Consider the following 140,686-nt stretch of genomic DNA (forward strand, 5'->3'; position numbering starts at 1 on the left):
CAAGGCATGGATAAGGAGGGGCAGCCCAAGCCCCTGCCTGCACCCTGCTCACTTGTGCTCGCTTCAACTGCAGCAGGTCAAGAATAACCCTGAGCACAGCTAAAGCCTCCAGGGAGTTGTGTCTTTGGCACTCTCATTTTGATATTAATTACTGCATAGCTACTTCCCTGAGTAAAGCAGCCAAGATGGTCTCTCTTCGCAGCTCCTGGGCTGAAGACATTCTGGAGTGTGGTGTCTCCAGCAGTGCACTGGCTTCGTCGGGCCAAGTGTGATTCTCCCAGCTATCAGGGAGGGCTCCTTGAGGCATGATCTCCATCAGCTCTCAACTGCAACCAGTTTTCCAAATCCAGATGTGCAAGAGGGATGCAGAAGGTGGCTGGAAGACAAGGAAGAGGAGGAGGACCTATCTGAAGAGGTTTCAGTAGGGTGTTGGTTATTTTGGGGCCTGATTTAGGCAGTGTAAGCAAAGGCCACAGGGTGAACAGAGTTGGATGAAGGAAGGGCTGGCAGATTATGATTGTGTGGGGTGTGTATACAGATGGTCTCCTGCTCCTCCCTTTAGGGTCCCTGGTATCCAGTGAGGTCACAGGCAGTTGGTTCAGGACTGGTTTGGGTGGGAAGGGACCTTTAAAGGTCATCTAGTGCAACTCTCCTTGCAGTCAGTAGGAAATCTTCAACTAGAGCAGGTTGCTCAAAGCCCAGTCCAACCTGACCTGCAATGGTTCCAGGGATCAGGCATCTACCACCTTTCTGGGCAACCTGGGCCAGGTCTCACCACTCTCAATGTAAAACGTTCGTTACATCCATCCTCAATTTCCCTTTTTTTGGTTTAAAATTATCATCCAAGACATGGAGGTCCTCCTAGGGGGCCGTGGGCTCTGTGGGTTCTGCTAGCTGGGAGAGGACTGATGAGGTGGACTGAGAAGCAGGGAAGCAGCACTGGGACCAAATTGGGACAGAACCCCCCAGGCACACCGGGAGTGGTCACTCGCCCGATTTCCCCGTCCCCGCAGCCGGCACCGAGAGGGTTACAGAAGGCGGAGACGCACCGGGGCTCACCGGTACCGGCACAGCCGGCGGTGGGTACCCGCCCCCAGCCCCGGGGAAGCCCTACCCGCTTCCCCTCCCTCTTCATTACACACACATCCCCGGAGCTGCTACTATGGCCCCGCGGCCGGAGCCGCCGCCTCCGCCGCCTCCCCGGCCCCGCGGAGACGGAGGGGGCGGCGGGACGGGGCGGCCCCGGGCGTAGGGAGCGGGGGAGGCCCGGAGGATGCTGGCGGCGATCGGGCGAGGACAAGCGCATCGCTTCGGGACGCGGGCTGCGGCAACCGGTGGGCTCCTAGTCTGGCCCCTCCCGGCCTTACTCCGTCCATTCATCCGTCCATCCTTCCATCCATCCCCGGTGGAACGAAGCATCTCGGCGAGGAGAGGAGGAACGGTGAGGATTGTCCCCCAAAAGCGGCTGCCCTCGAAGGAGGAGCAGGGAGGCATCGCGACATCTTTCTGCTCCACGTCGCTTCGGTTGCAACCTGGCAGTGCGCAAGGGCTGGAGGAGAGCTGGGGAAGCAGGATTGCTCCGCTCCCGGCCTCCCCACCGCCCCGCCGGCCACTCTCCGTAACCGTCACCCTTCGGCTGCTCCGTGGCACCCAGAACGACTCGGGGTGACGGCCACGGGAGAAGGGGAAAGGCCTCGTGGCGAAGCAGGGATGCTGTGGGCAACACCGTGGTGAGCACCGGGGGCGCGGGGGTCCGTGCCGTTCCTGCGGGGTCGGGGCAGATAAAGGCATCACGATGCCCAGGAACAGGGCTTTCTCCGAGCCCGAGTACTCGGCCGAGTACTCCGCCGACTACTCGGTGAGCTTGCCGTCGGACCCTGAGCACGGTGTGGGTCGGACCCACGAGGTGACGGTGCGCAGCTCGGGGCCCTGCCTGTGCCTCCCCCGCTTCATGCGCCTCACCTTCGCTCCCGAGTCCTTGGAGAACCTCTACCAGACCTATTTCCGTCGCCAACGCCACGAAACCCTCCTGGTGCTGGTGGTCTTCGCTGCTCTCTTTGACTGCTACGTCCTCATCATGTGCACCGTGGTCTACACTGCCGACAAGCTGGCCCCGGTGCTGGCGGCAGTGGTCGGGCTGGTGGCCCACGTCCTGCTCTTCATCCTTTGCAAGTACAAGCTGCTCCCTGAGCGGTTAGCCCGCAGGGTCCTGCCTTACGTCCTCTGGGTCCTCATCTTAGCCCAGATCTTCTGCTACCTTGGTCTGAATTTCTCTCGCTCTCCCGAGGCCAGCGACACGGTGGGCTGGCAGGCTTTCTTCGTCTTCTCCTTCTTCATCACCCTGCCCCTGCGCTTGGCCCCCATCGTGCTCATCACTGCCGTCTCCTGCGGCGTTCACACTCTGGTTCTCGGTGTCACCGTTGCCCAGCAGCGACAGGACGCCCTGGACGAGGGCACACTGCTGAGACAGGTAAGAGGGGACGCGGGGTGGTGGGACGGGACAGGCAAATCAGCCTCCTTTGGTGTTTCCATGAGTTACTGTTGGAACCCCATCCCTATGGCTGGGTTTGATACGGACTTTTGAAGCTAATCCTTGGTGTTGGCTGGGAGCTGGGGACTTCCCCAAACATATCCAGGGATCCACCCATGCTGGGTTCTGGGTTGTGCAGGAGCACACATCCATGCTAGGGCAGATGTGGCCCTGCAAACATGCTCCACGTTCTTCCCCATGAGGGTGGTGAGACACTGGAACAGGTTGCCCAGGGAGGTGGTAGAAGCCTCATCCCTGGAGGTTTTTAAGGCCAGGCTGGATGTGGCTCTGAGCAACCTGATCTAGTGTGAGGTGTCCCTGCCCACGGCAGGAGGGTTGGCACTAGATGGTCCTTGAGGCCCCTTCCAACCCTGACAATTCCGTGATTCTATAAACATGGGTCCACCCCCGGGAGCCACCCAGGCTGTGGTTGGGTAGCTGGGGAAACTGAGGCACAGTGGACTGTTGCTTCCTCCACCTGGCAACCTCGCTTGTGTCCACTTCCCTCTGAATTACAAAAATGTCCCCAAATGGCCATTTTTAGCAGAAACGTGGCAAGGGCCCAGCTTCTGGGCTCACAAACAGCCACTGGAGCTTTCCCAGGAGGAAGGAGCTGGGCAGCCACTTGGCCCCAGCTTAGTTCCTCACCACCCAGCCCCGTGTCTAGGACAAAGTCTGGGGATTCCTTGGGGTGATTTTCTGCCCCAGCAAAGCTGGAGAAACAACATCCCCAAGCATGAATGTGACTTTAAGGACAGGCCACCCATTCATGCGTGCAGCAGACAGAGGGGTCAGGCAAGGGGAGAGCAATCCCTGGCCCATCAGATTCTTAATATTTCTTGTGAATGGCCTGCCTGGAGCAGCTAGAGACTGTTTTTGTTCCCTACATCAGTGGGTTTCATGTCATGGCCAAGTCCTTTTCCTCCCACTGATGTCCCCGTCAGCTGACCCATCAGTCTGAGGAGCCTTTCCATGGCTGGGCTGGGGAAGAAAAAAAAAACCCAGATCTGAAAACTTGTGTGCTGGTGGCTGCTGACAGCAGTGGGGAAAATCCTCCTAGAAGCATCTGCTTTGCCCCATTGTGGTGTGAGAGGATGCTGTGGGAATTTGGGATGCTGTGAGTCAGGTCCTGGGAGACCTCCAGCTGCTCCCAGCCTAAGAGGGAAGAGACAGGGAGGATATTTATTTACTTTTGGGGAGTGTTAAGCCTGTGGTCACACTGGAAATTTGGAAAATGGAGCCTGGCCTCCAAAAAACCCAGAAATGCTGGGTTTTTTTCCTGTCTTTGGTGAGTGTTGGTTTGGGGCTGATGTCCCCAGCTTGGGACATCTCCTGGTGTCACATGGCATTGTGCAAAGAAAAGCACTTTTGGAGCACCATTTCTGGAGCCAGGTGCTGGCAGAGCAGCATGGGTGCCCTCTCAGCCGTGCCTAGCCAGAGGCACCGTGCTGGCAGGAGAAATCCTGGTGCAGCAGTGGCTTTCCCAGCTTCTGCTCCTTCCTTCTCTGGGATGCAAATGGTGCACGTGGCTGATCCAAAGCCAAGGAAACCTCTTGCTGCCACCAGCCTCAGGATGGCTGCCGCCACCGCCACCGCCACCACGTTAATCATTGCCGTGGCACAGAGAGGCCGGAGCCGGTAAAACCTTGGCAACGCAGCATGCCTGCTGCAAAGGGAGGAACATTATGTCCAGAAATAAACATTGTAGGCTTTATTCTTACAGCTGCTGGTGCAGCTCCCAGAGGGCACTGCTATTAATAGGAGGAACCAGAGGATGTCGCTTGAGCAAGGCCGTCACGGCTCAAGGCGGGGAGGAAGGGGGGTCACAAACGATGCTGGCAGTCTCTGCCTTGCTGCTGGCCTTGAGGAGAAGCCCAAAGGCTGAATCATGGCAGGGGGGATCGAGATTTGGCAGTGTTTCAGGCTGTGTCTGCCATGATTCTGTGTTCAGTTCTGGGCCCCTCACTACAGGAGGGACATTGAGGTGCTGGAGCATGTCCAGAGAAGGGCAACGAGGCTCATGAAGGGCCTGGAGCACATAGCCTGTGAGGAGCATCTGGGGGAGTTGGGTTTGTTCAGTCTGGAGAAGAGGAGGCTAAGGGGAGACCTCATGGCTCTCTACAACTACTTGAAGGGAGCTTGCAGGAAGGGGGAGGCAGCCTCTTCTCCAGGGTGTCAAGCAACAGGACTAGAGGAAATGGTTCCAAGCTGTGCCAGGGAAGGTTCAGGCTGGATGTTAGGAAATATTTATTCAGAGAGAGGGTTTTCAAACATTGGAATGGTCTGTCCAGGGCAGTGGTGGAGTCACTGTCCCTGGAAGTGTTTCAGCAGGTGTGGCATTTAGGGACATGGTTTAGTGCTGACCCTTCAGTGCTGGGTTGAGGGTTTGATTGGATGATCTTTGAGATCTCTTCCAACCAGATGTATTCTGTGGTTCTGTGATTATCGGCAAACCATTTGTGAAGCATTCTTGGGCTTGGCCAATGACCCAGTCCTGGTCCCCCTGCACCCCACCAAGATAAAGATAGGGAAGGAGAGATCCAACTTGGACCACCAGCCACACACAGTCCTGCAAGTGTCTTCCTCTCACTGCCCTCCAATTACTGACTGCAAATAACAACTTGTGACTGTCCCAGGAGCAGGATCTTCTCCTTGCTAAGAGCAGGGTCTCCTCTGTCAGGATCAGGGTCTCCTCCATGTTGGGAGTGAGGTCTCCTATGTGCTGGGAGCAGGTTCTCAACCCTGCTGAGGTCTCCTCTGTGTCAGGGCTTTCCACACAGCCTTTGGGGTGTCAGGAGATGTTTTGCAGCTCAAGGCTTATGGGCACATGCTGGAGGAGGCTTTTGGGGCTGAGCATCCATTGCACAGCTGTGGGATGCAGCCAGAAGATGCTTGGTGTGCAATGTGGCTGTGTCATATGGTGCCGAGTGAGCGGGTCTCCAGGTTTTCCTTTGGCCCCCGTGTGCCAAGCGGTGCCAAGCTGTGCTGAGTTACCCCATCCAGCCCTGCTAGAGTGGCCTGTTGTTATGACAACCCTGGAGGCTGGTTAAAAATAGCAAGAGGCTGCTTATTTTGGGGGTTTCTTCTCTGTGCCCACCTCCAGATGGCTCCTCGTTTGCTGTCTGCTGCGTCACAGGTGCAGGGGCTTCCTGGGGATCCCCAGCTCCAGCGGTGGGTCCTGGGAAAGCATCTGGCCCTACAGTACTAGCTGAGAGGTCCCAGGTGCTCTCTCCCGCTCCTCATGCTCTTTATCCACCTCCCAAAGACGTTTCCTTGCCTGCAAGGCATTTTATTAACCCCAGTACCTAATCTCCCCGTGCCAGGGCCCTCTGTTTATTCATTGCTGCGTGTGGCCTGCTGCATCCCTGCCTCTGCTTCTCCCTGCACAGAAAGGGTTTACAGCTCCTCTCTAGCTCCATGTGATGATTCCAGGCTGCTCAGGACTCAATGCTGTTCAGTGGTAAAAACTCTGAAGACAAGGATACTCAGGGACCAGGGGCACATTAGGGCTTTCCTCTGGGGACCAGGGAGGGGACAAGTAGGGGGGAGCTGAGGAACAGAAGAAGGATGCTGAGTGCAGTGGCACATCCCTGATGGAAACAAGCCTGGGGATGTCTCCACGCTCTTTCTGCTGTCTCCTCCACATTGGCTGTGACACAGCCAATGCCCATGGGGTGGGAGGGCATCACCATGTCCCCATCACCCCTTTGGAATAGCTGGAGCCTGTTGTATCCTCACATTGCTCTTCCCCTTTCTAGACTAAACAAACCACATTTTTTCAACTTTCCCTCATTAGTCATATTTTCCACTAAGGGCTCTTTGCTCGCATCTGCAAACTTGCTCTGTTCCCTCCTGGGCTGCAGGGACATGGGGTCCAGCCTGTGCGATGGGAAAGAGTCCAGCCCATGGGGACAGGATCCAGCCCAGAGGAGGGGGTTGAGTCATGGGAATTGGGGTCCAGCTCCTGGGAACAAGATTTAGCCCATAGGGTCAGAGGCCAGCCTATGAGAACAGGGCTCTGCCCATGGGGACAGAATCCCAGACCAAGGGGACACAGTCTAGCCCATGAGACAAGGTCTAGCTGGTGGGGACAGGGCCTTGCCCATGGGAACAGGGTCCAGCCCATGGGAACAGATCCTGCCCCCAGGAACAGAGTCCTGCCCATTGAGAGGAAGCCCAGCTGATGGGGATGAGGTCCAGCTGACAGGGACAGGGTCCTACCCAGGAATGGGACAGGTCCAGCTCTCAGGATAAGGCAGCCAGCCTTTGTGTCCTGCTCCCCTGAGCCTCCAAGGAAGGGTGGGTAGTCGCAGCCAGCAACGCCCAGACAGATCCCTCTCTGGTGCTGCAGACTCCCCTCCCCTCCATTGAAGGGGACATGGAGAGGCAGGAGCATGAGTAAACATGTGGGGTTTTGAGTTTGGCTGTGTTTTGATTCCCTTTGCCTGCACAGAGGGGTGCAATTGCCATGGCAGGGATGCGGGGAGCAGATGACACATGAGCCTCCAAGGGCCACTTGGTGCCTTCCCCAGGGCTGCACCCAGCCCCTGCCAACATGCTGCCTTTTTCCAAAACATCTCTGCAAGTTTTAATGAAGCCAAGTTAGCCCACAGGGACCTGAGGAAGTCTTCTGGGATGTTCAGGGCATGGTCCCTTCCAGACCTGTTTGACAGAGCTACCACAAGCCCCTCTGAGCAGTGAGCAGTGGTTGTGACCTGTTTGACAGAGCCCCCCTGAGTCCCCCTGAGCAGTGAGCAGTGGTTGTGACCTGTTTGACAGAGCCCCCCTGAGCAGTGAGCAGTGGTTGTGAGGATGATTCCTCCCCAGGGTGTCTTTGATGTCCTCCTCCAGCACCTGAACACTTTTATCCTCTCTCACCATGCTCAGCTGCCTAAACAGGGACCTGTGGTGACACCGGCACTGATCCCAGGGCTCACCCTGTGGCTCCACTCACCCACATCTCCTTTTCTCTGTCCCCAAAGATCCTGTCCAATGTTGCCATCTACCTTTGTGCCATCACGGTGGGCACCATGTCCTACTACATGGCCGACCGCAAGCACCGCAAAGCCTTCCTCGAAGCGCGCCAGTCCCTCGAGGTCAAGCTGAACCTGGAGGAGCAGAGCCAGCAGCAGGTAGGACAAAGGGACAGGGGAGGGTGATGGGACACCTGTGTGGCTTTGGGATGTGGATAAGGCATCCACAACGTGATGCCACCACGGTTGGTGGTGATGGGGACAGGGAAGACCCAAGGTGGGAAACGCATTTGTGGTTTTGCACCCTGTGCCCAGTTTGAGCACTCTCTGCGTGACCATCCTCTTCCAGGACCTCCCAACCCCTGCCTTGGCAGCCAGGCAGCAGGTGCCTGGCCATGTGGCAGGTTCCCATCCCTATGCACGGCTGTGTGGCATGCTCCCAGGTGCATCCAGACAGCAGGCCCCTGAGCATGGCCATGTGGCAGGTCCCTGTTGCCATGCACAGTCACATCGCAGGTCCCTAAGTATGGCCACGTGGCAGGTCCCAATCCCTGCACACAGCAGTGTGGCAGGTCCCCAGACACAGCCATGCAGCATGTGCCTGAGCATAGCCACTCCACAGGTCCCCAGCCCAAAGCAAAGGCCATGCAGCACCTCCCTGTCCCCAGGCAGGGCCATGGTGTGTCCCTGTCCCCAGGCACAACAGCATGGCAGATCTCCAACCCCATGTGTGGCCACACAGCAGGTCTCCATCAGCCCCCCTGACCATCTCATGGCTGGTCCAGCTGTGCCTGCTGCTCTGTGCTCATCCCACCAGTGATGCCAGCTGTGACAGAGCCCCAGGTCTGTGCTGTCACCATGCTGTGGTGACCCAGACAGAGGTCAGAAGGAACCAGGCATCATGGTTGGAAGCAGCTGTTTTGAGCCCTGTTGTGTCCAGCCATGGACCAGCTGGGCTAATTTTAGCACCTTCTCTGGGGCCTCTCTCCCCATCTCCCATCTTTCATCTGGTTGAGCTGCTGCCAGCAATTTGCTCCCAATGGCAACAAGAGACACGTGGTGGGGACAAGCCAGTGCCACCATCGTCCTCTTTGCTGTGAGCCCTGGGTGGGTGCTCTGATGTCTAATATGGGGTTAGGTCCAGGGAGGGGTTTGGATGATGAGAACACATCCTGTAGCTGGGAATGCTCAGAATGAGAGCATCTCTGAGGCCCCAGAGGTTCAGAGGGGTAGAAGAAGGGATATGGGGATTATCGTCAGATGGGTTCCGTTCCTTAGGGAATTGAGCTAAAAACAGCCTGGGATCCTGCAGGAAAGGCTGGTAGCGAGAGGCTCGGTGGCTTGGGGCAGGCAGCTGGATCCATCCTCCAGGCCATCTGTGGTGGCTGAACCCACAGCCCCACAGGCAGAGCTGAGCCTGGTGGGAGCTGAGAGGAGCTGGGAAGCTCCCCCGTGCCTCCCCAGCAGCCCCCATGAGGACACAGAGCTGTTCCTCCAGCAACGCCCTCAGCGCGGCTGCGCACGGGGGCTCCTGCAGCCCGGGGGAAACCCACTCCATTAGCTGAGTGACTTACAGCTAGTGCAGGTCCCCACGCACAGCAGGGCACAGTCATCCCTTCTCCAGCTCTGGGGCTGCAGGAGACTGGGGACAGCAACAGGTATGATGGCCCCAAGTGGGCTTGGACCTCCTGGGGTGCCTTGTTTGAGCACTACTCATAGCTATAGGGTCTCAGCATGCTTTTAGACTGCTGAAACTTTCCTGGCATGGTTTAACCCAGGCCCATACACCCAGCCTGACCCACTGCCACGACAGGGCACGCTGGGACTTTGGGAGACATTGGTGGAGACCCTGAGGTGGCTTCCAGCACCATGGCTTCCAGCACCATGGCCCAGGTTTATTTGGACCAATGAAAGCTTGGCCAAGCCAATTAATTTTAATTCTTAATCCTGCAGAAGGGATGTGGGGTGCACAAGCAAAGTTTGCATCTCAACCAGTGTCCAAAGAAGTGTATGGGACTATCCCTCCTGCATGCCTCCAAGGACAGGGAGACTGCTGGCAGCAGCACCCCAAAAATGCAACCTTCCCATTCTCCCCTAGCTGGGATTAATCCCCACATTCAAAAATCTTGATGAGAGCTTGTGAAAAAGGGAGGAAAATAGTAAAAGTAGTGGTTGACATCCCTGGTAGAGCATTGCCAGGGGAACTTGCCTCCCGTGCCACATCCCTTCCACCTGTGGATGTGGGTTGGAGTTGTGTCATTTTCCCCCCAGCTCCCTGTGGGGTTCCCTGGAACACCTTGAAGGAAAAGCTTTGGTTCTACCTGTGGCTTTATCTGTCTGTAGCCCTTTCCCCACACATAGCTGAGAGGTTGTACTAAAGAGGTGCCTGAGCCCTGAGACCTTTTGGGGGCAGTCAGCTCCAGCAGCAAGGGGCCAGGATCTTGGGCCCTGGGCAGCCTGATCTGGTTGGAGGTGTCCCTGCTCACTGCAGGGTGGTTGAACAAGATGACCTTTGAGAGTCAATTCCAATCCAATGCAATCTGTGAACCTGTAAACTTCTTCAATTTGAGTGTGGCAGAGCACTGGAACAGGCTGCCCAGAGAGGTGGTGGAGCCTCCATCACTGGAGAATTTCAAGGCCCACCTGGGCATGTTTTATGTAATCTGCTTGAGGTGATCCTGCTCTGGCAGGAGGGGTTGGACTTGATGTCCCTTCCAACCCCTAGCATTCTGTGATTCTGTGACTTTGCATTCAGACTGTGCATTTGCATCCTGTAGTGGATTTGCACCATGTGTTGCACTCTGCATTTGCACCAGGCCTTTGCACTGTGTGTTTGCACTCACTCTGCACTTGCACCAGGCCTTTGCACTGTGTGTTGGCACTCTGCATTTGCACCCTGTAGTGGATTTGCACCATGTGTTTGCACTCTGCACTTGCACCAGGCCTTTGCACTGTCTGTTGGCACTCTGCATTTGCACCCTGTAGTGGATTTGCACCATGTGTTTGCACTCTGCATTTGCACCAGGCCTTTGCACTGTCTGTTGGCACTCTGCATTTGCACCCTGTAGTGGATTTGCACCATGTGTTGCACTCTGCACTTGCACCAGGCCGTTGCACTGTGTGTGGGCACTCTGCATTTGCACCCTGTAGTGGATTTGCACCATGTGTTGCACTCTGCATTTGCACCAGGCCGTTGCACTGTGTGTGGGCACTGTGCATTTGCACCCTGTAGTGGATTTGCACCATGTGTTGCACTCTGCACTTGCACCAGGCCGTTGCACTGTGTGTGGGCACTGTGCATTTGCACCCTGTAGTGGATTTGCACCATGTGTTGCACTCTGCATTTGCACCAGGCTGTTGCACTGTGTGTGAGCACTGTGCATTTGCACCCTGTAGTGGATTTGCACCATGTGTTGCACTCTGCATTTGCACCAGGCCGTTGCACTGTGTGTGGGCACTGTGCATTTGCACCCTGTAGTGGATTTGCACCATGTGTTGCACTCTGCACTTGCACCAGGCCGTTGCACTGTGTGTGGGCACTGTGCATTTGCACCCTGTAGTGGATTTGCACCATGTGTTGCACTCTGCATTTGCACCAGGCTGTTGCACTGTGTGTGGGCACTGTGCATTTGCACCCTGTAGTGGATTTGCACCATGTGTTGCACTCTGCATTTGCACCAGGCCGTTGCACCATGCATTTGGACTCTACCTTTTGCACCACTCCCTTGCAGCAGGCGTTTAGCCTGTGGATTTGCACTGTGGCTTTGCACCACGGCTTCACACCCTGTGTTGCTGTGCTGGGCACAGCCTCAGCTTTGTGTTATGGGGCACCCCCTTCCTTGCCCCTTGTCCCCAGGAGCGGCTGATGCTGTCCATCCTGCCCAAACACGTGGCTGATGAGATGCTGAAGGACATGAAGAAGGACCCGAGCCAGAAGGAGATGCAGCAGTTTAACACCATGTACATGTACCGCCATGAGAACGTCAGGTAGGACCAGCTCAGCTCTGGCTGGCTGAAAGAACCACCGATTTTTTGGACAGAAATGTGTATTTTGCAGTCCTGGCTAGAGAAGGGGGGAGAGATTGGGGTGGTTTGCAGCTGAAGCTTCGGGTTGTCGGACCAGCCTTGGAACAGGCTGCCCGGGGAAGTGGTGGAGTCACCATCTCTGGAGGGATTTAGATGCATTGATGGATGTGGTGAGTCCCCACCTGGAGTACTGCATCCAGTTCTGGAGGCTCTATTACAGGAAGGATCTGGACGTGCTGGAACATGTCCAGAGAAGGGCCACCAGGATGAGCAGAGGGCTGGAGCACCTCTGTTATGAGGACAGACTGAGAGAGTTGGGGCTGTTCAGGAGAAGAGAAGGCTCCAAGGAGACCTTATTGTGGCCTTCCACTATCTGAAGGGGGCCTACAACAAAGCTGGGGAGGGACTTTTTAGGGTGTCAGGTAGTGATAGGACTAAGGGGGGAATGGAGCAAAAATAGAAATGGGTAGATTCAGTTTGGATGTTAGGAAGAAATTCTTCCCCATGAGGGTGGTGAGACACTGGCACAGGTTGTGCAGGGAGGTGGTGGAAGCCTCATCCCTGGAGGTTTTGAAGGCCAGGCTGGATGTGGCTCTGAGCAACCTGATCTAGTGTGAGGTGTCCCTGCCCATGGCAGGGGGGTTGGAACTGGATGATCCTTGAGGTCCCTTCCAGTCCTAGCGATTCTGATTCTATGACTCTTCCAACCAAAACGATTCTGTGATGCTAAAGCAGGTGACAGAAGGGTGACAGGGCGTGGCTCCCAAACAGCCCAAGGTATGGGATGCAAAGCCATGTCCCAAAGGAGAGATGGGGAGGACCCAGGGTGCAGGGACACAGTGGGGCTGAACTGCTGCCTGTCGCTCCCTGCAGCATCCTGTTTGCTGACATCGTGGGCTTCACCCAGCTCTCCTCGTCCTGCAGTGCCCAGGAGCTGGTGAAGCTCCTCAATGAGCTCTTTGCCCGCTTTGACAAGCTGGCAGCTGTAAGTGACACCTTTTGCCTCCCCAGCACCCAGCCTGGCATGTCGTGTGCAGGGCTGGCCTCAGCCTCCACCCCACCCTAATCCCAAGCCAAAAGCTGCATCCTGGGATGGGATGAGGAGGTTAAAATAGGATTGCTCCAGGATGCTGGAGGCGCCCTGAGTTGCAAAAATAGAGCTGGGAAGCAGGGGGGAAAGGCTACCCTAGAGGCAGGAGAGCCCTCTCCAGCCAGGATGCAGTCGGGTTCCCAGACAAGCCCTCGAGGGAGGCAGGGTGGGAATGGAAAATCCGATTGCTTGCATGCCTGCCGGGCGTGGGAGACTTCTGCATGGACAAGGGCAGCTGGGGTGAGGGCTGGAGGGAACTGAGAGGAGTCCCAGTTGATGGATGGGGCTGATGCTGTGCCCCCTCCCCATCCCCTGTCCCCAGAAATACCATCAGCTGCGCATCAAGATCTTGGGAGACTGCTACTACTGCATTTGTGGGCTCCCCGAGTACCGGGAGGACCACGCTGTCTGCTCCATCATGATGGGGTTGGCCATGGTGGAGGCCATTTCGTAAGGGCTTTGTCCTCAAGGAGGAGTATTAGGGTGGGCAGAGGGTCCTGGTGGGCTGGGCTGTAGCATGGAGGTTCGGAGGTCCAGACTCAGCAAAATGTATTAAAATATAGAAGGGTGGTAAATAATAAGGAGTGGGGGGGGAGGTTTGGGACGGGGGTGGGTGTGTGTGGAGTGGGGAATGGTTGGGAGTCACCTCCCAAGAAAGATGGAGACAATTTTTTTTCAAGCAGGGCTTGTGACAGGATGAGGGGTGATGGTTTTAAACTAAAAGAGGGGAGATTCAGACTGGAGAGAAGGAAGAAATTGTTTACTCTGAGGGTGGTGAGACACTGGCCCAAGTTGCCTAGAGAGGTGGTAGATGTCCCCACTCCTGGAACCATTCCAGGTGAGCTTGGATGGGCCCCTGAGCAACCTGCTCTAGCTGAAGATGTCCCTGCTGACTGCAAGGGGATTGGACTAGATGACCTTTAAAGTCCCTTCCCACCCGAGCCACTCTGTGATTCTATGATACCATCCTTGTCTTCCCCCCACCCCCAGCTACGTGCGGGAGAAGACCAAGACAGCGGTGGACATGCGGGTGGGGGTGCACAGCGGGACGGTGCTGGGCGGAGTGCTGGGCCAGAAGCGCTGGCAGTACGATGTCTGGTCCACCGACGTCACCGTGGCCAACAAGATGGAGGCAGGTGGCATCCCTGGGTGAGTACCTCTGGTGAGACCCCACCCACGCTGCTGGGCCCAGCTTTGGGGTCCTCAGCGCAGGAGAGACGTGGACCTGCCGGGTAAAGCAGAGGCCACAAATGGGATGCAGGAGCTGGAACCCCTCTGCTGTGAGGCCAGGCTGAGAGAGTTTGGGTTCAGCCTGCAGAAGGGAAGGCTCCAGGAAGACCTTCTCGTGGCCTTCCAGTACTTAAAGGGGGCTGAGATGAAAGCTGGGGACAGATTTTTTAGCAGGGCCTGTGGTGAGAGGACAAGGGTTGATGGTTTTAAACTAAAAGAGGGGAGGTTTGGACTAAAATACCAGGAAGAAAATGTTCATGCTGAGGGTGGTGAGACTCTGTCCCAGGTTACTCAGAGACGTGCTAGAAACCCCATCCCTGGAACCATTCTAGGCCAGGTCAGATGAGGCTGAGCAACCAGCTGTAGATGCAGATGTGCCTGCTCACTGCAGGGGAATTGGACTAGAAGACCTTCCTGGCCAAACCATTTTATGATTCTGTGATCTCCAGAGGGGAGGTGGCTGGGATGTGGTGCCCTGCATCCAAGGATAACTCTGGCACCTGGTGCTGGCAGGCGGGTGCACATCTCGCAGAGCACCATGGATTGCCTGAAGGGTGAGTTCGAGGTGGAGCCAGGCGAAGGTGGGTCCCGCTGTGAGTACCTGAAGGAGAAGGGCATCATCACCTACCTCGTCGTGGTCCCCAAGCAGCCCCTGCGCAACGGCATCAACGGGGTGGTGAGTAATGGTGCTGATGCCATGGCAGGCCGTGGGACACACACACTCCCCCCTCACTGCCACCTTCCACCTTGCAGAAGCTGTCGCTGACCTCATCCCATGGCGGCTCCCCATCGCTGGTCAACACCAAAGAGTGCAACGGCAGCCTCAGCCTGGCCTGCACCAGCCCCGAGGAGCTTGAGGAGCCTGACGCCAGGGTGAGGAGCACTCTGGAGAGCGGGGAGGAGGATGGAGAGGTACAGCCCTCGTAGAGCACCAGCAGCTCACCTGCCTTTGCCAGGGGGGGTGTGGGCGCTGCCAGCCATGCTGGGGTGGTTGAACATCCCAGCGGCGCTGGCGTGGCCTTGCTGACACCTCGGCCATGTGGGTGCAGGCGGTGAACCCTTCCTTCCCCAACCCTCGGCGGCGGCTGCGGCTGCGGGACCTGGCCGAGCGCGTCATCGACGCCTCACAGAACGAGCAGGAGCTCAACAAGCTGCTCAACGAGGCCCTGCTGGAGCGCGAGTCCATCCAGGCGTGAGTCATCCCGGCTGGCAACGCGTGCCCTGGCGCAGCCCAGCGGGGCCCCGGTGCCACCGGGCGCTGAGGCAGGGGTGTCGCCAACAGGCTGAAGGGGAAGAGCACCTTCCGGCTTTCCATGCGCTTCATCGACCCCGAGATGGAGACGCGCTACTCGGTGGAGAAGGAGAAGCAGAGTGGGGCTGCCTTCAGCTGCTCCTGCGTTGTTCTCTTCTTCACTGCCTTGGTGGAGGTCTTCATTGACCCTTGGTACAGCGGGGAGGTGGTGGGAATGGGTGGCCTGAAGCCACTATGCTCAACTGCACTGGGATTCAAACCCGTCCCCTCTTGACCTTTTTGGCAGGTTGGTGGCCAACTACGTGACCTTTGTGGTGGGGGAGATCCTGCTGCTCATTCTCACTCTCTGCTCCTTGGCTGCTATCTTTCCCCGGGTGAGATGGGAGGTGCTCACTACTCGTGGTGGTGGGGCACTCTGATGTCCCATCATCATGTTCTGCTGGAGCCACTACCCTCCTCCCCTCCCACTTCCTCTCCCCGCAGGTCTTCCCCAAAAAGCTTGTGTCCTTCTCCACCTGGATCGACAGGACCCGCTGGGCACGCAACACCTGGGCCATGGCCGCCATCATCATCGTCACTATGGCTGACATCGTGGACATGGTGAGGCACCAGTCTGCGTGCCAGCAGGACTGAGCCTGCTCCATCCTCCAGCCAAGCAGCCCATAATTGTGCGTGGCCCTGTGCACGGCCAGTCGTTAACACAATTAATGGGAAAAGCACTGCAGGGCTGGCATTTGGGCCAGGTGTCCTCCTCCTGCTCTGCAAAGCCCCCTGGACCTTTGGGTGCTCATGGAGCCCATGCAGAGGTACCCCTTGTCCCTGTGTCCCCCTCCTCACCCTGCCCTTCTGTCCCCAGCTCAGCTGCTGGCAGGACAACGGCAGGATGGGCAATGGGACTGTGGGGCCACCACAGCTGGGGGGCTGTGGGGAGCAGCCCAAGTACTACAGCTACATCGCCTTGCTAGCCTTGGTGGCCACCATCATGCTGGTGCAGGTCAGCCACATGGTCAAGCTGACCCTCATGGTGCTGATCACCGGGGCCACTGGTGCTGTCAACATCCTCGCCTGGGAGCACATCTTTGACCAGTATGACCACCGTCGTGGCCAGCAAAGCACGTAAGGGATGGCAGGGGGAGTGGGTATGGGATGGCCATGCCCCCCATCCACCTGCACCTTGCCATTTCTCTTGGCAGGTCCTCGATTGTCCCTTCCAAGTACTCCATGACAACGATGATCTTCATCGTGATGCTCAGCTTCTACTACTTCTCTCGACATGTGAGTGACTTTCCCACCCACCCCTCAGGAAGCTCCTCTCTCCTCTGTGTCTTCACCCTCAGCCCCTGCCCTTCTTTCTTACAAGCTTCAAGGCATCAGGGTTTGTGAACAGCTCTTCTCTAAGGAAGTCCACCCAAGGGCTCTGTAGGACTGAATCAGTGCAGAAAACATCTCCATCATATCCTCACGGTTAGGGGTGGGCAGTAACATGGTGGTTCCAAGGCCCATGCCTGCCCTGCAAAGGTCCCATCTACACCTTGGAGCAGGTCTCATTTCCCAGTTAGGGCTTCACCTTGTCTCAGAGCCTTTTTCCAGGCTGTCCCCAAGCACAGACTGGCCTCAGAGTGGCCAGGATGCTCCCAGAACGGGAGGGGACCCATCGGTGGGTCGGAATTGGTGTCCAGCCACATGCCCTCACCCACAGGTGGAAAAGCTGGCCAGAACCCTTTTCCTGTGGAAGATTGATGTTCACGACCAGAAGGAGCGAGTCTACGAGATGAGGCGCTGGAACGAAGCCCTTGTCACCAACATGCTGCCCGAGCACGTGGCCCGGCACTTCCTGGGCTCCAAGAAGCGGGATGAGGTGAGCCCTAGGAGAGGGCATTTGTCCCAGCTTGGGGGTGGGGGAGCAGCTCCAGTTCTGAAGGCTTTGCCATAGACTCTAGCTGAGCGTCTTTGGTTGGATGAAGATGATGTCTTGGCCATGGCAAGGTGAGGTTGCAGAAGACTCACACAAGGAGATGGCTTTGCAGGAGGGTTTGGGTTTGCTGGCAGTGTTGGTGTCATGTGCGGCCCTGTCCCCGGATCTCAGCCACCATCCTGTCCCGTCACCAGGAGCTGTACAGCCAGTCCTACGATGAGATCGGGGTCATGTTTGCATCTCTCCCCAACTTTGCTGACTTCTACACAGAGGAGAGCATCAACAACGGAGGCATTGAGTGTCTGCGGTTCCTCAACGAGATCATCTCTGACTTTGACGCGGTGAGCTGGGACTGAGCTGGCCACAGGGATGCTGTGGGGCTTGGGCAGCCCTTCCCCTCCTTCTCCATCTTGGGGCAGAAGCACCTGCCACAGCCTCAGGGTGTCTGAGGGTCTTGTCTCCACGGCTCAGCTCCTGGATGAACCCCAGTTCCGGTGCATCACCAAAATTAAAACCATCGGCAGCACCTACATGGCCGCCTCAGGAGTGACCCCTGATGCCAATGCCAATGGCTACAGTGCCAAGGTGAGGGGTCCTGGTGGTGTGTGGGTGGTGGGCAAGAGGTGAGCAGGTGTGACAGGAAAACTGCTCAGCAGAAAAGGCCCTGAGGGTGTTGGCTGACAGGAGGCTGAAGATGAGCCAGCATGTGCCCAGGTGGCCACAAAGGCCAGCAGCGTCCTGGCTTGGGTCAGCAATAGCGTGGCCAGCAGGACCAGGACAGGGATTGTCCCCCTGCACTTGTCACTGGTGAGGCCACACCTCAAATCCTGGGTTTAATTTTGGGGGCCACACTCCAATGAGGACATTGGGGAGCTGGAGCATATCCAAAGAAGGTGAAGGCTCTAGAGCACAAGTCTTGTGAGGAGCAGCTGAGGGAGCTGGGGTTGTTTAGCCTGGAGAAAAGGAGGCTCAGGAGGAACCTCACTCTCTACAATTCCCTGAGAGAAGGTTGGAGCAAGGTGGGGGTCAGTCTCTTCTCCGAAGGAACAAGTGACAGGACAAGAAGAAATGGTCTCATATTGCCCCAGGGGAGGTTTATGTTGGACATGAGGAATAATTTCTTCCCCAAAAGGGTTGTCAAGGCCAGGCCCAGGCTGCCCAGAGCAGTGGTTGATTTCCCATCCCCGGAGGGGTTTAAAAGCTGTATAGATGTGGTGCTGAGGGACATGGCTTAGTGGTGACCTGGCGGTGCTGGGTAAATGTTTGGAGCTGATGATCTGAAAGGTCTTTTCCAAGCCAAACAATTCAGTAAGTCCATGCCCTGCCCTGCACTGCTCTTGCAGAAGGAGACCCTCTCAGATAAGGAGCGCTGGCAGCACCTGGCCGACCTCGCTGACTTTGCCTTAGCCATGAAGGTGACACTGATGAACATCAACTACCAGTCCTTCAATAACTTCATGCTCCGAATAGGCAAGTCCAGGAGCATGGGGACAGGGTCTGCCTCGCTGCCTGCTGTCCCTGCTTCCTCACGAGTGGTGCAACAACACTGGGAAGCAGCTGAAGGCAGCAGGGCTGGGGGGGGAGGGACCATTTTTGCCCTGTCCCACAGCCTGGGACAGACTCTCCTGCAGACCAGGAGGTCCTGTCCGTGTCACAGAGCACAGAGGTGATGGAGGTCGTGGTCTTGCACAGGCATGAACAAGGGAGCTGTGCTGGCTGGTGTCATCGGTGCCCGCAAGCCACACTACGACATCTGGGGCAACACAGTGAACGTGGCCAGCAGGATGGAGTCCACTGGCGTGATGGGGAACATACAGGTGGGGTGACGAGGAGGGGAGAAACTGGCCACCCATGGTGGGCTGCAGCCTTCAAAACACCCCAGGCTTGGAGTGGGAGGGGGGGAAGTGCTGCTGGCAGGGTTGGGGCTGATTGAGCTCTTCAAGCTGAGAATGGGGCAAAGTTGATGCTTAAAGAAGGGCACCTCAAGACTGTGGGGTGGAAGAGAGGCTGGTGAGTAGAGCCATTGTCTGAATGGCACACAGAGGTCCCCTGCTCCCCATATCACATGCCAGGAAAGGCCTGTTTCCCATTCTCCCACCATGTTCCCTTGCTCTTGCAGGTGGTGGAGGAGACTCACCTCATCCTGAAGGAATATGGCTTCCGCTTCGTGCGCCGGGGAGCCATCTATGTCAAGGGCAAAGGGGAGCTGCTCACCTTCTTCCTCAAGGGCCGGGAGAAGCAAGGCTCCTTCATCAATGGCCCCTCTGTCACCCTTCCCCACCAGGTGGTGGACAGTTCATGAAGGTCTGGCGTCTGCCCACCACCACCTCCCACCACTGAGCGGGGCGGCTCAGGGGGGCCTGGGGATGTCCATCCCACTGCTGGTCTGGAGCTGAAACCACACCTGGAGAAACCAACCCCTTCGCACGATCTTTTCCGAGCCCTGATGGAAATTCCTGGTGGAGAGGTTTGCTCTATCGTGCCTGTGGCTGAGCAGGAGGGAGGCGTGAGGCCACCTTGGTGTGCTCCCCTGGCTGCTCATGCTTGGCCAAGCACAGACAAGCCTGCAGCACCAGCTGGGCACAAGGGACATGCATCACCCTTCCCTGGGCATCCTGGGCTCCGCCAGCTGCGCCGGGGGGACAGGGTGACCTTAAAGTAGCATCACAGGCCTTGGCAGGAGGAGATCCAAACTCAGGGCTGGATGGGAAGACACCACAGCTCTCCTGTGTGCCAGGAGTGGGAGCTACAGCCCGGGAGCATCTGGGCTCTGCTGTTAGTTGGTACCAAGTTCATCCTGGTCACAAAGCACCACAGTTGGGGCTGAGGAGCTGCAGAGCGCTGTGCCGCCACCCTTGGCTGGGGGAGGCAGAAGGTCAGGACCTTGTGTGTTTCAGATATATAAATATATAGAACCTGAGAGGACAGCTGGACAGGTGCCTTTTAATGGTGCCCCTTCCCTCCTTGCACGCTGCCATCTGCTGCTGCCACTTGATGGAACAGAGGGGCTGGGGTGGGCCGAGGAGGGGCTGGGTGGGTTGAGGCCAGGGGAGAAGGCAGGCACCTGCAGAGTGTAATTAAGCTACTAGATTCTTGAATAGAAGCAGTCGAGTTTCAAAGCCTGGTTCCGTGCCTGCTTTGTTCTGGGAGGGGTTGGATATGGTGAAAAGGGTTTGACCACCCTCCTGAGGGGAGGTTGGCTTTGGAGGGGTCTGAGCTGCGCCTCTTCCACTGGAGGCATTCAGTCCTCTCCCAAGCTGGGGCTCAGCAGGGGCTCAGCCAGCCTCTGAGAACAGCCAGGCACCCAGCAATACTTTTTTCTTCCTGCTTTCCAAACGTTTTTCACTGAAGGAAGCACAACCACAGAATTAAAGGTGATGCAGGACAATGAAAATTTTTTAATGAGCCATATCTGAGCTTCTTTAGGCCACAAATGGCATCAGGAACAGACATTCAAAAGACCAAGCCTCTCCAAACACCAGGAAGCAAGTGAAGGCCCACCCTGCAGAGCCTCATGAGCTGTCATCTCTTGGAGAGCACCATGAGCTGCGAGGTGCCAGTCCCCTGAGCCTTCCTCCATCAGAAACTCTGAATATTAGGGGCAGGAATCACTACCTGGAGCTACAACTCGACAGCTGCAGGTTACCTTTAAACAGGCTGGCCTGGAGGAGGAGCTCTAATGATTACAGAAACAAAACCAGTATAAAGTGCTTTCCTTGCTGCCTTATCACAGTGGGACTGGAATAAAAGTGAGACAGGAGAAAATATTGTAATTTAAACCATGTTATAAAGCTAAAAAAAAATCAAAAGGAGGCTTTTTAAGCACCACCCTTTCAGTAACAAAGAGCTTTTATCAATGGATTTTTAAAGGACTGAGAGGAAACAGCAACTTTAAGGCTTTAAGCGTGATGGGACACCAGCAAAGCTGCCTCTAAAGGAGCTGAAATTTTCTGGATAGTTCACTGTTTGTGGCTGGAGTGGTTTAGCACAGCCCACAGGGGCTGCTGCTGGCAACAGCTAAACCTCCCTTCTGTCCCTCAACCCCTGCCAGCTTCTAATGTGAAGTCCTTTCCTGGCTCTAGTAAGCAGGTCCTGGATTACTCAGCTTCCTCCCCTCTTTCTGAGGTGCACTGGGTGAGTGTGCAGGGCTGATCCACAGGGCATTGCCTTCAAAGCAATGGTCTTGAGCTCTTGAAGCTCTAATATAGTTTCTGATTCCAAACGTGAGATGTTTCTGCAGCTGGGGAGTTCTGCAGTACCAACCACACGTGGAGCAGCAGCACAACACCGAGGAGAGATTACCTGCAGAAAGAGGCATCTGAAAGCCTCAAGGAAACACCTTTCTGGAGATCCAAAATGGGCTGGTCACTCCATGGAAAACGTCTGCATTTAGAGACCCTTCCCTGCAGGCAGGGGAGCTGGGGACAGCCAGGGTGGTTTAGGGTGCTCCAGCCACCTTTTCTACAGCACTGTTGAAGGAGCAGAAGGCTTTGTGCAGGGCCACGTGGCGAAACAGCTCTGAGTGAGCTGCTGCTGTCTGTCCTAGAGACTCAGGAACTTTCACTGGTGGGAGAAATGGTTGAATGAGGAAAGGAAACTTATGCTTGCAGCAGGAAATGATTAGCTTCTCATTCCTTCCTTTCCCCTGTTTTCTTTTTCTTCACTCTCCATTTCTCATAACCCTTCTCCCTCCCTTCCTAGCCCTTCACATCCTGCAGCTCCCACATGGGATTTGATGGCTGCAGAGCACAAGAGCCTTAAGAAGCCTCCACCACTGAAGGGAGAGGACAATAAAATGTGGGAGCCTCTGCCACCTGGTTGCTGTCTTAGCTCAAAAGACAGTGAAATTTGTGAGCAGAGGCAGAACTTCACCTCTAAGGGGATAGTTACTGCAGAGGAGAAATGTTGATACAATTCATGATGCCTTCTGCAGCCCAGCTGCAAATCAAGAATCACAGAGACCTTTAATGTCATCATGTCCAGCCAGTAACCCAGCATTGCCAGGCCACCACAAAACCATGTCACTCAACACCACATCTACTTGGCTTTTAAGTCCCTCCAGGGAGAGAGACTCCACTACTTCCCTGGACAGCCTGTTTCAGGGCTTGACATCCCTTTTGGGGAAGAAACTGTTCCTCGTGTCCAGTTGAGACCTCTCCTGGCACAACTTGAGGATAATTCCTCTTGTCCTATCACTTGTGACTCAGGAGAAGGGACCAATCCCCACCTCACACCAACCTCCTTTTAGGGAGTTCTAGGGAAGGAGAAAGTCTCCCGGGCCTGAGACCATGACTGACAGCAGAGAGGAGACTTAATCCCAGCTCTGCTCAGAGCTCCATCTAGCTGCACAATGGTCCACAGGCTCCACAGCCTGTCCAGCCCAGAGCAGAACAGTGTGGCTGCAAACATGAGAAGGCAAATGGGAGCATATTCCTCAGCCCAGCCTGGCATTTGCAGTAACCAGTTAGAAAATAGTGTGGTCCAGGACTGAGCCATGCCACCACGTTAGGGCTGCAGCAGACACCCAGTGTTTGGGGTCACTCTGATCTGTCAGGAGCGATGCTGACACTGAGCTGGGGGAGCAGCTGGTGTCAGGGAAAGATTTTATTGCAGAATCATCAAATCACAGAATGGTTTGAGTGGGAAGAGACCTTTAAAGGCCACCTAATCCAACCCTTCTGCAGTCAGCAGGGATATCTTCAATTAGAGCAGGTTACTCAGAGCCCTGTCCAATCTGGCCTGGAATGTTTCCAGGGATGGGGCATCTACCACCTCTCTGGACAACCTGGGCCAGTGTCTCACCACCCTCAGCGTAAAACACTTCTTCCATCTAGTCTGAATCCCTCCTCTCTCACCCCTTGTCCTGTCACAACAGGCCCTGCTAAAAAGTCTGTCCCCAGCTTTCTTACCAGCCCCTTTAAGTACTGAAAGGCCACAAGAGGGTCTCCTCAGAGCCTTCTCTTCCTGAGGCTGAACAACCCCCACTCTCTCAGCCTGTCTCTCACAGCAGAGGGGTTCCAGCACTCACATCAGTCCTGTGACTTCCTCTGCACCCACTCCCACAGGTCCATGTCTCTCCTGTGCTGGGAACTCTGCAGGTGGGGTCTCAGCAGAGCAGAGGGCAGAATCCCCTCCCTCAACCTGCTGGCCACACTGCTCTGGATGCAGCCCAGGATCTGGTTGATTTCTGGGCTGTCAATGAAAATAAACAACAGCTTGCTGCCTTCTGTCTCCAAACTCAACTCAAAGGACACCTCATCCACCTGCAGATCCACAATAATGTTTGTCCACTCCACAGCCCCAGACAGACCCCTGCTCTGCCCACTTACCAGCGCAGGAAACCACAGCTTCAGTGGGGAGGCTGCAGCAGAGATCTCTGTAAATCAGCCTCGCGCTGAAGGGAAAGGTCTTGCCTTCTCTTGGCACCTTGTAATTAAAGACCAGCAAGTTGCACAGGGAGTTCCTCTGCAAGGTTCCTTCAAGCTGATCCGAAAAGTGTTCCTGGAGAGACAAAGACAGCCCTGAAACATCAGGCTAGGAAGTCCATCAGCACAGGGCTGGGAGCTCACCAAGTGCAGGGCTCTTACCCCTCAGCTAAGTTTATCTTCGCACAGTAATTTAGGTAGTTTTGGGAACAGGAACCATGAGATCCTCACAGAGAAAACTGCTGAGACTCCACCCAGCACTTGGCACAACAAAGGGAAAAGGTGGGTGAGAGGGTGAAAGCACTGACTGGTACCTGTAACTGGTCTGCCTGGTACTTCCTGCCAGCATAAGCGTTGAGGTGGTCAGACAGGACGGACAAGAAGCGCCTGATGTCCGTCTGCAAGTACCTCTTGGTGATCTGCTCCAGGGGGATGAAGGTGGGGACAGAGTGGTGGTGAATCCGCACCTCTGGCCTAGTGAGAAGGTCCAGGTAGTAGGAATCCAAGTAGGTGCCTTCATAAGCTGTGCTGATGGAGAAACACACTCCCCGCTTGGTCAGCTTCCCGCTGATCCCTTGGGTGCACAGAGAACCACAGAATCATTCTGACTGGAAGAGACCTCCAAGAGCATCCAGTCCCACTGTTAACCCAGCACTGCCAGGTCACCACTGAACCATGTCCCTCAGCACCACAGCTACATGGCTTTTAAACCCCTCTAAGGATGGTGACTCCATCACTGCCCTGGGTAGTCTGACCCAGGCCTTGACAGCCCTTCTGGGGGAGAAGCTGCTCCTCATGTCCAACCTAAACCTCCCCTGGCACAACTTGAGACTGTTCCCTCTTGTACTGCTGCTTGTTTCTTGGGAGAAAAAGACCAACCCCACCTTGCTACAACCTCCTTTCAGGCAGTTGTGGAGCATGAGAAGGTCTTCCCTGAGCCCCTTTTTCTCCAGGCTAAACAACCCCATTCCCTCAGCTGCTCCTCAGAGGACCTGTGCTCTAGAGCCTTCCCCAGCTTCATTGTCCTTCCTTGGACATGCTCCAGCCAAACCCAGAGCTCATCACTGCAGAGCATCTTTGCTGGGACAACTCAGACTGCAAGAGGGACCTTGTTCTCTTACCACACTAACCTGGGGAGCTCCCAGGAGGATTAAAGGCTCCAGAAAGGACATGCATCTGAGGAACTTTTAAACAAGTGATCTGTAGCAGAATCACAGAATATGTGATGAGGGGTAGAGGGGACCTCTGAGGATCATCCAGTCAAACCCCTGTTAGAGCAGGGTCTCCCAGAGCAGGATGCTCAGGATCACATCTAGGTAGGTTTGGAATCTCTCCAGAGAAGGAGACTCCACAACATCTCTGGAGCAGCCTGGTCTAGGGCTCCAGCACCCTCACAGGAAGGATGTTTTCTCTCATGTTCAGATGGAACCTCCTGGGTGACAGTTTGTGCCCATTGCCCCTTGCCTGCTTGCTGGGTACCACTGAAGAGAGTCTGGCCCCATCCTCTCAGCCCCCACCCTTTAGCTATTGATCAGCACTGAGAAGATCTCCTCTCACTCTGCTCTTCTCCAGGCTAAACAGCCCCAGGTCTCTCAGCCTCTCCTCATCACAGAGATGCTCCAGTGCCCTCAGCACCTTTGTAGACTCAGCTGGACTCTCTCCCTGTCTCTCTTGTACTGAGGAGCCCAGCACTGGACTCCACTAGGGCAGAGGAGAGAGAGAACCAATTCAAGCATCTTAATGGCACCTTGAATTCCCAGTAAGTGAATTATGGTGCCAATTTCAACCATGGCTCCAACATGACAGGGTTAAGAGGATGCCCTGGGAGTAGTAAAGCAATTCCATCATTTTCACACTCTGAAGGTTAGCAGGGGAGCTGCATTTCACATCAGGCTCATTCTCCAAAGTGTAGCCCCTCAGCAATGCAGCCAGTGGCAGAACAGGCACAAGTCTGGAGGCATTACCTGTGAGGTAAAAGACCTGCAGCATGTCCTTAACTCTTCTTATCTTCCACTCCAACACAGCTCCAGCACTGGCCTCTGTTGTATCTGACATGGTTCCTTCTCTCCCAGTTTGCTACAAAAGCCAGAAGAGAAGAAAATTCAGAAATCATTGACTCAAATGTGTCACCTGCAGGGAACATAGTCAGGGTGCAGAGAAATAACCTGGCTCTGAGAAGAGTGAGATGGTGTTTCAAGCAGAAGAGAGGACAAATGAAGCAGAAAAGGGGAGAAATGATGCAGAAAAGGGGAGGAAAAGCTCAAGAAAAGACTTCAGAAATGGCTATACAGCCTCCAAGCAAGTAGATGTAGCAGTTTTGAACCACACAGTACTGAAGAAAGGTGCCAGCAGGACTATGTCCCTTAGAGAGGATCAAAAAGAACAGCTGACTCTCCCTGAACACCCTCAGTACATCTACCCTCTGAGAGCAAGATCTCTGCAGCATGCCCCTTGCTCACCCCCTTTTGCTGCAGATCCACTTTAGCCTGCAGTTTATCCTTCTGGGTTCTCAGCTCCTTCACCCTCTTCTTCAGCCTGGCCAGCTTCTCTTCTTGCTGCTTCTTTTCCTCTTGCTTCTTGCCTGCCTCATGAGCCTGTGCCTCCAGCATTTCCAGGTGAGTGAACACCCCTGTGAGGAAGAAGCAGGACAGGTCAAAAATCCAGGCTGTGACGATCAGAGGTCTGCACTGTGGTACCCCAAACCAGGGTGGATACAGAAAGTGCTCACAGTAACTTTTCCAAGGGGCAGTGGACAGGCAAATTCGGGGAATGTTACCCTGGGGTGCCGGCAGGCTAAGCTCCTGAAAAGCAGAGTAACCCAGCAAACACACCAGTCCTGCTCCCAGGAGGTCTGCCACTCCCAGCTGTACTTCTAACCCAGCACTCAGAGCACTGGAGTGACTTCTCTGACACTCCTAAACTGGCTGGGAGCAGAGAAGAAGCTTCCCATCAGCCAGCAATGTGCCCTTGAGGCCAAGAAGGTAAATAGTGTCCTGGGGAGCATCCAGAAGAGTGTGGCCAGTAGATCGAAGAGGTCCTCTTCCCTCTCTACTCTGCTATAGGGAGGCCACATCTGGAGTCCTGGTTCCAGTTCTGGGCTCCCCAGTTCAAGAGAGACAGGGAACTACTGGAGAGAGTCCAGCAGAGACTACAAAGATGTTCAGGGGACTGAAGCATTTCTGTGATGAAGAGAGGCTGGGAGACCTGGGGCTGTTTAGCCTGGAGAAGAGCAGAGTGAGTGGGGATCTTCTCAGTGCTGATCAATAGCCGTAGGGTGGTGGGCAAAGGGGCCAGATTCTTTTCAGAGGTGCCCAGCAACAGGACAAAGGGCAGCAGGCACAAACCAGAACCCAGGAGGTTCCATCCGAACATCAGGAAAAACTTCCCTGTGAGGATGCTGGAGCCCTGAACCAGGCTGCTCAGAGAAGCTCTGGTATCTCCTTCTCTGGAGAGATTCCAAACCTGCCTGGATGTCATCCTGAGCAAGCTGCTCTAGGTGACCCAGCTTTAGCAGGGGGGTTGGACTAGATGACCTCCAGAGGTCTTTTCCAACCCCTGCCATGCTGGGATTCTACGAGTGACTCAAGATATACGTGAGCAAGCCAGGCAGTCACTTCTGGCTTCAAACAGTTTTTGGGCTGACTCCTGCAGGAGGCTATGCTTTGCACTTGATGTCCCACACCCTGCAAACCAGCCAGCTTACCATCCCATGTGTATGCTCTGCCTTCTTCCATCTTCCCCAGCCACTCTCCTCTAAGCAAGAAGCCAGACTTCAGCTCTCCTCAGTCAGGATACGTCCCTTAGGCACAGTGACGTGGGGGCAATGAGAGCTCTTCCTCAGGAAACCTTCCCCTTCCTACTGCTGCTGAGATGGGGCTCTGAGGAGCACCACAGGCAGGTCTAGCAGCTGTGCTTGCCTCATGCAGGTACAATCCAAACGACCTGAAAAGACACACGACATCCCATCGTTTTCTACAAGCCACCATCGCACATCAGCTGCAGAGAGAACCCCCTGCAAATGCAGGGACAGGAGCTGAGGAAACAAGGACGCCTGAAATGGGATGGGTTGGAAGGGACCTGTAAAGATCATTAAAGTACAACCCCTCCGAGGTCAGCAGGGACATCTTCAGCTACATCGGGTTGCTCCGAGCTCCGTTCAGCCTTACCTGAGATGCCTCCAGCGAGGGGGCAGCGATATTCACTAGTCTCTACCAGCAGGACGAGCCCGAAGAGCCACCGGAACCCCGGGGAGAGCGGCAAGGAGGCGCCGAAGCTCAGCACCCACGGACAGGGTGTGGTGGGTCAGGAGCCCCGGGGACTACACTGAGAGAGACAGGCACAAAGCGGGAGCTGGGCAGGCGGAAGCGTCCACACCAGAAGGTGTGAGGGGAACCCACCGGAGCCCTGCGGCCTCTTCCCTAACGGCTCCGGCACTCACCATACCGACCGGCGATCAAACTGCGCGCCCCGGCCAGCAGGACGTCACCTCCGCTGACGCCGTTTCCTTCGCCTGTGCCGTACAACAAAATGGCGGCGGCGAAGCCTTCCCGACATCCGCCGCGAGCCGACCGTGTCTCCCAGTAGGCTGTGCGGAGCCGTATAGCAGCATGGCGGCGGCAGGGGCGGCGGCATCCCTGGTGCAGTACGTGGTCTTGCGGGGGGATCTAGCCCGGCCGCCGCTGTCGTGGCCCCTGGGCGCAGTAGTGGCACAGGGCTGTCATGCCGCCCTGGCCGCCGCACATGCGCACCGCCAGCACCCCGACACCCAAGCCTACCTGGAGATGGGCGGCGCCATGCGTACCGTCGTGCTGGAGGTGCGCGGGACATGCCGGGAGCCGCGGGGCAGGCTGGGAACGCCGCGCGTAGTGGGAGGTGGCCATTTTGAGGCGGGCCCGAGGGAGCGCTCGGGGGTTAGGGGTGCGTGTTTGGGGCTGTAGGGGCAGCAGTGGTTGTGTGGCGGCATCCGGGCCCGTAGCAGTCTGATCAGGAAGAGGAAATCGGCTGCGACTCCTTTTCCACCACGCCTCCGGGTGACGCTCGTGTCCGTCTCACCCAGCGAGTGAAGCGTGGCCTGAAGCCCGCCCCGAGGCCTCCGGTCTCGGAGTTGCCGTTACCTTCTCTAGACTCCCACGGCCACAGCAGCAGCTGATGTGCTCGGGGGGGTTCCGGCCCATCCCATCCCACTGCATTCGTGTGGACAGAGCCCTATCCCCCCGCCCGGCATCACTCCGCTCCCTGAGGCTGTGGTGGCCGTCTGGGGTCGTCCTGCTGTCAGGAGGCACCTCTCAAGCTCAGAGCAGTGACCAGGACAGCGTCTGTCAGAATGTGGCACTGGGAAGAACCGTCGCCTGACCCAGGCAAGCTTTCCAGGGGAAAACAAACCAAAACAAAACCAGCCTGCGTTTTTGAAGGCTTACAACCTGTGCTGGCTCACAACCTTACCCCTTGTGGCAGTGCTTGCAGAAGCTGGTGGTGCAGCCAGGGCCTGCTCGAACAAAATGCCTTTTGGGTAAGATAGAAAGTGTGGGGATTGCCCATCATAACACTTGTGTGGGCAGCTGTCCTGGCCACCATCACCACGAGCTGCCTTACTTTGCCTCTTGTGGGTACCCAGCACTGCCTCCCATCCCAGCCCTCAGAGCAGACTTTGTGTTTTCCCCAGGCTCCAGATGAAGCTGCCCTGACGGTGCTGGCAGAGACCCTGAAGCAGCACAGCATTGACCATGAGGTGTGGACTGAGCAGCCTGATAACATGACCACTTGCCTGGCACTCAGGCCCTACCCAAAGGAACAAGTGCACCAGCACCTGAAGAAATTGAAGTTGCTCAAGTGACCAGGAACGGGACTGGGCAACCTTCTGCTCCTGGGCCAGAGCTGAGCTCAGGTCCGTGGTGGAAAGCTGCTGTGTGTCAGGCACACTGTGCTAATGCTGAGAGCAGCAGATGGTTGGCTCCTTCTGTGTAGCAGCTCTTTGCTGGGCAGGATTAAATGTTACTCTGTGCAGAACCTGACTGTGTGTTACAGTAACTTGCTGTCTGCCTGTAGTGGGCTCAGGCGTCACCCCCCTGCCACCACAAGCAAACGTGGAAATGTCTCTGCTGCTTTTTAGGGATGACTTTTCCCTTTGAGTTTCTGTCTGTCTGTCTGTCTGTCCATCCCAAGGGCTGTTTTCCCAGTGTCTGAGATCTGCAAGCAGGACCAGGCATGGCCATCAGGTAGGTCTGGTCCTCCTCATGGGTTTGTTGCTGGTTCTGCTGCCGTGGCCATGCTCCCAGTGCATCTCCCATCTCCTTGCTGTGTGGTGTTGCACTGGAACCCTTTTTCCTCCTGCACCTGTGGGGCCGCTTTGTCCATGGTTTTAGTCAAGCTGAGGCAGTTTGTCCATGGTTTCAGTCCCACTGAACCACAGGATGAAACCCTGACAGAGTCTCTGTAAACAGCAGACGGCAGCATTGCTGCAGACCTTGTGCTGCTGCCTCCTGCCTGGCTCACAGCAGAGATGTATCTAAATGAGCCACTTGGATCCAAAGAAAAAGTTTGGATTGTCAGCTAGAGCAGCACGTGTGCCTCACCTCTTCATACCCTGCTTGTGCTACTAATGCTGCTGTCACCCCTTGTTCCCCAACAGCTTCCTATTTTCCTGAGCTGAAGGTGAGCAGAGAGCAGCTCCTTGCCTTGAATTCAGGGCTCCAGGCAAGAGCTGTGCTCAGAGGCCCTGCCACGGTGCTGGGGAACGGAGCCCCCAAACCTAGCACCAAACCCCTGTGTAGCCTTCGCTAGAGGAATCAGAAAACTGCCCCTGAGCTGTGTTCACAGTCACTGTCCCCTCCCCTTGCCACCAAACCCCTGTGTTAACTGCTCCAGTGTCACCACAGGGTCAACTGCCCTCTTCCCAGTGCTACCCTCCAGAGGTGAATTTGGTGACCAGTGACCATGCCAGACACAGACACACACACTGGGGAGGTTCAGTTTTAGAGCCCTTGCTACAAGTACATTGAGGGGCTGGAGCACGTCCAAAGCAGGGCAACAAAGCTGATGAAGGGTCTAGAGCTCAAGTCTTATGAGGAGAAGCCTAGGGTGCTGGGGTTGTTGAGCCTGGAGAAAAGGCGGCTTGGGGAGACTTCACTCTCTACAACTCCCTGAAAGGAGGCTGGAGCCAGGTGGAGGTCAGCCACTTCTCCCAAGGAACATGCAACAGGACAGGAGGAAACAGCCTGAAGTTGTGCCAGGGGAGGTTTAGGTTGAACATGAGGAACAATTTCTTCCCCAAAAGGGTTGTCAAGCCCTGGAACAGGCTGCCCAGGGCAGTGATGAAATCACCATCCCCGGAGGGGTTTAAAAGCCATGTAGCTGAGGAGGGGATGATCCCCCATCTGCCCATACCTGCTGCCCCAGCACCCCCATCACAGGCACAGAAACAGCATCACCTTAGCTGGGAGCTCCGCTTCTGTTTCAGTGTTTGTCTGGGGTGGTTCCCATCATCCTGAACTCCTGCAGGTGTCACTCACGGCAGCCACACACTTTTCCACCCCCCAGTGTGACTTCTAGATTTTCAGGCCACCATAAGCTTGCCTAACCCCCTCTAAAATTCGAATCGACCTCCAACTTTAAAGAGAATAAAACAAATTTATCCAGAACTTGGAGCTATTTACAGTGAGAGGCTCGAGAAGGTGGGGAACCAAAAACAAACAAAAAAAGTAATAAAAGCTATCTCCCAAGAGAGAATTCAATTATTATTATTATTTTATTATTATTATTTTAAATAGTTTAAGCTACCTCAGCTGTTAAACACAATCAAAGCAGAAAAGAACCGACTGCTTAATTTTATTTAATATTTAATCAGAAAATTTTATCTACAATAATTGACAGAGCCCTCCCCCCCTCCCATTCTTCCCCCTAAAAATTATTGCAGGGTTGGTTTGTTTTCCCCAAAACTGTTCTTGTCTCGTTGTTGGTGTTTTTTTTTTTTAAATCATTTTGTGGTTTTTTTTTTTTTTATCCTCCTGTTGTATTATACACAATGGAACCCCCTCTCCCACACCCCCACACTCCCCTTTCCCCTTTTCGCTCAGAGGCTTGAAACCAGCATAAAACATGGGGGAAAAAAAAAAACAACCTGTGGGTCAAAATACTCTTTTTTTTTTTCTTTTTTTTTTCTCTTTTTTTTTTTTTTTGTCTCTTTTTTGTTTGTTTGTTTTTCTTTAAAACCGACAAACTCACGATTGCTAGAAAAAGCTGATTGTACGCACAAGCGGGCTGGGGGCTGAAGGGGGGGGCGGGGGGGTTTGTTTTAAGCGACAATAAAAAATAAACCACAACCACCGGCGGTTTCCCACCCGACTCCAGCGCCGCTCCCCTTCCGTGCCCCGCGCCGAGACGTGATCAGTGACAGATCCAGCTGAAACTGAGCTTGCTCTTCCTCCTCCTCCTTTTTCCTCCTCCTCCTCCTGCCGCCGCTGCAGTTCTCCAGCTGCCTTCTCCCCCTCCCCGCCTCCCCCTCTCCCTCCCTCTCCCCTCCCCTCCCCCCGCCCAGAAACCTTCCTCCGGATTGAAGAAGCCAGCTCAATGATTTACAAAAATAAGAAATCCTCTGTAATTTTGGCTCGAGAAACCGACTTGTCCCGCCTCGGCGCCTCGCCGACATCCAGCGCTTTTAGAAAATAAAACTGGGGAGGGGGGGGGGGGGGGGGGAACAAAGGGGGAGGAAAAACGGGGGGGAGGTAAAAAATAATTAAAAATTGGGAGGGGGAAAGGAAGAGAAAAGGAGGAGTGAAAGGAAAAGAAACAGGGAAAGGGAGGAAAAAGGAAAAGGGGGGAAAGGAGGGAAAGAGAGGAAAAAATTAGAAAAGGGAGAAAAAAAAGGAGGGAAATGGAGGGGAAAAAGGTGAAAAGGGGAAAAAGGAAGGGAAAGGAGTAAAAAAAAAGGAAAAAGGGGGGAAAAGGAGGGAAAGGGGGGAAAGAGAAAAGGGAGGAAGAAGAGGAGAAAAGGAGGGAAAAAGGAGGGGAAGGGAGGATAAAAAGGAGGGAAAAAGGAGGGGGGAAAGGGAGGAAAAAGGAGGGGAAGGGAGGAAAAAAGGAGAAAAGAGGAAAAAATGAAAGGGAGGAAAAAAGGAGGAAAGGGGGAAACGTGGGATAAGGAGGGAAGGAAATAAGAGAAAAAAAGGTAAAAATAAGGAGGGGAAAGGAGGAGAAAAGAGACTAAATGAAGGAAAGGAATAAAGGAGAAAGAAATGAAAAAGAGGCAAAAAGGAGAGAAGGGAGGTGGAAAGGGAAAAGAGGGAAAAGTGAATAAAAGGGAAAAAATGGAAGAAAGAAAAAAAGGAGGGAAAAGGGAGAAAAAAAATGAGGAAAAGGGGAAATAAAAAAGGAAAACCAAGAGGGATGCAAGGACATAAGTAGAAAAAAGGGGGGAAAAAAGGAAAGGGTAAAGAAATAAAAACGGAGGGGGGGAAAAAAACCCCAACACCCTCCCCCCCCTAATAAAACACCCCCCCCCCCCGTTTTGCTCCAAACACTACGAGCTGAAGAATGGCTGCGGGTTTGAGATATCAAAAATCTCAGAAAAATATATAATATATATATTTATATATCTCTGTACGTCTTCTTATTTAAATTTCACATTCCTCGCAAAGCGATTATTCAGTCAGTAGCTGCTGAAGAAGGCTCTTCTGCTGGCCCGGCGGCGGCGGCGGCCCGGCGGCGTTTTTCGGGGTGCCCAAAGGAGCCGGCGGGTTGAGGTAGGGGTCTCCTACCAGATTCACTGTACACTGTACGTCGGCAAAGACCTGAACCTGTTGTACCTGCTGGGACACAAAAGAGAAGAGGGGATTTAGCGGGGCCGGGGCAGGGGCCGGCGGCGGCGGAGCTGGGTACTACGTGAAGTGGAAACTCACTAGAGACTTCCTCTAGTCTGGAGCCACCCCAGAGAAGAACTCTTCTGTCTTCTTGTCCTACAAAAAGAAAACCGCTGCAACTCATTCGGCTCTGCGAGGTTCAGAACGTTGCTCATCCAAAAGAAAAAAAAAAAAAAAGAAAAAAACCCAAAAAAAACCCCAAAAACCAAAAACCCACAAAAAGACCCCCAAAAAACAGGGAAAAAAAGTGGATTTGGGGGTGAGGGTGGGAAAAAACCCCCAGCCTGGCTTTCCCCTGGTGAAGGGGAGCCGTGGTGTACTGCTTGTGGGGTCATATTGGTGGTGAGCGAGGTCCGGCGCGGCTGGTGTCTTGGAGGTGCTGCCGACGTGTCCCTAGGGAACCAAGGGATGAAGCGAGGCTGCGGGGGAGGGGGAGGCAAGGCCGTGACGCTGGGCGGGTGTTGGATGAGGTGGGGATGAACTGGGTCGTGCCCGGGAGGCATCGGCGCCGGCGGGCGGCTAGGAACGTTTTGGTGGAGCTCGGTGCTGCGCGGAGGGGCAGGCAGCAGTCGGCAATGCTGGTGCTGCCCTCGCAGTCTCCCTCAGCCAAATCTCCAAATTAACGCTGGTGGCACAGGGGCCATCGGCCTCTCCTATGTTGGCCTTGCCTAGAAAAGAAACCCTCCCGCTGGCTGTCAGCCCGTAGCCGGGACGAGGGGCTCCCATTAGTGTTTCCAGCCCAGCCGCAGCCTCGCTGCTCTTCGGCGGCAGCAAGGGGGCCGACAGTGCCCCCGGCGGCAGGACAAGCTTTGATGCACAGAGGGTTTGCGAGCAGTGCCGGCGGCCCCGCGGGCTGGCCATCACCCAGCGAAGGTGGGACCACAGTGGCTTCAACCCAACCCTGCAAACCAGGGCTGGCCCCAGTGGGAACCAAGCGTGCTGAGCTGGTCCGGCCAGCGATGTTCAGCCTTTTAGTTTTGGGGGGTGGAACCCGTCAAATTCCTCCAGGTACCTGAGGTGTGCTTAGCAGTTTCTTACTGACCTGCGCCCCATCTGCTTCTGTTTTCAAAAGGTCAGTGGAGGAAAGCTGGTTGCAGTAAAGGCCCGCGGGTCTCAGCGCTGGGTCATTTACCTGTCAAAAGCAAGATCCAGGCTCAGCTGGGGCTCCTGGATGCCACAGGTGGTACTCACTGCCCTCTCAACCTGAGCTTTGGGGGGGTTGGGGAGGGGACACTCACGGATGGGGGACTGTGCTGCCAGCATTGTCCCGGGGCTATGAGCTGCAGTTTTAGGGCATTGGTGGGGAAACCAAATGGGCAGCTGGGACCTGTTTCACCTTTCTCCACACCCCCTGCACCTTTGCCTGGGGCTGCTACTAGCTCTGGTGGCATCTCACTTCCAGGGAGCGTGAAATGCCACCCAACTGCTCATGAGAGGGGAAAACACCACCAGCTGTCCCACAGGAGGGACCAGTCTCCCTTCTTGCCGAGCCCAATGGCTTCTCTGCAGGGAGGCTGCAATCCCCAACCCACAGTGTCTCATGCAATGCGCCAGGAGCTTAATGGTGCAGAGACAAATGCCAAAAACATTTGGGGCATCTCTGTCTGGCCCAAGAAGGTCCTCACCAAAGGGCTGGAACTGTGGAAAGCTCCCATATCCAACCACCCCCAGCTTTCACAGCTCCCTGGGGACGCTGGGCTACAAACAAGGGCTGTAGGTGCTGGAGGTGCTCATCTGCACCCCACTGAGAACACACAGGACACCCTAAGATGCTGGTGGCCCTGGGCTCAAGCACAGTGGCAATGCCAGTGTAGGCAGCCAGACAGGCTTTGGACACTGGTACACCCACCCAGGGCCAGAGAAGCAAATATTGAACCCTGGGGAGCTGGCTGATGATCCTGGGAGCAGGGATGGTGTGGCACTGACCTGCTCTGAGCACATGGAGTTCATCCCAGGCATCTGCAGTGAGTTCATTTGCATCTGTCCAGCCATGGGGTTCATGTTCTGGACGTTGGTGTTTCCACCCGCCATGGAGACGGTGATGCTCATGTTGTTGTACATGCCCTGCTGAGCAGGAGCCACCTGGCTCTGCCCTGCTTGGCTGAATACACTGAAAGAGAGAAGAAAAGCATCACCGGGGTGTCCCTGGTGCTGGGAGGCACATGCTGAGCCCCTTTAGGTGGCCCGAGCTGTCACAGCAGCTAGCCTGGCTCTTGGTGACCACCAAGACCACTGATGGTGTGGGTGGAGCCCTGCCAGTCCCTGGGGACAGCAGGAGGGACAAGGAGGCATTCGAGGGGCTGCCTGCAGCAAGGCTTAACCAACGTGGATGGTGGCTGCTGTGGGAACCATCTACCCTTCACTCCTGCTGTAGGAGGCTCCTGGGTGTGATGGGTGAGAGCAGGAGAGACACCAGCACCAAGTGAGGAATCGTTACAGCCCTTTCAGCTGGATTAAGGGTCACTCAGATGCAAAGTCCTGGTCTGTGTGACACCACCCTTCTGTGCTCTTTCCAGTGCCCTCAACACCCAGCCACCCCCACTTCTTCTGCACGCAGTCAGGACAGCTCTCCATTGCAATGTGAGGTGAAGCATCCCACCTCCAACAGTTCCCATCTGCCCCCACACAGCCCAGGTAACCTCCTGCTCTGTACTGCTTGACCAGCACAGGTTAGTTGAGCTACCTGGACAGACCCAAGACACTAAGCATGGCACACCCTAGGTGAGCTTTTGGTTGTGTTTTTTTTTTTTTTCTCTTTTTTTTTTCTCCCCAATTCTGGAGATCTGAGGCTCAAACCTGACTCATGTGAAAAAGGTAGCAAGTCTGATGACTCTTTCCATTTACTTCTCTAAGTCACAGTTGGACACATCTTAAGAGGGTCATGCAGTGACCTGGGACTGCTGGTTTTGGCTCAGGTTATTGTCATGCTTCCTAATCCCACTTCCAGCAGTCGTTTAATTACAAGCCAAAGACCTGCTTCATGTCCTGCTTCAGGTCCCCCTCAACATGTACTCATTCATATAAACACTGTGAGCTTCTGGCTGCCTCTGAGCTGAAGTGAAGATGAGGACATGTGTTGATGGTGACCTCTGGAGGACTCCAGGGCAGAACACAGCCTGAGCTCAGCATGTGTCCTCAGCTACAGACCTGCCAGCACCCTTCCAGTGGGACCATCACCTCAGGGTCACCTTCTCTGTATGTGTGTGTGACCCGTGTGCTGCAGGCTCTCCCCATCAGGATCTTACTTGCTGTTGCCCATGGCTCCTTGCTGCCAGGTCTTCATGTCCGGCGACTGGTAGCCCGCTGTTGGTGGGGCTGGCTGCAGCATGGGGCTCTGTGAAGGTGGGAGCTGGGGGGACATCAAGGGGCTGCTGGGGCTGAGCGACGGGGCGAAGGCTGGCTCACTCTGCTGACCCATGCCTGGGGAAGGACAGACGGCGTCAGCGCTGCACAGACCTTCACTGGCAGCCCCCATTCCCTCCTTCTCCCCTGCTGGCATCAGATTAGAAGCACCAGCCCTGACTTTCGCTTTCAAGGTCTCTGGTTTTCATTTCAAGCAGCTGCACCACTGCAGTGTGAGTATTTTAGGGATGAAGGAGCAGAGACCCTCTCCTGCCCAGGTGGCTTCTATCATAAAATTGTTTTGGTTGGAAGAGACCTTTACGATCAAGTCTGACCATTAACCCAGGCTTTTCAATCCCTCCAGGGATGTCCAGGACTCCACCACTGTCTGGGCAGCCTGGTCCAGGTCTCAACAACCCTTTCAGGAAAGAAATTGTTCCTTGTGTCCACACTAAACCTTCCAAGGTGCAATTTAAGGCCCTTTCCTCTTGTTCCTTGGGAGAAGAGACCAACCCCCACCTCACTCTAACCTCCATTCAAGGAGTTATGGAGAGCTAGGTCTCCTCTCAGCCTCCTTTTCCCCAGGCTAAACAATCCCAGTGCCCTCAGCTGCTTCTCTCAAGACTTGTGCTCTGGTGTCTTCACCAGATGTGTTGTCCTTCTCTGGACATGCCCCAGCACCTCAATGCTCTTGGAGCGAGGGGCCCAAGACTGAACCCAGTGTTATCTATTACTATTACTATAACCTAAAATTATCTACCACAATCAGCAGATGCTCCTCTTAGCATCTCACCTGCCTGGGAAACAGCCAAGGTTATGATGAGATGATGCCAAAGGAGGTTCCTATGGGCCTACTGCAGCCACACCATAGTTTTCCCTATTCATCAGAGATGTCCACCTTGCTGTGTCCCCACACTGATGCTTGAACCTGAAGACCTTCTAGACGCTGCCTGCCTGCATGCAACTCTGCACTGACTCACCCATCTAAACAAGTTTGGTGCCCACCCAAGAGGCAGAAGCTGCCTGCAGCTCATTCCAGCCATCTCAGCAAGGTTTTGGCCTTTTTGGGAGCATATACATACGGTTAAGGAATCACAATTTAGAGGGCTGCCTTGCAGCTTGATTTTTAAGGACAGAGTTGTGACATTATTTTCCCCAATGATACCATTTCTGGGGGGAGATTCAACCAGAAAAGGTCCCCCTGTGAGGTGGAGACCAGAGATGCAGCTTGGATGAGATGGTTGGGGCTGAAGCCCTAAATGATGGGTAAGCAGGGTGTGGCTGCAGCATCCTTGAGGGTCTCAGCTCTGCCCTCTGCCTCTCCTTCCCCACCACTGGGCGGTTTTCCAAGGCACCCAAGGGCTCCACCTACCCGATCCCGAATACTGAAAGATGTTCTGCTGCATCTGCGGGGCCATGCCGGCGCCGAACTGCCCTGCGACGCCTCCCATCATGCCCCTGTTCACCATGCTGCTGCGGTTGCCCAGCGCCGCCTCGGGGTTGGATGCCAGGGGCGAGAAGGGGCTGGTGGAGGTGGGAGGGTTTCCCGGGCTTGTACCGTAGTTTGGAGGGTAGGGGAACTGCTGCGGGGGCGCCTGGGGCAAGCGAGCGGCTCCAATCTGTACCGGGAGCCCCGTGGAGGGAGGGAGGTTGCTGCCGAAGCTCTGCTGCCGCATCAGGAGGGCTCTCTGCTGCATCAGCTGTCGCTGCCGGTGCTGCTGGCTGTACAGCTCCCGCTGCCGCTGCGCCAGCATCTGGGCGTTGAGGGGAGGCTGCGGGGAAGGAAAGGGACGCCCTGGTTACTAGCGTTGCTCTCCGCTTCTGGCAAATGGCCCCGAAACTCCCCGGCACAGGAGCCATGGGTGACCCCCTGCTGTTCACAGGATGTTAGGGATTGGAAGGGACCTATGAAGATCATCGAGTCCAACCCCCCTGCCAGAGCAGGCCCATAGAATCCAGCACAGGTCACACAGGAACACATCCAGATGGGTCTTGAAGGTCTCCAGAGAAGGAGACTCCACAACCTCTCTGGGCAGCCTGTTCCAGTGCTCTGTGACCCTCACAGTGAAGAAGTTCCTCCTCATGTTGAGGTGGAACCTCCTGTGCTGTAGTTTATACCCACTGCCCCTTGTCCTATCCCAGGGTGCAACTGAGCAGAGCCTGTCCCCTCCCTCTTGTCTCCCAGCCCTCAGATACTTATAAACATTTATTAAATCCCCTCTCAGTTTTCTCTTCTCCAGACCAAAAAGTCCCAGGGCTGGGGTGCCTCGGTTAGTAAGGAAAGCTGGAAAGCCCCTGGAATGCTGCCGCAGGGCAGAGGAGTTGGGAGGTATTAAAGATCAGCCTCTGCACGCACCAAATGGCAAAGCTCCAGGAGCCAGAGCATTCTCCAAGTCACCTAGCTGCTGCCACCAACTACCCTTCTTCTCTGCAGGACCCACATCTTGTGTCCTACCTGGGATGTTCCCACACTTTTGACTCTTTTGGGTTGTGAGATGTTGAAAAACCCCCACCCATCCCACCAGCTTCTCCATCACCAGGGGCCTGTTCCCCATATGGCTGAGCCAGGTGTACTGTAATGAATCACCTTAAAAAGCCTGACAAAGCCATCAGCAGCTGAAATCAGAGCTACACGGGAAAGGGTTTCATCTCCTATCACTAATGATCTCCAGGGCACCTTAGGGATGTCACCACTTGACAAAAAGGCTAAAGGCTTCTCTGAGAAGTGGAATCAAGTCAACAGAACTCAGCTACGCTTTCCAAGTTTTCCTTGTACCCAGCAGATGTTTTATCCACTTTATTAGAAGCCAAATGAGAACTTTAGGAGCGGAGGATTTGCAGGATCATTAAGGAGATTCACTGGAGCTTCTGGTATGTATTTCCTAAAGATCCTTCTCAATTAAACGTGTTAGCACGCTCTCCTTGCAGCAATAACCAAGTATTTATACTTTAAGCAGGTGGAGGAGCTGCAATTGGAGTGAAACAAAAAAACGCAACCCATGGCAGCTTGTCTTGTGGCCACCTCTCCACAAGTGTGAGGATTTTTTTTTCTCTCCCATTAAGGACAGAGAGGAGTGAGCCAGGCTATACTGACAGGGAAGACATGGGGATGAACCGTCAGTTTTTTTCCCAGCTGGAAAACCATGCTGCATCCCCCTTACCTAGGATCAGAGAATTGTTTTGTTTGGAAAAGACCTTTTAAGATCTTCAAGACCAGCCATTAACCCAGCACTGCCAGGTCACCACTTAACCATGCCCTGCAGCACCACATCTACACGGGTTTTCAGTCCCCCCCAGGGGTTGGGACTCCACCACTGCCCCAGGCAGCTTGTTCCAGGGCTTGACCACCCTTTTGGAGAAGAAACTGTTCCTCACGTCCAATCTAAACCTTCCAACTTGAAGTTGTTTTCCCTTGTCCTATTGCTTTTTTCCTGGGAGAAGAGACCAAGCCCCACCTTGCTCCAACCTCCTCCCAGGGAGTTGTAGAGAGTGAAAATGTGTCCCCTGAGCTTTCTTTTCTCCAGGCTTAACACCACCAGTTCCCAGCTGCTCCTCACAAGACTTGTGCTCTAGACCCTTCACCAGCTTTGCTGCCCTTCTTTGGATGCCCTCTAGCACCTCAAAGTCCTTCTTGTGGTGAGGGCCCCAAATCTGATCCCAGGACTCAGGGAGCAGCCTCACACAGCGCTGGGTACCTGTGGTGTGATCTGCTGCTGCATCCCCGCCCGCATGTTGATGCCCACCGGGGAGCTGGCTGCAAACTGGTTGAGGATGGCCTGCCGGTTCTGGTGGAGCAGCTGGAGAGGAGGAAAAACAAAGCCAAGGAGACCTTCAAAATTCTGGCGCAGCAGCTTCCCACCCATCCGACCCCGCCTGTTTGGGATGCGCGGGCTGCAGGCAGCACAGAGGGACTCCCCCTGCCCCCCTTGCCCGTGGCCCCGGGGTGCAGAGGGGGAAGCATTACCTGCTGCTGGCCCTGCAGCCGCTGCTGCAGCTGAAGTCGCAGCTGGTTGGGAGCCGTCGGGGGCCTGTTGAGCGTCTGCCGGGGCTGCATGGCCATGTTGGTGGGGAAGGCGCCGCGGGGCGGCGGGACCTGCACTGGCATGGGTCCAAAGGACGGCTTCTGCCTGACCATGCCGGGGAAAGCACCGGGGAGGTTGGTGGTGGGAGAGGAGGAGGAGTAAGGCTGGGGGTACATGCCGGGTTTCTGCTCCATCATGAGCGGTGGGGTGGCTTGCTGGGGCTGGAACCGCTCCGTCAGGGCTTCCAGACCGCCGCCCTGGGGAAGGCAAAGCGGGAGGAGAATGTCACTTTGGAGCTCCACCAGCACCTGACCTCTGCCCGGAGAGCTCAGAGAGGAGGGAGGATGTGGCTGGCATGGCACAGCTTGCTTGTAAGGATGCTGCTGCCTGTTTATCCTCATCCCTTGCTCAGGGAGGTGATGGGGTCAACGTCCCTGGAGGTGTTTAAGAAGAGACTGGATGAGGCACTTAGTGCCATGGTCTGGTTGATTAGTTAGGGTTGGGTGATCAGTTGGACTTGATGAGCTTAGAGGTCTCTTCCAACCTGGTTGATTCTGTGATTCTGTGTGAGAACTACAACTACATTGAGGAGGGCATTAAATGCCTCCTCCCTAGGGCTTAACAAACCTTGGAAGGACAAAAATCACTGAATCACAGAATGGTTTGGGTAGGAAGGGACCTTGAAATGTCATCTAGTCCAACCCTCCTGCAGGGATATCTTCAAATACCCCACGTTACTCAGAACCCAACCTCACCTGGGAATGGTTCCAGGAATGGGGCTTCTATCACCTCTCTGAGCAACCTAGGCCTGTGTCTCGCTGCCCTCAGTGTAAACAGTTTCTTCCTTCTATCCAGTTTGAATCTCTCCTCTTGTGGTTTAAAACCAACCACCCTTGTCCTGTCAAAAAGTCTGTCCCCAGCTTTCTTACAGGCCACTTTAAGTACTGAAAGGCTGCTGAAAGGAAGGTCTCTCCAGAGCCTTCTCTTTGCCAGACTAAACAACCCCAACTCTCTGATCCTGTGCTCATAGCAGAGGTGTTCCGTCTCTCCAGGCATTTTTGTGGCCTCCTCTGTGCATGCTACGCAGATCCATGTCTCTCTCTCTTGTGCTGGGGACTTCATCTTTTAGCTTGGTTGGGACCAAAGACCAAGGCAAGGCTTTTTCTGGCTCAGGGCTCATCTGCCTGGGCTGGTGGGGGATTGCAGGGTAGATGATGCTGCCTTCCTCTGCCCTCCTCTGCCTTCTTCCGCAGCATCTGCTAGTACTGAGCTCCTCATCTGGGCTTCAAACAGCAGCATGCTTGGTTGGGCAGACCCTAATGGCCAGAGGATCAACCTGCACATGGGAAACAGTTTCTGTTCTCTCTGCTTTCCTGTTTTTTGCAGTCTCAGAAGCTCATCTGAAGGTGTTTCGGGTCCCCAAGAGCACCTTGGACACAGGCCATGCCTAAGGGTGGGAGCCATGGACTCCCAGGACTGAGAGGGCTCATGGGAAAGCACAGCTCTACTCCTATGCTGCTCATGGACACCTCATGCTAGGAAACTAAGAGAGACCTTGTGGTCTAAAGGAGAACCATTCACACACAAACGAGCCATATTACAACAGGGGGTTGATTGCCATGCCAGCAAATCATAAGAACAAGATATTCTGAGCTCCTCTAGCTTGGCTCAGGCAGAGAAATCTGTCACAGAAAAGTGACACCTTGGAGCCAGAATCCTTAATGTGAGTCCCATGGGTTAAAAGGAAGCTGTGTTAAGAGAAACCACACACACACTGCTTCTGGGATTTGGTGAGATGGTGCCCATCAAAGGACTGAGGCTTGAAGGCAGGGATGAGGATATGGGAACAGTATTGAGGAAAAGATATCACTCAGGATCAGTTAAAATTGTGGTGGGAAAAAAGTAAATGGCTTAAGATAAATGAAGATGGAGTTTATCTGGTTCAAAGACTGGATAGCAGGACATAAAGCAGCAGCCTGAGATGGGCAGAAACCACAGACCTGCTGAAACGAAGCTCTATCCCCAAACCACCTAGTTTCCAGTTGCCCCCTGATGAAACTGGGGGCAGATATCTCCAGCATTCCATCTCACTATGTCTGGCAGCATGGAGGAGATGGTGGATTTGGTGGATGCGAGGTCCTAAATGCCAAGAACACATCCTGGAGGGGAACTAGCAACATGTCTTCTTCCCCCATACACCTCTCTGCTGACTTGTTTTTTTCTCTAAAGATGGATTTCCAGCAAATATTTCATGGAACTATTAAAAGTATTTCTGAGGCTCAGCTGAAGCCATGGAAAAAGCCCAAGATTCCCATTAACAAGATGATTCCTTGGATGTGAGCAAAGCTGGATTGGGGTCCAAACATGAGATAATGCCCCCCTGAGCCAGGTGCTTTGTGGCAGGGGAAGCACTGGATTGGTGTGGGGATTCTTGGAAGTTTCAGGTACCATCTCAGGGCATCTCAGTTCAGTGGTTCAGTGCTTCTGGAGTCTATTTGGTGAGGAAAGGGTTGCTGGGGAGCTCTTCCAGCTGAGTCTGCAAAACCCTTGTGAAAACACCGAGCAGTTGCAGCTGCATCTTTGGCAAGAGCATTTCTGATCTTTGTACCAGAGAGGCTGAACTCCCTACCCCTAATCTGCAAGAAAAAAAAAAACCCAGGCAGGTGACGATTTTGAAGGCACAGCCTTGAGAAAAGGGACATGGCAAATAGCTGAGTCAGGAACTGATTCACTGACAGGTCCCCCAAACCGCTGATGAAAAGAGAAACTCTCCCAGTAGCTCAGTGCAAGGCAGCCTGGTGGGGCTGCAGAAGGAGATGTGTCACCTCTGGGCTTAAATAATGCAGGATCAGGCCCAGGGCTCCCCGAGGGATTTGCTCTGAGGAGCTTGTTTCTAAGGAAATACCATTTAATAGAATCATGGAATCATTTTGATTGAAAAAGACCTTTAAGATCATCAGTTCCAACCATTAACCCAGCACTGCCCAGTCACCACTAAACCATGTCCCTCAGCACCGTATCTACACCTCTTTCAAGTCACTCCAAGGGATGGTGACTCCACCACTTCCCTGGGCAGCCTGTTCCAGGGCTTGACAATCCTTTTGGGGGAAGAAATGGTTCCTCATATCCAATCTAAACGTTCCCTGGTGCAACCTGAGGACATTTCCTCTTGTCCTATTGCTTGTTCCTTGCTCCAGCCTCCTTTCAAGAGACATTAGCAGGCTTTTGATTCTCATCATTGTTTTGAAAAAGCGTGTGTGAGTGCTATGGGACACAGAGAAAGAAACCACTCGAAGACAAATCCCAAGGAATCCATCTCATTTTCCATGTCACTTACAGACAGCTTTCTGCCTGCCCCCTGCTGTGTCCCAATATTTAGGAAACCCTGGACCCTTCAGAAGCATCTGCCCCCACTGATATCTGCAAACAGGGAGGCTCCAAGCAGGGCTCAGCTGCAGAAAGCAGGGCACCAGCACTATCCGGGGAAGCGCTGCTAAAAGCAAACCTGATTTATTTTTCTCCCTGTGGTTCAACCCGAGACAGAGGGGCAGCTGCACTGTAAGCCAATCTTGATAGTCAGGGTTTCATACCAGCGAGGCCATTAGATATATTATTAGGCAGCACAACCCAGGCTCAGGAATCCCAGGCTGTGGGATTCCAGCTGGAAGGCTCCTCTGTGCCCTAGTTCCCTCATCTAGTAAGGTGGAGAAGGGGGACACAGCCTTCCAGCTCTCACCGTTACATGAGCTGCTTGGGGCTGAAACTGCTCAGCTGCCTCTTTGCCAGGCTGCTGGTTCTCATGGGGGATTGTGTTTGAAAAGAGGAGAAGTGAGGTATTGTGTTTCACAGGGCTGTTCTCCAGCTGTTTTTTTGGAGGGAGAGGGAACAGCATGGTGTTAAGTATCGTCTCTGATTCTGATGCGCTCGCGTGTTCTCACTCACATCTGGCCTCCTGTTACCAGATGTTGGAAATCCTCCTCCACGCTCATGTCAAACCTCAGCATCTGGCCCTGTGTGTGACCTCCAATGAGTCCCATGAGTGGTTCTCTCTTTACCTGGACCAATTTGTCGATCCCCAGAGCTCGATCCAGCTCAGCCAGCTCCGTCTCGTCTTTGCCGCTGAGGAAGGAGACGAGCTGCTCGAGCAGGGCTTTCTCATCGTTCCGACCCTCCGGTGTGGTGGGAGGACACAGGAGCTCATCCAGCTGTGAGGTGATGCACTGGCTGCAGAAAGAAGAAGCCAAGAGGAGGTATGTTAAGGTTTAGGAAGGAGGCTGAGCTGGGAGACGCTTGAGTGATGCAGCCCCTACAGCCAGGGGCACTCACTCCCACCCTGCTGCATCATGACCCCTGGCTCCAACACTGGCTGAGCCTGCTCAAGCTCAATCCTTGTACCAAACCCTGCTTTGTATAGATTAACCTCTCCATGAAACAAAGCCAGGGCAGCATTCTGGGGAGGTTTGGGAAGAAAACTTTGGTGCTTTTCAGGCTTTGCTCCTACACGACTTTTGGACAGGACAGCGAGAGGCAGAGCATGAAAGCGGGAAGGCTTGGATGGAGCCGGAGCAGCTGGAAGCAAAGCAGCTGGAGGAAGAAAAGGGGAACCTTTGAGCTGCAAAAATCAGATTTCTGCAAAGCTCTCTGAGTATTCTTTGGGAATAAGATTAATATGTAATGAGAGACATTCCAATGACGTGACTAATTGGAGTCAATCGGATTTGCAGGCTCCGAGACGATGAAGAGAGCCGTGGCACATCACGCTCGCAGAGAGGCACAAAGGAGAGGGCTCGAACATGCCAGCGGTTCCCAAGCAGCAGACATGTTTATCCTTTTAGCTCCAGATGAGGACCAGATGTACAGTAAGGAACTGAAGCCAATCTGACCCAGGCTGCTGCAGCCAACACACGCAGCCCAAGCCAGCGAACAGAAACATTTGGCACTGGGGCTTCTTAAATTGCAGAGCGGGACTGGAGAGGGAAGCGAGGAGACAAGAGGTGAAGAGCAGGGCTGGTTTCACTCTGCAGCCACGGTTCCTTCAACTTGCTGCTTCTATCAGACCTGTTGTTTCACTGCCAAGGCCAATGTTTGCTGCACAGACAAGGGGAAGACAGGAATCAGATTGGCATTGTCTCTTCAGCCCATGCTGGACCTCTGCATGGATGGCAAAAGTTGGTTTATAAAGAGATCGTGGGGACAACTCATTCTTTATGTACTAAAGAAACCTCTGTCCAGTCCTGCTTTGCAGCCCAATCCAGTTTGCAGACCCTTCCCCATTCTTCCTCTCCTCCTCCACCACACTAAGGTGGGAGTCAGATGAGTCTCCAGGCAGGTGATGAACGGGCAGAGAAGACCTTGGACCCTATGCATCACATCCCCACGTCAAAGGTTTTCCACCTACCACAACCCTTCAGGGTTTTTTTGAGATGAAAGCTGTGATGCAGTGAGATGAAAGCTTCTGCATGCAGTGAGGAGAAGAAATTCAGCTATTGGCAGAGATGGCATCAAATGGTGCTTAAGGTCCTGTAAAACATCTCCCTGGCATGGTCTTCACGCGCTGCTCCAAAAGGCTGCAGGTCTCCAGCCTGGCACAGATATCCTTGGAACCTCAGGCATCTCAGATGGCACTGGGTGCCAGCACTAAGGCAACTGAATCAAGCCCTGGGAGGCATATTTGACCTTGAGGTATTAGAGAAGCACGTGTGAGAACGGTGACCTGACTTGCTTTGAGAAGCCTTGGACCTGGCCCAAGGCCTTCCTCTGCTGTGGAAGACACAAGAGCACTTATGCTTAGGACATGAAAGTGGGGATGTTGGCATCATCTCACTTCAGCAGGAGACCCTGAGCATCTTCCCAGCTGGAGCACATCCGCAGGTCTTGAGGATCAAAGTCCAGAAGCTTCTCCCCAGCAGGATCTCTTCTCTCAGCTGCAGTGGAAGTGGGCTTTTGGACTCCATCACCACACCACTAGATGGAAGTGGTCAGACTCCATCAGGATGATGCCAAGGCAGGTATCACCCATGATGCTCCATCAGACCTATGGTTACTGAAGATTCCAGAGGGAACTGAACCGGGAGCCAGCTCCTTCCAGTGTTGCTTCTGCCCACCACCTCTGGTAGGAACCACTTGTGCCTGGAGTCCCTAATTCAGGAGGAGCAGAGACTCACCAGGACGAGCAGGCCTCTACCTCTCCTCTTGCTGTCATCTTGTGGCCTTGGTCCACATGTTGGCTCTGCTGGTGGCTCTACCATGTGGGAAGCCCAACCTTGCTGTAGGGAGCTGATGTGAAAGTCCCCACCACGTAGCATGGTGTTCCTTACTTTCTCCCTGCTCAGTGCCAATAAAAATCAAAGATGACCTTCTGAAACCTATGCAGGCTGCAATATTAAGGTGTGCTTAAAACCATCACTTTCCAAAGGCAGAGACTGTGTGAGATTTGTTACCTCCACATCTCACCAGGCTTTGGGCAGATGCCACTGCTCCACTAGTCTAACTTTGTCTCCTGAAAACTACCTGAGGTGTTTTTCCCACCTGAGGACTCAGGAGATGCTGCTGCCAAACACTTCTCTCCTTGACACCCATGCAGGTCCCAAGTCTTCCATGCTAACCTGCATCCTCACTCAATCATCCTGCTGAGGAGGCTGAGACAGAAGCAAATCCAGCTCCCTTCTTCCCAGCTGTGCTGGCTGGGGACACAAAGACATCTCCAGCCAGCCAGACCCACTCAGTGCTGGCAGCACAAGGCTGCTGAGTGAGGTAAGGTCATTTTGACCCCAGAAGCAGCATTTTAAGGAACATTCATCCCTTCAAACACAGACTGATTTTTGAGCAGCTCTGCCCTTAACCAAGAATGCCCCACAGATTTTATCTCCACAAAACGGTGACACCAGCAAGTGGCTTCCTTGTGGCAAGGGCTTGGGCTGATTAAATCCCAATTAAGCAGGGATTTGTTTTATCTCCCATCTCTCCCAAGAAGTAAGAGGCTAAGTCTTGACAGCAGAAGGCCCAAGATCCAGTTGCAGTAACTCTCTTCCTGTGCTGAGCGAAGAGCTTTTAGAAATTAATCCACATTTAGCCTCTACAGAAAGATATTTGGCTTCCAGCTTGCTCAAATCCAACTCTTAGATGTGTCTTCTTCAGGACTGCAGAACAGAGACTCTGCTCATCTGCTAAGGACTTTAATTAATAGAGGAGACTCTGCCTCTCCACAAAGCAGAGCAAGGCTTTGGCAAGAAGATCACAGAATCATAGAATGATTGGGGTTGGAAGGGACCTCTGGAGATCATCTGGTCCAACCCCTCTGCTAAAGCAGGGTCACCTAGAGCAGGTTGCATGGGATAGCATCCAGATGGGTTTTCAATGACTCCAGAGATGGAGACTTCACCATATCTCTCAGCAGCCTGTTCCAGTGCTCTGCCACCCTTAAAGTTAAAAAGTTCCTCCTCATGTTTGGATGGAACTTCCTACGCTCAAATTTGAGCCTGTTACCTCTTGTCCTGTCACTGGGCAGCGCTGAAGCAAGACTGGCCCCATCCTCCTGCCACCCACTCTGTAAATATTCATGAGCATTGAGAAGATCCCCTCTCAAGTCTTCTCTTCTCCAGGCTAAAATGCATCAAGTCCCTCAGCCTTTCTTTGTTAAGTCCCCTAATCATCTTCATAGCCCATTGCTGTGCCTTCTCAAGCACTTCCCTGTCCTTCTCACACTGGAGTGGCCCAGGATTCCAGATGAAGCCTCACAAGTGTAGAGAGGGAGGAGAACCTCCCCCTCAACCTGCTGTCCACACTCTTCTTGATGCACCCCAGGATGCCATTAGCCTTCCTGGCCACAAAGCCACATTGCTGGCTCATGGTCATTCTGTTGTCCCCCAGCACTCCCAGGTCTTTTTCCACAGGGCTGCTTTCCAGCAGCTCAGGCCCTAACCTGTGCTGATACCTGGGTCCTACACCTCCCGAGGTGTCCCTTGTACACTTGTCCTTCTTGAACTTCCTAAGTTTACTCTCTGCCCCACTCTCCAGCCTGTCCAGGTCATGCTGGATGGCAGCACAGCCTGATTGCCTATCAGCCACCCCTCCCCTCCTTTTGCTGTCACCAGCTAACTTGCTGAGGGACACTCTGTCCCTTCATCCAGGTCACTGATGAATACTCAGCAGGACTGGACCCAGTCCTGACCCCTGTGGGACACCATCTGTTATGGACCTCCAACTAGGCTTTGTGCCACTGACCACAACCCTCTGAGCTCTCTTATCCAGTTCTCAATCCACCCCACTGTCCATCCATCTAACCCACACTTCCTAAGCTTGCCCATGAGGCAAGTCTGTGCCTGTGAGATCAGAGATGCAACAGTTTTTATCTGAAGCCAAGCACAGGGGCACTGCAAAGAGCTGCAATGACATCAAAAGACAAAATTGTTCTGTGGTTCTCCAGATCCCACCACTGCCCACAGCCAGATGTGATGCTGAAGAACACCAACCCAAATACTGGCACTGGCAAGGATCACTGGGGACTTCCATCAACCTTGGCTCTGCCATGGATATAGAATGATAGAATTAAAGCATCGTTCTAGTTGGAAGAGACCTTCCACTGCAAGGTCTCCACTAAACCATGTTCCTCAGCACCACATCTACACAGCTTTTCAATCCTTTCAGGGATGGGGACTCCACCACTGCCCTGGGCAGCCTCTTCCAGGACTTGACAACTCTCTTGGGGAAGAAATCGTGCCTCATGTCCATCCTAAACCTCCCCTGGAACAACTTGAGGCCATTTCTTCTTGTCCCATCACTTGTTCCTTGGGAGAAGAGACTGACCCCCACCTCACTACAACCTCCTTTCAGGGAGTTGTAAAGAGCAAGAAGGTCTCACTTCAGCCTCCTTTTCTCCAGACTAAACACCCCAGTTCCCTCAGCTGCTCCTCACAAGACTTGTGCTGTAGAGCCCTCATCAGCCTGGTTGCTCTTCTTTGGACACCCTCTAGCACCTCAATGTCCTTGGAGTGAGAGGCCTCCAAAACTAAACACAGTACTCAAGGTGTGGCCTCAGCAGTGCTGAGCACAGGGAGACAATCCTTGCCCTAGTCCTGCTGGCCACACTATTGCTTATCCAGGCCAGGATGCTGTTGCCTTTCTTGGCCACCCAGGCACACACTGGCTCCTCTTCAGCAGGCTGTTGACCAGTGACCCAGGTCCCTTCCACCAAGCAGTTTCCAAGCATTCTTCCCTAAGCCTGGAGCATTCACAAGGTTGTTGTGACCCAAGTGCAGGCCTTGACACTTGGCTTTGTCAAACCTCATACCAGTGGTCTTGGCCCATGGATACAAGCCTGTCCTACCCTCATGCAGATCAACACTCCCACACAGTGTGATGTCATCTGCAAAATATATGGGATTATTCAGGTTCAGATGTACCCTGGATGTCTTCCCCCAGCCCACCTTCCTTGTCTATTCTCAGGCTTGTCCCTAGAGAGGTAACAGATGTCCTTACATGCATCACAGCACCCTACACAACCCAGGTCCCAACACTTGGGTTCAGCAGCAAGTGTTGTTGCTGTAGGGTGATGTGCTATTGTGCCCATCTCAGCCTGCACTTGCAAGGTTTCCAGACAGGTAAAGACACATCTCTGACATCCCAATGTCCTCCTGGAAGAGGTGGGGAAGCCACCCAGCCCCATGGAACTTACTCTTCAGGTTTATTCAGCGTGCCTCGATTCATGGCTGCCATGCTGTTATCCGTCCAGGGGATCTGCTCCCCCATTCCTGGCTGTCCAAACTGGTGGTCTTGTACCCCCATCTCCAGCTCAGGCATTCCTAGGGGGAAAAGGAGGATGGGGAGAGGAGATGTTAGCATGTGGGAAGGCCAAGGGATGCTGCTGGAGGGGAACAGGCAAGCTCAGAGCACAAGATATCAACTGTGTCCTAAGCCATCTGTGAAACAGAAGCCAAGATTCATCAGTTAGGGCTGTTTGCAACCCAAAGTTACAGATTTCAGGTGGAGTTTCCTAAGCAGGAAATTCTGTGTGAACATCTAGGCAGATCTAGGCAGATCCTGCAGGCACAGCAGATAGAGGTGACCCTCTCTGCTCCATGTATGCAAATACTATTAAAAGGTTTCCCTTTCAGCATGTTTCTAGCAAGATTTTCCAAATTTCATGAAGTTAGAAGGTTCCTCTTGAAGAAAAATAGTTACTACCAGAGATTTCATGTGCACTTGCAGCCCAGAAGCTGTCTCCTGGGCTGCATTCAAAGCAGCATGGCCAGAAGGTTGAGGGAGGAGATTCTGTCCCTATGCTCTGCTCTGGTGAGCCCCCACCTGGGGTGCTGTGTCCAGCTCTGGGGTCCTCAGCATAAGAGAGACATGGACCTGTTGGAGTGGGTCCAGAGGAGGCCACAGAAATGATACAAGGGCTGGAACCCCTCTGATGTGAGGACAGGTGGAGGGAGTTGGGGTTGTTTGGCCTAGACAAATCAAGTCTCTAGGGAGACCTTCTTGTGGCCTTTCCGTATTTCAAAGGGACAGTTAGAAAGATGGGGACAGCCCTTTTCACAGGGCCTGGTGTGACAGGACAAAGGGTGATGGTTTTAAATTAAAAGAGGGGAGATTCAGACAAGAGAGAAGGAGTAAACTGTTTATACACTGAGGGTGGGGAGATCCTGGCCCAGGTTGCCCAGAGAGGTGGTAGAAGAGGCATCTCTGGAAACATTCCAGGTCAGGGCTCTAAGCAGCCTGCTCTAGGTGAAGATGTCCCTGCTGGGTGGTTGGACTAGATGGCCTTTAAAGGTCCCTTCCAACCTAAAGCATTCTGTGATTCTATGACTTTAGCTCCAAAAAGAGGCCACACCCATTAGCATTTTCTGCCTCTCTTCTGGAGAAAAGTTCATTTGGAGAGGGAAAGAAGCCAATGCAATTACATTAGGTTGTAGAAGAACTTGGAGCCCAAGCTCAGGACGGAGATTTATGAGGTTAGAGCCTTTACGTCATCCCCATTGGAAAAAGGAATTGGGACTGAAGTTCAAACAGCATCTCAGCTAAACCAGCCCATGGAGAACCTGGGAGGGGGGAACTGGAGGGGTAAGCACATTTCTGGAGGAGGTGGCATCTCTGCCACGTTGAGATGTGCTTTCAGCAGCCACTCCTATGCCAAAACCTCAAGTTTCTAAGAGAAGTGCTGATGAAGGCAGCTGCTAAAGATAAAAATCTCTCTTGGATCCTGATGGTGCCAGCAGCAGCCATGGCAGCTCCAGCCAGGGCAAATAGGCACAGTCTGAATGCAGCCCATTCCCAGTCAGTCCAAAATGGTCCCCAGGCTTGTTGAAGCTGAAGATCATGGATTTTCTCAAGTAGAGCATCATTTACTAGGGTGTAGGTGACCCTCCTCATAGAACCATCAAATAATTAAGGTGTGAAAAGACCTCTAAGATTATCAAGTCCACCTGTCAACACAAAATCATCATGCCAACAAAACAATGTCCTGCAGTACCATGTCTACACTTTTTTTGGACACTCCCACAGGTTTTTTTCGCTCCACCACTGCCCTAGGCAGCCTGTTTCCATGCTTGAACACTCTTTCAGTAAAGAATTTTTTTCCTAATTCCCAGCCTAAACCTCCCTGGTGCAACTTCAAGCCACTTCCTCTTGTCCTATCACTAGTAACCTTGGAGAAGAGACCAACACCCACCTCACTTCAACCTCCTTTCAGGGAACTGTAGAGAGTGAGGTCTCCTCTCAGTCTCCTTTTCTTCAGGCTAAACAATCCCATTCCCTTACCTGCTCCTCACAAGACTTGTTCTCTAGACCCTTCACCAGCTTTGTTGCCCTTCTCTGCTCAGTGTCCTTCTTGGAGTGAGGGGCCCAAAACTAAACCCAGGATTCAAGGTATGGTCTCACCAGGACTGAGTACAGGGGGACAATCCCTGCCCTACTCCTGTTGGCCACACTATTGCTGATCCAAGCCAGGATGCTGCTGGCCTTCTTGGCCACCTGGGCACGCTGCTGGCTCATCTTCAGCTGGCTGATGACAAACAACCCAAGGTCCTTTTCTGCCAGGTAGTTTCCAGCCACTCTTCCCTAAGCCTGAAGCATTCACAGGGTTGTTGTGACCCAGTGCAGGACTCAGCACTTGGTCTGGTTGAACCTCATCCCACTGGCTTCAGCCCATTGATCTGGTCTGTCCAGGTCCCTCTGTAGATCACACAGAATCAGCCAGGTTGGAAGAGTACTCTAAGCAAGCTCATCAAGTCCAACTGATCACTCAACCTTAACTAACCAACTAAACCATGGCACTAAGTGCCTCATCCAGTCTCTTCTTAAACACCTCCAGGGACGTCGACCCCACCACCTCCCTGGGTGGTCCATTCCAATGGGCAATCTCTCTTTCTGTGAAGAACTTGTAAGATCAAGCCTAAACTTCCCCTGGCACAACTTGAGACTGTGTCCTCTTGTTCTGCTGCTGGTTGCCTGGGAGAAGAGACCAACCCCCACCTGGCTACAACCTCCCTTCAGGTAGTTGTAGACAGTCGTAACGTCTCCCTTGAACCTCCTCTTCTCCAGGCTAAACATTCCCAGCTCCTTCAGAAGCTCCTCACAGGGCTGTGTTCCAGACCCCTCATCAGCTTTGTTGCCCTCCTCTGGACACGTTTGAGCAACTCAACATCTTTCTTGAACTGAGGGGCCCAGAACTGGACACAGTTGAATCCTTCCAACCCTCCAGCAGATCACCACTCCCACGTGACTCGGTGTCGTCTGCACTCTTGCTGAGGGTGCCCTGGGTCCCCCTGTCCTGATCACTGAGCAAGGAAGCCTTAGTGCAGGCTGGAGAAGGGTGAGGGGGACAGCTGGCCATGGCTGTACATACCTGTGTCAGGTGGGAAGGGGTTTGGCGCAGTCACTGTGCCCCTGCCCTGCTGGGACTGGCCGCGGGCGTGGGGGCTGCTGCCATTGCTGGCAGGGCAAGGGACCTGCCTCAGCTGTGCTGGCTCCAGCGTGTCGCAGAACTCGAAGGGGGCCCGGCCAGCCTGCACGCCCTGCCCGCTGCTCATGGCTGCAGATTCAGGAAACCACAAAAGAACGACAACAACAACAAAAAAGCACAAGTCAGATCTCTGCCCAGGGCTCCCTGCTCCACCAGCACTCAGTAGGTTCCCTGCCCTGCCATGAAGGGAGCCAGCATCAGTAAGTCTGGAGGGTGAGAAGGAGTGGGATGTCACCTGGCCTAAAGCTAAAGGCTCAGGTCCATGGGTGACTTGGTCACCTGTCACCACTCTAGGGAAGCAGCCCCAGGATCACATGCAATAGGTGATGGTGACAACAGTACCTGGGCAGCACCACGGCTCCTAGATGTTAGGGAGCCATCCCTAGATGGTTAGGGAGCCAGGTTGGCACACAAAACCTAGCAGCTGGAGTTTAAAATAATCAGCTGGGCATAAAAATTAATCAGTTGGACATAAGAAAAGCAGGAGGGATGGGGTCTGCATCCACCTAATGCACAGAGGGTTTGAACACAGCTAAGGCAAGGGTATCAGTGCATTACATAATCACAGAATCCCAGCATGGTGGGGTTGGAGGGGACCTCTGGAGATCATCTAGCACAACCCCTCTGCTAAAGCACAGTCACCCAAAGCAGGTTGTATCCAGGTGGGTTTGGAGTCTCTCCCAAGAAGGAGACTCCACAACCTCTAAGCTCAGTGTAGCCACGTCAACCAGGCTCTGCTCCCTCCTGAGTGACCCTGGCACAGAAGCCAGGTCCTGCTGTCTGTGGCAGCAAGAGGGAAGCCCTCAGCAGTGATGATGTCCTTCCTCTGCAGCTCTCACCTGGCTGGCTTTAAATCACTTAAAATCATGTCATTAGGCCTCACATTATTCTTATTTTTATTTAGCTAAGTTTATGCAAGTTCAGCTGCAGTTTGCCCTCACAGACTGAACAGAAAAATGTACGTCAGAGGCAGCCTTGCAAGTGGTGGCCACCAGCCATGGCTGTTAGCAACCTCTCTCCCAGTCAGCAGCACCTCTCAGTCCTTGGGGACCAGCTTATGGGTGCACTGCTGCAGTGTCTGCTCTGGTCTTGCTGGCCACATTATTCCTGATCCAAGCCAGGATGCTGGTGACCTTCTTGGCCACCTGGGCACACTGCTGGCTAACCGTCAGCCAGCTGTCAATCAACACCCACAGGTCCTTTTCCTGTGGGTAGTTTCCATCCACTCTTCCCCAAGTCTGGAGTGCTCATGGGGTTGTTGTGACCCAAGCGCAGGACCCAGCACTTGGCCTTGTTGAACCTCATCCCACTGGCCAATGCACACATCCCACGGGGGGGCTTCCCATCCTCTTACCCACTGTGGGAGGGGAACCACAGGGCTCATTGCCATCAGCCTTGCACTAGCCAGCAAAGGCCAGGTGCTTCAGAACATCACTACAGCCAGATGCAGGGTGGTGATCCCCCATCATGGGCAGAGCTGGAGGAGAGCCTCATTCCCACCCTGTAAGAACCTCGTCTGAGGGATGGACACGTACGGTTGAGTCCTGTGGGGGCTCTGGCAGCGGTGCTGGGCTGCAGGGGGGCTGCCAGCATCTCTGGTTTGACAGCCACTCCGGCCACACCACTCTCATTTCTCTCTGGGCCACACAAGCTGGGCAGTTGAGCTGCCTTCTCCAGCGAGGGCAGGAGCTGGTCCAGCTGCTCCAGTTCCGCAGCAAACTAGGGAAGGAGAAAACCAAAATCACAGTTAAGTGATTGAGCCCAAACACAGCATGAGAGAGACCATAGGCCTCCACAGAATCCCATCATGGTCATGTTGGAAAGGACCTTTGGGGATCATCTAGTACAACCCTCCTGCTAAAGCAGAGTCACCCAGAGCAGGCTGTCCAGGACTGTCCAGGCAGGTTTGGAATCTCTCCAGAGGAGACTCCACAACCTCTCTGTGCAGCCTGCTCCAGAGCTCCAGCACCCCCACAGCAAAGAAGTTTTTCCTCAACCTCAGACGGAGCTTCCTGGCTTCCAGTTTGTGCCTGTTGCCCCTTGTCTTGTTGCTGGGCATGAATGAAAAGAGTCTACCCCTACCCTTTAGATACTGATGAGTAGTGAGAAGATCTCTTAGTCTTGTCCAGGCTATAAAGCCCCATGTCTCTCAGCCTTTACCCATCAAAGAGATGCCCTTTGGGATCTTTGTAGCCTCCACAGGACTCTCTCCAGTAGTCTCCTGTCTCTCTTGAACTGGGGAGCACAGAACTGGACACAGTACTGTAGATGTAGCCTCACTAGGGCAGAGCAGAGGGAGAGGAGAACCTCCCTCAACCTGCTGGCCCAAAATCACAAAATCATTTCAGCTGGAAAAGACCTTTAAGATCATCAAGTCAACCATTATCCAACCTCTGAGTCTGCTGCTAAACCATGCCCCTCTGCACCACATCTCTGCATTCTTAGTGCACCCCAGGAGATCACTGGCCTCCCTGGCCACCAGGGAACATTGCTGCCTCATAGCAGTACTCCGAGGTTCTTCTCCATGGCACTGCTTTCCAGCAGGTCAACCCCTAACCAGTACTACTGCAACCCCCCAACACTGCTCACCCAATCCCTTCACTTGCCAAAACACCCACAAACATCTCACAGGGATGGAGAACCAGCCCCACATCCCTCTGCCTGGCCAGACACAGACCCTGGCGGGACAAGGACTGCCCTCACTCACAGAATCACAGAATCACAGAATCAACCAAGTTGGAAGAGACCTCCAAGCTCATCAAGTCCAACTGATCACCCAACCCTATCTAATCAACCAGACCATGGCACTGAGTGTCTCATCCAGGCTTTTCTTAAACACTTCCAGGGATGTCAACCCCACCACCTCCCTGGGCAGCCCATTCCAATGGGCAATCTCTCTTTCTGGGAAGAACTTCTTTCTAAGCTCAAGCCTCAACCTCCCCTGGCACAGCTTGAGACTGTGTCCTCTTGTTCTGTTGGTGGTTGCCTGGGAGAAGAGACCAACCCCCACCTGGCTACAACCTCCCTTCAGGTAGCTGAAGACAGCAGTAAGGTCTCCCCTGAGCCTCCTCTTCTCCAGGCTAAAGAACCCATGCATGGGTCCCCACTCTGGTCCTCAGCAGCAGCTTGGAGATGCTTGCACTCTGCAATTAGCATAATTATTAATGAGATGTAACCTCCAGCTATTTAAATGGGAGGCAATTTCCTTTGTTGCTGTACATATACTTCTGCTGAAAGGGTAATGATTAAAAATGGGCTTTTCTAAGAAACAGAAATTTTTTTGGCAACAAGTGTCCAAAACTGACACTGGCCTCGGGCATTTTATTCTCCTCAATGGGGTAGTAAAATATCATCCAGCTTTTCCAGCCTTTATCACTGCTAAGAGGATGAAGGATGGATATTTAACCCAGTAAGTCAAATAAACAGGGAAGTTAGTGGGAAAGGGATTTGCACCCCTGGCTGCAACAGCAGTGCTGTAAAGCAGCAAATTGGGATTAAAGGGGCTGAGATAAATGAGCTTTGGTTAACAAGAAAATAAAAAATATCTGAAGGGAAACTAAATGCTTTAAAATCAAAGGAGGCTCTTCCAGAAGAACCTCACCTCAGCATTAGGGATAGTCTGGCCATTAAAACAGGATAATTAACAGACAACTTGCTAGCATTAGGGAAAATCATGGCATCTGGGGGGAGGGAATGATGCTCTGGGGAAGGTGGAGAAATGTGGGAGGAATTGGGATCCTGGCTTAGATGAGAGGCTTTTCCATCAGCTGATACGCAAGTCCGCAGCCATCATCCCCTGCCCATGATAAAGAGAATCCCAGAATCACAGAATTGTTTTGGTTGGAAGAGACATTTAAGACCACTGAGTCCAACTGTTAACCCAGCACTGCCAGGTCACCACTAAACCATGTCCCTCAGTACCGTATCTACACTGCTTTTCAATCCTTCCAGGGATGGTGACTCTACCACTATCCTGGGCAACTTTTTCCAGGGTTGGACAAACCTTTTTGGGAAGAAGAACCTTTTCAGTAAAGAATAGCTGAGAGGCTGCTTGCTTTGGGCACCCCTGAGATGCTTCTGCTCTTCCCTGGCTGACTGAGCAGTGTTACAGGAAAGAGCACTATGAGCAGCAGGCCCCAATATTACAATTTATAATGGACTAACCAGGCTTTTGCTATTCCCCTGTATCCTTTCCATCAAATCCTAGCCCTAGAGGACTGAGGAGCAGAACATCCCCCTAAAAAGGGGCTCACAGAGAGAATCAAACACAGCAAATTCAACTCCGGCAGGAGAAGCTTGTGTGTCTTAACTCTTCCAAATAATGTAATTTCTCCACCAGAGATTTAAAGCTCAAGTTTGCTAAAGAAAGAGAACTGAAGCAAATGGGAAGCATCAACAACAGGGCAGAAACACATCTCCTTAACTCCATCTTCTCCTAGAGGGATGTCATTTGGGAGGCAGAGGGAAAAGAAGGGCACAGAGGCAGCTGTGGGCATCCAAAACTTATATTAAGTGGAGAGAAAACAGGAGTAGTGAAGTTCTTGTGCTTCTCATTGGTTACATGAAGAGACTGGAGGATGGAGAGGTGGGAATGGAGGGTACATGGTAGGAGCAGGCAAGTCTAACAAGTCCTAGATTTTATTGGCAATGGCAGCTCCAAATCAGCCTGTAACAGAAAACATGTGGAAATAAAACTGTCCTTAGCTGCCCAGCAGCAAAGGGTTGTTCACTCCTCAGAAAATGCATTTTAAGACTCCACAAACACCCTCCAGGCTCTTTTATTAACTCTGACAGCACTTGGTATGGTCCAACATGGAATCCTGATGCTCTCCAGCTGCTTTGGGAGGGATATTTGGAAGAGAAAAGCCATGAAGGAGCCTAAAAAATGTTTGTCTGCTTCCAGCAGTGCAGGAAAGGGGCTTATAAACACATCCAGGCTTGAGTCCTCCCAGCTCTGTGCTCCTCTTTGTGAGTAGAGCACAATTAACAGCACCACCTCATTTAATTAGCAGGACTTTCTGCCCTCTCTGAATGCCAGAGTACCTGGAACCATCACTGATGGCCAGCAAAGGGCCTGCCTGCATCCCTGGCTGGTGAGTGAATCATGCACATGATGCCTGGGCAAAGAGGCAAGCAAAGCTCATCCCATGCTCCAGCACTTTGCTTATTTCAGCTACAGCCACACTCTGCAACGTGCTCCCAGCTCCATCCAAGCAGGCTGGGGTGGCTCTGTACAACAGCTTCTGCATCTCATAGAATCAAAGAATGACAGAATGGCTTTGGCTGGAAAGGACCTTTAAAGGCCATCTAGTCCAACTTCCCTGCTGACTGCAGAGACATCTTCAACTAGGTCAGGTTGCTCAGAGCCCCATCCAAGCTGGCCTGGAATGGTTCCTGGGATGGGGCATCTATCACTTCCCTGGGCAACCTAGCCAATGTTTCATCTCCTGGGAGGATTCTGTGCCTTCCACTAGAGCATCATAGCAGGTAACCGGTTCTAGTGCAGGTTCACTGCCCACCTGCAAGCTCCCATGTGCCTCCCAAAACAAACATCTTGCCTTGGCTCTTCCTGCCTTGGGAGGCATGTTAATTAAATCACAGAATCATAGAATTGTTTTGGTTGGAAAAGACCATTAACCATTAACTCAGCACTGCCAATACCACCACTAAACTGTGTCCCCCTCAGTATTACATCTCCATGTCTTTTCAATCCCTCCAGGGATGGGGACTCTACCACTGTCCTAGGCAGCCTGGTCCAGGCCTGCAAAAACCTTTTGTGGAAGAAATCGTTCCTCATGTCTAACCTAAACCTCCCCTGGTGCAATTTGAGGCTGTTACCTCTTATCCTATCGCTTGCTCCTTGAGAGAAGAGACTAACACTCCCACACTGCTCCAGCCTCCTTTGAGGTTGATGATGGATCTCAAATGGGAGATGATGAGGGAGGACACACTGCCCATTGAGGTGATGACACCGGGCCAGTACATAGTGGAAAGAGCTAAGAAGCTGGATTGCCACTCGCCTGGAGGATCACCCACCATGCCTCCCAAGCCAGCTGAGCCCTTAACCTTATTAAGGGACTTATTGTGCATTTGGTGTCCAGAGCCCTCCGAGGACTCTGTCCTTCACCCTACATCTCCCAGCACCGGGTGATCAGCCCTGCTCTTCGTGTCAGCCACTCTCTTCTCTTTGCTTAAAAAGGATTAAGCTGCCTTATCCCTGTTGCCATCTACCCTGGCTTTCAGCAAGAGGAGATTCTTCTATTCATAGCTGCATGTAATGAATATTTATATGCCCAAATCTCCACTGCAGAGATCTGTCACTGGATTATTCGATTTAATAACGCTTTTAGGATGACTCAAAGGCCTGTATAATTGCTAATCTCAGCCAACAAGAGGGCAAAAGATTGAAAATTCCCTGAGACACCACCCCGACCATGCCCAGAGATGTAGAATTAAGAACCTTTTCACATGGCAACATGCACATGCACTTCTCAGTGAAGCCCACCACTTGCAGTGATGTGCCAGATTTCTTTCTCATTTTTATGCATTTCAGTAAAGCTTCTCACTTTCCCTCCCCTTCCCTTCCCTTCCCTTCCCTTCCCTTCCCTTCCCTTCCCTTCCCTTCCCTTCCCTTCCCTTCCCTTCCCTTCCCTTCCCTTCCCTTCCCTTCCCTTCCCTTCCCTTCCCTTCCCTTCCCTTCCCTTCCCTTCCCTTCCCTTCCCTTCCCTTCCCTTCCCTTCCCTTCCCTTCCCTCCATTGCCTTTAAGATCTGAGCTGTCACAATGAGAAGCATCTGGACAAAAGCGGACAGCACTGGTGCTGGGGAAGGTGGCACTAGCACTGGAGGGGGTGACACCAGTAAAGGAGCAGGTGGCACCAGAACTGGAGAATGTGGCTCCAGCACTGCAAAAGGTGGCACCAGTGCTGGAGGAGGAGGTGTCAGTGCTGAGAAGGTGGCAGCAGCCACTGATCATCTCCCCACACATCTCCCAGCCCCACTACCTTACTGTGAAGGGAGCACACCAGCAGGTTTGGGGGAAGCTGCCCTCAAAATACAACTTGTCAAGAGCATTCCACCAGCACAGGCACGAACAGGTCCACTCACCTGGCCCTGTGTCTCCAGCTTCACCTCCTCTGTGGCAGGAGGTTTGGCGAGCGGCACGGGGGCTGTGTTGCAAGGCTCCATCTGCTCTGTCTTCTCCACCTTCACCTTGACATCATCCAGGCTCAGAGCCGGGGCTGCAGCCAGCTCCTTCTCGTCCTTGTCCAGCAGATAGCGCAGGAGCTGGTGATCCTTGGCATCCTTCTTCTTCAGCGCGTCCGGCTCCAGTTTGACGTCCGGGGTGCCCGGCAGCTGGCTTGGAGCCGTGGGGGTGGGATTTGGGGCGCTCTCCTTCTTCTCGTGCTCCATGCCCAGGGTGGTGATGTCAGATGGGCTGCCCTCCTGAAGGAGTCTGTGCAAAATCTTGTGCCGCTCGGTCAGTGAGCTGTGGGAGGAAGGGCAGGAGCTGCTGGGAGGGTTGCCGGAGCCCAAGGTGCCGGCGGTGCTGGCGCAGGCTAAGGAATCTTTGCAGCTGGTGTCCACGTCGGCATGTCGAAGCTGCTGCTCCGCCGTGGTGGCCAGAAGCTGCACCAGCTTATGGCTGGTGGTCTGGGGGCACTTGCTGTCCCCCTCCGCCAGCCTGTCGCTGGGGTGCAGCATGCCAGAGTCCAGCGGTTTGCTGTCCCCTGAGCCGCTGTCGGACTGGATCATCTCGCTCAGGATGGAGGCAATCTCTTTGCTGTCCTTGGACTCGGCTTTCATGGGCTGCATGGCCAGGCGGCCGGGCGAGCTCTGGGAGCTGAGCTGTCTCAGCACTGGGGGTGGTGTCGAGTAGCCCACCGGCGTGCTGGGACCCTCAGGCAGCCCCTGCATAGAGTTCATGGGGGTGTTGGGAAAGGGTCTGGTGCCACCGGTGCCACAGCTGCCCCCGCTGCCACTGTTGGCCATGCCCACGGGGGAATGCATAGTAGGCATGGTGGGTGAGAAGGGATTGCTGGGCACTCTGGGTCTGGGCACCAGCCCCGGGCTGACCCGATGCCTTGGAGACATGAACTGTGGTGGGGTAATCCCTGGACTATTCATGGGGGAGCTATTGAGGTTCAAAGTGTGGTTACTGTTCTGGGGACCCGCTTGTCCCTGGCTTAAGGCAACATTGGCTCCTATCTGGTTCCCAGGTGAACATCCAAAGCTGGTTTGGCTGGTGCTGGAGTTGCTGTTGTGGAGGCTGGCGCCTGGCTGCTGGTTCACGTTGGTGGCCAACATGCTGCCGTTTGAGGGAGGGATGGAGGGTGGCAGGGTCATGCCTTGCCCTGGGGAGATGCTGGGGTTCAGCGAGGGGCTAACCCGGGGGAGGGACATCGTGGAGTTAGTGTTCTCCTGAGGTGAGAGCATGCCGTGATCCCTGGGGGAGAAGAAAAGGAGAGGAAAATCATAGAATTGTAGAATTGTTTATGTTGGAAAAGACCTTTTAAATCATTGAGTCCAACCATTAACCCTGCACTGCCAGGTCACCACTAAACCATGTGTCTCAGCACCACAGCTACACAGCTTTTCAATCCCTCCAAGGATGGGGACTCCACCATTTCCTTGGGTAGCCTGGTCCAGGCCTTGACAATTCATTCGTTGAAGAAGATATTCTTCATGTCCAACCTAAGCCTCCCCTGGCACAACCAAACGACATTTCCTCTTGTCCTATTGCTTGTTCCTTGGGAGAAGAGACTGATCCTCACCTGGTTCTAACCTCCTTTTAGGAATTGTAGAGAGTGAGAAGGTCTCCCCTCAGCCTCCTTTTCTCCAGGCTAAACAACCCCAGTTCCCTCAGCTGCTTCTTACAAGGGCTCTGCTCTAGATCCTTCACCAGCTTTGTCTGCCCAAACCTTCAGTGTTGCTCAGGCAGCTCCTGCCCTTCCATTCTGCAGAGCTCTGAAGCCCTCAGAGCCCTCAGAGCCCTCGCAAGCTCTGATGGTCTCAGCCTTCCCCTCTCCACCAGCACTTCTGTGTTCATTTCAGTAGCATGGATGAAGTGCAGCAGCTTCAGCATTTCTCCAGAAATCTTGGGTTGTTTGGGACTGCAGCTGCTCACCAGCTAAATCCTGATGGCATCATCTTCTCTGGGATTTACATTCCAGCATGGCCAGAGTAGGACCATGCTCCAACAGCATCCCCCTCCACCCTAGGCCCATCATGTTTCCCCAGGTCCACAGCCTCACCTCTCACTGTCTTACAAGTTTGTCATAGCCTCACCCTCCCCAAATATTTTAAGTTCTCCAGGACAAGGCAGAAATGTGAAGCATGTCTGTAAACCTCCATCTGAACCCCCTGAGCCACCTCTTTGCAAAACAAGAATTATGAAGAGCAGCCATCACGCTGGGTTTCAGTCTCAGCTTCACCTCAGGGATCACATCTCCAAACCAGCACCACAGAACACCAGTGGATCCTCTTCCACTGTAGGGAAGGGCCACTTTGATTGCTGGATGGTTCACCCATCACTGGCACAGCTGGATAGCAGCAAGGTGGGGACATACCTGTCGATGACATGGATGCCCATGATGAAGGGCTGCATCTCTGGGCTGGAGGGGTAGCAGAGCTTACACTTGGTGTGGGCACTCAGAACGGTGCCGTCGCTCAGGGTGAATCGGTACGAGGGGCTGAAGGCCGTGCCACGTGTCATCACTGAAGGAGACAACCAAAAGCACATCAGACAATTGTTTTCTTTAGAAAAGACCTTTAAGATCATCAAGTCCAACTGCTAGCCCAGCACTGCCAGGTCATCACTAAACCATGTCCCTCAGCACCACAGCTACATGGCTTTTCAGTCCCTCCAGGGATGGGGACTCCACCACTGCCCTGGGCAGCCTGTTCCACGGCTTGTCAACCCTTTTGGGGAAGAAATTGTTCCTTGTGTCCAACCGAAACCTTCCCTGGTGCAACTTGAGGCTATTTCCTCTTGTCCTGTCACCTGTTACTTGAGAGAAGCAACCAACCCCCACCTCATTCCAACCTCCTTTCAGGGAGCTGAAGTGAGAAGTTCTCCTGTAAAATAATCATAATTAGACCCTATTTATCTCAATTCTGTATTTCCTAAAAGGTGAGAAGGAATCTCCCAGTTGGAAGAGTTCCTCCACTGCTACTCAATCCTTTCCCCTCTCCCTTTGGCACTTGGGAGATCACTATTGCAGAATTTATTTTTGCAGAAAGCATTTTTCCAGCAAGGAGGACCATGCCCTGGCTTCTCCTTGCAGCTCCAGCTGCTTGTCAAGAGCATGTGCTAGTGAGGAAGAGGAGCTCCTTACCTTCTTGAAAGAGCTGTTTGGCATAAGAAGGCTCTCTGCCCTGTGGCTGGAAGAAAGCGTAGATACATTTCCGCACCAGATCTTCCCAGCCCGTCCTGCCAGCGGCTCTCAGGGAACTGGTGTCAATGGAGATGATTTTACCTGAGCAGAGAGAGGGAGAAGCCACCTTAAGCACAGAATGAGAAATCTCTCAGCACAAATAGGTCCAGAAATGTGGAAAAAGAAACCAAGTCATATTGGAAGCAGTGGCAGGAGCACACAAGGAGGTCCTCCAGAAGGAAGTGGAATTTCAAGAAGTTTCCTCTGAGGCACACAATGACCTCTGCACACTCCTTGGCCAGCCAAAGCAGACACAAAAACCAATAAGAAGCACCTTTGTGTGAAGGGATCCTCACTGCTCTAGGGCTTGGGTCCTCAGATTCACACCCTCACTCAGTGGGACACCCTGGGAGCCACCTTGTCTTCCCCTCCAAGGGTCTTCCAAGCAGGACCTGCCACCTACTTTATTCCTTGACAGAGAATCATAGAACTGTTTTGGTTTTAAAAGGCCTTTAAGATCGTTGAGGCCAACTGTTCACCCAGCACTGCCAGGTCACCACTGAACCATGTCCCTCAGCACTACATCTACATCTCTTTTAAGTCACTCCAAAGGATGGTGACTCCACCACTTCCTGGGCAGCCTGGTCCAGAGCTTGACAACCCTTTGGGGAAAAAAATTGTTCTTCATGTCAAACCTAAATGTTCCCTGGCACAACTTGAAACCATTTCCTCTTGTCCTATTGTTTGTTCCTTGGTAGAAGAGACTGACCCCCATCTCACTACAACCTCCTTTCAGGTAGTTGTAGAAAGCTGCCTCTTCTCCAGGCTAAACAACCCCAGTTCCCTCAGCCTCTCCTCACAAGACTTGTGCTCTAGACCCTTCCCCAGCTTTGCTGCCCTTTTCTCAACATGCTCCAGCACCTCAATGTCATTCTTGGATTAAAGGGCCCAACACTGAAACCAGTATTTGAGCTACAACCTCACCAGTGCCCAGTACAGGCAGGGAGATAATCCTTGCCCTAGCCCTTAATGATCTAAGCCATCTAAGGATGCTGTTGGCCTTTTTGGCCACCTGGGCACACTGCTAGCTCATCTTCAGCTGGCTGTTGACCAACGCCTCCAGGTCCTTTTCTGCTGGGCACTTTCCAGCCACTCTTTCCCCAGCCTGGAGCATTGTGTGGGGGTCATCATTTCAGCTGCAGGAAATCAGATGAGGAGTAAACTCCACTGAGGTGCCTCCAGCAGAGGTGTCAACCACATCGCTCCTACCAGGCAACACTGCCGTTTGCAAAGGACAAGACCATTCTCATGATATGAGGTCCTGCACCACATAAATGTCCTCTGAACCCTGGAGACAACAGCTCCTCTGGAGCTAGGACTCCCCAGCAATGCTGGGTCCTTACCTGTGGTGTCTTGCTTGGTCACAAAGGATTCAGAAGGGGTGACGGCTGCCGGCCGAGGTAATCGTCTTGCAATGCATATCAGACACGACTGGAAATCTGCCCAAGCAGGAGGAGAAGACAGGATCAGGAAGATGAGAATCAGACATTACAACCACCATTCAATATTTTCATTAAAATACCACCACCAGGCTTGATGGCCATGTTCAGCCCTGCAAGTGTTCACCTTAAGCAACCCTCCGGCCCTTCAAAGCAAACAGGCTCCATCTAAACTCTCATAAAATTTGCTGGAATAGAAGTTTCCAGGGCTTGGAGAAATTAATTGTAAAAGCTCCTCAGATCTGGCAGCATCATGCAACAAAAGTCAGCACTGAAAGCCAGCAACTCTCGGCTTCAGGCAAAGTCTTTGGTCATAAAATACCATAATTTATTCCTTCCAGTCATGATCTCCTGTGCAAACCGCAGTGGATTAATCCAGCTAATGCACAAGGAAAGAATGGCTGGGACACAGCAAGGAGAGTCAGGGCAGGAGAGCAGCAGCTCCCATGGTGCTGAGGGAACCCCCTCCTGAGATCTGCCTGCAGGGATCTGGTTCAGTCCCAAAAAGTGCAAGTAGGACCATGGTCTGGCAGTGGTGAAGGCACAAGCTGGGGTAGCAGGCACCCACATCACTTCCCTGGAAGATCCTGCAGCCTCTGGGCTTTGGTGGGTAATAAAATATTGCTCCTTCCTTAAGGAATGCCAACTGTGAGCAGCTCCAGAAGGCCAGGGACCAAGGCTGGAAGGCATCAGCTCAGGAAGTAAGAGGGAGTGAGAAGGTGCAGGGAACTTCAGGTCGCTCCCTTGTGCTGGGCAGTCTGTAACAGGCCAGGAATAACCCATCCCACCAGACACCCCTGGGGGGTGGTGGCTGGCCATCTCCCTGCCTACACTGCCATTACAACTCCAGTCCTCCTCCTGCCTGCACTGCTATCCTCCACCCTAGTCCTCCTTTCTTGCCCTGACGACCTCAGTCCTTCTCCTCCCTGCACTGCCACCCCCATCCCACTCCTTCTCCTGCTTGCACTGCTATACTCACCCCAGCCCTCCTCCTGCCTGCTCTGCTATCCCCACCCCAGCCCTTCTGCCTGCACTGCTGTCCCTCTCCTGCTTGCCCTGCCCACCTCAGTCCTCCTCCTCCCTGCACTGCCATTCCCATCCTATTCCTTCTCCTGCCTGCACTGCTGTCCCCATCCCATTCCTCCTGCCTGCACTTCTATCTCCATCTCAGTCCTCCTCCTACCTGCACCGCTATCCCCACCCCATTCCTCCTGCCTGCCTTACCTTCCCCACTCTGAATGCAGGAGCAGAAGCTGAGGATGCTGTCCCCTACCTTCTCCTTCCTCCTTGAAGGACTTGGGCTGGGAGACAGTGAAGCACTGCATGACCTCATAGCGCTGTCGAGCCTCCTGGTTCTCGGCGCCAGGCTCGTCAGGCGGCCGGATCAGCATCCTGCAGCTGAAGGTGTGACTGTTGCGCCTGGTTGCTTCTTGAGGCCAAGGAACTCCATTTACTGTGGATGGAGAAAGGAGTAGAAGACATGGTAAGAGCTGCACCATGCACACATCCCACATGACTTCATAGAATCACAGAATATTCTGAGCGGGAAGGGACCTTTAAAGGTCATCAAGTCCAATCAAGGGACATCTGCAACTAGAGCAGGATGCTCAGAGCCCTGTTCCAACTCGGGATGAGGTGCATCTGACACCTCTCTGGACCACCTAGGACAATGTCTCACCACCCTCAGCATAAACAATTTCTTCCTTATATCTGATCTAAATCTCCCCTCTTTTAGTTTAAAAACATCATGCCTTGTCCTGCACAACAGGCCCTGCTAAGAAGTCTGTCTCTAGCTTTCCTCTAGGCCCTTTTAAGTACAAGAAGGCTTCAAGAAGGTCCATCTGGATCCCTTTTTTCTCCAGGTTTAACAACCCCAACTCTCTCGGCCTGTCCTCACAGCACAGGAATTCCAGCCCTCAGATTGTGGCCTCCTCTGGACCTGCTCCAACAGGTCCATGTCTCTCCTGTGATGAGGACCCCAGAGCTTGATACAACACCACAGACAGGGTCTCACCAGAGCAGAGCAGAGGGGCAGAATCCCTTCCCTCGACCTGCTGGCCACACTGCTTTGTGTGCAGCCCAGGATGCAGTTGGCTTCTGTGCTGTGAATGCACATTGCTGGCTCCCGTCCAGCTTTTCACCCATTAGCAGCCCCAAGTCCTTCTCCACAGGGCTGCTCTCCATCCCTACATCCCACAGCCTGGGCTGATACTGGGGCTGCCTTGACTCAGGTGCAGGACCTTGCACTTGGTCGTGTTGGACTTTCCAAGGACCTCTTGAATAAGGGGACAGAAGGAAAAGCAATGGCATGGGAGAAGAAAGCAACTCTCTGCTGAGGTCAGGCATGAACTAAGATCACAGCCAGGGTCAGAGCTGTCTTTGACAGCCCCTGGGGTTCCTTTGGACCTGCTGAAGTCTCTGAGCCCAGGCCCTAAGAGCAACTAGAACCCCAGCTGAGATCAGCACATCGACATGAGAGTCCTCTCATTGACATTAATGGTTACTCCTTACATTGCTGGTAGGTGGCTGTCAATCTCCATCTAATGAGCAGGGAAACTGAGGCACAAGCTTTCTAAGCCAATTCCAGAGCCTGGGAGGGCTCCTGCCTCTTGCTGGTGTGCTTGAATTCTCCACAAAAGTGATGCTCATGGGGCTGTTCCAGCAAGTCCAGCTGAGCATCTCCATAGAACTGTGTTTTTTTTCCCTTTGCTTCCTCCCCATTTCCAGGGTAAGTGAGCAGTGACACCTGGTACTGCAGCAGCAAAACCCTTCCTCTTTGATGTATTTTTCTCTAACCTGGCTTTCCCAAAAGCCTCTGGGCATCAGTAGGCTGATTTTTTTTATCTTTGTGGATATTCATATTCAACCCAAGGGATTTTGCCACCAGCAGCTTTCATGTAACTTCATCTCCAAGAAGAGCTGAGGGGCTTGTAAGACTCAAGGAAAGAGAAAATATCCAGCCTTAAACTGGGTAACCACACGGAAAAGGCCATGCCTGAAGCTCTGTAGGTGTGTGCTCATAGACTTAGGTGGTTTAAGACATCATCATATTTATCCAGAAGGAAGACAAGTGTGAATTTCAACAAAACACATCATTTGAAATCAAGCTACTTGGAAAAGGCTCATCTGCTCCTGTGTTTCTCCAAAGGTGTGACTAGATGAAGGATTAGTGATGCCTCACCCACCTCAGCCACCCTGAGGATGTTCATTTCCAGTCAATGAATAAAACCTCCTTCTTCAGTTGCTTCAAATACTCTACAAATGCCTTCACCACGCAGTGATTGATGTCTCCAGAGGTCCCTTCCAACCCCTACCACTCTGTGATTCTGTGATGCTTCCTCCCACCCTCACAACTACTCATTTTCCTGGCACAGGGAACAACCACCAGCTCATTGCTTGCACTGTGATCTCTTTTCACATGCCAAGGTGTGGCACATATCCATGCCGGACACTTGGGCTCTGAAATCAGTTGGGGACAACCCTCCTCCAGCTGGGAGGACAACCTAAATGAACTGGGATAGGCCCAGTCTCTCTTAGCAAACATCTCAAAGTTCTCCTCCTTGTTTTCCTAAAGGTGCTATGTGTCCCCCTCACTTCAGGCAGATGAGTCAGGTCTGCCACCCACAAGCTAAAGTCAAAGGAGAAAGTTTTCTTAGAAGATAAAGGCAAAGGGAAGGTGACCTCAATGCTTTTATCCACCACCTGCTTACTGAAAAATAGAATATTGATATCTCACAGAATCCAAGCCTGGTGGGGGCTGGAAGGAACCTCTGGAGATCACAGAGTCCAAAACCCCCCTGTGAAAGCAGGGTCACCCAGAGCAGGTTTCCCAGGATCATGTCTTGGCAGGTTTGGAATCTCTGTGGAGAAGGGGACCTCACACAACCTGTCTGGGCAGCCTCTTCCAAGGCTCTGGCATCCTTACAGGAAAGTTTTTCCTCCTGTTCAGATGGAACCTCCTGCATTCCAGTTTGTGCCCACTGTCCCTTGCCCTGTTGCTGGACACCAATGAAAAGAGTCTGGGTCCATGATGTTGCTCCCTGCCCTTTAGATCTCAATGAGCATTAAGAAGATCCCCTCTCCATCTGCTCTTCTCCAGGCTAAACAGCCCCAGGTCTCTCAGCCTTTCCTCCTCACAGAGATGCTCCAGTCCCTTCAGCATCTGTAGCCTCTTTTGGACTCTCTCCAGTGGTTCCTTGTCTCTCTGGAACTGGGCAGGCTAGAACCGGACCCAGGACTCCAGATGTGGCCTCACTATGGCAGAGTAGCAGGGGAGGAAAACCTCCTCGACCTGATGGCCACAAGGTTCTTCATGCACCTCAAGAGACCACTGGCCTTCTTGGCCACAAGAGCAGATTGTTGCCTCTTGGTGAATTTGTCCACCAGCACTCCCAGGGCCTTCTCTGTGAAGCTGCTTTCCACCAGGTCAACCCCTAACCTGTACTGGTGCATGAGGTTATTCCTCCCTACATTCAAGACCCTGCACTTGCCCTTGTTGAACTTCATGAGGTTCCTCTTTGGCCAACTCTCCAGCCTGTCCAGGTCCCACTGAATGGCAGCACAGCCTGTTGGGGTGTCAGCCACCCCCCCAGCAAAATTTCACTGGGCAAAGGTTTATGGATTGTTACCTGGGTTGAGTCTCTCTCTCAATTTGCCAGTAAACAACAATACACACAACAGTGAAGCTGAGGCCAGTTTCGCTGAATGCAGAGCTGTGTTTCTGACACCCCTGTCCAAGCAGCAGCTGATAGGAAACTGACTTCAGGGGGTTTCTTACCTAGAGATTTTGGCAACAAGTTCTTGACAAACTCAGCATGATCCCCCACGTGCAGGATGCTGTAGACACTGGTGTTCATCAGCTCCTCCTGGTTGTAACCCAGGTAGCTGGTCACGTTCTCAGAGACGAAGACGATCCTCCCTTCGCGGTTCACAACGAAGAAGAAGCCATCCAGGGCCTGTAAGGGGAACAAACCAGGACAACGTGTGTGCCAGTGTGTGGCAATGTGTCCCAGAGCAAGGCAGGATGCAACCTGAGACTGCCTCCTGCACCTTGGCTTCTTCCCCACTCTATACGATAGCAGTGATCAAATGACTCCACGTTTGCTTGAACACAGAATCTCAGAACGGTTTGGATGGGAAGTACCTTTGAAGGTCATCTAACCCAATCCCCCCTGCAGTCAACATCTTCAATCAAATCAGGATGCTCAGAGTCCCATCCAACCTCAGATGGGGCTTCTACCACCTCTCTGGGAAACCTGGGCCAGGGTCTCACCACCATCAGCATAAATAATATTCTCTTTCTCTCTATTCTCCCCCCTCTGTTAGCTTAAAACCACCACCCCTTGTCCTGTCACAACAGGCCCTGTTAAAAAGTCTCTCTCTAGCTTTCTTAATAGGCCCCTTTAAACACTGCAAGGCTTCAAGAAGTCTCTCTGGAATCTTCTTTTCTCCAGGCTGAACAACCCCAACTCTCTCAACCTGTCCTCAAGGCAGAGGCGTTCCAGCTCTTGGATTATTTTTGTGGCCTCCTCTGGACCTGTTGCACCAGGTTCATGTCTCTTCTGTGCTGAGGACCCAAGAGTTGGACCCAACACTGCAGGGTGGGGGTCTCACCAGAGCAGAGCAGAGGGGCAGAATCCCCTCCCTCAACCTGCTGACCACACTGCTTTGGATGCAGCCCAGGATGCAGCTGGCTTCTGTGCTGTGAGTGCACACTGCCAGTCCCTGTCTGGCTTTTCACTCACCAGCACCCCCAAGTCCATCTTCCCAGGGCTGCTCTCCATCTCTTCATCCCCCTGCCCTGGGCGATACTGGAGGTTGCCCTGACCCAGGCACAGGTCCTTGCACTTGGCCTTGTTGAACCTCAGGAGATTCACAGGGGCCCACTTCTCAAAGCAGTACAGATCCCTCTGAGGGGATCCCATCCCTCGGGTGTGTCAACTGAACCACTCAGCCTGGTGTCCTCTATAAACTTGCTGAGGGTGCACTCAATCCCACTCTGTCATCAATGAAGATACTAAACAGCACTGTTCCAGTACTGAAGCCTGGGGGACACCATTTGTCACTGATCTCCATCTGGACATCAAGCCATTGACCACTGCCCTCTGGATGTGACCATCCATCCAGTCCCTCATCCACCAAATACTCCATCCATGGAATTCGTGTCTCTAGTCTGCAATCTCCTCTACTGGGGACATCCCTGACACTAAGAACCGTGCCAGGAGAGGAGAAACAATCATTTTCCAAGGGCCAGAGCAGTCAGGAAGCCTCTAATTTGGTCAACTGCTGAAATTAAGCATCTGCCTGATTTGCCTAATTACAGCCCAAGAATGACAGAGCCTTTGGAGCGTGCAGAGGGCAGGGGTTTGTCGTGCATGTGGCAAATCAGCCCTGCCATCGAATGCAGGAGGACAGGCGTGACCAGACCCACCCATACAACACGGGGAAAGCTGCTTATTCTAATGAGGACATCATCAAGGTTTTTAATTCACTGCCATGGTGTGGGGAGGAGAATGCTTTCTGGTGCTGTGAAGAGCTCAGCGCTGCAGAGCCCTCCTGAGGAGCCCCTGAGCAGGAGAATTGCTGATTTACGCTCTCCCAGGCATGGATCACCTGAAATGTTTCATCTAGGCGGGATCTCCTTTTTCTGGAGTCTTATTCCTACTTATCCTTCTTATCAACAGCAAGCTCTAGTGGACCATGATCCTGCAACTACCAGGCTCACAGAATCAGAATCATAGAATTGTGGTGGTGGGAAGAGACCTTTAAGATCATTGAGTCCAACCATTAACCCAGCACTGCCAGGTCACCACTAAACTGTGTTCCTCAGCACCACATCCTATGTCTTTTCAATCCCCCCAGGGATGGTGACTCGACCACTTCCCTAGGCAGCCAGTTCCAGGGCTTGACAACCCTTTTTGGGAGGAAATCGTTCCTCATGTCCAACCTAAGTCAACTCTGGAACAACTTGAGTCTTGTGGGGAAGGGGGACAGGGAGGGATTGGAACTGTTGTAGGGATCACAGAGTTTTGAGGAGGGGACAGAGGGAGGGATTACATCTGTTCCAGGGATCAGATGGTTACGCGAACTGTTTTGTTCTCCATTTTTCCATTAAAATTCTTTTAACCAGAAACTCTCCCTGCCTGAATGGCATGGGGAAGGAGTGCAGAAGCTACCAGGAACTGGCACCGCAGAGATGCAAAAGCATAACAGACACCCAAATCAGATCCAACAAGCCCTGAAGGGCACCAAGCCATCCTCAGGTCTTAGTCACCCCGAGCTGCGAGGGCAGTCATAGAGGATGACTCCCCTGGGCAGCAGGGGAAACAGCCCCTTGGCAAGGGGAGGCAGGAGAGATGTGTCTGTGCAAGACTCACAGTCACAGCCCCACCCATAAAGCAGCACTAACCCCTGCAACTCTGGACACCATCTTCCCACTCTGGGGCTTTACCTGATCCCAACCCCACCATGTTCCCCACGTCGCACTGCAGCCCCACAGAGGGCTCCTCCAGGACACAGGGTCAGACAGCAGGTGTCTCCCTGCACAGGGTCTCCCTGCCTTAAGCAGAGGTAAGAATGCTGTGGGGCACTGTTTAAAAGGTCTCACAGAAGTCCAGGTAGATGACATCCACAGATCTTCCCTCGACCACTGATCATAGAATCACAGAATGATTGATTTGTTTAGGTTGGAAAAAAACTTGAAGATGATCATCAAGTCCAACCATTAACTCATGAGAGCAGACCAGAGGGGTAGAATCCCCTCCCTCCCCCTGCTGCCCATGCTGCTTTGGATGCAATCTAGGAGACAGCTGGCTTCGGCTGCAAGTGTACATTGCTGGTCCTGTCCAACTTTTCACCCAGCAGCACCCCAGGTCCTCCTCTGCAGGGCTGCTCTCAATCCCATCATTCCCCAGACTATACTGACAGTGAGAGGTGCCCCAACCCAGCTGCTGGACTTTGCACTGACCACAACCCTCTGAGCTCTCTCTCTCTCAGCCAGTTCTCAATCCACCTCACCATCCACTCATCTAACCCACACTTCCTAAGCTTGCCTACAAGGATGCTGTGGGAGATGGTGTTGAAAGCCTTGCTGAAGTCAAGGTAGACAATGTCCACTGCTCTCCTCTCATCTATCCATTTGGATTCTTTAAGCACTTAAAAAGTAAAAAGAAACAAAAAAAAACCCATGTAGCAGAAAGAAATCTTTTGTCAAAATTGTTCTGGCAGATTTGCTGTAATTTTCCTTCTTCCCAGCTGTTGCCAAGACAACCAGCCTTCCCATTCTGGGCACCCAAAAAAAAAAGGCCCAGGCTGGATAGTAAACCCTACCTAGACCCTTCTCCCCAGGTGACACTGATTTTGGGGTGCAGGGCAGCAGAGAAGGGGCAGAGGAGCTTCGAGGTAGCAGCCAATGGGGGGACAGCTTGCATACCTCCCTGACACCCTTCATTCCTTCAGCAGCAACACTGAGCATTTATCCATGGTTTAAACTGTTTCCACTGAGACACTGGCCAAGGCTGCCCAGGAAAGTGGTAGATGCCCCATCCCTGGAACCATTCCAGGCTAGGCTGGGGCTCAGAGCAACCTGATCTAGTTGAAGATGTGCCTGCTGGGTAGGGTTGGACTAGATGACTTTTAAAGTTTACTTCCAACTCAAAAGATTCTGTGAGCCTATGGAGTTCCTGTTTGTGTGTACCCACACCTACACAGCTTTGAAAGCCCTTCAGGGATAGGGACTCTACCACTGCCCTGGGCAGCATGGTCCAGGCCTTGGTAAACCTCTCAGGGAAGAAATTGTTTGCCATGTCCAAATCAAACCTCTCCTGTTGCAACTGGAGGATGTTTCCTCTTGTCCTATCTCCTGTTCCTTGGGAGAAGAGGCCAACAGCCACCTTGCTCCAACCTCCTTTCAGGGACTTGTAGAGAGTGAGAAGGTCTCTCCTGAGCCTCCTTTTCTCCAGGCTCAACAATCCCAGTTCCCTCAGATGCCCCTCACAAGCCTTGTGCTTCACTTGCAGTGTCCTGACACTGTTCAGTGTGTGTACACAGAAACAGGGAGCCTCCTCCTCATCCCCCCTTATTCTCCAGAGGATAGGAGGGTTCAAACCTATTGAAAACCACCCATCACATCCTCTAACTCACCTGAAAATAGGGCTAGGGCTTTGGCTTGATCCCTATTTAGAAGCAACTCAATATTTAATGTTGCTATTATGAAGATACCCGTAACAGCTTCAACTTAAGGAAGTCCAAGCTCCCTCAGACTTGGGTAAGACTCATGTTCCAAATGACTTACTGAAGCAAAGGACTAAAATCAGTCTACCTCCAATGCAGACCAGGAACACCATCAGGCTTAGAGCACCCCAACTGCTTCCTCCTCTTTATTTCGTGTTCTTGGTGCACTGCTTTGTTTTGGGCAGCAACGGGAGCCTGGCAGCATCATCAACAATATTTAACACCTACCTCCAGAAGCAGAGGTCCCAGAGACTCCTTCTCAATCACCCCTTGGCTGCTAGATGAGATGTCAGACTTCTGGACTTCATCATCAGCTGTTTTCTCTGTAAAAAAGGAAAAGGGATATTTCAGGCAAGAAAAAAAAGTAATTTTACTGGTGAATTATTACCAATAATAAACAAAACACTTAGCAGACAGGCAATGGATGATGCACATGAAAAGACTCCAGGATTTTCATTTGCTCCCTCAGTCTCGTGAAGACAAAATGTAATTTCCAATTATTTATTAATTATTATAAAAAGAAAGGCACTAATTAGATAACAATCTACCACAAGCAGGAAGGAAAAACCCCATCTTAGGCAGAAGCCTGTAGAAAGAGGCATCCAAAGTCAACATTTTTAAAAGGAAATGGGATATCCAGTGTGACACAAGCTGCAGTATTTCATCTGGAACTTCTCGGACAACACTTTAAGGAATAACTGCTGGGAGGAATTCACAGAGAATAGGCTGTGCCAAAGGAAACCTGCCAGAGAAAAGAAGAACAGCTCCTGCCACTGATCACAGAATCCCAGAATCCCAGCACAGTGGGGTTTGGAAGGAACCTCTGGCGATCATCTAGACCAACACACCTGCTAAAGCAGTCACTGAGATATTGGTTGACACCTGGCTGAAAAATAGCCAGCAGTGTGCCCTGGTGGCCAAGAAGGCCAACAGCATCCTGGCTTGGATCAGCAACAGTGTGGCCAGCAGGACTATGGGTGGGATTGTCCCCCTGTGCTGAACACTGATGAGGTGTTTGAATACTGGGATCTTTTGAATACTGGGATCAGTTTTGGGCCCCTTCTTCCAAGAAGGACATTGGGGTGCTGCAGCATGTCCAAAGATAGGCAATGAAGTGCCCTTCTAGATGATCTTTAAAGGTCCCACCCAAACCATTCCATAATTCTATGCTTTCTCTGGATAAATATCCACTGAGCTTGAACAGCATTGTGTATCTTGAAGGTGCAAGCCAAGAGCTTTGTAGGATTGCTGGAGGTTTCTAGGACAGCTGGAGGTTTAGTGCTCATCTGTCTTGACACTGGTCTCCATTTCTGATCATCCCAGCACCAAGGGAGATAGTTCCTCACCTCATCTGTCAGCAAAAGCCAAATTGCATTTGCTGTTTTGCAGCTCGTCAGACACAAGGTTTATTACTCCGCATCAAATCGTGTTTGCACAACGTACAGATGTGTCACTTGAAACTCCTCACCTCTGTGTCCTCCCAGGACTCATCTGTCTTCAAGCTCACTTTGGATGTTCCTCTTTCCTGACTTTGTCCTTCATCCCATGCACTGCTCCCAAAGCAGCTTTGAGAAGAGTGAGACTGGAAGAGCATTTGCTTAACGTTTGCTCTTGCAGAGGTGGCTGCCAGCTTGCCCTAACCCTTTATGGGGCAATCTCTGTCTCTGCTTCCCCCTCACCCAGCAGATCTTTGCTCTTCAGAAAGTCAGTCAACCAAAAATGATTGTCTCTTCACCTCTACAGGAACAGCCCCAAACCAAAAGGCAACATGAACCCCATTTCAAGCACATGTGCACAGGTTTTGAATACTCAAGCAATGGGCTGGCTTCAACTCTGACCCCTGCATCCAGCTTCGGACCCCCTTGGGCTGCTCATCTCATCTCCACAGATCTCAGTTTCTCCTGTTTCAAGTAGAAACCAGAGTTCATCCCACCCAATTTCCTCCAACCCAGCCTGGTTAAAGCCTGGAGATGTCATATGAATGCTCACAATCCCAAAGTCACCACAGACCCATAAAACAGAGTCATACAATTGTTCTGGTTTTGGTTGGAAGAGACCTTTAAGATCATTGTGTCCAACTGTTAACCCAGCACTGCAAGGTCACCACTAAACAATATCCCTCAGCATCATATCTCCATGGCTTTTTAATCCCTCCAGGGACTCTACCACTTCCCTGGGCAGCCTTGTCCAGGGCTTGACAACCCTTTCAGGGAAGAAATTGTTTCTCATGTCCAACCTAAGTGCATCTTGGGGCCATTTCCTCTTATCGTGTCATTTGTTCCTTGGACTGATCCCCACCTCACTTTAACTTCCTTCCAGGGAGTTGCAGAGAGTGAAAAGGTCTCCTCTCAGCCCCCTTTTCTCCAGGCTACACCACCCCAGTTCCCTCAGCTGCTCCTCGTAAGAATTGTGCTCTGGACCCATCAATAGCTTTGTTGCTCTTTTCCAGACATGCTCTAGCACCTCGGTGTGCTTCATGGAGTTAGTGGCCCCAAACTTAACCCAGTATTTGAGGTGTGGCCTTACCAGTGCTGAGTACAGGGTGACTATCACCACCCTGGTGTTGCCTTAGCTCACCAAGGTTAGCTTCAACCTACATTGCTTTCACATTCCGTGATGGTTCACCAACTGGTAGTTTTCTCTTCCAGGACTCCTAATGGACCTCCGAAAGTGTATCTGTCCAAGCCTCTAGGCAAAGTGTATGACAGCATCAGGAATACAGATGAAGATCTAAGACACCTGCCCCTGCTTTGACCAGCAAACATCACTCTCTTTGCCAAAGTTCACATGGCAAACCGTTTTTCTGTTTCTGATAAAACCCTTGAGCATGGTGAGGAGTGCAGAGCAAACGGCACTGCCGCTGAAGCAGAAGGAAAGGGGTGTACTGCTCTGTGTCTTCACACCTTTTGAGTTAAACATTCATGGTGTCAAGATGTTTTCAGTAAAAAAGGCTGCTTGTCTGAACAATGGCAGGAGAAATTATACGGTGCTGAGTGATGCAAAATTAATGAGCACTGAAGGCTGACAGGAAAGAACAGGCACAAGTTGCCAGGACTTTGCTAGAGTCAACGTTGAGATCAAGCAGGTGGAACATCTCCATCTTGCTGGGGAAGGAATAAAGGGGGGGAAAGACTTCTACCACAAATGTGGGGAATTTAATTTGCTCCAAACCTCTGCCAACTCTGCAAAGCCAAAGCTGCAGAGGTAAGAAAGGGCTACAGGAATTTTCTCTCCAGATTTAGTTCAGCCCTGGCATGGCCTTCATCCTCCTGCATACATCGCAGCACCATCGTAATGATGTGACTTAATTCTGCCACCCTGCTCTGCTCTGGTGAGACTTCACCTGGAGAACTGTGTCCAGCTCTGAAGCCCTCAACACATCGAGCTGTTGGAGTGGATCCAGAGGAGACCACAGAAATACTTAGAGGGCTGCAACCACTCTGCTGTGAGGACAGGCTGAGAGATCTGGAAGAGAAGACTCCAAGAAAACCTTACTGCAGCCTTTCAGCACTTAAAGGGGCCAGTAAGAAAGCCGGGGACAGACTGTTTGGCAGGGCCTGTTGTGACAGGACAAGGGGTGACTGTTTCAAACTGAAAAGAGGGGAGATCCAGTCTAGATTGAAGGAAGAAATTGTTTAACCTGAAAGTGCTGATGCACAGCCCAGATTGCTTGAGAGGGGGTAGATGCCTCATCCCCGAAGACACTCAGTTTCAGGCTGGACAGGGCTGTGAGCAACCTGCTCTGGTTGAAGATGTCTCTGCTGACTGCAGAAGTGTTGCACTGGATGACTTTTAAAGGTCCTTTCCCTCCCAAATCATTGTATGAGTCTAATTTTGCAAAGAATTATTAGACTCATTTCTCAAGATGTAACATCCTGAAGCTCTGGTAGGCTGCACACTAAAGTTCATGAGAAGTTGCTTTAAAAAAATCCACCTGTGGAACCTGTTAAAGCAGCTCACACAGTGCAGGCATGTCAAAGATGTGAGCTGCACCAGCAAGGAGACGTCTGCCACAGTGTGCAGACAATGAACAGCTTGAGCACAATGAGGAGGAAACTGATGCTTCCCATGCAAGGAGTTCAACGTCCCCCATGGCCTGGCTCCTCCAAACCTGTTTGCCTTCTTGGCCACCTGGGCACACTGCTGGCTCAAATGAACAAAGGGGTGGCTGTAACACATATGTCTAGAGGTGCAAGTGCCACATGCAGGCTTTCTATGCTTCCCTATGAGGATGTGTCAAAGGCAGTGTCAAAAGCTTTCCTGAAGACAAGCTTAGCAGAGGCAAAACCCTGCTGGGATTCCATCCCAAGGTTAGAAGAATATCAAAACGTGTTTTGTCCATCTCTATGAAGGGTAAGAAGGAAAAGGGCTGTAAAGAAAGGGGTGAGTTTTTCCTCCTACTTTCCTGCTTCTCTTAAAAATGAGACTGAATCACAGAGATAAAAAGAAAGAAAAAGAGGAACAAAAATCTAATCCAGAAGAGCAGAAGGCAAGAGGAGGAGTGATTTCTACAGGTGGTTTATGACTCTCCACATGATCCATACGCCTGTTCCATCCTATCAGATCCTCTCCTTACAGTGAGGTGCTAAAGGATTTATTAGTTCTTGACAGTGTGAGATGCTTAAAAGCTCGAGGATGCAATAACCAAATGTTCACTTGTTAAAGCGAAGGCGCTGCTCGGAGAGGTCTCGGCAGCTCTTCGCAGGCTCCCCTTCCCCTCGGTCTATTTTTAAGCTGCCAGATAGATTAAAACTGTCAGAGCAGGGATGAGAATTTTATTGACGTGCTTTGTAGGTGGTAGGGCTCCATAAAATAAACATACAGAGAGGATGCTCCCTGGAGCTGCTGCACAGGCTGAGATTTTTATAGCCCTGAACTGGGGGAGTTGGTATCTGAAATCAATCTCTGATATAAAACAGGTCCCGGAGGATATGGAGAGGGAGACTCTTCACAGCCATCTGCAGGGACGCGATCCGTTTAACGCTGCGCGATGAGACCGGACCACGGGGAACGGCAGGGCGTGAAATTCCCCCACTCCCTGCCAACAAACTTGTCAGCCCCCATGCACGAGGGGCAATTAATGACTCTGCTAATGGGGAGGTCTTAAATAGGGGCAGTGCCCAGGATGGGGCAGGAGACCCATGTGGATGAAGGGGAAACAAAATATGGATTTGGCATTAAATCATGCTTGACCAATCTGATGGTCTCCTGTGGTGGTGTGGCTGGCTGGGTAGACGGGGGCAGCGCAGTGGATGTTGTCTATCCCAACTGAAGCAAGGCGTTTGATACTGTCTCCTACAACATTCTCATGAGAAAGTTTAGGAAGTGTGGGTTGGATGAATGGACAGTGAGGTGGGCTGAGAACTGGCTGAACTACAGAGCTCAGAGGATAGTGATTGGCAGTACAGGGTCTAGTTGGAGCTTGGGGTGTTCCCCAGGGGGTAAGGACTGGGTCCAGTCTTGTTCAACATCTTTATCAAAGACCTGGATGAAGTAATGGAGTGGATCCTCTGCAAGTTTGCTGATGATATAAATTGTGAGGAGTGGCTGACACCCAGTCAGGCTGTGCTGCCATTCAGCAAGACCTGGACTGGCCAAAGAGAAACCTCATGAAGTTCCACAATAGCAAGGGCAAGGACCTGCACCTAGGGAGGAATAACCTCATGTACCAGTACAAGTTGGGGGCTGACCTGCTGGAAAGCAGCTTTGTGGTAAAAGATCTGGGAATCCCGGTGGACAACAAAATGACCACGAGCCAGAAATGTGCCATTGTGTCCAAGGCCAATGGTCTTCTGGAGTGCACTATGAAGAGTGTGGCCAGCAGGTAGAGAGAGCTTCTCCTCCCCTAGTGCTTTGCCCCAGTGGGTCCACATCTAGAGTATTGTGTCCCCAGTGCAAGAGAGACAAGGAACCACTGGAGAGAGTCCATCAGAGGCTACAAAGGTGCTGAGGGGACTGGAACATCTCTGTGATGAGGAAAGGCTGAGCAACCTGGGGCTTTTCAGCCTGGAGGAGATCAGCCTGACAGGGGATCTTCCCAATGCAGATCAATCTCTAAAGGGCAGTGGGCAAGAGGAATCAGGCCTGACTCTTCATTGGTGCCCAGCAACAGGACAAGGGGCAACAGGAACTGGAACCCAGGAGGTGCCATCTGAATGAGGAAAAACTTCTTTCCTGTAAGAGCATTGGAGCCCTGGACCAAGCTGTCCAGACAGGTTGTGGAGCCTCCTCTGGGTAGATTCTGAACCTGCCTGTACATGATCCTGGGCAACTTGCTGTGGGTGATCCTGGGTATCAGGGAGGTTGAACAAGATGATCCTAAGAGGTGCCTTCCAACTCTCAGCATGCTGGGATTTGGTGAGTGTGGCACTTGCCCCACCTCTGCGCTGGCAGAATTTGCTGCTGTGGATGGAGATCCAGCTCCTGAGGCATTTTCCATCATCAAATCATTCAGATTTATAGAGCTGGGAGGCCAGGAGAGATTATTAGACTGGCTAATCTGACTTCATGATTATCATAGAGCCGTCAAAGTTCACCCACTTCCACTACCACAAGCCCTGAACTTCTGTTTGGCCCAAACCTGACGCAACCCACCGCTTCCCTTGGCAGCTGCCTCCCAAAGCAATCACCCTCCCAGTTGTCACTCTGGGCTCGAGTCCTAATTTCTTTTTGTCTGGCTTCGGCTTTGAGTCATTCTCTGTTATGCTGGATTAAAAACCCTCTCCAGTAGCCAGCATTTTCTGTTCTTGTTAGTGTTTATGGTGTCATCACCATGTCCCCACTCCTGGTGTTTTTCCCCCAGATACACTCAGCAGAGCTTTTCAGTCTTCCAAGCTGCAAGACATTTTCTCCAGCCCCTGGCTCATTTCCGTGGCCCTCCTCTCTGCCTCCTCTGGGTTTTACAACCTCCTTTCAGCATGCATACCATGCCTGAGCTCCAGTTTTGTCCTACCAGCATCACCCAGGAGAAGACCACCTTGCTTTTCATCACATCTCAAGTTCACATTGACTGCCTTCACTTCCAGGATTGTGGCAGCTCAGGCTGGGTGCCTCCTGTTACTGCCACGTAAGCTACACCTCCGGTGTCCTGAGTGTCCAACCCAGTCAGTGGACACAGGAATCAGCGTATTTCCACCCATAAATCCTGCACCCTATAAATCCATCTGCAAAGTCCTTCTCTTCCTCTTTCTTCCCTCTCTGCTCCCATGGGAGATGCTCCCTATCGGGTAACGGTGGGGGAGTATCTCAAGGCCTCTTAGGCCTGTCTAGACCTAATGCCAGGAGGGGCAGTCTCAGACCTGGTCAGCCTGAGACTAGCCTAGCAGGGGGGTGGAGGGAGAAAGAGCCCTGGGGGTTTTGGGCAGACCCTCAGGTTGGGAGAAGAGAAGTGTTGGGAAGCCTTTGGGTGTTGTAGAAGGGACTCTGTATGCTTTGGGATACCTTTGCCGCTATGCTTGTGGTCTTCTGTGAAGACCAATTGCTTTTCCATTTAAACTTTCCATCACTCTCCAACCCGTTTGTGTGAGTGTCATTCTTTTGTCCCTCTTGGGGCAACAGAGGATCTGTTTGGCCTCAAACCAAGGATCTCCAACCTAGCACCATTTCCCAGGATAAGACCCACTCAACACTCCAGTATTTCCCCCCTGTAATGGTCTAGCAATGATTTGGTGTATTCTTCCACATCCATGAAGATGTTGAACAGCCCCAAGATCTAGCAGAGGCTCCCATGAAGCTCCATGAAACTCCATTTTGAGAATAAAGATGTTTCATCAGGATGAGGAGAGGTCATGTGGAGAGAAGACACACATCAACTTGAGGGTGGGCTGACTCCTTCAAACAGAAGAGGACCAAAAGGCAGAAAAATGAAGCAACTGCACTGTGCAGATTTCTCCCTCATTGTACAGCTTGCAGGTCATGCGCTCAAAAACCAGGAACATGAGCTTTGGTTAAAAGTTGTGGATGACTTAATGGAGGTGACAAGAGGACACAACTGTTACCTCCAGCATATCAGAAGTGGTACCACCAACAATCTGGTAAAATCTGGTAAGAAAAAACATGTTGTCTGGAACCAACTCACTCAAGAGAAGTGAAGTTCACTTGGAAGAAGTCCAGAAAAGAGCTGGTGGCTTGATTAAAGGCAAAGGTGTAGCTATCTGATAGCAAGATTCTAGGAGAGCTTGGTTTGTCGGACAAGTTGAATGAAGGTAGAGAACAAGAGCCACAATTTCATAAAAAGAAATAGGGAAGGGCAGTAATTGCCAAACAGAAGGAAGAATACACCAGATTAAAGGGCAGCACTGGCACAGAAATGATCTGAAACTCATTTCCACCACCACCAAGCAGGTGTTTTCATTTTCTTCAGGATCTCAGAAGCATTCCTGAATGGATGAAGTTAAACAGTTAAAAGGATTGGGTCTGTTTGAACTCTGTTTATCTTGGATCAGCCTCACATTGAAGGCTTTCAGTGAGCACCCACTGAAGCCAAGGAGAAATTCCCCCTCCCTTCTGATGTCTAATCTGGCCTCCAGGGTTTGGGTGTTTCTCTGTAGCCCTCAAAGATACGGTGGAAAATTGGCTGCTGAGACAGGATGAAAGCTGTGTGCATCCCTCCCTCTAGCAGCACAAGCAGCTCCATCAGGGTTAATCCAACCACCAGATCTGGGATGAAGAAAGTTTTCCTCTCCAGCACCTGCAAACACTCAGTGACAAGACTGCTGGCCAGGGAGGTCATTCGTGAGCTCAGGGATGAAAGGTGAAGGAACCTAGAGCCTGCAAAACATAGCTCTACGGTAAAAGCAAAACTCCTTTTTTCTGACCTCCCTCGAAGCAAACCAAACCAGGATAACTTCGATAAAGTCAATGCATTTAAAGAGGAGACAACAGCACCAGGCTGACAGTTGTAGCCTGAAGAGATTCACATCTAATTTTAGATTTGACACAAACCTTAATGTGGTTTTCGTTAATTAATTAAAAAACAATTTAAAAAAATCCTTTAATTAATATAAACCCCTTAAAGCGGTTTTCATTTACTCCATTTCCAGCAGACATTTCCACTGAGATTGCTCCTCAGATGCCACTCTGCTGCTTGCTTTTGTTCTTCAGTCAAACCTCAAACGTTAGACCCAAACTTCTTGCTTATAATACATTGATGGCCTTGAAATCTAGGCTGTCTTCTTGAGCCTTCACTTGAATGATTTTCCAAACAGTGAGGTTTTCATCTCTGGGTCTATGTGAAAACTCTACACCTTGTTCTTCCATTGCAGGAAAGTGTCCTCTTTTAGTTCACTGAAGGACCTCTGTGTTACCTCAACACATAAAAGCTACCCAAAACGACACCTGAATTCACTGAATCTAATAGTTTCAGTTTATCTCAGTCTCTGCATGCAAGGCAGAAAGGCAACAGTGGTGGCACGGTGCCACCCTGCCCTGCTGGCAGCAACACCCACATTGGGAAGCTCTCCAGGCCACCAAGGAAGGAACTCAGATGTGATATGGCAATGCAGGGTCCAGACCACCTGAGAACTCTTTCCATCGGCTCTTCTGATGTCAACCTGTACTTGGTAGAGTGGCCACTGGCTCCTGTCTTCAACCTGATCCATCTGCATGGCCAGCATAGCATCACATCTAGGTGACCACTACATAGTGTGTCCAGTTCTGGGACACCAGTATAACACAAACAAGTGAGTTCAGGGCTGGAAAACCGACCATGAGACCAGAGGCCAAGGGAAGGGGTTTGCTTAGCCTAGAGAAGAGATGGCCTTGGGGCACCTGATAGCAGTTTACCCATGCCTACAAGAAGCTATGGAGGTGATGGAGCCAGGCTTTTCACTGAGATGCATGGTGAGAAGATGAGAAGCAATGGGTGCAAGTGAAGCAAGAGATGTTCAGGTGGGATAGGAGGAAATTTTTGTTCATCACGAGGCCAGCGAAACATTGTAGAAGTTTGCCCACGGCACTCATGCTTCTCCACCCATGGGGCTTCCAAAGGGTAGCCCAGCAACCCAGGCTGAGCCTAGATCCCACCCTGCTTGTCAAACTGGATCCAAGCAGAAAAAGAAATGCCTGAAGGTGTTAACTACATTATCCTGGCAAAATAAAGCCAAGTGAGGGAGAAGTTCTCAAAGGCTCCTTCCACTCCTGCACTGGAGATGTCCAGCTCCTTTAACAGACACAGTAATACGGACTTGGGCTAGATACTGCCTCAAAGCTAATGAAAACCCATGCAGAGCTCTATCCCTAGGTGCTGCAGACAGAAAACCCTGTTGACTGAGGCTAACATGGGAGCCTGGATCTGGGCAGAAAATAACAGCTGAAAGCCTTTAATTACTCTGCACTGGGCTCCTCTGCTTTGGGGTAAAGCTCACCAAGGGGCCTCAGCTCTGCGCCTTGCTGCCACACACTGCACGCAACGACTCGCTTTGTGGCTTTATGGCAGTAATTTGATGATCTTCAATAATGTCCCACATCACTCAGCTGCTGGGACAAGAAGAGGGTCTTAGCTCAGTGCCTGAGGACAAATTCTCCTCCTCTCCTCCTCCCAAAACCTCACGCTGCTGTTGCAGGCTGTGAGGAGAAGCCTCTTCCCAGGCCACCACTACACCATTTTCTGACCACAGCTAAACACAAAGCCAAGGCTTTTTTTTTGTTCTCTTTGTAAAGCTCACCATGTGCTGCCATTCCCAAACCCAAGATGAAACTCAGGATTCATTCTGAAGAGGGTTCCATACATCCTACAGAGGACCCAGAACCTCTCTGCTAGAAGCTGGACACGTATATCACAAAATAAATCCAGGGCCAAATCTAAGCATATGACAAGACAGCAGGGAAACTTAATTAAAGGAAAGCCACTGACAGCCCTCTGATCATATGCAACAGAGCAGCCAAAATCAATAATTATTTCATCCACTTCACTTACCCTGCTGCATTCATCCAAAAGGAAAATGACTTCCCCAAGTAGGTTAACTTCAAATGGGGGCTGGTGGTAGTGATCTGAATCACAGAATCATAGACTCAACGGAATAGTTTGGGTTGGAAGGGACCTTTAAAGGCCATCTAGTCCAACCCTCCTGCAATGAGCAGGGACTTCTTCAACTACATGAGGTTGCTCAGAGAGTCATCCAACCTGTGCTGTATCGGAAAGGGACAGAATCACAAATTGGTTTGGGTTGGAAAGGACTTCCAAAGCTCATCTAGTCCAAGCCCCTGTGCAGTCAGCAGGGACATCCTCCACTAGATCAGGTTGCCCAGAGCCCTGTTGAGCCTCACCTTGAGCCTCCAGGGATGGGGCCCCAACCACCTCTCTGGGCAACCTGTTCCAGTGTTCCACTACCCTCACAGTAAAGAACTTGTTCCTAACATCCAATCTAAATGTACTCTTCTCTAATTTCAAACCATTGCCCCTTGACCTATCACTACAGGCCTTTGCAAACAGGTACAGGCCTTTGTAAACAGAGCCATTGTGCCTTGTGCTCCATTGTGTTCCAGGCATCCCAACTTCTCCATCTTGCCCAGCTCTGTCATCCTTGGCACAAACTAGGCTACCCAACGTGCTGTGGGAAAGGCTGCAGGTCTTCCTTGGTTGGCCTTTTCACTTTCTAACCATTGAGTTGTTCAGCCTCCTGAGGTTCAATAAGGCCCAGTGCAAGGTCCTACACCCGGGTCATGGCAACCCCCAATATCAGCACAGGCTATGGGATGGAGGGATGGAGAGCAGCCCTGTGGAGAAGGACTTGGGGATACTGGTGGGCGAAAAGCTAGACATAAACCAGCAATGTGTGTTTGCAGCCCAGAAGGTGAGGTGATGGAGTTGCCCTTTATGTGAGAGAGCAACTGGAATGTATTGAGCTCTGCCTGGGGGAGAAGAAGAACAAGTGGAAAGTGTATGGGTAAGAATAAAGGGACTGGCTAATACGGGTGACACATTGCAGTGGGTTTTTACTGTAGGCCAACTGATCAGGAAGAGGATGTTGACGAGGCCTTCTACAGACAGCTGAAATCTGCCTTGCCATCACATGCCCTGATTATCATGGGAGACTTCAACCATCCTGATATTTGCTGGAAGGACAACACAGTGAGGTACAAACAGTCCAGGAGGTTCCTGCAGTGCATTGATGATAACTTTTTGACACAGGTGGTGGAGGACTCTGTGAGGAGAGCTGTGCTGCTGACCTTGTATTAACAACTAAGGAAGGTCACATCAGGGATGTGAAGGTTGGAGGCAGCTTTGGATGAAGTGACCATGAGATGGTGGAGTTCAGGACCATGTGAGGAAGTAGCAGAGTAGTAAGTAGAAATGCAACCCTGGACTTCAGGAGAGTCCACTTTGACCTCTTCAGAGACCTACTTAAAAGAATCTCACGGGTTAGGGCTCGAGAAGACAGGGGAACCAAAGAGAGCTGGTTAATATTCAAGCATCACCTCCTCCAGACTCACGATTGGTGCATCCCTATGAGTAAGAAAACAAGCAGGGGAGGCAAGGAGCTTCTAGGAAAACTCATATGGAAGAAGGACGTTCTCAGTCTGTGGAAAAAGAGATTGGCTACTTGGGAGGAATGTAGGAATGTTGCCAGAATATATAGGGATGCTACAAGGAAATCTAAGGCCCTCTTAATCTGGCAAAGGACGTGAAAAAAGCTCAAACCAAACCCATGAAACACATGAAGGGCTTCTCCAAGTACATTAGCAGGAAAAGGAACACCAGGCAAAATGTGGGCCCACTGGTGACAGAGGATGGAGAAGTCCAAGTTACTGAACACCTTCTTTGCTTCAATCTTTAGTGCTAAGGCTGGCCCTCTCTTGTCCCTGAAGGCAAGAGAGAAAGTCTGGAGGAAGGAAGACTGTCCCTTAGTCAAGGAGGATTGGGTAAGAGATCACCTAGGCAAGCTGTGCACCCACAGATCCATAGGCTCTCAGGGCATGCACCCATGAGTGCTGAAGGAGCTGGCTAAGGTCATTGCTAAGCCACTCTCCATCATTTCTGAAAGGCTGTGGAGAACAGGGGAGGTGAGGACTGGAAGAAAGCCAGTGTCACTCCAACCTTCAAAAAGGGCAAGAAAGAGAACCCAGGTAACTACAGGTCAGTCAGCCTCACCTCCATCCCCGGGAAAGATGATGAACCTCCCTCCCTGAACAGCTCATTCTAGAGTTCATCTCTAAGCATGTGGAGGTTGGAGGTAAAGAAGATCATCAGGAATAATCAGCATGGATTCAAAGACCAATTTGATAGCCATCTAGGATGGTGTGAGCAGTTGGATAGATGAGGGGAGAGCAGTGGATGATGTTCACCTTGACTTCAGCAAGGCTTTTGACACGGTCTCCCATAACATCCTCATATGTAAGCTTAAAAGGGTGAGTTAGATGAATTGACAGTGAGGTGGGTGATGGTTTTAAACCAGAAGAGAGGAGATTTGGACTACAGATAAGGAAGAAATTGTTTACACTGAGGGTGGTGAGATACTGACCCAGGTTGCCCAGAGAGGTGGCAGATGCCCCAGTCCTGGAATGTTTATTTCAGGTCAGGGTTGGCAGGTATCTGAGCAACCTGCTCTATTTGAAGATGTCCCTGCTGACTGCAGGAGGGTTGGACTAGATGACCTTTAAAGATCCCTTCCCACCCAGACCACTCTGTGATTCTATGACTCTATGAACTTTAAAAACTGAGGGCCATCTTTGCAAGTGAAGTCAGTAACATTTGGGAAGGAAAGAGAATTCTTCACCTCGTGCCCTTTTAAAGCATCGCAAGGAAGGTCACTTTGCTGCAGCATTATTACAGAATAAATCTGCATTAATAATTATCTGATTTTTTTTCCTCTTGTACATCTATAAGAATAAATTCAGCAGCCCCACAACCAAAAAGCCAGGCTGAAGGTGTCACACACAAGGTCATATAACCTTGCACCGCAAAGGCAAGCAGTGACCCAAGATTCTTCATGAGGACAGGTGAGGCTGTACAAATCCAAGCAAACACAGAATAAATCCTTCATTTTGAGCACTACAGAGGAAATCTGCTGGGGCTTTTTGGACCTCACAGGAGCAGAAACTCATGAGCATTACCCCACGTGTCCTGGCAGGGCCAGGAGCCATGCTGTGGCTGGATCCTGGACCAGGGAGCTGCTGGTTCTGCTCACCAATTCCTGCAGAAGCCGAGCATATGGTGGCACAGCAGGAGCAAAGGGTGATGAGCAAATGCAGGAAGGACAGGGGGAACGAAGTCCCTTGGATGCAGGTAGTGGAAGAATCACTTCGGAGGTGTTTCAAGGGCAGCCTTGTGTGGCAGTTAGAGTTTGGCAGCGGCGTAATGAAAAGCTCAGTAGTTTGATCTATTCTATTAAGGTGCTGCATTTATAGTCCAGCTCTGGAAGGAAACTAAGCAGAGAGGGCTTTTGGGAAAAGACTTGGTGGCTTCACCATAAAAAGAACATCGCTGAGGCTGGGAGCTCTACATGGGAGCTGAGCTGAGCCCTCTGCCAGCTCCCATCTCCATCAGAGACTCTCCACACACTGCTCATCACCTCGTCCATAAACCAAAGGTTATGACCCTCCAAAAGCGAGGTGTTTAATTAAAAAGGAGAGGGTAAAAGGCAACACTTTTCTCAAGCTCATCTGCCACTGCAGAGCCTGGGGTCACACAGGTATTTGATCAGAGAATCAAACAGAGTGGTGGGGACTGTAAGGGGCTTGTGGAGATCATCTAGTCCAATCCACCTGATAAAGCAGGGTCACCCAGAGCAGGCTGCCCAGCAACATGTCCAGGCAAGTACTGAATACATCTAGAGGAGGCTTCACAACCTCTCTGGGCAGCCTGGTCCAGTGCTGCAGCACCCTTACAGGAATGAAATTTTTTCTTTCTGTGCGAAGTAAAGAAGCTTCCTTATGGATGACAAGGCTCTACCTCTGCTTGTGCTGAGGAGTCACCCTAACCTTCATAGGGAAGGCATCAAGTACTACATCATCTTACAGAAAAGGAACAAAATAAGTGGTAGTCCACACATCAGTGCAGCTTTTCCAACATCTCTGCTCATTTTTTACTCTCCTGTATGACCAACATGACCAAGATTTTAACATTTGCAGCCACCCACCATCTGCCTTCCCAGCAGCAGCTGAGCCTCCTCCCTGTCATGCAGCCCCTTGAGTCAATCACAGCTCAATCATGCTGCCCTCATGGTTTCTTCTAACAGCCTTCACATCACCTTTGCTAACATTACAAGAAACAAATGTTGAGCAGCAAAGCTCTTCAGCTTGTCTTTATCCATCTGGTTTTGACCACAGAAGTACTGTACTGAATTAAAACAACCTTCACAGAATCATCATCAAATCACAGAGCAGCTTGGGTGGGAAAGGACCTTTAAAGGTCCCTGCAGTGAGCAGGGACATCTTCAACTAGAGCAGGTTGTTCAGAGGCCTTTCCAGCCTGACCTGGAATGTTGCCAGAGACAGGTTATCTACCTAGGACAGTGTCTCAACACCCTCATTGTCCACAATTTCTTCCTTCTCTCTAGTCTGAATCTCCTCTTTTTCAGTTTTAAACCCTTGTCCTGTCCCAACAGGCATTGCTAGAAAGTCTGTCCCTAGCCTTCTTACAGACCTCTTTAAGTACTGGAAGGCCACAAGAAGGTCCCCCTGCAGCCTTCTCTTCTCCAGGCTGAACAACTTCAATTCTCTCAGCCTGTTTCCACAGCAGAGGTGTTCCAGCCCTTGGATCATGCTCATGGCCTCCTCTGGACCTGCTCCAACAGGTCCATGTCTCTCCTGTAATGAGGACTCCAGATCTGGACCGAACACTGCAGATGGAGTAGAACAGAGAAGCAGAATTCCATTCTTTGACCTGCTGCCCACAACCTTAGGCTAGCTCACCTCTGCGTGATGGATGGACATGTGTCAAGGCACGGCTCTGCAGCAGAGGAACTACCCCAGGAGAGGATCTCTGGCATCCATGTGCTGGGCATGATGCCAACGTGAAGACAAAGGGGAAGGAGGTCCACAAAGGCTGGCCACTGCTCTGCAAAGCTCAGGCAGCATGCTCAGAGAGGTCTTCTCCTTGCTGACCTCCATGCTGCCAAAGAGATATTGGTGGCCTTTTCTCTCCTTTCCCTGGTGAATGACAGTGCTCAGGCACAGTTCAGGGCTCCAACACTCAAACCACCAGACTGAAAAGAGTCTAAAGAACTTTTGCAGGATGGACAAAGACTGAAAAATTAACTGCCTGGCCTCTTCCTCTGCTGCATTTATTGCTGTCTTGGCAGATGAATTTCAGGTTGCTGCCACAGCCGCAAACTGCTTGTTCTGCCAACTGTACATTACTAACGTTGGAAGGTGGCCAGACCTAGGAATCTTTTCTAAAAGCATTTGCTTCATACTTTAAATAGCAGCCCAGCAGGCAGGGGGATGGGAGGGAAGGTTCAGCCCCTGCGTGTGATCCATCTGCAAGCTTCTGCTGGCTCCTCCGCCCCTTTGTGGGTTAAAGTCGAGGACAATTCGTGGTGGAGGTGCAGGGTGGGCAGCTGGTGGGATGTGTCCTCAAAACCTTCCGGTGCTGGTAGAGGCAAGGATGTCCTCACTCTCCTGATATTGCCACCTGCCCCTTCCCAAGCATGTCATTGATTAAGTTAATGACAGGATGTTGGGGTTTTTTTATTGCTATCTGCACTGCTACAACTTTTAGCATCATTTTCCCCAGTGCTTAAGAGTTTTGCTCGTTACTGGGCTGAAGAGCACCATTTGCTGGGATGTCCAGATCTGAAGTACTGGGTACAGTTCTGGTCTCCCCAGTTCAAGAGAGACAGAAAACTAATGGAGAGAGTCCAGTGGAGGCTACAAAAATGCTGAGGGGACTGGGCAACTCTGTGATGAGGAGAGGCTGAAAGACTTGGAGCTGTTTAGCTTGGGGAAGAGCAGACTGAGAAGAGAATCTTCTCAAGGCTGATCAACAGGTAAAGGGCAGGGGCAAGAGGATGGGGCCAGACTCTTTTCAGTGGTGCCGAGCGACAGGGCAAAGGGCAACGGGCACAAACCGGAACCCAGGAGGCTCCACTTAAACAGGAGGAAAAGCTTCTTTCCTGTGAAGGTGCCAAAGCACTGGAACAGGCTGTCTAGAGAAGTTGTGGAGTCTCCTTCTCTAGAGAGATTCCAAACTTGCCTGGATGCAATCCAGGCCAGCCTGCTCTTGGTGACCCAGGGAGGTTTGACTAGATGATCCCTGGAGGTCTCTTCCAACCCCCACCATGCTGTGATTCTGGGATTCTGTCCTGAGCCAGCTGTAACATATCACTGCAAAGTCCAAACTCTGTTACATGAAATCATGTCTCCAGGTGGATTTTCTAACAGCATCAGAAAGAGCACAGCCACGCTCTGCAGCATACCATTCACAACACTTCAGCAACAAACCCACATCCTCAGTAGTTATCAAATATTAATCTGCTTTACAGCTGAGAAACAGAAAGGAGGAGGAGGAGGAAGGACGTAGGCAGGGAGACAATATCTTACACTACAAGGAGAGAAAACTGTCTCTGGCCACAAATATTCTGACTATTTGCCATATTTTTCCTACTTCCTCATGTGAAACGCTCCCATAAGCAAGTTTGCTAAGAACAAATATAGGTGAAGTTTCTTTCCTTTGGTCACTTGGTGCTGCACTAGATAAGCTGGTGACACCGAGCAAAGCTTGAGGCATAATATTTTTAAGTAGTGCTTGTCCTAGTTAATGTTCAGCCCTGCTGTGCAACGTCAAAAAAACTAATCAACAGTGAAGTGGCAGCAAGCAGGAATCTGGGTGTGCTCACCCACTACCAAAGTCCTTTCAGAGCCTGGGCACAACGTGAATGACATCTAAAAGCATTTGTCCTGCTTCATCGGGAGGCCCAAGCAGCCTGGGTGGTGTGAGCTGGATGATTTGTCACTGAGCTTGCCCTGGACGTGGTGCTTAGGGACATGGTTTAGTGTTGACCCTTCAGTGCTTGGTTGAGGCTTGGACTGGATGATCTTCAAGGTCTCTTCCGACCAGATATGTTCTTTGATTCTGTGTTTTGGTTGGACAAGTTCTCACAGTCCTGGGGCTCATCAGACTGAGCTACGAGCAAGCAGGGGATGAAATTTAGCTGTTGAGGTTCTCTTGATGAGAAGCCCCTGAGATCCTTTCCAAGATTTGGGTCAATATAGGTGCTCACCGACTTGCAGCTATGGCTCTTTCAGCCTGCAAGGCTGAAATAAGTTTCCAGGGGGAACTTATTGTGACCTTGCAGTATTTAAAGGTGGCCCTTAAGAAGGATGATGATAGACTTTCATCAGAGCCTGTTGTGGCAGGACAAGGGGTCAAGGTTTTATAAAGAGGGGAGATTTAGACTAGAACTAAGGAAGAAACATTCCAGGTCATGTTGGATGTGGCTCTAAGCAACCTGATCTAGTTGAAAATGTCCCTGTTGGGGCATTGGACTAGATGACCTTTAAAGGTCCCTTCCAACTCAGAAGACTCTGTGAGTCTACGCAGTGCCTGTTTGTGTGTACCCCAACCTGAGCCACGGGGTTCAAGGAAAATTCAACATCTGTTAGAGGGCAACATGGCTCCACTCAGAGCATGCAACGGGAGCTTTGGCAGAGGCAGTGCTTGACAGATGATGTGCTCTCAGCACTTAACAGGGAGTGGGATTCACCTTGTGCACAAAGTGCACTAAGGACAAAGCATTTGCACAAAGGACAAAGCATTTGAGTGCACAAGATGGGCAGCCCTGAAGCACGCGCAATGCAGAGCAAGCTGGAGCCCATCTGCAGCAGCTCCAGGAGGGATGCTGAGGGTGCTGGGAGCTCCCACTCCCTCCTTAATAAACCTCACCCTTTCTTCTGTGCATTGCTCAAGCCCTTTAGACTTCTGCATTCCAGCCCTTGAGTTGACTCTGGGGGTGAATTTTAACCTTGATTATGGTTTCTCCAGCATCTCTTCTCTGTTCACTGGTTACAGCTCCTGTAGTCACTGGCAGGAGGTGGATTAATACCCCTCTAATCTGCTTGGTTGGCAGAAGAACAGATCTGACAAGGCTACAAGGTTCTTCACCAAGCCTATCACAGCGTGTGGCAGAGTTATCTGTCCTTCACCTTACCCAGCCATAAAATGGGGTTTCTGCACACAGTTAATTGCTGATAAGCCCTTAATGGGCCTGATCCTGAAAGTTTAACAAGCACTTCTGTTTAATTTAATCTAAGGCATAATTTCAGGATGAATCATTTGGATGCTGTCCAATGAAGCTGGTGAAGAGTCTAGAGAACAAGTCCTGTGAGGAGTGGCTGAGGGAACTGGAATTGTTTAGCATGGAGAAAAGGAGGCAGAGGGGAGACCTCGCTCTCTACAACTTCCTGAAAGGAGGTTGGAGCCAGCTCAGGGTTGGCCTTTTCTCCCAAGGAGCAAGTGACAGGACAAAAGGAAATGGCCTCAAGCTGTGCCGGGGAAGGTTTATCTTGAACACAAGGAACATTTTCTTCCAAGCCCTGGAACAGGATGCCCAGGGTGGTGGTGGAGTCTCCATCCCTGGAGAGATTTAAAAGACGTGGAGATATGACACTGAGGGGCATGGTTTAGTGGTGGCTTGGCAGTGCTGGGTTAACTGTTGGACTCGACAGTCTTATTTTCCAATCCAAACGATTCTGTGATGAGAAAGTAAAGTGCCACCTTAAACCAGAAAACAAAGGTGGCATCTTGAAGAAGCCATGCAACGGAAGCAAAGCTTCCCCTTCCGTATTACTGCTTCCATAAAAGCAGGAGAAGGAAAACCACTGCAAATGGAATGGTTATGTCATGATTTTGCATTAATTAACTCATGATTTAGTGTCTGATTAGTACAAAGTGAACACTCTTGCTCTGAAGCTTCCCAAAGACACCAAGGCAGGTAGCTGCTGCCTTACCTTGCTCCAATCTCTTCATCTGCTGGATCTGATCAACCGTCTTTTTCAGGATCTTGCATTTGTCAGGTTTGACACTCAGAGTGTCAATGTCCCCAATGTTTGCAGACAGCAGCTCCGCCAGCTCCTCTAAATATTTGTTCTCCTGTTCCCGTCGCCGCTTTTCATTGCTGTTAGAGAAGAGGAAAATAATTAAAAGTCACATTAATAATTTCCAACTGTTAGTCTCACTTGGGTACTGGACAAGAACCCCAAAATACAAGTACTGGCTGGAGTGATGACCATGCTATAATCAAAAGATCTCAAAAATGCTGGGGAATTCATTCAGGCTCTTTTCTTCTTCTATGCATATAATCAAAATATGCATATTAAGGGCTCTAGAGCACAAGCCTGCTGAAAAGCAGCTGAGGGAATTGAGGGTTTTTTTTAGCCTAGATAAGAGGAGGTTGAGGTGAGACCATCTTGCTCTCCATGTGTCCCCCAAAGGCAGCTGGAGTGAGGTAGAGGTCGGTCTTTTCTCCCAAGGAACAAGTGATAGGGCCAGAGGAAATGGCCTCAAGTTGTGCTAGGGGAGGTTTACATTGGACATGAGGAACAATTTCCTCCCCAAAGGATTGTCAAGACCTGGAACAGACTGACCAGAGCAGTGGTGGAGTCTTTGTAGATGTGATGCTGAGGGACAGGGTTTAGTGGTGACCTGGTAGTGCTGGATTAATGGTTGAAGTTGTTGATTTTAAAGGTCTCTTCCAACCAAAACAATTCTGTGATTCCAAAATTAATGCCAAGGAAGATAAACGGGTCTATCCAAACAGTCCTAAGAAAACCAGACTCTAACATTCAGGACTACACCTTCCTCTCAAGAAATAGTTATAAATGAGTTACAGCAAAACTATTCAAAAATAGTTACATACAGCCTCTTATTTTTCCACTATTCCAGCTGTCACCAAGTTTAATCCTAAATTCATACATAAAAGCTAACAACATTCACCAGAGTTCAGCAACGTGAAAATCAGAATCAACAACGACAGGATGAAAATGAAAAATATTCATGAGCTTGACCTTTGTGTCCCAGCTAAAGCAGCTTTTCCTTTAGCTTGTGGCTGCTGCAGAAACCCAACACTCTCCCACCACCTATTTGTAAATTCTGGGAATTGAGAATACAGTATTTACATGCTATGACATGGCCATCACTGAAGCCACCCTAGACACCCTGGTCACATAGTCTTTTACCAAAGATGTTGTAAGAATCAAATCTGCCAAAATGAAATGAGAAACACACAGAGACACAGCTTCTCTAAATACTTTCCTCTACATGAGGTTTCTCTACTCAGTTTTCTCTGCTCATGAGGTTCAACAAGGCCAAACACAAGGCCAAGGTCTTGCACTCAGGTCAGTATCAGCACAGGCCTGAGCACAAAGGGATGGAGAGCAGCCCTGCAGAGAAGGACTTAGAAGTGCTGGTGGGTGAAAAGCTGAACATGCATGAGCAATGTGAGCTCACAGCCCACAGGCCAACTGTATCCTGGGCTGCATCCAAAACAGTGTGGCCAGCAGGTCGAGGGAGCTGATTTTTCCCCTCTGCTCTGCTCTGCTCTGGTGAGACCCCACCTGCAGTGCTGTGTCCAGATCGGGGGTCCTCAGGTCCTCATCACGGGAGAGACAGGGACCTGTTGGATCAAGCCTAGAGGAGACCACAAAAATGATGCAAGGATGGAACTCCTCTGCTGCAAGGAGAGTCTGAGAGAGTTGGGCTTCTCCAGCCTCTCCAGCAGGCAGACCTTCTTTTGGTCTTCCAGTACTTAAGGAGACTTCTAAGAAAGGTCTTCCAAGTCCAACCATTCTATGATTCTTTATATCAACCAAAGGATGAAATGAGGAAACCTCAAAACACCCAACATGGCTCTACAGGCTTGTGATTCCTTTTTCAAGTTGGTTTTCAACAAGACACCTAATTTTGTTGCAGTCTCTCCAGGATGCCCAGCATCCTATACTGCCTGGAAATCTCTAATATTTACTATACATCAAGAGGCTGCTGAGATGCCTGTAGGCACGGTGAGATATTCCTGGCTTCAAAGAGATTCCATTACTCATGGGAGGACTGAGAAAACACTGACTACAGACACTGAATCCAAAAGTCCAGCTTGGTAGGAGATCTGTGTCATACTGCAGATGCAATTTCATTGTTCTGTGTAGTAAAACAAGCTCTGCTAATAGCTAAAGGCTTAAAGAAGAGGTTTGGTTTGTCATGTCTGCTGAGAGTGCAAGTCAACCAGAGTATGAATATACCTTGCCAACTCTGCAGAGACCCTTTAGAAACCATAGCTCTCCAAAAGAGGATGAGATACCACCAGCTCTCCCTTCTAAGGAACTCCTCAGGCAGGCTACACAGATTCTTCTTTATTTTTCCCTAATTCCACTTTATTAGCTCAATATCCAGGTCTGACAGATATGCAGGCTTTGTCTCTTGGGCATATTTCTGTTCCTTAAACTTGCTCTCATGAAAATACCTGACAACTGCAAGGATGAAACTCTGTGATGAACCACCCCATGCCTACCAAGTGCACTCAATCACCTCACTTCTTCTGTGTCTTCCCAGAGGAGCAACAAGAATGACTCAACCTCCTTTAAACCAGCAGAGCAGCAGAATCCAAAAAGAAAGAAAAAAAATAAAAGTGAAGGTCTGAAAAACATAAGCTGTGTTTCTGCCTGGGTCACCAGTCCCATGAAGTGCCATGAGTAAGATCTTGCATGAAAGATACACAGAAACTCCTCTGCAACAGGCTTGGGTGAGTGCAAGAGTCCTCAGTTCCTGGGCAGGCAGCTGCCAACTGGTACTAAGGAGTAGCAGGCAGCAATCACAGCTTTATAGAAGTAAGTTGAAGGTGAGTCAGTAGTATGCCCAGGTGGCCAAGAAAGCCAACAACAGTATCCTGGCTTGGATCAGCAGTACTGTGGCTAGCAGGGCTATGGCAGGGATTGTCTCCCTGTACTCGGCACTAGTGAGGCCACACCTGGAAGCCTGGGTTCAGTTTTGGGCCTCGCACTTCAAGAAGGATATTGAGATGCTGGAGTATGTCCAAAGAAGAGCAGCAAAGCTGGAGAAGGGTCTAGAGCACAAGTCTTGTGAAGAGTGCCTGGGGGAACTGGGATTATTTAATCTGGAGAGAAGGTTGAGGGGAGACTGTTTTGCTCTCTACAGCTCCCTGAAAGGAGGTTGCAGCCAGGTGGGGGTTGGTCTCTTCATCCAAGGAACAAGAGGAAACGGTCTCAAGTTGCACCAGGGGAGTTTTAGGTTGGACATGAGGAACAATTTCTTCCTCAAAAAGGCTGTCAAGCCTTGAGAAATAGGCTGCCCAGGGCAGTGGTGGAGTCCCTATCCCTGAAGAGACTGAAAAGCTGTGTAGATGTGGTGCTGAGGGACATGGTTTAGTGGTCAGCTGGCAGTGCTGGGTTAAAAGTTGGACTTGATCTTAAAGGTCTCTTCCAACCAAAATGATTCTGAGAGTCTGTAATCTTTCTAGGTTGGATGTGCACCTGCTGCAAAAGTGCTGGTTCCAGCAATGGACCTCGGCCTCTCTTTGCATGGCTATCAGTGACACTGGCACTGGCATGTTCCCTGGCAATGGGCAGGCAAATGCTTCTCCAAGTAGTTGAAAGAGTGTTTCAGTTAAGGTCAAATTAATTCTTAGCTCTTCCTGTAAACCAAAAAGCAATAGCAGAGGGGAGAGGAAAAAAAATCTCTCTGTTGTGGGTGAGCTCATTTCATGAAAACCCTTAATGTTGCTGTTGCTGTGGCAACTTTCAAATTGTAGGAGGGAGAATTGGCCAATTTTCCTTACATAAAAGCATCATGAGAATATTGCAGCAGTGGGCTGCTCTTTATCACTCCCAAGTATCATCAAAAGCAATAGTTAAACCTTCCAGGTTTTAAAAAAGGGGTTTTGAAGTTCATTTTGCTCTGGAGTATGTTATGGAGAACGCTGGCTAGCTTGAAGAGGAGGGCAAGGTCCTTCCCCACCATGGCTGTAAGTCAGGAGATGGTCTGAAGGAAGGAAGATGCAGCACTGGAAGTCTTCATCTCTTTTGGATTTTGGTAATGTGCTTCAGCTGCAGTATTTGGGGTTGGATGGCCAACCCAACAAAGCTATTCTAAAAATGCTTGTAGGTGCTTTGTGGATGTCAAAACTCACGGTGGTTGGCCAAGAAAAGATAATCCATCATCCAGAAGTTTCTGCTTCTCTATGATCAGGCTTGTTCCTTGTCCTATGTATTTTGAAAGACCCCTGGTGTCAGCAGAAGAAAGATTTCTTGGGGTGGTTACAGTTTAGGAAACAAACCACAAGAGATCTGCTTTCCAAAGGCAGACCAGATGAAGTAAAGTCAGGTGTGTGATCATTCTTCCAGAGAGCAGTTCCTGCAAGAAGAGGGGTCCAACCCACCTTGCTGCCCCTGGCTCTGCCAGGGGGATTCAAGGACCAACAGCTTCAACCCACACTCACTGCTGGGGTGAGGACCAGCTCTGAGATCAGCCTGGAGACAGCAATGAGGGCTGCAGACCTCTGACCTCTCACTCGTATGACTCAGCCAGAAGGGAAAAATATTCCACATGACCACAGAAGTATTTTGCAGTATACAATTGTTATCACAATGCCTTCTGCAACTGAATAGCACAGCTAAGCCATGAACCACAGGGCCTTTGGGTTTCAACTCTACAGAAGGGAGATGCTGCAACCAAAATAAGCTTACAACAAACAAATCCAGAAATCCTCAACCAACCACTTCATGTGTCTCTACTGGAACCCCATTTCCTTTACATTTAGGGTTTATGATATCATGTGTCAGGCTGGAGAGATGGATTGGAGGGAAAACTCATGAAGTTCACAAGGGCAAGTGTAGGGTCCTGCACCTGAGGAGGAATAACCCCCTGTACCACTACAGGTTAGGGGTTGACCTGCTGGAAAGCAGCTCTGCAGAGGAGAACCTTGGAGGGCTCGTAGACAACAAGTAGCCCATGAGGCAGCAATGTGCCCTCACGGTCAAGAAGGCCAATGGTCCCCTGGGGTGGATTAATAAAAGTGTGGCCAGCAGGTCAAAGAAGGTTCTCCTCCCTCTCTGCCCTAGTGTGGCTACGTCTGGACTCCCAGGTCCAATTCTGGGTTTCCCAGCTCAAGAGAGATAAAGAATTGCTTGATAGAGTCCACCAGAGGCTACAAAGATGCTGAGGGGACTGGAGTATCTCTCTGACAAGGAAAGACTTGGAGCTGTTCAGCCTGGAGAAGAGCAGCCTGAGAGGAGATCTTCTCAATGCTGATCAATATCTAAAGGGCAGGGGTTAAGAGGATGGGGCCAGTGGTGCCCAGTAACAGGACAAGGGGCAATGGGCAGCAACTGGAACCCAGGAGTTTCCATCTGAACAGGAGGAAAAACCTTTTCCCTGTGAGAGTGCTAGAGTACTGGAACAGGCTGCCCAGAGAGGTTATGCAGTCTCCTCTGGAGAGACTCCAAACCCACCTGAACATTGTAATCCTGGGCAAGCTGCTGTGTGCAACCCTGTTTTTTCAGGTAGGTAGGTCCCTTCCAACCCCCACCACACTGGGATTCTGTGTATGAACTGTAAGTGATAGACAACGCACCTGATTCTTCCTCAGTGCATCAATATTCTGAAACATCAACCAAAAGAGCATCCCAGGAAGCAAAGACCCAGGACCAGCAGCAGTGCCATAATGTTCATCCTTCCTAACAGACACTATCACCATGTAAAAAAGTGCACAGGATTCACAGGAATCCTGGAAAAGCCTGTGGAAGGAGATCCCAACTGCCTCCACCCAGGACTTAGCCTAAATCAGGTGGCAAGGTAGCTGAGATGGGAATCATAGAATCATAGAACATTAGAGGTTGGAAGGGACCTCCAGAGATCAGAGTCCAACCCCCCTGCCTGGGACATAAGCAAATGGTGTCCTTCCACAGCGAGCTGTGCTCTGAAGCAGCCTGCACCAGCACACAGAAACCAAGACACTTCAGACAGAAATCTTGTGCAGAGTCTTTGCATTATGGAGCAACGGGGTCTTCACTGCTGTTTCTGGATATTACAATCACACGGATTTCTTGGGAATGTGCTGTGAGGAGAGGTTTGGGAAGGTTTGGGATGATGTGCAGGCTTTGCAGAAGTCTCTGTGACAGATTTGCCCTGGGCAAGCTCTCCCGACGGCCTCGGTTCCTAAAGCCAGCGCGGTGACTTCGCTAATGAGCCTCTAATCATCGTTTGCCTCCTAACAACAAGCAGAGCAGATGGGGAGCTGCGCTTCCACCGTGCTCCATCTTCCACCGCAGCCACCGCTCAAAGCAAGCGAAGTTGTGGTAGGAAGTGTGAACGTCTGCGAGCGGCTGACTCCTGGCTCCATCTGCTCGAGCAGACGGGACGGAGCGACGCGGGGGGAATGACAAAGTAGCCGCGGGAGAGGACGGCTCCGGAGCGGCTCACCTACCTCTGGGCTGTGTCGCAGGGGGAGCCTTTCCTCTTTCGAGAGTCAGGGTTGGCAGGGTCCGTGGAGCTGTCCCCAAGGCCACTCATGTTGGTTGACCTACTTTGCACCTGGAATCAAAGACAGATAAGGTAAGGACAAGGCTTTTGAGCTGTTCCTCTGCAGCACGGACAAAGAACATGGACCAAGTGACCTCTGCAGAGGTAATCAACCAGCACAACTCTTTATCACAGAATCAAACTAGAGAAAGAGTAGATTTATATTGGATGTTAGGAACAAGTTCTTTACCATGAGGGTTGTGGAATACTGGAACAGTTGCCCAGGGAGGTAGTTGAGGCCCCATCCCTGGAGATATTCAAGGTGAGGCTCGACAGAGCTCTGGGCAACCTGATCTAGTGGGAGGATGCCCCTGCTTACTGCAGAGGTGGTTGGACTAGATGACCTTTGGAGGTCCCTTCCAACCAAGCCCATTTTATGATTCTATGAATCACAGAACAGTAGGGGTTGGAAGGGACCTCGAAAGGTCATATATTCCAACATCCCTGCCAGAGCAGGGTCACCTAGAGTAGGTCACACAGGAACATGTCCAGGCAGGTTTGAATGTCTCCAGAGAAGGAGACTGAATCGATGCCTTATTTGTGAAGGAAGTGGTACACAGGGAAGACATGAAGTGATTATGTTACCTTCCTGTTTGTGTCTCCTGGTCACCATTTGTCCAGAGCCCTCACCATCATCCTTACATCACAGACTGAGCTCTCCCCTGTGGCCCCACAGATCTTAGCTTCCCGGTTTTGCAATACCTCAACAACTCTCTAAACACAGCCTGTTTCACTGCTATGTTTGATCACTTTGGATCACTTCTGCAAACCTTCTTCAGCTCATATCCAGCTCCTCTCCCATCTACCCCTGGTTCCTCTGAATCACAGCTGGCAGAGGACGCTCCACCCCTTGCCATTGTGTATGAGCTCCTGCTCCTCCACCACCTCCTTTCCCCTCAGCACATGGCCTGGGCTTTAATTAGAGCTGCAAACTGACTCATCTCTTTAACGGGATGTGACACCCTCCCACAAACCCCTTCCCCACCTCCTGCTGAGGCTGCCTCCCATGGATGGTCCTTCCAGCCCAAATACCCTAGCGATGAGTTTCCTACCATCTTGTTCTTGGCTGGTCCCAACACCAGCTACCTCCTAGGTTCCAGTTCTCTCCAACACATGGACATTTCAACCTTATTTATAGGGTGTAATTTCAACAGATGTTGGGTAAACTAGTCAGTGCTATGGCAAAGCATCCAAAGAAGGCCCAGAATCCACGAGACTGTAACACTGTAATATCCCACACGCTAATGCTCCTTAGTGATGAGTTAGATTTGTATATTGAACTGAATAAAACATGATGTAAGCCCAATAGAGGCAGGAAAGTCACTTAAAGCTTCTATCTGGACACTTCACCTTGAAGGGTGTTCAAGGGTTTGGCCAAAACCCATGATACTCTTAGATCTGAGAATTCTCACAGTCCACTCCAGCAAGCTAAATGGGTCTACATGCATCTACAGGACATGGTCAATGCCTCATACAACATGTTAAACCAAGCGACAGAGCTTCTCCAGAAAATAAGCCAGCTGTGCACATTGGACTTTGTGAGCTTAAAGGTATTTTCTAATTTAAACATTTCTCTTATTACACAATAAAATAATGGGACCCTGGACAAGAAGTTAGTAGTTTGGGGATTAAAAGGACTAAGTTCATTGTAGGGGGGTTGGACTAGATGACCTTTGAAGGTCACTTCCAACCCAAACTGTTCTGTGCTTCTATGAGTCTCAGTTCTCAAGCTTGATTCTCTTCATTTTTTAGGGAACATTACACTGCTGACAGATTGGGATAAAACAAACCCTTCAAGACATGTCCACAGCTCCCATAGCTGAGATTCCTCCCATGTATTATTCAGCCTTCCTGAAAGCACCACTGGGTTGTCTTTGGTGGTGCAGCACCTCCCACTCACTGCCCAGCTCAGTGCAAGGCAGCCACTCATCAAAAGCCATGGCACTGGCTTACCACATCCTCAGACAGCTGATGATTAAAGTCCTATCAGCTTTTGAAAGTCGTCTGAATCCCCAGTCACATCTGCAGACCAGCTTCTTCTCATCTTAGAGCAGTGCAGAGGGATGAACACAGCCATGAGCATCTCCTCCACCCTCTGGTTCCTTGAAGACCTCAGTGTTCATGTTAAAACCCAGAAGGCCAACTGTATCCTGGGCTGCACCTGAAGCAGCAGGGCCAGAAGGTTGAGGGAGGAGATTCTGTCCCTCTACTCCACTCTGGTGAGCCTCCACCTCAGTGCTGTGTCCAGATCTGGGGTCCTCAGCACAGGAGAGACATAGACCTGTTTGAGCAGGTCCAGAGGAGACTACAGAAATAATGCAAAGGCTGGAACCCCTCTGCTGTGAGGCCAGGCTGCAAGAGCTGGGGTTGTTCAGCCTGGAGAAGAAAAGGCTCCAGTGAGACTCTGTTGCGGCCTTTCAGTACTTAAAGGGGCCTGCAAGAAAGCTGGGGACAGAGTTTTTATCAAGGCCTGTTGTGACAGGGCAAGGGGTGAGGGTTTTAAACTAAAAGAGGGGAGATTTGGATTAGAGAGAAGGAATAAATAGTTTATGCTGAGGGTGGTGAGACACTAGCCCAGGCTGTCCAGAGAGGTGGTAGAAGCCCCATCCCTGGAAACATTCCAGGTCAGGTTGGACAGAACTCTCAGCAACCTGCTCTAGTTGATGATGTCCCTGCTCACTGCAGGGCAGTTGGACTGGATGGCCTGTAGAGATACTTTCCCACCCAGGCCATTCTGTGATTCTGTAACTATGAAAACCAGCACCAGCAGCTTCACTGCCCCTTACAATCGAGGTGTCCAGGGCAGCGTTACACATTTTGTCCTACCACCTCCCCATCAATCCACCTCTACGCTCAGTACCGAAAACCTCTACTCTGCAACAAGTTAATTATCTGCCCTTAACAGCATGCCATAGGGAAAGAGCTCCTCTCTCAGTAGCCCACAGGCTCTTCTGCTAACACTTGTGTCAGTGGTGCTAGGGATGAACATGGCTCCTGAAATCATTTCAGCAGTATCAGCACAGGTGATGAATGCCACATGCTCAAGAGCTTGTCCTCCGACATCAGAAACCCTGAGCAGATGCCAGCATACCAACCATGACCAGAGATCCAAGTTCAGCCCCCAGGCCTTTGGTATGTTTGCCAGAAGGAGTGATGCCAAAGCAAATTTAAGGAAGGAGGGGGGAAAAAAGCAAACTCTTGAAAAAATTAGAAATTGGACAACTGAAAGGACTGCATGATCTGCTCTGGGTGAGAAAGGCTTGCTGAGGTTTCAGATGGCCAGCCCAGGGTTTAAACCTTCTTGTAGGTTTAACTTGCTCTCAACAAAAACATTTGAGTCTCCATGAGTCGTGCTGCTATTACAGATCCTGATTTTCCTCTGAGCAACTGAATTAAAAGGAAAAATGAGCCAGGATATGGCAGGTAAAGCTGACTGTCCCATCGGGGGGCTCTACTGCAGGCCTGCGGCTTGGCAAGAGTGACCATATGCCCCAGAGAGGTGAACTAAGGACAACACTGAAGCCTTAGCTGAAATCCTTGGCTTGAGTTAAGCCCTTGATGTAATACACTCGGTGTTTCTTCTTATTGTAAAAGTAGTTTATTTTACAGCAAAACTTGCCAGAGCTGACAAGTTTAAAAATGCCATTTGGTCTAAAAACAACAAGGCTGACTTGGTTTGAAAGCCCTGTTGGGTCAGGACGACCAGGGGCTGAGGTCCTCGTGGAGGGCAAGGGATGGGCTGGCACTGAAAGGCAGCTCTACCTGTTGCTGCTCATGCTCAGGGCGTTTCACCAAAACCTTGATTTCTAAACACTGGCTTCTTGTAAAAACAATATTCTGCTGGCTTTGGGAAACTGAGGGAGATGAAGGGCAGCAGGGTGGGAATGAGAGCATCACAGAATGGTTTAGGTGGGAAAGCATCTTTACATTGTCAAGTCCAACTGTTAACCACTGCCAAGTCATCAATAAACCATGTCCCTCAGCATCACATCTACATGTTTTTTTCAGTCACTCCATGGATGGGGACTCCACCACTGCCTTAGGCAGTCTGTTCCAGGATTTGACAACCCTTTCAGGGAAGTAATTGTTCCTTATGTCCAAGCGAAACCTCCCCTGGTGAAACTCAAAACTATATCCTTCTCTTCCTATAGCTTGTTCCTTGGGAGAAGAGGCTGACCTCCACCTCACTACAACCTCCTTCCAGAGAGTTGTAAAGAGCAAGAAGGTCTTCTCTCAGCCTTATTTTCTTCAGGCTAAACCACCCCAGTTCCCTCAGCTGTTTCTCACAAGACTTGTGCTCTACAGCCTTCACCAGATTCATTGCTCTTCTTAAGACATGCTCCAGCCCTTCAACATCATTCTTGGAGTTAGTGGCCCAAAACTGAACCCAGCATTTAATGTGAAGTATCATCAGTGCCCACTATAAGGGGATGATCACTTCCCTGGGCCTGATGGCCACACGTCTGCTGATACCAGCAGATTCATGCTTGGTCTTGCATGCAGCTGGTGCACAAGTTCCCAGCCCTGCAGAAGCAGTGTCAGTGAGCAAAGCTGTGATGTGCACATTTAGCAGCAAAGCAAGTGCCTCTGAAACTGAGTGTAGCTCCCCAGCTCCAGCTAAACTAGGGCTGAACCCAAACCACCATGAAGGCTGAAGTCTGGAGTTTCTAAAAGGTGGTTCTCCCTCCATAACCATGTTGTAGCTCCCTGGGTTCTTAGTCCACAGATTTGAACACAGCACTAGTCCCTGGTCTCTCCTGTTACCAGCAACCCAGTTCAACACTGCATCTGCTCACCAGAGAATAATTAGTCTCAAAGAGACTAATCAGAAACAAAAAACCAAAGAAGATACAAAATGGGTATGAACCACAAGAGCAGCTCCTACCACTGAACACAGAATCCCAGAATCCCAGAATCCCAGCATAGTAAAGGTTGGAAGGGACCTCTGGAGTAGATGATCTCTGAGGTCCCTTCCAACCTAAGCCATTCTATGATGATTCTATGACAGTGTCAATGGATTCCCAGTCCCTTCCCAAAGATGGCCATTGCTACCTCCAGCAGACACAAACAGCCCAAGTGATTTCATCTGGCAGTGTGAAGATGGAAATGGCCACCAGATCCCAAATTCTACCAGAATTTCCCATTTTTAAAGTGCAGTTCCCACATTTGGGATGAATTTGCCCCTACAAACACAAAACACCACCAACATCTCTTGGAGAACAACAAAATTAGTCTTTTGTTTTTAAAGGAATGACAATGCTGGAGAAGTCCCTCATGTTAGAGCCATTTATCACCAAAACACAAGCCATCTGTGCGGCCGCCATCTCAATTAGAGGTAATTAAGAGCATACTTGGAGTGTCGCAAGGACACGTCTACATTGTTCCCCTCCCCAGTTCATCATCATCAGCTGCTCCTCTTGGTGCCAGCATCAGAACAAAACTTAATTCTTTATTTTATTTTTTTTCTCAAACTTTTGCAGATCACAGAAGAAAGGCTGAAGATGTGATGTGGAGAGAGAAGAGGCAGTGGGTGACAAAGAGTGAGTCACTCGCTAACCTCCTGCCTGGGGTGTTAGTTCCAGGATGGGATTTTTGAAATGAACTTCTTTTTCTGACCTCATCCCCCACAAAAAAAAAAAAAAAAAAAAGGGGGGAGAGATGTAAAGTCCTGATTCAGTGTTGGTGGCTGAAGTTGTCAAAAACAATTGTCACATCTGTTTTGTGCAATGCTACTTGGAGGGGGGTAAAATTATGTAAGGCAGGGGACAGGCAGGATATGTGAGATGAGGTCCAACCCTTCAAGAGAGGATTCCCACTGAAAGAGAAATGAGCATGGCAGGTAAGGTAGCCTGAGGTAGGTAATTTCTATACCCCAACTCCTGCTATGCCACCAAGGAGATGAGTTGAACATCACCAATGCAACTGATCTGCAAGACATTAACCTTATGAAAGATTTCAAATTTGGACAGTTGAAGATGATCCTGAACATGAATTTCACTTTTCTGACTATTATTCCCATCCCTTGGAGGGTTGCAGCAGGCAGACAGGAACTTGTCCCAGGTCACAGAGTTAAACAGAGAGACAAATCAAGGCCTTGTGGGTCCTTCCATAGCAGGAAGAGTAGCTGCAGCCTGGGGAGCACAGCATGGACACTCCTGGCAAGGGGAAGACACAGGGGCTGGATTTTGGGTATGCGATACAGCAAACAAATCAGAGTTTAATTTATCATAGAACCATTTTGGTTGGAAGAGATGGTTAAGAACATCAAGTCCAACCCTAAACCCAACTCTGCCAAGCCCACCACTAAACCATGTCCCTCAGCACCACATCGACACATCTTTTCAATCCTTCTAGGAATGGGGACTCATCACTTTCCTGAGCAGCCTGTTCCAAGGCTTGACAGCACCTTCAGGGAAGAAATTGTTTCTCATGTCCAACCTAAACCTCTGCTGGCACAACTTGAGTCCTCTTCCTGTTGTCCAATTGCTTGTTGCTTTGGAAAAGAGACCAAGTGAATTCCTTAAGGATGAAAGCATGGGCCAGCCACATGCCAGCTCTGCAAGTGCTTGCTCTCTACATGATCCCTAGAAAACACAAAAAAGGAGGGAAAGAGGTCCATAAATCCATGTCCTGCAGACTGAGTATCATCCTCAGGGAGGTGACGGTCCAGAGAGAAGGTGTGAACTCTAATACGCCCATCATCTCTATTGTGTTTGCCACTCACAGACCCACAGCAGCCATTCCCCTCTAGCCCAGGGACAATTCCAGCAGCCAATTTGTTTTACAAATGAATGGGAAAATATGGGAAAGGGCTTTGCCTTCATAGGAGGAAAATGAATAATCCAGCTGTGGGAAATCAATATTTGATGCCTAAGGAGACCTCTGCAAATTCACCACGTCGCTCTGGTGTTTTACCAAGCTCGCTTTAGAATCCACCTCAGCTAAAATACAACAGACAGGAGATAACTGACGTGCTGCTTATTATCCTAATTGCAATCATCTCCTTGTTACCTGGTGCTCACCCACATCTGTTTGTCGTGGCCATCTGTTGTCTGTCTTAATTAGATCAGAGGGGCAGGGACTGTCGCAGCATGGGATTTTCTAACCCCCCTGACATCCCACTTCTCATCAAGCATCTCTGTGCTACCACCGTGAATCCCCTTGCACGGCCAAGCACGGGGGTGACAGAGAGAAAATCACAGTCTGAAGAGGAGACCTCATCGCTCTCCACAGCTACCTGAAGGGAGGGTGGAACAAGGACAGGGCCAGCCTCGGTGTCAAGTGACAGGACTAGAGGAAGTGGTTACAAGCTGTGCTGGGGAAGGTTAAGGCTGGATGACAGGAAATATTTCTTCTCCGAAAGATTTCTCAAACATTGGAATGGTCTGCCCAGGGCAGTGGTGGAGTCACCATCCCTGGAGGTGTTTGACTGGCATGTGGACGTGGCGATTAGAGACATGGTTTAGTACTGACCCTTCAGTGCTGGGTCGAAGCTTGGACTGGATGATCTTTGAGGTCTCTTCCGACCAGATGTGTTCTGTGATTCTGTGTTTTGGTTGGACAAGTTCTCACAGTCCTGGGGCTCATCAGACTGAGCTACGAGCAAGCAGGGGATGAAATTTAGCTGTTGAGGTTCTCTTGATGAGAAGCCCCTGAGATCCTTTCCAAGATTTGGGTCAATATAGGTGGCTCACCAACTTGCAGCCATGGCTCTTTCAGCCTGCAGATGGCTCCAGGGGGAACTTATTGTGACCTTGCAGTATTTAAAGGTGGCCCTTAAGAAGGATGATGATAGACTTTCATTATAGCCTGTTGTGGCAGGACAAGGGGTCAAGGTTTTATAAAGAGGGGAGATTTAGACTAAATGTAAGGAAGAAATTGTTTATGCTGAGGGTGGTGAGACACCGGCTGAGGTTACCCAAGGGGTGGTAGATGTTCCATCCCTGGAAACATTCCAGGTCAGGGTTGATGGGTTTCTGAGCAACCTGATCTAGTTGAATATGTTCCTGGTGACTACAGGAGAGTTGGACTAGCTGGCCTTTAAAGATCTCTTCCAATCCAAACTGTTCTATGATTCATTCCCCTCTCCATTTCAACCCTCTTCCCAAGATCCTAGACAAAACCAAGCCTGAATTTGTTTCAGCAGCACATTAAGTCACTTAGAGACATTTAAGAGACAGGTGCTTCAGCCTGATATCAGATGGGAACCCTACCACCTATCTTCTACTTGTAGGGGTCATAACTCTGCATCACCTGAGTTACTTCACCACCACCACCTGCTACACCCATGAGAAAAGTCCGTTTAAAAGGATGATGACACATCACTTTCCCTTGAAAATTACTCTGATCAGGTATTTTAAGCCCATGTAAAGATCTCTGGGTATTAAAACCACTTTGGTTTTTATCCTCATTAAAAGCCCACTAGAAATTCAAATTTCTCCTTCCACCAGCTGTTTTCCCAAAGCACACCAACTGCCTTATTATAGGACTGCTCACGAATGGCAGCACGTATTCCAGGAGAGCCTGCATCCATAGATTTCTGCATATCCAAAACACAAAAGAATTTAACCACAGAGCCATTCATGGGATGGGAAAAACCAACCCAGGTGGGTTTCAATGGAACCATCAGCCAGAAAACTGTCTGGTTGCACTGCTCCCTACAGTGGTAGCTGCAGGAAGGTTTAAGACTCTCTTGAAGATCTTTAAGAGCTTAAATATCATCTTGCTAGGATTTCTTTCACTATTTTTCATTTCGGGACTGAGAGCCCCACCATATCCCTTTCCCATCATACATGGAAGACTTTTGGAGGCAGCAAGGCTGGTAGAAAGGTGAGACAAATCATAGAATATAGAACTATTTTGGTTGGAAAAGACCTTTAAGATCATTGAGTCCAACCACTAACCCAGCACTGCTAGGTCATCACTAAACCATGTCCCACAGCACCATAGCTATATAGCTTTTCAATCCTTCCAGGGATGGAGACTCCACAACTGCCCTGGAACACCTGGCCTGTTCCAGGCCTTGACAACCTGCTCCATGAAGAAATTGATCCTCAGGTCCAACTGTGTCTTTCACTTTCTCTGCTTGAACTTTGAGAAGAAAAATTAAAGAGACAGTTTCAAACCATCACACCAACCTAAACCTCCCCTAGTGCAACTTGTGGCTGTTTCCCTTGTCCTATCACTTTTTCCTTGAAAGAAGAGAACAACCTCCATCTCACTCCAGCCTCCTTTCAGAGAGTTGTAGAGGGTAAGAAGATCTCCCCTCAGCCTCCTTTTCTCCAGGCTCAACAGCCCCAGTTCCCTCAGCTGCTCCTCACAAGACTTGTGCTCTGGACCCTTCACCAGCTTCATTGCTCTTCTTTGGACAGGGTCCAGCCCCTCAACGTCCTTCTTGGAGTGATGGTCCCAAAACTGAACACAGTAATGAATCTCTGGTGTTGGAGAGGAACAGGAAAAAATTCACTGAAAAGGTGAGTCAAGGCTCAGTCTGTGCATTTTCAATAAATACTACTAATAAATTTTCTCATTGCCCACATCCTTACAGGACCACCAAGTACATTATGATCACCAAGAGGAAAACTTCTTTACTGTGAGGGTGCTGGAGCACTGAACCAGGCTGCCTCGAGAAGTCGAGGAGTCTCCTTCTCTGGAGAGATTCCAAAGCCACCTGGACATGATCGTGCACAACCTGCTCTGGGTGACCCTGCTTTAGCAATGGGGTTGGACTACACCATCCACAGAAGCCCATTCCAAACCCCCATCACTCTGTGAGTCTGTGAAAGGAAGGGAAATCTGAATGGTTAAAATGGCAACGCACTGCTTAAAAACACCAGAGAGAAAGGGCTCATGGTGGACTTCCACAGGGGGATCAATCCTTGCAGCTCTGTCCCATGTCTGGTAAAGGATGTTCCTCTCTCCATCACAAGCAGGAACCCCACTCTTTCAACACAAGGATGTCTTATATTTTTGCAATTGCTTTGCTCTAATCCTGGGAAGATGTTGCAAAGACCAACTGAGGTGAAACCTGAAATGGTTATGCAATTTATCTGCCTTCCTTGAGCAGTCTTCCTCGTGGAGCCCTTCATGTCTCGACACCAGCAAGTCACCACTTGGCAATGTTTACAGCAGAGATAAGACACAGAGCAGAGCTGCAAGAAGCATAACCTTGTCTCCCAGTAACTGATAGGAAAAGTGGGTTAATTTCTACAGCTGCTGAAAGGGAAAAATAAGGCTAATTCCCTCCCAGTCAAGGAACGTTACACACTTAGTTTCATCTTACGCCGCTGAAGTACGCTTTGCAATTACACATTTTTCTCTATGGGGAGAAGAAAGCATTTGGCAGAAGGTACAAATACATCAGGTTCTGGAGAAGCACAAATTAAACTGCGGCACAAGCACACATGGGCTCGTAAACATCACTGTAACTCACAACCAGTGAAGGCACCAACACATCCAACAGTGTGCCCAGGAAGGCAAACAGCATCCTGGCTTGCATCAGCAACAGTGTGGCCAGCAGGACTAGGGCAGGGATCATCCCTCTGTACTGGGCGCTGGTGAGGCCACACCTCAAATACTGGGTTGAGTTTTGTGCCCTTCACTCTCTACAACTCTCTCTCTCTCTCACTCTAACTCCTACTGCTCCCTGAAAGAAGGTTGAAGGGAGGTGAAGTTTGGGTCTCTTCTCCCAAGTAAAAAGCAATAGGAGAAGAGGAAATGGCCTCAAGTTGTACCAGTGGGAGGTTTAGGTTGAACAATTTCATCCCCAAAAGGGTAGTCAAGGCCTGGAACAAGCTGCCCAGGGCAGTGGTGGAGCCCCATCCCTGGAGGGATTAAAAAGCCATGTAGATGTGGTGCTGAGGGAGATGGTTTAGAGGTGACCTGGCAGTGCTGGGTTGGACTCAATGATTTTAAAGGTCTTTTTCCACCTTAACCATTCTATGACTCTCTGGTAAGAGCCAGAGGAAAGTCTTTCCAGTGCTGTCTCCAAAGCGACGATTAGTCTGCTGGGGAGATTCCTTCCCTTGCCAAAACAGAGCACTGCACTGGAGAGCTTGTTTGCAAAGACTGTTGTGGTTTCCCTGCAAATAAATTAATCAATTTTATTAGACTTGATGCTAAATTCCTGATTGATGGCTCCAATTCTGAAGATGCAAGCTGCTGGCTGGCTGCCGTGGAAGAAGTCTGGAAGGCAACAGCGTGAAAAGCTAACCAAAACTCAATGACCACACCAAAAATAAATATATGAAAGGCTGTATTTGCAACTCCTTGATCATTATCCCATTATAAAATTCTACTTAGTTTGTCTGATCTCTAATTATCTGAGGATTAACTAATGAGCCTGGGGTTCTCATCCTGGTTTGGATCTCAGTCTGCCTTAACCACCCATGGTTAATCATTGGTCATGGCTAGGATTTTGTTCAAGGGTAGAAACTGCCCATATTTTTCTAACCAAATAAATGAAGAAGGTGGTACACTGCTGAAGACAAAGCTTCAGAACATTGTAAAGTATAAGTGCCACACTGGATGGCAACTTGTATGCCTCAATCTGGACTTGCACTACAAATCTGCTTCCTGAAAGTCAAAGAATCATGGATTCACAGACTCATTTCGTTTAACATCACCAAGTCCAACTGGGCAGTTAACCCAGCATTGCCAAGCCTGCTGCTAAACCATGTTCCTCAGCACTACATCTACACAGATTTTCAGTCCCTCCAGGGATGGGGAATCAACCACTTCCCAGGACTGCCTGGCCCAGGGCTTGACTACCATTTCCAAGACAAAATTGTTCCTCATGTGTGGCCTAAACCTCCCATGGCACAACTTGAGGCCATTTCCTCTTGTCCTATTGCTTGTTACTTGGGAGAAGAGATCAACCTCCACCTCATTCTGACCTCCTTTCAGGTTCTTGATCACAGAGCAAGAAGGTCTCCCTTGATCTTCTTTTTCTCCAGGTTAAACAATCCCAGTTTCCTCAGCTGCTCCTCAGAAGACTTGTGATCTGGGTAAGTTTTGTGCTCTAGAATTCTTTATCCACTACTCACCATACTGGGGTCCTTACCCCAAAACCATTCACCAATGCCCTTCTGCTACCATACAGACACCTGGAGGGGACCAAAAAGCTGACCAAAGCTAACAATCCATCAAAGCAAGCACACCTTCACAACTGGTGTGCTACCCTCATGTAACCAACTGTTATCAGCAGGGCAAGGTAAGTGCTGTGCTGCAGCTTTTTAACTGGAGGAGGAGAAGCCATTAGGAAGATACATTAAAAAAACCCAACACACAGAATTCAGTTTATTTTCTACCCAAAATAAATCTTTTGAAAGGCCGTAGAGGGAGACATTAAAAAACCCAAACCCATAAAACCACGCAGAAAGAAAAATGCAGCTTAAAATATAAAGCATTAAGAGCCTCTTCCAAATGAAGTGAAAGCGTTCTGAAACCCTCTGAAGATCTACATGAAGAAATTCCTCCATAGTTGGGTTATTGCTGTTACCAGAATCATCATCAAGCTACCACCAGCTCCATCCTTATCCTCTATCTGAGTCTGGGTGATGCATGACAGAAGCAGCAGTTTTTACAGCTACACAAGACCATTTGTGACCAGAGGATCTCAAACAACGTCTGTATCACAGCCAGGGCAGAGAGCACTTTCTCCCCTGCCTGCAGGAGGTGGGATAGGGTCATCATCTTTCTCCTCACAAGGATGAAAGCAAGCCTCCAGTTTCTAAAGCACATCCTGTAGGATTTTGCTGCCAAAGGGGGTGATGATTGTTGTCACCTGCTGCTGGCTGTATCTGACTAAACGTGGCTGCACCTTTGATGTTCCCTGAGCATCTGCAGTGGGGTGGGGTGTTCAAAATGCGTAAGAAAAAAGGAGTGTATCATGTTAAACCTTGCTCTGGGCAGATGATAATTGAGACACAAAGACAGCAGTTTCAACATGAGTTCTTCACCAGATGAAGAAGGTTTGCAGAGCATCTTACAAGGAGAGGCTGAGAGACATGGGACTGTTTAGCCTAGAAAAGAGCAGACTGAGAGAGCAATCTTCTCAATGGTCAGCAAGAGCTGAAGGGCACAGGGCAACAGCATGGGGCCAGACTCTTTGCAGTGGTGCCCAGTGACAGGCACAAACTGGAACCCAGGAGGTTCCATCTGAGCAGGAGGAAAAGATTTTTTCCTGTAAGGGTGAAAGAGCACTGGACCAGGCTCCAGAGAGGTTGTAGAATCTCCTTCTCTCAAGAGATTCCAAACCTGACTCGACATGATCCTGGGAAACCTGCCCTGAATGACCCTGCTTTAGCAGGGGGCTTGAACTAGATGACCCCCAGAAGTCCCTTCCAACCCCTACCATGCTGAGATTCTGTGATCACTGAAGTCCTCCTAAATCACTCAGCAGTGTGGGGAACAGGAAGCTGATGGTGCTCACTGGATATCTGCTGAGCCTTCTCCTATTTTTTAACTTTATTAAGGTACAGACAGCTATTAACATTTGCATACAGTGCAGGATTTGGAAGAGGTGAAACCACCTCTGAGATCAAAGGCAGATTCTGAAGCATCCCAGGGAGCTGAAACAAGAAACAAAAAGAAACTCAGACAAACACAACATTAATCAAGAGCCACAGGGGGAAATGAGCTCAGCTGCATTGAGAAGTGGCTCCTGCAGCCCATGTACTGGGTTGGGCTGGTGGCATGGGGCTGTCTTCAAATCCTTAAGAGTAGTCAGGTAACACCAAGCAAGATGTTGGATGGGAGCTTCTGCAAAATGCAGCAATGGCATCACAGCACCCATGGTCATCTGGCCACATCAGCAGAGCATGGAGAATGAAGGGTCTGGGCTTTTAGATGTATTGGTAGCCAGCTATGCATAACTAGCTAAGCAAACAGAGGATTGTGCCCAGCTCAGATCACCTTCTCAGCAGACACATCATCAGAACTGGTCCTCAAAGAGAAGTGTGAATGACAGAGAAGTTAAAGGGATTAATAAGAAAAAGATTAAAACAACAGAGGAGGTGGATTTTGACCAAATCCCTGTGAGAAGGAGAAGCTGCTACAACTGAACAGGTCTGGATTGCAGGTGACATCCCATGAGCTGTGTGGTCCCCACATAATCCATAGGTGGTTAATTTCAACCTCAGATGACCTGGGTTATAGAATCATCAAATCCTGGAATGGTTTGGGTGGGAAGGGACCTTTAAAGGTCATCTAGTCCAACCACCTTGCAGCAGGCAGGGACATCTTCAACTAGATCAGGTTACTCAGAGCCCTATCCAACCTGACCTGGAATGGTTCCAAGGATGGGGCATCTCTCCGGGCAAACTGTGCCAGTGCCTCACCACTCTCAGCATAAAAGAAAAAAAAAAAAAAGGTTGTTTCTTTCTTCATTTCTTTGTGGTTTATTTTTATTCATTTGCATTACAGCAGTACCTAGGTGTCCTGAGCAAGACCTCAGCCAAGGCTCTACAGGGAGGATGGAGCAGATGCTGGCTGGAAGCATTTCCAAAGGGAAACACATCATATGGAAGATGTCCTGGTGTTGTGAGTTAGCAAGTTTGAGCCAGGACCTGCCTCTGAGAACCCAACTAACACTCAAGTCAGACTCAGAAATTATAACTGTGTGGACTAAACCCGAGTGAGACACACAAGGGTGTGGGTACCACCTCACCAGGCTGCCAGCCTGTGGTGGAACCATTCTCTGGCCAGTGGCAGAGGCTTACCTGGCTCTTTAGAGTCCTCCTTGAGATTTTTTTCTCCTCCACCACCAAGTTGCAGAGGTCACAGCTACCCCAACACAGAACAAAGGAGGAGAAGGCACGAGAAGGATGAGCAGAACAAGAAGGGGTGAAATGCAAGGTTGAAGAGATTCCTTTTCGAGAGGAACTGGGCAAAGTGCAGGGAATACCACTTCAAAAACACTGATTATTTTTCTCCCCTCATCTTCAGTTATCTTGGTTTGTGAGATTTCCAAACGCCTCCCTCTCTTCTCAGCTGATATTTCAGACGAACCATATGGAGATAAAAGGAGAAAAAAACCCAACCCCACCCAGCAACAGTGATGCACAACAGAGGCAACGCTGGAGCTGCTTGCATCATTATTAATCCTTTTTTACCATCACTCCCAGATGCCTCCAAAACATGAGGATCCTTGCCCTGAGGTGTTTACAGAGCCAGTTAGATGTGATCTAATTAAGAGGTAAATAAGGCAGTGGGGAATGTAGTATGGGGAGGGGGGGAGGTGAGGCTGGGGGGAGGATGATGCACAATTAACTTCAGCAGCTTTGCAGAGGTTACCCCGATTTTACATGACAGTGTTTTGTGCCCACAAACTGTTGGGCTCTATTTTAGGGAAAGCCATCTGGTGTTTTAACCACCAAAACCTTCCAACACAGTCTCCATCACTCACCACTTTCTTATTGGACAATGCTGATGAAAGGGATGGCACTTTGGCTCCTCCAGCCAGGACATCCTGTTTCTCTCCAGCCTCTAACCTCCATCCACTCCACTGCAATCAGCATCCCTCTGCTCCATGGAAGATTTAACAGGGCAGAGCAGAGGCAGCCTGGCCCAGAATGGCTCCTAGAGCAGTAAAGCAGCACCCCTACATTCTACATCTACTTGATGTTTTTCCTCCTCCTTGGCCATCCTTTTTGCCCATGGGGGATAAAGGGATGAAGAGTAGCCCTGTGGAGAAGGGCTTGGAACCACTGGTGGGTGAAAAGCTGGACATAAGCCAGCAATGTGTCCTCACAGCCCAGAAGCCAACTTCATCCTATGCTGCATCCAAAGCAGCTTGGCCAGAAGGTCAAGGGAGGGGATTCTGCCCCTCTGCTCTGCTCTGGTCAGACCCCACCTGCATGGCTGTGTCCAGCTCTGGAGCCCTCAGCCCAACAGGTCCATAGCTGTTAGAGCAGATCCAGAGGAGGCCATGGAGATGATCAGAGACCTGGAACCCCTCTGCTATGAAGACAGGCTGAAAGAGTTGGGGTTGTTCAGCCTGGAGAAGAGAAGGCTCTGGGCAGATGATATTGCAGCCTTTCAGTACTTAAATGGACACCACTAGGAAAGCTGGAGAGGGACATTTCTCAAGGACATAGAGTGATAGGAGAAGGGGTGACAGCTCTAAACTGAAAGAGGGAAAATTGAGATTAGATGTTAGGAAGAAGTTCTTCACTATGAGGGTGGTGAGACCCAGTGCCAGGTTGCCCAGGGAGGTGGTAGATGTCCCATCCCTTGAAACATCCCAGGTCAGGTTGGAGAGGACTCTGAGCAACCTGCTCTAGTTGAAACTCATTGCAAGGGCGTTGGACTAGACGACCTTTAAAGGTCCCTTCCAACCCAAACATTCTATGATTCTATGTTCTGAAGTCATGGCATGACTTTAGATACTCCTCCTGGTTGCACATCACCCTCCAAGACCACAGTTTTTGCCACTGCAGCATCAGGTAGTATTTTTTAAAGATACTTTCCAGGTCTTTTAAAACAAAAGAGTAAGGAGAGCAGAAGGAAACACAACCACAAATCCTACTGCCCTTTGGAAAACGTCCCATAGACAGCAGCCCCTACAAAACTCAGCCAGTGGGGATCTGCTTCAAGAGCTTCCTCAGCATGGGGATAGGCTTTGCAAATATTAATTAATGGAAGGATGACAGCCAGGGGTGGAGATGCTACAGGTGGAAAATGCTACTGGAAATCCTATTGTGTAAGGATGAAAATCTACCAGCAGTGAGTACTGCGCTGCTGCTACATCCACTCATCACTTCGGCAGGAGCAGCAGCAAACTGGTGTCCAGGTGCACTTCCCAGTTTTTGGGGGCCTCTGGGCACAGACTCAAGCCTGAATAAACAGTAGGTAACACCCCACAGCAGATAGTTCCTCTTCATCTTAGACGTGCACACACAGCACGTGTCTCCCGTTTGTGTGCAAACCCCAGACAGAGCTGGAGAGCGGTGTGGATAAAACTGGGATAGGGGAGGTACGACAAGAGCCACTGACAGCTACCTGGGTAAGTGGGGAGCCTCAGGCAAAGCATGCCAGAAGAAGACACAGCACATCACACTGATCATGTTTGAAAAGAAGAAATTCTGGAGATAGATGCAGCTCTGCTTCAGGCCAGAGCTGCTTCTCACCCTGGTTGGAAATCACAGCAAGGAGAAACAGGAGCCGAGGATGAACACAGTGAATGAGCTCTCCCACCTGTCCAGCCACACATCCCGGTGTCACTGAGCCTTTTCTAAGGAGACAAACTTCTTAACGCTACTTTGGATACTTGATTCTTGGTTGCCAAAATGCCTGGAGCACAAGAGGAGGATGGGAAGGGTCAGAGCCTTGCACAGTGAAGGGTCATCATTGGAACCTAGCAGCATCTCACCCAGTGGAGACCTTGGCTGCAGGGCTACAAAGATGCTGGTGGGACTGGAGCATCTCTCTGACAAGGAAAGGATGAGAGATCTGGGGTTGTTTAGCCTGGAGAAGAGCAGACTGAGAGGGGATCTTCTCAATGTTGATCAATAGCTAAAGGGTACTGGGGCAAGAAGATGGGCCCAGACTTTTTTTTCAGTGTGCCCAACAACAGGACAAGGGACATCAGGAACAAACTGAGACACAGGTTGCATCTGAGCAGGAGGAAAAATTTCTTTCCTGTGAGGGTGCCAAAGCCCTGGAAGAGGCTGCCCACATAGGTTGTGGAGTCTCCTCTGGAGAGATTCCAAAACAGCCCAAGAGTGATCCTCAGCAACCTGCCATGGGTGACCTGCTTTAGCAGAGAGGTTGGGCTAGATGACCCCCAGAGGTCCACTCCAATCCCTAGGATGCTGAGACTCTGTCTGCAGTCAGGACTAACCCGGCACAGCACCGCACATCCCAATTCCAACCATCTGGGAGATAACGCCGTATCCCATGCCTTGAATCACAAATATTTTCCTTTCACACTTGAAGTTATCCAAGTAATTACAAGCAGTCTTGATAATTGATGTTTCCAACCAATCCTCTCCTCTGCAGCTCTGCTGGAATAGAGATCTTTGTTTTCTGAGAAAATGGAAAGAGGATGAAATGGGGCTGGACCACCTTGGTGTCTTGAGGGGCTGAATCTGTCTGTGCAAGGAGAGCAGGGGGAATTCTGTGCCACTAACTAAGCCCCAGGGTGATGGAGCTGGGATGCTTTGGGAAGGGGCTGAGCCTTGTACACATCATTAAAAATTCCTTTTTTTAAATTTTTTTTTCAAGCTTATGTTGCTGCCTTTGCAGCTCCACAGCAGCATTAAAAGAGGTGGTGAGGATTAGCAGGCTTTAAAAAATCCTAAAGTCAACCTGTTCAGCATTGTCACCAACACTTTCCTGACAAGCCAGGCTACATGTTCAAAGCAATCAGTACCAAAAGGCAGGTACACGAGGACGCTTCAGCATCACATTCCCCCAAGCCCCATGTCAGAGAAACAAACCTGCTCAGAAAGGTAAAAAAGAAGGGAGCAAAAAATAATTGCATCACTCCATGCCCTTTGAACAACCTTTGGATCCTGATGGCTTTTGCCAAGAAGAATAATGAAAGTCAAACTAATTAAGCAATGAACAAGGCCACGGTACAAAGTGTGACAGCTTTAAGTCTGGCAAGTTGTTAGGAAGCTCACAGTTCTCAACTTTGCTTTCCTGCTGCCGCTCCAGGAGCAACCATGATGCAAAAGCTGATTTTTAAGTGTATTTTTTCACGTTAAGCATGAAGTCAAAGCTCAAAAATGGGGTATGGTGAGATCCTACCTGGAGTACTGGGTCCACAAGAAGGACATGGAACTGTTAGAGCAAGGTCCAGAGGAGGGCCACAAAGATGATCAGAGGGCTGAAGCACCTCTCCTGTAAAGACATGCTGAGAGTACTGGGATTGTTCAGCCTGGAGAAGAGAAGGCTCCAGGGAGACCTTAAGAGCAGCCTTCCAGTGTTTGAAGAGGGCCTGCAAGATGGCTGGAGAAGGGCTTCTTAGAAAGGCACGTAGTGACAGGTCAAGGGGTAATGGCTGCCAACTGGAAGTAGGTAGATTTAGATTAGACATCAGGAAGAAATTCTTCCCCATGAGGGTGGTGAGGCACTGGAACAGGTTGTTCAAAGACTTTGTGGAGGCAGCAACACTGGAAGTGTTCAAGTCAGGTTGGAAGGGGCCTTGAGCAACCTGGTGTAGTAGGAGGTGTCCCTGCCCAAGGCAGAGGAATTGGAACTAGATGATCTTTAAGTTCCCTTCCAATCCAAATGGTCACAGCCCCAGGAAGATGTCCAAGGACAAGTAGCAGACACCAGCCCATGGACACCCTGTGTGTGCTGGGACCTACCATGAAGCAGGCTCTATGTTTTTGATTCCTGATCCTCCTTGTCCAAAAGCTGCCCAGCTGGAGCTCTGCCCAGCTGCAGGAAGGGACTTTGTTCTTCACCACCTCTTTGCTATGAAAGTATCTAAAGCATAAAAGGAGTAGACAACCTTTAAAGGTCTCTTCCAACCCAAACCATTCTGTGATTCAAAGTCACCCAAAATGTCTCACCACCACCAGCAAGCACGGAAAACCTGGAGCACTAGGATCCAGCACACATGGATGCCCTGCATTTCTGTCGGGAGTGATGGGCTGGTGGTGCTTGAGCAACATCACCACTGATATTATGGTTGGCAACATCATGGCAAGCCCAAGCCATGATGGATGCTCCAACCCAGTTGGCAACAATGCAGGACCTTCATCCTCTTGGCCATCAAGTAAAATACGTGTTGATGAACCAAACCATCTGCCTTCTTCATCCACCCAAGTGCAAGTATTCTCCAAATACCAGAGCTGAGCTGGTTTTGTCCTTCCTTTGGGTTTCCAGATGGAACCAACAACAGTAAAGATTCCCTCCATTTCGTACCAGAACTGAGTAAAGACCAGGGCAGAAGGGAGAACCATGACTACAGTGACTGGGTGAATGGAGATAGTGGGTGCAGAAGCACTAAAAGGAAGAAAGAGCAGAAAGACTAAAAAATGATAGATGCCAATGGTAGTCAGGTTGACACGTCTTCAGGATCTCAGCACACATCTACCTGTAGCATGCCAGGAGGCTCAAGTGAGGAAAAAGAAAAAGCAACAGTTGAATCTTGGAACAGGACAGGGCAGACAGACTGACCACCGTCAGCTTCTCCAAGGCATGAAGAGGCATGTGTAAAGCCTGAGAAGAAGATAGGAGGTGTGAGGAGCATAGCAGCTGCCATCTCCATCTCATCTTCAAGCATCCTGTGCTGACCTCCTGGACACAGGCAGCTTGTTCCTGACACACATCTTGGTCCCCCAACTTTGTGGATCTGAGAATATGAGCATGGATTTATGAAACCCATTTTGGATTGGACTGATTTCAACCTAAACCCACCTTCCCTTGTTTTAAGGTCTTGCATGGAGATCTGTAAGATCATTAAGTCCATTACTGTCCGTTTACCACTAAGCTATGTCCCTAACTACCACTTCCACACGTTTTAAACCCCTCCAAAGATGATGACTCCAACACTGCACTGGGTAGATGGTTCCAGGGCTTGACAACCCTTTTGGGGAAGGCATCACATCATCCAACACTTGGACGTTATTCTTGTGTTATTTAGTGATGTCCGCAGCAATAAGAAAAAGAAAAAAAAGAAAAAAAAGGAAAATCAAGAGATGGAGCCTGCTTTGTAAATGAGAATTTGTTTGTGCCACTCAAGAGAGGTATGGCAGTGCCTCCAGCTACAATTTATGCAGCGTTTTAAAGGTTTACATAAATCTTAAACAATATTCTCCATCACTCCAGCCTGTTACAGGCATGTACAGCAAAAAGGAAGGCACTGACAATGTCGGATTTATGGTGGAAAGCCCTCCAACGCGTTCTCCCACGCAGCAGGCTCCAGGCAACGACTGCATTTTTATTCACCCTGTGGTGTGAGGTTCTCCTCCTCCCCCTTTACTTTCCCCTAGTGAAGCCACATGTGGAGTACTGTGTCCAGTTTTGGGCTGCCCAGTTTGAGACAGACAAGGGATTACTGGAAAAAGTACAGTGGAGGCTACAAAAATGTGGAGGACTGAAGCATCTCTGTAAGGAGGAAAGGCTGAGAGACCTGGGGCTGTTTAGCCTGGAGAAGAACAGACTGAGAAGGGATCTTCTCGATGCTCACCAATACCTAAAGGGCAGATGTTAAGAGAATGGGGCCAGACTCTTTTCAATGGTGCCCAGTGACAGAACAAGGGCCAACAGGCACAAATAGAACCCAGGAAGTTCCGTTTAAGCATGAGGAGAAACTTCTTCCTGTGAGGGTGCTGGAGCCCTGGACCAGGCTGCCCAGAGAAGCTGTGGAGCCTCCTGCTCTGGGGAGATTCCAAAACTTCCTGGACATGATCCTGGGCAACCTGCCGTCAATGACCCTGCTTCAGCAGGGGGGGTTGACCGGATGATCTCCGGAAGTCCCTTCAAATCCTCACCATCCTGGAATTCAGGATTCAGTAATCCAGGAACTCTGGGGCAGCTGCCATGCAGGCAGGAACAGACCCAAACGCACTGAGCGAATTAAGGGCAGGAGGAATTCCAGTGTGAGCCCTCATGTGAGTGCCCACTGACACAGCAACCCCATGCCAACTTCAAAGGGGCAGAGCTCCTTCACATTGTGCAATGCTTTGCTGAAGGGGACCCATATACATGTGAAATCATTAACTTCATCTGCTGCTTTTGCTTCTGCCATCAATGATTAACGAACATGAAGCAATCAGCATTTTTTCCCCTTTTAACGAGGAACATTTTTTTTCCTAAAGAAAAAAAAAAAGACACCACCAACAAAAAACTAATCTCTCCTTACTTCTGCAAGTCGCCATAAGGATTCGTGCCAGCTCTGCCCAGCTTAAACATTTACACACTGATTTTCAAGGTCACCACTGAAATACGTCATTTTCTACTTAGCCCCTTCTCCGTAACGCGGAGCTCTGCTCAGCGCCGACAACACGGCGCGCAAGGGGCCAGCACCCAAAACGGCTTCGGCAAACTTCATGCCATAATAGAAACCCGAAGTAAAACACTCAAGGGAAGGCGGCCTTGCCAAAATGCAAATATCATTCGTTAGCCACACACCAGCTTTGCTTTGCGCTGTCGTATAAATGCTGAGTAAAGTGACAGCAAAGGGTTTTTTTCCTCCCCCCCGCACCCCAGCTAGGTCGCAGCAGGACAGCCCAGACATACGAACACCCCAGCACTCACTTCCGACCCTAACGCTCGCTCCCGAACCCACCACCCGCTCGCAAAAAAGGGCTGCACTAGGTGGAAGGAGTCGTGGTCCCTTACCCAGCAGCTTCCCAGCTCCGTGGCTCTGCTCGCTGGCTGCGCGGCCCCCCGATGACGAACATGCCGCCGGCTCCCGCTCGCTCCCGCACGCTCCCCCCATGTGCTCCCTGGGGGTTGGCGAGCCCTTCAGCACCCGTCAGCACATGGTGCTGTTGCCATCGCGGGCGAAAAGGACTCACCGCCAGCTTCTCCCACTCGGTTCCCTCACCGGCTGGTCGATAATGAAACCCAAGGCACGCCGCCGGAGCCGAGCGAGCGCCGGCGATGCCACCTGCCAGGCAGCTCCGACAGCACGGGAGCGAACCAGCGAGCGAAAGCAGCAAGGCTTGCAGCCTGCTGGGGTTAGAAACAGAACCAGCCCCATCCCAGGGACTCGCATCTTTTAAAGTGAAACTATCAAACGCTCAAAATCAAAGGCAGTTTTGCTTGCTCTAAATCCAGACACAAGCCAGTTTTTATTCCCTGCATCCCCCATAAGGCACCATGACAGCTGAGTGTGCCCCAGATGTTATTACATCTCACATTTTATCTCCAGAGCACAGGAAAATTATCATTGCACAAGAGGAAAAACCACGGTGCAAGAAAAATTCCTTTACCCCATTCTCACCCTTCTTGTACCTCCCAACATCCCAGTCTGATGATGGAGCCTGAGGCTTCTCCATCCAAAAAGAGGCATTTCATGGCATTGCAGAATCTCAGACTGGTGAGGGTCAGAAGGGACCTCTGCATGTCACCTAGTTCAACCCTACTGCTAAAGCAGGGTCACCCACAGCAGGCTGCATAGGATCACATCCAGAAGGGTTTGGAACCTCTCCAGAGAAGGAGACTTCACAATTTTTGCACTTAAGGGCAGTAGGATTTTTTGTTTTGACAAATTTAGAAAGTGTCAGCTTGGACTCACAAATTGGACTTACAGCTTGGACTATGAGACAAACCCAGAATCAGGCTGTGTATCACCCTGGGAGTTATAAGGGCTGTCCCCCCTCCACCCCAGCAGTCTTCTCCACAGAGATGATGTGCACCTCAGTATGTTCTGCTAAAATTTTGGATGTGCCTTGCTTTTGTATGGAGCTTGGGTTGGGGAAAAGCAGATTTAAGGAAAAAAACCCACAAATTGTCATGATCCTGCTGCTTTCTAGCACACAGACTTGCCTCCAGAGGTCACAACTACCCCAATGCCCAGCCAGGGGCATGGGGACTTGCTGTATCTTCACACCATGAGTCACATCACAGGCACCATTAAGATCTAGATGTCACTTTTTGAATAGCATAAACAAAAATAAACAGGAACCTTAAGGTGTTTGAGGTGCAAAATGTCTCTTTTGATTCACATCCAAATAATTTTGGATTTACCATCAGCATGGCATCTGAATGTCTGATTTCAGAGACCCTGAGGAAGGTCCCTTCTCCCCTGTCCTGCTCCTCAGTTCTCAAATTCTTTTCATCAAAAGTAAAGATGAAGCAGGATGGGACTTCGACAGCACAGCTACAGACATCAAAGAAGACAAAAAAGAGAAGAAAGCGCTCAAAATGGCACAGAGGGGGGAAACTTTAACAAGGAACTTGGAATAAAGTGTGTTTAGGATGGGGAGATACAAAAATGATGCTCCAGAAACGATGCAGAGGAGAAAGTGCTTGGAGTCACTGCAGTGGTGTTATATCAAGGACTCAAAAAAACAAAATTACCTTAAAAATTTAAAAATAAAATAAGAATTAAAGAAAACAAAAAAAGAAAAGGGTAGAAAAATAGAGCTTGAGGTATACATGGAAGGAAGTCTTGGGGAACTATATAGGCACAGCTGCAGAATGACTTAAATAATAATGTCCAGGTAGGCTTTTCCTTGTTCATTGCAGAGGGGTTGGACTTGATGACCTTTAAGGTCCCTTCCAACCCAGACCATTCTATGATTTCATGATTTTTAGTCCAGGGAGGATGCTGCTGTTTGCATAGTAGAGCCTACAGGACCACAGCTGCAAAAAGGCCAAGCAGAGAAGATCACAGGGTCACAGAATCACTTAGGTTAGAAAAGACCTTTAAAATCAATTGTTAATCTGCCAAATCCACCACTAAACCATGTCCCTCAGCACCACATCTACACAGTTTTTAAATCCCTTCAGGGATGGAGACTCTACCACTGTCCTGGGCAGCCTAGTCCAGGCCTTGATAATCCTCTTGGGGAAGAAACTCTTCCTCATGCCCAACTTAAAACTATCCTTGGTGCAGCTTGAGGCTGTTTTTTCTTGCTTGCTCCTTGGAAGAAGAGACCAACTCCTACTGGGTTCCAACATCCTTTCAGAAAGTTGTAGAGACTGAGAAGTTTTCCTCTGAATCTCCTTTTCTCCAGGCTGAACAACCCAACTGCAGAGACCTTACACGGTCCAGCTGTACTGAGATGGCACAATGGCAAAGAAGGGAAAGAGATGGGAGCTATAATTCAAGTGCAGTTCTACTGAAAACCCAGCCCCCAAGCAAAGATTCTATTTTGTTGACAACCATGGAGCCAATTAAGGCTAAAGACTAAACCCTGTGGCCTGCTCAAAACCCAAGTTCCTGCCTGCATTATCTCAAAGCACAGCATTTTTTGGAGGGGGTCCTTCCATTTTTTTCTTCTCTTTGCAGTCTTGAAGGAACTGGGAAGTGCAGAATACCAATTTAAAAATCAAATAATTGAGAAATATGTGAACTTTCAAGAGTTTACCAACAAATTCCACCCTTTCATCTGTTCAATTTTTTTATGACTTCAGCAGCCAAAAATTACCCTTGCAGGAATGGCCCAGCTCCAGCAGTGAATTTGATTCCAGCTGCTGTGTTAAATGAATGATTAATAGATGTCTTTGTCCTGGCTGCATCTGCCTTTCATGAGAACATCGACATTAACCTGGGAGTAACACCCCAATTCTGCCTTCAGTGTATTTTTCACACCATCCCTTCACCTTCAAGGAGATTTGAAAGAGCTGGATGGGGAGCAGTGAATGTGATGTCACCATAAAAAGGGAAACATTGGTGGATGAAAAGCTGGACAGGAGCCGGCAATGTGTGCTCACAGTCCAGAAGCCAACTGCATCCTGGGCTGTATCCAAAGCAGGATGGCCAGCAGGTCGAGGGAGAGGATTCTGCTCCTCTATTCCACTCTGGTGAGACACCAGTGTGTCCTGTTCTGGGGTCCACAGAAAAATAAAGACATGGGCCTGTGGGAGAGGGTGCAGAGGAGGCCACAAAGATGATCCGAGGGCTGGAACCCCTCTGCTGTGAGGGCAGGCTGAGAGAGCTGGGATTGTTCAGCCTGAAGAAGCAAAGGCTCCAGGGAGACCTGATTGCATCCTTTGAGTACTTTAAGGGGTCCCACAAGAAAGACAGGGACAGACACTTTAGAAGGGCTTGTGACAGGGCAGGGGGTTATGGTTTTAAAGCAAAAGAGGGGAGAATCAGGCTAGACAGAAGGAAGAAATTGTTAATGCTGAAGGTGGTGAGATACTGGCCCAGATTGCCCAAAGAGGTGGTAGATGCCCCATTGCTGGAACCATTCTAGCTTAGGTTGGATGGGCCTCTGAGCAACCTGCCCTAGTTAAGGTGTCCCTGCTCACTGCAAGGGAGTTGGACTAGATGAGCTGTGAAGGTCCCTTCCCACCTAAACCATTCTGTGATTCTATTCTATGAGGTAAGCTCAGCAGAACACACCTCTCCCAATGCAGAGTTAAGCAAGACAAGGAATTTGGAACACAAAGAACTCGCAGAAGCTCCAGAGCTCCTGCAAGGTGCCCAATGTTCATTTTCTTGCCTGTTCTCCTGGGCATGGTGATTAATTATGAAGGCTGCAGAAAACAAGCGAGCGGAAGGGAGTTGGTTCCCTGCTGGCACCTCTGAGCCCCAGCCTCATGCTCTGCTCATCCATCACCTGAAACACTGGCAAAGCTCAGCCTAGGCAACAGCCGCTGCCTGCAACAGAAACAGTGCAGCCCCAGCTACGGCCTGACCTTCAGCCACTCCCACTGGAAAGCACCACCACATACAGGTTTGTCTACCTCAATATAGATATTCCCCCCCTCCCCCCCAATATTTTGTAATAAACCACCAGAAAATGAGAAGTAAAATAAAATAAAACCACCTTGTGGTAATGTAATGATACCATCAGGTTGCACTGTTGAGCATCCGACTCTCAGCTCCACGCTGACTTGGTTACACCAACAGTGGTTCTTTTAAGGCTTCCTCCTGAATCAAACACATGGGTTTGAGCTAAAAGGTTCTAAATGGTTCATGTTAACAGGCTGTCCAGGGAAGTGGTGGAATCACCATCCCTGGAGGGATCTCAGGGACGTGTGGATGTAATGCTGAGGGACATGATCTAGTGGTGACCTGGCAGTACTGGGCTAATGGTGGGACTCAAGGATCTTAAAGGTCTCTTCCAACCAAAACGATTCTGTGCTTCTATGTAGGGCAAATTCAGCTGTCAGAGAAGACACTTTGGGTGCAGCCCCAAACAAAGTGAAGCTCTTGGCTTTCCACCTTACATCAACAGCAATGGCACCCAGGGGATCTTCCATAATGGAAGTTTAAACCAATGGTTGGCTAAGAAGAACCCAATGAAGAAGCACAAACCACGGGACACAGCATTCTGGCTGCCAGGGATTTCCATCCATTGTGACAGATCTCATGAGGACATGCTGAGAGACCTGAGGCTGTTTAGCTTGGAGAAGAGACAACTGAGAGGGGATCTTCTCAATACTGATCAATAGCTAAAAGATGGGTGTCAAGAGGATGGGGCCAGACTCTTTTCAGTGGTGCCCAACAACAGGACAAGGAGCAATGGGCACAAACTGGAAGCCAAGAGGTTCCATCCATGAGAAAAAACTTTTTCCTGTGAGGGTGCCAGAGCCCTAAAACAGGCTGCCCAGAGAGATTGTGGAATCTCCTTCTTTGGAGAGATTCCAAATTAGCCTGGAAGGCAACCTGCTCTGGATGACCCTGCTTGAGCATAGGGGTTGGATTAGATGATCTCCAGAGGTCACTTCCAACCCCCACCATGCTGTGATTCTATGACGTGAGGTTCCATAATAGCATGCAAGACAGAGTAGTTGTGCATGTCCCATCATTGGAGGTGCTCAAGGTCAGGTTGGATGGGTTAAAAGATGTCCCTGCTCAGTGCAAAGGGGGTGGACTAAGTAGTCTTCCTAGGCCCCTTCCAACCCAACCCTATGATTGCATGACTTGAGGGTCCCTTCAAAAGAACTTGAGCCTGATCTTTTGTGGCTGTGGACAACAGCATGAAACACACATAAAACACCACCAAATCTGCACTCCTAGCATTCAAAGTCTCCTGAAATAAACAAGTCCTAAGAGATGGAGAAGTAGTATGGAGGAACCTGGAGCAAGACCAGCTACAGAACAGTATCAGAAACGTCCATTGGTAACCCAGGTAGGATGAGCACTTGACACTGACATTTAAAAGCCAGCATTTCGAGGGATGTCATTCCAGGTTAGGAAGGGAAAATGAGGTTTAGTTTATTCAAGACACAACTGCCTCACACTGAGCAGATGTTCTCCAGGAGCAGAACTCCAGAGATGGATTTTTTTTTTTTTAATGATAAATGAAGGAATGGAAAATGTTGTTCTGATTTTACAACCGCTCAAATCACCTTCCTTCTCCACCTATGTCCCACGGGGATGCTCTAGCAGCCTCCATGGTAAAGCTTCTGCTGACAGAGTGAGTTGACATAGCAACAAGAGCAGATCAGATGGGACCACTAGGTATCTCCACTACTCTGCACTTCGTGCTTTACATACAAAACCTACCTACCACCCTGTACTGACCAGCTACAATGATCTTACTCCATCAACACCCATCTTTATCATTTTGATGCTCAAGCAGCCAAGGACTCCTCCAGGAATCTGCAGCTTCTCTCCAAAGAGGGACGCACTCCTTTTCTCCAACAGCAGCACCTTTTAGGCCCACCTGCATGGGCTCATGGATTACAGCTGGAGCTGAGCAGAATAAACACAACACAAACACGAGCAGAACAAACGCAACGCAAACACGCAATGCTCAGCGCTTTGTGAGGTGCTTGAATCCACACCACTGCCTTAACATCCTCTGACAGCCAAGCTCCAGAGAGGTTTTCTATCCTCTCCAGGTAGCAAACAGCAGATGAGGAGCATCTGAGGTAAATGGCTGAATGGGGAAGCAAGGAAGAAAATAGCTTTGTTTTGTTAAATAAACAACAATCCCAAGCTGCACATTCAAGTCTGCAGGTCTGCTGAAGTCAGAGTCCAGCATTTCCAGCCTGGCCTCTTCCACCACTTCAATAAAGCTCTAAAGAAACTGGGAAAGTAGCTGGGTTCTGATTCATGCATCTAGAAAAGTAAAGATTGTGGTAACTCTCTAGTTAAAGCAACTATCAGAACTTAATGTTTTTATTTACTCCAATCCAAAAGAGTAAAGCCTAAGAAAAAGCTGAATTTAATCAAGAATGCCACATTCTTCTGGGCATGCAGCAACAATGGTGAGAGAGATGTTCTGTGCTATCAGTGTGGGGTTTAAGAGCACCTCCCAGCTTAAGAGCCCCCCTTTAAGAGTCCCTCCCAGCTTAGGGGCTGGATTTATTGAGGAAGAAACTGATGAGAAAACACAACTCAGCCCAGCCTCTCTTGTCTCAGAGATGCTTCAAGATTGCTCAAGTCCCTGCTCTTCATCAGTGGCACCAAGGCTTACAAAAGTGTCTGTGCACATGTGTGGCTGTTGCAAATTCATGAGGCTTTGACAGTGAAAGCTATCTAAATCATAATACAAAAAGGACACAGGTCTGTTGGACTAGATCCAGAGAAGGCCACAAAAATGATGTGAGACCTGGAACTCCTCTGCTGTGAGGGCAGGCTGAGAGAGGTGGGGTTGTTCAGCCTGGGGAAAAGAAGGCTCCATGAAGAATTTTTTGTGGCCTTTTAGTATTTAAAGTGGCCAATAAAAAAAGACAGAGAAAGACTTTTCGCAAAGGTCTGCAGTGACAGGACAAAGGATGATGGCTTTAGACTGAAAGAGAGTAGGTTTAGATTGGAAGAAAGTCTTTAAAATGAGGGTTGCCCAGAGAAGCTGCAGATGCCCCCAATACTGAAGTGCTCAAGGTCAGGTTGCACTGGGCTCTGAGAAACCTCTCAACTAAAAATGCTCCTGCTCACTGCAGGGGTCTTGGACTAGATGATCTTTAAGGGTCCATTTCAACTCAAACCTTTCTACAACTTTGATTCTTCTGTGATCTCTACTTTTGGTAGGGTGGCCACACTGATGACTACCATCCTGGCTGTTCTCACACTATCACCCCTGTCACCATTACAGCTGGGAGGAAAAAAGTGACAATTACCCCTATCAGCTACAGCATATATGAATGAGGACAGTTTGTTTCTTCTTCCTGAAACTATATGGAGACATTTATTGAGTCAGGTAGCAAGATTTGAAACATAGTGCATCTGTGCATCTTTAGAGACAATTATTATAATTTTTATATTTATCACAGAATGGTTTGGGTGGGAAGGGACCTATAAAGGTCACCTAGTCCAAAACCTTTGCAGTAAGTTGGAACATCTTCAACTAGATCAGGTTGCTCAGAGCCCCATCCAGCCTAATCTGGAATTGTTCCTGGGATGAGGCAACCTGTGCCAGCGTCTCACCACTCTCAGCATAAACAATTTCTTCTTTCTCTCTTCCTCCCCTCTTTTAAAAAGTTTAAAACCACCACCCCTTGTTCTGTTGCAACATACACTGATAAAAAAAGCTCTGTGCCCAGCTTTCTTAGAAACCTCTTTCAATACTAAAAGGTCACCAAAAATTTCACATGGAGCCTTCACTTTTCCAGGCTGAACAACCCAAACTCTCTCAACCTTTCCTCACAGCAGAGGGGTTCCAGCCCTCACACCATTGTTGTAACCCCCTCTGGACACACTCCAACAGGTCCATGTCTCTCCTGTGCTAAGGACCCCAGAGCTGGACACAGCACTGCAGGTGAGGTCTCACCACAGTGGAGTAGAGGGGCAGATTCTCCTCCCTCAACCTGCTGGCCACACTGCTTTGGATACAAGCCCAGGAGATGGTTGGCCTCCGATTTGAGTGCCAGCTCATGTGGAGCTTTCCACCCATCAGCACTCCCAAGTTCTTCTCTACAGGGCTGCTCTCAAATTTTTATGTGTATATGAAAGGCAATTCCCTGCCTTACTGGATATATACATAATCAGGGTAGGAGACACACAGTAAGGATACAGCTCCCACAGTTTACTGCCAAACCCAAATTCCTGGCATCCCACCCAGAGCCAGGCAGAACTTGGAGCATCCTTAAACTTCTCCCTGGGAATCTCTTCCCTCCTCTGCAATCAAGCAGATGCAGAATATGGAGATCTTGGTAGTAGCCATGGTCTTGATGCTGTTGGGATATTTAAGATGGTGTCCATCCCTCCTACAACAGAGGTTGGAGAAGTAGAGATGTCCCCAGATGGCCCATGCATGGTCCATCTTCAAGAAAAGGCATGAGCTGCTTACTTGACTCAGAAGCAGATGTGGCAACTACGCCGTAGGACATACCCCCGAGGGAAAGAAGCCTATTACAAAACCAGACAATTAATCTGCAGCCTGGTATGAGCAGACCCCACCCCCGAGGGGTATGCTGGTGTACTGCTGGAATCAACCTTGAGGTTGGTGGTCCTGCTGTTTGATCCCTTCTGAAACAATAAAGTGATTCTTCATCTTGAACTCTTCTAATGCCAGAAGGATGCTGTTCTTTGTACTCTGAAGTACTTTACAGCCCCCAAATGCTTCACAAACCACACAGTTGGGAGCAAAGTGGTCCATGCAGACCCTCCTCTTGCCAGGGGAAGGATCAATACCTCCTCATCCCTCTTACTGTAGTTTTAGTGCCTTGTAAGAGGTTCCACCACAGGAATAATTATAAACCAGTTACGAAAATTGCTGACCTCCCATGGAGCAGAGAGGTCCTGAGGGTTCAATTACGTGACAAGAGAAAACAATCAAGAGACACCCTGGGTTCAGCCCTGCTTTTAAAATGTCTTGCCTTTGTTATTCTTACCTAATTGTAATGGCTTAGGTAACAAATTGTAATTGTGAGCCAGCTGAGTCTGTGGGGCACATCAACAAAACTGAGTTTGATATAATCACAGAATGGTTTGGGTGAGAAGGGACCTTTAAAGGTCATCCAGCCCAACACCTCAGCACTGAGCTGAACATCTTCAACTAGACCAGGCTGCTAAGAGCCCCATACAACCTGACCTGGAATGGTTGCAGGGATGGGGAATCTACCACCTCTCTGGGCAACCTATGCCAGTGTTTCACCACCCTCAGCATAAGCAATTTCTTCCTTCTCTCCAGTCTGAATCTCCCCTCTGTTAGTTTAAAACCATCACCTCTTGTTTTGCCACAACAGGCCCAGCTAAAGAGCCTGTCCCCAGCTTTCTTCTGGGCCCCATTCTTCCAGGTTTTGCTGAGCCATGATTGTCCAGAGCCTCCTACCTATTCCCAAGGAGGAATGAAGATCAAAATGTCTCACTTTGGTTTTGGATTAAATGATTGTTTTATTTCAATGCAATTTCCTCCTTCTTGAACAGAATTTGCACCAGGAAAACATGAGAAAAAAGTGGGTTTAGGGTCAAGGCTCCACATTAGTTATCACAAACTGTGGGTTATTGGAGGTGGGTTTCAAATCCTCTTCCCTCTCAAGCCTAAAAGGCAGAAATGCTTAATGCTTTCCAGAGTGGGAAGAAAGTAACTTAGATGTAGTGGTTAGAGACATGGTTCAGTGGTGGACTACACAGTGCTGGGTTAATGGTTGGACTCAATGGTCTTACTCTAACTTAAACCATTTTATGATCTTCAGATCCTCATCTGGAATCTCAACATATTTCTACATTGCCTCCAGAATCACAAAACATGAAAATCAGCATCAAAGCAAAAATAATCCCAGTCTGACCACTAACATGCTCAGAAAACCATTGCAAATACAGTGTCCTCAACAGGGGGATACAGGGCAGATCCCAGGAGTGTCCTTCTCTAGAGACTTTCAAAACCTGCCTAGACATGAATCTTGGCAACCTGCTCTGAGTGACCCTCCTTTAGACTACATGACCTCCAGAAGTTCCTTCCACCCCCCGCTACGGTGGGATTCTGTGGTCTCCACCAAGGAACACAGTGGTCTCAGTTCCCTCTGCACATCTCATAGACGTCAAGAACTGCGCAGAAAGCTCTCCTCCAGCAGCACAACCTGAAGCACCCATCTCCAAAGGTGCAGGGGAAGTGGGGCCAGTCTACACCCATCCATCACCATAAGGATGAGAAGAAGCCATCCCAGTCTATTATGAATTATTTTCCAAGGCAGATACGTGCTCCTATCATCATCATCTCCGTGCTGCCATCAGCAGCAGTTAGAGCAAAATTACATACTACTCACAAAGCAATTTGGTAAAATAGCTGCATTAGAGAGGAGCATGCCCTTGGATTGCTGAAGGCAGCACGTGCAGAACAGGACAAAACTCGCAGGGAATTCTGAAATCCTTAACCCTTAGGGATCCCAATCTCATCTCATTATAAAATTCAAACCCACCTGAGCTTCACCTTTTCATCAGTGCACAAAAGGCAAAGCCCTGACCATCTTCTGCAACGCGCTGTGGGTTGAGTCTCCAGCAAGCAAAGCACAAAATGAGGTCAGACACAAAAAAAAAAAGCAGCAGAGATGAGTGGATCTGGCTGAACGATGGACATGGACACAGCAGGACCTGGGAACCTCCTTTTTTTTTTCTTTTGACAGAAACCCTGCTGCTCAGTAAAGTCTTTGCTCTGAGACAGGCTCCTACTGACTTCCAAACTGCAGCAGGATCCCAAGCCACCGCCGCCTCAAAGGCAGGATCCAGCCAGTGTGACAAGAGGTTGCTCAGGAGATGGGGCACTGGAATGACCTCTTAACACCCAGCACCAAAACAGCTTGCTGCTGCCCTATTTATAACCACTGTTTCCAAGCAGATGAGCAAAAAAAAAATCGTTAATTCTCAGATTGCTGTGGTTTGAAAAGCTGCAGTCTAAGTGAGAAAACCAGAGAGCACCCCCTTTTCCCAACACACTGCAGTGAGGTGATGAAAGACCATTTGTTCTATACAAATAGCTGCTATCTGTGGTCCAGCAGCTGCATCTTTACATCCAGGAGATGTTTAGGATTGAGTATAATCCCTCAGAATCAACCTCTGCTTGGTTTTCTGGCAGAGCCTTCCCCTTGAAATCAGTGATGAAGCCTTTTGGACCAGAAACATAGTCATCTTTATCTTCTTTGATTCCATAACAGACCCTTGGGAGTGCTGGTTGATGAGAAGTTTAATATGAACCATCAAAGTGCACTTTTCAGACTAGAAATCCAGCTGTATCCTGGGCTGCATCCAAAACAGCATGGCCAGAAGGTCAAGGGATGTGATTTTGCCCTTTACTCCCCTCTGGTGAGACCCCTCCTGGAGTACTGTGTCCAGCTCTGGAGCTCCCAACACAAGAAGGATATGAAACTGTTAGAGCAGGTCCAGAGGAGGGCCACAAAGATGATCAGAGGGCTGGAGCACCTCTCCTATGAACACAGGCTGAGAGAGTTGGAGCTGTTCAGCCTGGAGAAGAGAAGGCTCCAGGAAGACCTCGGAGCAGCCTTCCGGTATTTGAAGGGGACTATAGGATAGGTGGAGAGGGGCTTCTTGCAAAGGCATGTAGTGACAGGACAAGGGGTGGTGGCTGCAAACTGAAAGCAATTCTTCCCCAAGAGAGTGGTGAAGCACTGGACCAGGCTGTCCAGAGAAGTCGTGCAGGCTGCAGCCCTGGAAGTGTTCAAAGCCAGGTGGTATAGGGCCTTGAGCAATCTGGTCTTGTAGGAAGCATCCCTGCCCACAATAGCAGGGCTGGAACTAGATGGTCCCTTCCAACCCATTCTATTGTTTTATGATGATTCTATGGTCTTTCCTATTCAGAGCATCAACCAGAGATTAGGAGAAACACTTTTCCAAGGCAGGATAAGCTGTAGTTGCCCACTCCAGGGATTTTGCTTTTTATGCATCTCCTTTAAGCCATCACCATCCAAGAGGGGCTATCAGATCAGCGAGACCTCTGCTCCAAATCCACTCAAGCCATGTATTACAACAGGACCCAGAGGTCCCAAGAGCAGAGCATTATTATGATTGGCACCACATAAATACACAGAATTAGATTGTCCCTGCCCCAGATGTCAAACTCTGAATAGATTAGGCTAAGTGAAAGTAAAAAAAACCAAACCAAACCAAAACAAACAAAAAAACCCACCACACCAAAAAGACCATCTCCATTTTATAAGCAGGGGTACCAGCCAGGTATTCCAGGGTCTTGACAAAAGCCCTAAAAAGAACTGAACCATGCCAGCCCAAGCTTTGTAAGAAAGATAAAGCTCACAAGCAAGAGCTTTGGGCCTCCCTCATCCACTTCATGTTGGTTCTACAAACCCTTCTGGTGACCAGGCAGCTGAGAAGAACAAAGTCATGAGTTCTTCTTTGCTGCTTAACAGTCAAAGCAACTTCCAGCCTTAGACTAAGCAGCATTTCAACAGCTAAGGGGTCTGGGGTTCTTTAGCCTGCAGAAAAGGAGGCTCAGGGGAGACCTTCTCACTCTCTACAACTCTCTGAAAAGAGGTTGCAGTGAGGTGGGGGTCAGTTTCTTCTCTCAGGTAGCAAGTGACAGGACAAGAGGAAACAGCCTCAAGTTGTATGAAGGGAGGTTTAGGCTGGACATGAGGATCAATTTTTTTTCCCAAGAGGGCTGTCAAGTGCTGGAACAGGCTGCCCAGGGAAGTGGTGGAGTCACCATCCCTGGAGTGATTTAAAAGATTTGTAGGTGTGGTGCTGAGGGACATGGTTTAGCATCAGACTTGGTCAAGTTGGGTTAATGGTTAGACTATGATCTTAAAGGTCTTTTCCAGTCTAAACAATTCTATGATTCTATAAAAGGCTTTCTGGTGATGACAGAGAGGAGCCCTTGGAATAGCACCTCTCGAGGTGGGTCCATGCAATGCTCTGGGCATTCAGCTTAATCTCTCTTCCACTTAAACTCTCCAGAATTTGCTATTCCCCCTGCTCAACTATGTTCACTTGCAGAGCAGGTCCTGCAACATTTTCCCCGGGTTGAGCAAGATTGCCCAGGGGCCAAGTCTGGCAAAGCAGGGACGTGTTGAACGAGGGGCACAGGCAAGGTGGTCCCCAAGGCCAGCACGTGCAACACGTCCCCTGCTCTAGGGAGTCTCCAGGGCTTGGAGAAGAAGGGTTCAGGCTGTGTTTTCACACCTGTGCAGGGAAGGACCAGCCACAAGGATGGTTAAATAGAAGCAGAGCTGTTTTCAGCCCCATTACCTTGTCAGCCAGCACGTGCTTCCCAGATCATAAAGAAATCTCCCTAGAAACGTCCTTTTAAATCACACACTCAAAATCATCAACTGAAAGCCACTTGCCCCAAAGTGGTTGCCATTCTGAAATGCCACCAAAAAAATATATGGAAATGCAGAATGATGGAGCCAGCAGCAGGGACTTCGCAAAGCACAGCACAGCAGTTTTAGGGGTCCAGCTGAGATCCTCAGTCCCATCTGATGGGCCAAAGCTGGAGCTGAAGAACACCTGAGACAAAGTCATGGATGGCCAAATACCTCTGGAGAACCCAGCACCATGGGTACAGAGCAAACCTGCCCCTGCTTCATCTCAATAACTTGGAACAAGAGGAAATCCTCCTGCTACAGGGTCTAGAGCACGAGTCTTCTGAGGATTGGCTGAGGGAACTGGAGTTGTTTAGCTTGGAGAAAAGAAGGCTGATGGGAGACCTTCTTGTTCTCTGTGACTTCCTAAAAGGAGGTTTGAGCAAAGTGGGGGTTGATTACTTCTGCCAAGGAAAAAGCAATAAGAGAAGAGAAAACAGCCTTAAGTTGTGCCAGGGGAGGTTTGGGTTGGACATGAGGAACAACTTCTTCACCAGAGAGGCTGTCAAGCCCTGAACAGGCTGCCCAGGGAGGTGGTGGAGTCTCCATCCCAGGAGGGATTTAAAAGCTGTGTAGATGTGGTGCTGAGGGACATGGTTTAGTGGTGAGCTAGCAGTGCTGGGTTAATGGTTGGACTTGATGATCTGTTCCAACCAAAATGATTCTGTGATTCTATCAGCTGCTAATTACCAGAGATCAAAAGGACATTTTGTCTGGAGAGAAGCTATTCCATCATTTCCACTGCTGATTTTGCAGAAGTACCTGGCAGTACTGGATGGTGCTGGACACAGACGAATTCTGGCTCCCCACTGACCAATGCCATCTGTGTGCTCCCCCAGTTGCACACCTGACCACCATCCTCAACACAGTTACATCAGCTACACCCAGACTCCATTTAGCACATCTCCAGAAACTTCATGAATCCAAGAGAGGCAGGAATGCAGCACGACCAGCCCCACAGTGCAAACCGAAGCCATTTTCTACCAAGTGCTGTAATGCTGATGTCAAACCCATCACATTTCTCATGAGGCTCTGAAACAAACCAAACATGAGCTGGGAAGCAAAGTCATGCTCAAAAGTATTTCTGAGAGCTTTACTGTTCCAGAGTGCTGTATTGTCACACACACAAAAAGAATGAAGTCCTTTACCAAAAGACCTTTAATGGCCCCATGGAGTCTCACTGTACTATAAAAACTTTATAGAATCATAGAATAACAGAATTGTTTTGGTTGGAACCTTTAAGATCATCAAGTCCAACCCTTAATCCAGCACTGCTAGGTCACCACTAAACCATGTCCCTCAGCACCACATCTATACACTGGTTTTCTATTCTTCCATGGATGGTGACTCTACCACTTTCCTGGGCAGCTAGACAACCCTTTTTGGGAAGAAGAACTGTGTCCAGTTCTGGCCTCCCCAGTTCAGGAGAGACAGGGATTTACTGGAGAGAGTCCAGTGGAGGCTACAAAGATGCTGAGGGAACTGGAGCATCTCTGAGAAAGTCTGAGAGACCTGTGGCTGTTTCGCCTGGCGAAGACTGAGAGGGGATCTCTCAATGATGATCAATGTCTAAAGGAGAGGGGTCAAGAGGATGGGGTCAGACTCTTCAGTGGTGTCCAAGAACAGCACAAGGGACAATGGACACAAAATGTAACCCTAGAAGTTCTATCTGAACATCAGGAAAACTTCTTTTCCTGTGGGGGTGCCAGAGCACTGGACCAGGCTGCCCAGCCTCCTTCTCTGGAGAGATTCCAAACCCACATGGACATGATCTTGGGCAGCTTGCTCTGTGTGACTCTTCTTTAGCAAGAGAGTTGGACTAGATGATCTCCAGAGGTGCCTTCCAATCCCTACCATGCTGAGATTCTGTGACTTGGTGGACTCAAAGATCCACATGTGAGCTGGCATGGGATGTATTTTCATTTAGTATCCAAAAAAAGCAAGTCTTCTGTTCAACCACCAACCTAGAGCCCCTCCATACCTGTTTCCTGCAAACAAGAGAAGCAGCTTCCAATTTTCATTACAGATTCAAGCCCATTCCTACAAAAGTTAATCAAATTACTGATCAAACTAATTAAATTAGTGATCAAATTAATCAAAAAGTGATTGTAGTAGTTAGAGGGCTCCTCTCAGCATGGCTGAACCAGCCAAAGATGCAATCAAGACGCAATCCATGCCAGCAGAAGAGTTCTTTTTCTGCAAACACCGCCACTCCCTGAAGATTTACAAGCCCAGGAGATGATTTCCTCACTGTGTCATTTCAGCACTACGGTTCATGCCAGCATGGCACTGCTGAAGCAACGTCATTTCTCCCCCCATAGTTCAAGGAAATAAGGAGGAAGCTTTGGGGTACAGACTGTCACAGAATCAGAATGTTAGGGGCTGGAAGAGACCTCAAAAGATCATCCAGTCCAAGCCCCCTGCCACAGCAGGATCACCTAGAGTAGGTCACACAGGAACACATCCAGGTGGGGTTTGAATATCTCCAAAGAGGGAGACTCCACAACCCCCCTGGGCAGCCTGTTCCAGTGTTCTGTCACCCTCACAGTGAAAAATTTTTCCTCATGTTGCCATGGAACTTCCTATGCCTCAACTTCCACCCATTGCCCCTTGTCCTGTCATTGGGCATCACTGAGAAGAGCCTGGCTCCATCCTCTAGGCACTCAGCCTTGGCCGACCTATGGAAAAGGGTGCTCTCCAAACTCAGGCTGTAAAATTGCTGTCTAGAGTTTGTTCTGCTGACCCAGACCTAGATGAGAAGTCACATTTAGCCCTTTTAGCAAAAGAAGGTCACAGTGGTGCCATGTGAGTAGCCATGTGAGTAGCATGTGACTTCACTGGGATCACAGGCATGGTGCAGGTGAGAAGACAAAGGGGTTACAGTACTTGTCACACATCAGCTGGGTGCTCTGCACTGCCATTATGCTGCTCAAAGGGGAACCTTTATCTGCTCAAAGGTCCTTACCCTTGCCACAGTGCCACTGAGCCTCCTTCCCTCCCAAACTGATGGTGCCACTAAAAATAGCCTGGAGAACTTGCAGAACCCCAACCAAACAGAAGCCATTGCATCACTTGGATATATAGATTCATTAAGCAACCTTCTTCCATAATCAAGAGCCCACCACAGCCATATAAATCCCCTCACCCTTCTGAGAGGTGCACACAAAGTCCATCTTATTATGGGGCTATTTTCAGTAGTTCTCTGTAATTGTTAGACTGCTTCTTTGTGCCAAACCCCCTCAGCACCCAGCAGCTGGCTTTGGCCAGTGTTTGATTAAATGGAGTTCTGTATCCTTACATAATAACTCCAGGACAGCTCCACTGGCAAGGCGTCGAATCAATGACAGCGCTGTTCAGTACATCCTGAAACATTAGAAGCTCATGTCCTAATTAAATCATTTCTTCAGGCAGACCCTAAAAATTACAGCAGATAGCTGTGTAACAAACCAAACATTTTCACACTGTAATCGATATCCCTAAGTGCACAGAACTGGCGAGGCTGTGGCACGGTAAGTGCCCAACGTATGGCCACTCACTGGAGTGAGGGACTCACAATTAACAATGGTGCCAATTTGTCATAAGAGCTTCAAAACCACACCTGGGAAGGTAGCATCTTCCCTCCTTCATGCAAAGTAAGTTGCAGAGCACAGCTGACCATGAGCCAGCAGTGTGCCCTCAGGGACAAAAAGACCAATG

At 50.5% G+C, this 140,686-nt stretch overlaps 4 protein-coding genes across 8 annotated transcripts; 2 read left to right on the forward strand and 2 right to left on the reverse strand.

Annotated features, from left to right (window-relative positions):
• The first annotated feature begins 1,795 nt into the window (after nt 1-1,795).
• On the forward strand, nt 1,796-19,321 carry ADCY3 (adenylate cyclase 3). 3 transcript variants are annotated; one of them, XM_054383455.1, is made up of 20 exons: nt 1,796-2,470; nt 7,513-7,662; nt 11,360-11,490; nt 12,403-12,514; nt 12,942-13,069; nt 13,610-13,768; nt 14,363-14,544; nt 14,616-14,722; nt 14,899-15,041; nt 15,132-15,293; nt 15,388-15,475; nt 15,585-15,701; nt 15,958-16,219; nt 16,255-16,376; nt 16,801-16,959; nt 17,211-17,357; nt 17,488-17,601; nt 18,360-18,486; nt 18,709-18,833; nt 19,136-19,321. In XM_054383455.1, exons 1-20 carry the CDS (start codon nt 1,796-1,798, stop codon nt 19,316-19,318), a joined length of 3,393 nt encoding a protein of 1,130 aa, XP_054239430.1. In that variant the 3' UTR covers nt 19,319-19,321. The 3 variants fall into 3 exon arrangements, with proteins under 3 accessions (XP_054239430.1, XP_054239431.1, XP_054239432.1); XM_054383456.1 differs by having other exon boundaries at nt 15,958-16,217; nt 16,295-16,376; XM_054383457.1 differs by having other exon boundaries at nt 16,096-16,219.
• A 2,133-nt stretch (nt 19,322-21,454) lies between these two features.
• CENPO (centromere protein O) lies at nt 21,455-27,175 on the reverse strand. Its single transcript, XM_054383377.1, has 6 exons — nt 27,145-27,175; nt 25,901-26,070; nt 25,406-25,517; nt 23,756-24,015; nt 23,346-23,517; nt 21,455-21,579 (listed from the first exon to the last, which is right to left on the reverse strand). The coding sequence occupies exons 1-6, from the start codon at nt 27,173-27,175 to the stop codon at nt 21,455-21,457; spliced, it is 870 nt and encodes a 289-aa protein (XP_054239352.1).
• An 867-nt stretch (nt 27,176-28,042) lies between these two features.
• Nucleotides 28,043-29,437, forward strand: PTRHD1 (peptidyl-tRNA hydrolase domain containing 1). The gene is made up of 2 exons (XM_054383671.1): nt 28,043-28,255; nt 29,104-29,437. Exons 1-2 carry the CDS (start codon nt 28,049-28,051, stop codon nt 29,272-29,274), a joined length of 378 nt encoding a protein of 125 aa, XP_054239646.1. The 5' UTR covers nt 28,043-28,048; the 3' UTR covers nt 29,275-29,437.
• A 3,639-nt stretch (nt 29,438-33,076) lies between these two features.
• On the reverse strand, nt 33,077-101,179 carry NCOA1 (nuclear receptor coactivator 1). 3 transcript variants are annotated; one of them, XM_054383398.1, is made up of 20 exons: nt 101,094-101,179; nt 94,612-94,778; nt 77,354-77,365; nt 74,953-75,038; nt 70,271-70,448; nt 66,767-66,946; nt 65,398-65,493; nt 63,956-64,096; nt 63,188-63,335; nt 60,726-62,064; nt 55,156-55,339; nt 50,333-50,459; nt 44,715-44,883; nt 40,602-40,916; nt 40,333-40,434; nt 38,010-38,409; nt 36,541-36,715; nt 35,222-35,405; nt 34,338-34,427; nt 33,077-33,241 (listed from the first exon to the last, which is right to left on the reverse strand). In XM_054383398.1, the coding sequence occupies exons 1-20, from the start codon at nt 101,177-101,179 to the stop codon at nt 33,077-33,079; spliced, it is 4,344 nt and encodes a 1,447-aa protein (XP_054239373.1). The 3 variants fall into 3 exon arrangements, with proteins under 3 accessions (XP_054239373.1, XP_054239372.1, XP_054239374.1); XM_054383397.1 differs by having other exon boundaries at nt 33,077-33,244; XM_054383399.1 differs by lacking the exon at nt 33,077-33,241 and adding an exon at nt 33,347-33,391.
• Nucleotides 101,180-140,686: the final 39,507 nt, after the last annotated feature.

This window comes from Indicator indicator, chromosome 9, assembly GCF_027791375.1.
Source record: "Indicator indicator isolate 239-I01 chromosome 9, UM_Iind_1.1, whole genome shotgun sequence".
In the NCBI taxonomy this organism is placed as follows: Eukaryota; Metazoa; Chordata; class Aves; order Piciformes; family Indicatoridae; genus Indicator; species Indicator indicator.

Excerpts from the sequence above, each read along its gene's own strand:
- ADCY3 (XM_054383455.1), top strand. The coding sequence starts at position 1,796 with ATGCCCAGGAACAGGGCTTTCTCCGAGCCCGAGTACTCGGCCGAGTAC. Across the intron at positions 17,602-18,359 it reads CCAATGGCTACAGTGCCAAG|AAGGAGACCCTCTCAGATAA; the intron begins GTGAGGGGTCCT and ends CTGCTCTTGCAG. Across the intron at positions 18,487-18,708 it reads TAACTTCATGCTCCGAATAG|GCATGAACAAGGGAGCTGTG; the intron begins GCAAGTCCAGGA and ends GGTCTTGCACAG.
- CENPO (XM_054383377.1), bottom strand. The coding sequence starts at position 27,175 with ATGGAAGAAGGCAGAGCATACACATGGGATG. Across the intron at positions 25,518-25,900 it reads TGGATCTGCAGCAAAAGGGG|CAAACTGGGAGAGAAGGAAC; the intron begins GTGAGCAAGGGG and ends TGGCTTTTGTAG. Across the intron at positions 21,580-23,345 it reads AGCTGTGGTTTCCTGCGCTG|TGAAAGTTCCTGAGTCTCTA; the intron begins GTAAGTGGGCAG and ends TTCTCCCACCAG.
- PTRHD1 (XM_054383671.1), top strand. The coding sequence starts at position 28,049 with ATGGCGGCGGCAGGGGCGGCGGCATCCCTGGTGCAGTACGTGGTCTTG. Across the intron at positions 28,256-29,103 it reads TGCGTACCGTCGTGCTGGAG|GCTCCAGATGAAGCTGCCCT; the intron begins GTGCGCGGGACA and ends TGTTTTCCCCAG.
- NCOA1 (XM_054383397.1), bottom strand. The coding sequence starts at position 101,179 with ATGAGTGGCCTTGGGGACAGCTCCACGGACCCTGCCAACCCTGACTCT. Across the intron at positions 62,065-63,187 it reads GGCATCCATGTCATCGACAG|GGATCACGGCATGCTCTCAC; the intron begins GTATGTCCCCAC and ends CTTCTCCCCCAG. Across the intron at positions 38,410-40,332 it reads AGCAGCAGATCACACCACAG|CCTCCCCTCAACGCCCAGAT; the intron begins GTACCCAGCGCT and ends CCTTCCCCGCAG.